This window comes from Phaseolus vulgaris, chromosome 6 (genome assembly GCF_051622355.1).
Source record: "Phaseolus vulgaris cultivar YP4 chromosome 6, ASM5162235v1, whole genome shotgun sequence".
Classification (NCBI taxonomy): Eukaryota; Viridiplantae; Streptophyta; class Magnoliopsida; order Fabales; family Fabaceae; genus Phaseolus; species Phaseolus vulgaris.
Window position 1 is genome coordinate 19898036 of NC_143503.1, and position 144179 is coordinate 20042214.

The 144179-nt window shown below is 33.9% G+C and overlaps 7 protein-coding genes, 1 non-coding gene and 1 pseudogene across 10 annotated transcripts; 4 read left to right on the top strand and 5 right to left on the bottom strand.

The window, feature by feature from the left end:
* The first annotated feature begins 7789 nt into the window (after positions 1-7789).
* On the top strand, positions 7790-9166 carry LOC137833055 (uncharacterized). Its single transcript, XM_090303906.1, has 3 exons — positions 7790-8168; positions 8318-8427; positions 8531-9166. Exons 1-3 carry the CDS (start codon positions 7998-8000, stop codon positions 9069-9071), a joined length of 822 nt encoding a protein of 273 aa, XP_090160032.1. The 5' UTR covers positions 7790-7997; the 3' UTR covers positions 9072-9166.
* Positions 9167-25817: 16651 nt separating this feature from the next.
* On the bottom strand, positions 25818-25890 carry TRNAK-CUU (transfer RNA lysine (anticodon CUU)). The gene has a single exon. It is a non-coding gene; the product is annotated as a tRNA-Lys (tRNA).
* Positions 25891-29290: 3400 nt separating this feature from the next.
* On the bottom strand, positions 29291-32808 carry EMB2758 (Tetratricopeptide repeat (TPR)-like superfamily protein). 2 transcript variants are annotated; one of them, XM_068638790.2, is made up of 3 exons: positions 30124-32808; positions 29896-30030; positions 29291-29564 (listed from the first exon to the last, which is right to left on the bottom strand). In XM_068638790.2, the coding sequence occupies exon 1, from the start codon at positions 32702-32704 to the stop codon at positions 30254-30256; it is 2451 nt and encodes an 816-aa protein (XP_068494891.2). In that variant the 5' UTR covers positions 32705-32808; the 3' UTR covers positions 29291-29564; positions 29896-30030; positions 30124-30253. The 2 variants fall into 2 exon arrangements, with proteins under 2 accessions (XP_068494891.2, XP_090160229.1); XM_090304103.1 differs by having other exon boundaries at positions 30119-32808.
* A 16371-nt stretch (positions 32809-49179) lies between these two features.
* Positions 49180-49642, bottom strand: LOC150027265 (uncharacterized). Its single transcript, XM_090303907.1, has 2 exons — positions 49586-49642; positions 49180-49491 (listed from the first exon to the last, which is right to left on the bottom strand). Exons 1-2 carry the CDS (start codon positions 49640-49642, stop codon positions 49180-49182), a joined length of 369 nt encoding a protein of 122 aa, XP_090160033.1.
* Positions 49643-52002: 2360 nt separating this feature from the next.
* Positions 52003-59959, top strand: LOC137831204 (actin-related protein 2/3 complex subunit 1A). Of its 2 annotated transcripts, none has more exons than XR_016521552.1 (15): positions 52003-52167; positions 53051-53136; positions 53530-53606; positions 53735-53829; positions 54232-54301; positions 55319-55388; positions 55870-55943; positions 56035-56068; positions 56485-56566; positions 57071-57163; positions 57265-57350; positions 57576-57639; positions 59169-59275; positions 59500-59555; positions 59656-59959. XR_016521552.1 is itself a non-coding variant. In XM_068638782.2 (15 exons), exons 1-15 carry the CDS (start codon positions 52098-52100, stop codon positions 59712-59714), a joined length of 1119 nt encoding a protein of 372 aa, XP_068494883.1. In that variant the 5' UTR covers positions 52003-52097; the 3' UTR covers positions 59715-59959. The 2 variants fall into 2 exon arrangements, 1 of the variants encoding a protein (XP_068494883.1); XM_068638782.2 differs by having other exon boundaries at positions 57071-57159.
* Positions 59960-81141: 21182 nt separating this feature from the next.
* LOC150027266 (uncharacterized) lies at positions 81142-81534 on the top strand. The gene has a single exon (XM_090303909.1). It carries the CDS (start codon positions 81142-81144, stop codon positions 81532-81534), a length of 393 nt encoding a protein of 130 aa, XP_090160035.1.
* Positions 81535-90593: 9059 nt separating this feature from the next.
* On the bottom strand, positions 90594-92153 carry LOC137831203 (spermidine hydroxycinnamoyl transferase). Its single transcript, XM_068638781.2, has one exon. The coding sequence runs from the start codon at positions 92059-92061 to the stop codon at positions 90721-90723; it is 1341 nt and encodes a 446-aa protein (XP_068494882.2). The 5' UTR covers positions 92062-92153; the 3' UTR covers positions 90594-90720.
* Positions 92154-115439: 23286 nt separating this feature from the next.
* On the top strand, positions 115440-119907 carry LOC137833297 (uncharacterized; annotated as a pseudogene).
* A 4484-nt stretch (positions 119908-124391) lies between these two features.
* Positions 124392-125965, bottom strand: LOC137833052 (spermidine hydroxycinnamoyl transferase). The gene has a single exon (XM_068641436.2). The coding sequence runs from the start codon at positions 125921-125923 to the stop codon at positions 124556-124558; it is 1368 nt and encodes a 455-aa protein (XP_068497537.2). The 5' UTR covers positions 125924-125965; the 3' UTR covers positions 124392-124555.
* Positions 125966-144179: the final 18214 nt, after the last annotated feature.

Below are 144179 nucleotides of genomic sequence, written 5' to 3' on the forward strand. Positions count from 1 at the left end.
AAATAATCGGTTGTTTTACTGTGACAGCAAAAAAAGACATTTTTCATAACCAGAAATTACCTTTTAAATTGATGAAAATGTAGTATGCAATTTGTTCATACCTTTGCATAGAGAACCCCAATAGATTCACCCAAAAAGAAGACTTTGAGATGTTCATATGATCACAAGGCACACTTACATAAAGTGAGAAATGAAAACACACATACTCTCTTTATTCTTGAAGTTTCTCTTTTAAGCACCCATTATGCATGTGCCAAGATGTCTTTTGACTTTCAAAGAACCTTGCAAGACATATACAATTGTAGGTGTAGTTACAAAGATTGACTTTACTCTTGTCGCTTTTCCCTTTGATAGTCATTCTTCAAGTCCAAAAATGATTCTTGGCTGCCAATGATACCTACAAGAATTAAGAAGCAAGATTTGGCCCCCTTATGAATTTGGGTCCTATGATGTTAGTAGGAGTCTTAGGAACCTTAGAAACCTTAGGAACCCATTTCAAAATACCTTTAGGAACACAAAACCTTCTTACTCTGCAGAATCTAATAGTGTGGCCCCTTTTCATGTAGTAATGATAAATTTCAACCGGTTGTTTCGATAAAATAACAGGTTGTTTTTCAAACAAACTTGAAAAGGATTTTGAAACAGATTTGTTCTTGCTGTTTGGATTAAACCCCAACCCAGCCTTGCCAAAAACACATTTTTGAGAAGCAAGAACAATTTCAAGATTGGATTGACCTTTGGAAAACTTGTCCATGGTTTTTAAAAGATAGTGAACCTTCTTTTGAAGAGATTCACAATTTTCACAAAAGCTAGAATTACACTTGCAAGAAGAGTTTTTGTAAATCATTTCCAAACTTTCAAAATCTGTTTTTGAATGGTTCAACTCTTCTTCCAAAGTCTTGACTCGATATTTGTCAGAAGTAATAATTGTCCCTAAGGACGGATATCGATCCCACAAAGAACAGTGAATCATCGAGTACAATATTCGCTAAATATAACAACAGAACAATAAAAAAGAGTGTGAAGTGATTATGTTGGCACTGATCAATAAGAAAACAAACAAAGAATTAGTTGTTTCAATTGGAAAAATAAGGATTAGTTTCATCTCTCTCACTCTCAAGTATTTTGATTAGCATGTCAATATTAAGTTCTTTGATTGAAATTGATGCCCGTATGAAAATCATTTATATCGATTCCTCGCATATAAAATCCTTAAGAATGTCCCCTAACTATCGATCCCTCGCATAATTATAAGAACAACTTAGAACGAAGCTCAGACGTTTAATAGCAATTAACATTTCAAGTCTATTCCTAGCACTCAAATATGTTAAGTATTGTTGTTTAGGTCTGAACCCTAAAAATACCTCCCGGTCAGATTTAAGATTCTCAATTTGTCACGGAAAGTTAGAAGTAAAACAACAATACCAATAATCAACCAAGAACTGAATATTAATATATAAGATATCACTTCAATACATAAGAGTTTGAGCATATTACTCCCAACCCCAAAGGGTAGAATTAGCCACGCATACTTCTAGCACCTTCCATTCTCCCAATTGGGTTACAATTCACTCTATGGTGTTTTCTTCTCAATCTGGCACACTAAGGTTGAGCCTCTAGCCCTCTATTTATCCTAGTTTTCTAGGGTTAGGTTGTTTATTGTGTCGCGCTAATGGGCTAAATGATAAAACATAAAAAAATGCCCAATCTTTCTTTGCATCTTTTCCATTCTGGGACCTTCTATCTTTATCTTTTTAGATCAAATCATTCATCTTTAATCCAAATCTCCAATCTTCCTTAGAAATCTGCAATTAACACCAAATTTGGGAATAAAATACTCTTATTCAAATAAAGATCATAAAAAATGTAAAAAGGTATAAATTCATAAATTAGGGATTATTTTATATGTAAATTAGCAATAAATCCTCATAAGTGCCTATATTTTAATATGAAATATTACTGAAATTAAACACTTATCAACAACCTAAATGTTTCCTCTTCACTCTCATCACTTGAGTATTGACATTTTTTGTTCCCTGCAGCTTGACTTGATCCAGATTCTTCTTTTGTCATAAGACAAACCTCTTTTCTGGATTCTGAAGAGAAAGATTCAACAAAAGATTCTTCTTTGTCCATCAAGGCACTCTTTGGATTCTTGTGATACTCTTCAAGGGTATTCCACATTTCTTTGGCAGAACTACATTCTGAAACCTTGAGCAATTCATTAGAATCAAGTGCAGATACAATGATGTTCATAGCTACACAATCAAGATGTTCTCTTTCAGAAAAAACATTTTCAGATATAGGCATGAGATAGCTATTTGTAATAACATTCCAGATTTTTCTATCTATAGATTCAACAAAGAATTTCATTCTTATGAACCACAATTCATATTTCATACCACGGAACAAAGGTGGTTTGCTTAAACATTCACCTTCCCCAAAAGAAAACTTTTCAGCCATTTAAAAAAGATTTAGGATCAAAACTTGAATAACTTTCAAGAACCAAGCTCTTGAAAGGTTGCAAGCTAGATAGAAAGAGCACAAGTGAGACTTGTCATCTCCTTGGCTCAAGTCTAATCTCATGGCATAGCAAGAAGCAAGCATGTGTTGCTCTCTCTACTGTTGAGGCTGAGTATATAGCTGCTGGTAGCTGCTGTGCACAGATTCTATGGCTCAAACAACAACTTGCAGACTTTGGATTAAAGATCAACAAAGTCCCTTTGATGTGTGATAACACAAGTGCCATCAATCTTACCAAGAATCAAATTCAACACTCAAGGACCAAACATATTGAGATAAGGCATCATTTTATCAGGGATCATGTAAACAATGGGAACTGTGAAGTAAAGTTTGTCGAGACCAAACTGTAGTTAGCTGACATCTTCACTAAACCACTACCAAAGGAGAGGTTCTTCTTTCTAAGAAATGAGTTAGGTATTCTTGATCTCAATAATCTCTCCTAAATCTATTTTGTTACTGTTAAAGTCTATTTGTGAAGACAAAAGGGGAGAATTAATTGGTCTTGTGAATCCTTATCTGAAACTGTTTAAATATGTTAATATCTCTGATATAAAATTGGTTTCTGCTGCTGCTGATAGAAACAACCGATTGTTTCGAGTAAACAACCGATTGTTTATCAAGTTTTATGCTTTAAATGTATAAAATTATGACCTACTGTTGTAAGAAACATTGGATAGTATATATGCTATTTTTGCAGGTACTGCTTCAGATTCAATCAGATCAGACACAAGCACCAAGGATTTGTCTTCATCAAATAGGGGGAGATTGTTGAACCAAGTGGTGTTTAAGCTTTGAAGAATCCAAACTCTTTGAAGGATGTTGAAGGCTTGGCTGTGCTTGCTGTTGCTGAGCTGTCTTAGATAGGATCTAGGGTAGATTGTTTATGTAATCCACTCTTGATTGAATCCAAAGCATAAACATTCTCAATATTTTAAAAGAAAAGTGTTTTTCAAACTAAGTGAAAAACAACCGATTGTTTTGTCGAAATTGTTTTATACTTAGGTGTTTTGAGAAAAGATTGAAAACTGTTTTTCAAATGGCTGAGTTGTTAAAACCAAAACAACCGATTGATTCGAGGAAACAACTGATTGTTTGTTTTGGTACCATAACAGAAAAATGGTTTTTGTTTTGACTGAGCTTTAAATGTTTTTAACTTATTACGCTCTAGTCTTTAATGCTTTGACCAATCTATTAAATGCAATGAATAAGTTTGTTAAGATTTGATAACAAACAACATCTTTGAATATATTCAGAAAAACAGATTTGAGTAATAAGAATTAACACAAGTTTTTGAGTTTTTCAAAGAGTTGAGATTGCTTAGAGATTGAGATTGATCAAAGAGTGTGAGATAGGATTTCCGCTTGTATTGATTTCAGATTTGCTTCTGTAACAAGTGTAATCCTTGTATCTATTGAACAAGTTTCTTCTGTGTGTTTGCTGAGAAGTGTTGTGTGTTCTTGAGGGGATCAAGATCAACATTCGTAGTGTTGGTCTGTTGGCCAAGAGAAGTGTGTGTCTTGAGGGGATCAAGGTCACTTTCTTTGTTGTGTTGTAAGTAATCTAGGTTTGATTGCTTAGTGGAATTCCTCAGTGGTTTTTGAGAAGACTGGATGTAGCTCTGGGTTTAGAGTGAACCAGTATAAACATCTGTGTGCATTCTCTCTATCCTTAACTCTTTAAATTCAGTTTTGATATATGTAAACTGGTATAAACAACCGATTGTTTTGCTGGTGTTGTGCTATTAGCTTTGTGTTTTTGAAAAACTGATTTCTTTATCAAGATATTCTCAAAGTAATTTCATTCAAGGCTTAAAAGTTTTTGAAATCCCTCTTTAAACCATTCACCCCCTCTAGTTTAAAGCCATACATTCTAACAGTACCATCTCCGTCGCGTTCTACCTCTCCTCGGAGGGCTAAATCAACTACATATACTAAAGCACCAATTAAGACTCCTATTGATGGTCATCATGTGGAGGTCTTTGCTATTGTGACTGTACCATCTCCGTCGCCTTATACCTCCCCTCGGAAGGCTAAATCTCTTGGGATGTTAAAGCACTATCGTTCCTCCTGCAAAATCACTTTTCCTCTCTTGATGGTTTGGAAACTACAGATGTTGTTTCAAAATTTTGGGTTGATCCTAATGAGATGGAGGAGGATGCTAGTGATACTGGGGAGGAAATAGTTTGCACTAAAAGAAAACCATGGAGACCACATAAGGGGACTGGTAAATTAAAAAAAATTGCTACGATAGTTCTCTCTACAACATCACAATGAAGGTCTCTTCATTTTTCTAGACTGTCAAATGACTGGAAAACCACAAAACTGTGGAGATGTTGATTAGTTTACTTAAACTACATAAACCCCTCATGGTTTTTCTTGTTGAACCTATGATGTCGTACACTAATGCTTTCGATGTCCTTCTTAAATATGTTAATATGCATTTAGTGGCTACGTCTCTTATTGTTAATAAAGTTGCTAAGCTTTGGTGTTTGTTGGTTTGTAATCTTGTCCAAAATTTCTTGGTCAATGATCAGTTTATTTCTATAACTTGCCTTCTGCATGATAAATGTTTTAGCTTGCAGGTGTTTATTGTGCTAACACATACTTGGCTAGACGGTTTTTGTGGAGGGATTTTAGTTTCTTCATAGGGCCTTGGTGTATTTTGGGAGATTTTAATGTTGTGTTCTCGGCGGATGATCGTAAAGGGGGGCGACTCCTAATCAGGTTTCTTGTAATGAATTTTTTGATTGGATTAATACTAATGATCTTTCTTGTATGCCTTTTACTGGATCTTATTATATTTGGTGTAATGTAAGGCGAGGGTTGCATAGAATCATAGAAGTCTGGATAGGGCTTTATGTAATGAAATGTTTCTGGATGAATGAGATTCATGAACTTATCAGGTTCTTGTTAAAATTTGTTCTGATCATTCCCCTATTCTTGCTAGTCTTACTAGTAATTCTTTGAGGAAGATTAACAATTTTCGTTTCTTTTCTATGTGGCTTCAGGACACTTCATGTCTGAAGCTTATTCTTGATTCTTTGGATAACAAGGTTGTTGGTTGTCCTATGTTTATTTTGCAACATAAGTTTAAAAGGTTGGAAATGGAGCTTTGAGATTGGAATAAAAATTCTTTTGGTAATATTCACAATGCAGTTTGTCTGATATTGATGGGCTTCTTTGTCAAGAAAACATTGCTAAGGAGGAGCTTGATTATGCTCTTCACTATCAATATTTGTTTTGGAAGGAAAGGGCTAAGATGTTATGGTTTAAAGATGGAGATCGAAATACTACTTTTTCCATGTTGTGGTCAAAAGGAGAAATAATTCTAGTGGGATTCATCGTCTACAGATTGGTAATGAGGTTACTGAGGATCCTAAACTCATTGAGGATCATATTTTGGACTTTTATAAAAATCTTTATGCTGAGTCTATTTCTAATGTTTCAGATACAAGTAATATGGAAGATTTGATTGGTTGTTATATTCCTGAGTTAGTTTCCTCTGCGGAGAATATGATGTTGATTAAATGTTCTGATTTTTTGGAAATCAAGACTGTTATTTTTAATCTTAATGGTAATAGTGCTTCTGGTCCTGATGGTTTTGGTGGTGTTTTCTATCATTCTTGTTGAGACATTATTGGGATAGATGTTTGCAATGCTGTTCAACAGTTTTTTAAACAAAACTGGGTTCTCCCTTGGATGAACAGTAATGTGGTATCTCTTATTCCTAAGATTCAGGATGTTGACTCCATTAAAGATTACAGGCCAATTGTTGTTTCTAATTTCAAAATTTAAGATTATTTCCAAGATATTGACGGATAGGCTTGCACTTGTGGCTGCTAGAATCATTTCTGCTAATCAATATGCGTGCAGGGTAGACAGATTCAAAATTGCATTGGTATTGCTTCTGAAGCTATTAACATACTTTATAAAAAATGTTAGAGGAGATAATGTGGCTTACAAAGTTGATATTTATAAAGCCTTTGACACTCTGAGTTGAAAGTTCTTATTATTAGTTTTGACATGTTTTGATTTTCACCCCTCGTTTGTCGGATGGATTAGTACAATTCTCCATTCAACTATGCTTTCTATCAGAATAAATGGCGATTTGGTGGGTTTTTTCCTTGCAGTAGAGGTGTCACATACAAGGTGTTCTATGTGTACACTTTGTGAAAAACACGAGGAATCTATTCAACATTTATTTTTTGAATGTTCGAATGCTTTGCATATTTGGAGTTGGGTTCAGGAGATTTTTCTTACTTCTCCTTACTCTAATAAGGATGATCTTCTTTCTTTTATTAAGAGTGATGGTAGTCCTTTGGTTAAATTGATTAAGTTTGCTGTGATAACTTTTTCTATTTGGATGATATGGCATATGAGAAATTATGCTAGATTTCAGGATATTTACTTTAATCTTTTCGTTTCTATTATTTACTTTATTGATTGTATTATCCATTAAAAAATAATTTCCATATTTATTTCGTTATTCATATGTTTTTTTATAAACTCCCATGATATATTTGGTTAAATCTTATTCTTAGATAATTTATGGTGAAAAATTATATTTCTATGAATTGATTTTAATTTATAAATCCTAAATTCAAAAGTTTGTTTATATAGGAATCCATTAATAACACTAACCATCATTATAAAATAAAATATAGAATACATAATCAAATCATTTTTATGAAATTAAAATACATTTTTAATTTTAATTTTAAAAAGTAAATTTTTATTTTAGAATTTTTAATAATTTAAAATTTGTCATCATTATTTTAATCTACGTGATTGTGTAAAATTGGTTAATAATTATAGCGGTGAAATGGCTCTTGAAAGTGAGATAAAATTATATTTATTTATTTTTAATTTAAAAAATATATTAACACTAGCATATAAAAAATGATATTTATTTATAATTTAAAAAGTATATTAACATAAACAAGAAAGTCAGAACCAAAAGCAAAAAAAAAAGGCAAAATAATAAAAAAAGGCCCACCGTGGATTGTTTTTTATTGGTAGGGATGAATATCAGCAGCTATACATAAAATACAAACCACCAAGACCTCCTTTTCATACTGAGAAATGCCAAAATTGCATCTACAAAATGTCTATTTTTAAGTGTTTTTTTTTTATCGCAATCTAACTGGTACGTATTTATAGTTCTAAAAATAATAATTCATTTTTAGCTTTGATGGATATTTATAAAAACAAGAAAATTAGTCAATGCTCGAGTAATCTTGATCGCAAAAGGTGAAAGAAATCCTCGTTTTTTTTTTTCTGTGATGAAACAACCTGCGATCAATAGTTAACATTGTTTAGTTCTTCACATGCATACCCTTTTGATTTGACGCAGTTGTAATGGGTTTGGATGTTTGATTCTAATGTCTAAGTGGAAAGAGCATAACAATCGAAAATCAGAATTGGCAGAGGACTTAAGTTAAGAATATTTGGAGGTGAATTTAGAAGAGAATCGCAATGCAGATCGAAACACGCCCTGCGTATGAATACGATGAAAATCTACCGAATAGCGAAATGATGATGATGTCATCTTTTGCATCAACATCTCCTCCAACACTTGGCTACATTCAACATCCTGTTTCCAAATTGGACACTCTAGCTGGCATTGCAATCAAGTATGGTGTTGAGGTATTCTTTCTTCTCTTTCATATATTTCTAATGATGAATTGAGATCCATATTTAATGATATGAAATGGTTTGAAGTTATTGTTATGAAATGTATGTTTAAGTTTCTGTGGTAAGTTGTTGATGAAGTTTTGTGGTTTGGAAAATTGTAGGTTGCGGACATAAGAAAGGTGAATGGACTTGTGACTGATATGCAGATGTTTGCTCTGAATACCCTTCACATTCCACTAAATGGAAAGCACCCTCCACCCAGTTCTACAGAGTAAGTTTATTTATTGAATTGACGAATTTGCTTGAATATATGATTAGTTGTAATGAAGATTTAAATCGGTGATGAGCATAAGCATTGTTATTCCTTCATTCAGACAAGATGAGACAGAGGAGAGTCCAGCAAGAGCAAGGTATGAACTGTTTGAATCATTCCAGCCACTGAGAAGGAAGTCCTCGGAGCAGAAGATATCCCCATTCATGCGCTCTTTACAAGGTCATTACGGAGCTAAACCAAAAATGAAGAAATGCACATCTGAAATATTTAGCATGGTAGAGTACGAGAAAAGGTCCCTTAAATATTCAGAAAACGGTTCACTCCACCGAAACTCACCAACGTCCCGCAAAACTCTTAGTCGCCACCAAAAATCTTTTAGTTTGGTCGCTGATAGTCTGGAGAGGTCTGATACTATGGGAGGTGTAGCAGCCAGAAAAAGTGATCTTTATAAGAGGAATGTTACACTTATCCGGAGGAATCACAAATCTGAAGTTAACCTTCAGCGTATTCCAGAGTTGCTCTTGAAGCAGGATAATAGTAGCAATGGTGGGTTTTCTACAAGATCAGCAAATGGCCTAGCTCAGAGGCAGAAATCTGCTAACCGAATAGCCTTCACACCTTGTTCCAAACAGGTGGTTTAAGAACAGTGTCAATTTAGTGTGATGGAGCCAAATTATGAAACTCCTCATGTCAAAATCATGGGTTCAGCCAACCTCAAGTTGCAGTTTAAAATCAGTTTTCTTTGATGGCTTGCACTTGATTAGTATATGTAGTTAGTGATCATACCAGTTTTCTTGCCCTTTCTAAGGTTTTCAGACCTTTGGCTTTCATATATTAATATTCTCTTTGAACATTTGCAAAGGAAGTTTCTTATCAATGAAAACGTTATTCACACTAAAATAATGCTTTATTAATAAGAAACTTCCTTTAAAATGCTCTAGCATGGCAGAACATTACATAGTTGCAATAACCTTACGAAATTGTTCCGCAGCAGGATATAAATAAGTTACCATATCCGCAAGGGTTATTTTTTGGATTTTTATTTGATGTTTCTAACTTTTTTCTTTAGCTCCGCTAAAATGTTAGAATTACTAAACAATGGTGATTAAATATAAAAGTTGTGTCAGCGTTAAAACTAAAAATCAAAATTAGTACACGCGAACAAACAATATTTGGTAAGCATTAAATTATATTGACAGCAATACTAAACTTTCTAAAATAAGTAAAACATTTCTAAATTAGGAAGTTAACAACAGTATTACCTCTATAATCAGCAGTCTTTATGTGAAGTTGGACCGTAATCTTTGTTCAGTTATCACATTCAAAACATGAAAAAATGATCACCATCTTCTTTGGCATTAACAAAACCTGAAATCGCCGAGATATTCAGAATTCCTTTTCAGCAATATCAAAAGGTTATCACTTCACAGAACACATCATATATGCTTATGCCATAATGTGAATTAAATAAAAGCTACATCATAAGCCATCAATATTGAAATAAGGCAACACTCAATGCAATGCTAACGCTAAGAATGACTTTATGCATCCAACTGAAAAGAAAAGGGTGGAAAAAAAATGCATCGTGTCAAAAACAAGGGGAAGATAATTCGTTACATAACTTAAATATTTTACACACTGATCCATTGTGTCCAAATTTGAAACAAAAAGGGGGGAAACAAGTATTAGAACATGAAAAAGGAGAGATATCAACTAAAAACAAGGCTGAACACAATTCAAGCTGAGCTTTTTCTTGCTGATAGTTTGGTGACCACTCTTTATTATCCTGATGACAATTATCAAAGCGGGGCATTTGCAGTATTTGTTGTTCAAAATTGTACTAAACCCTTAACAGTGTATTCTTTGATTTTTCAAAGGAGAGCTATTATACCGCCGTTGTGTGGGTCATAGATAGATATGGAATAACTGAATCCTGGAATCAAATCTTCACCTTTAATTGGGTCGACGATTATATTTTTTCAACTTTGTTTGGCTTCAAACCTCGTGTGCATGGAAGATTTCCTTTTCTTTTGTTTCACAGAAGTGACGGTACATTGTTGTTTGGTGTTAAATTCATCGAACAATACTCGATTCGTTCCTTGGATATAAGCAATGGAACTTCTACTGTCCTTATCGATAGTGTTTACAGGAATTTTGAAGATCCTTATATGTAGGGATATCGTGTGCGGAAGCGTGATAATTTCAATCAAAGATTATGAGAAATTAAAGTAACAAGTAAAATGAGAATGATACCAGAATTTTTAGGTGGAAAACCCCTTTAAATAGAGGTAAAAAACCACCGGCGAGAGAGCCAAAACTTCCACTATAATGGTACTGGGAGTACAATGAATTCCTCTCAGGCTAATAGATAAATATCCCTAAAACAAATTATCTCTATATGGGTTAAACACTTACACCCAAGAGAAGAAATAGAGAGTATAAGAAAAGAGAGAGGAAGCAAGTGTATGTTGTTGTTTGTTGTGTGTTACATTGCTTGAAGGAAGCCACTATATATAGTGGTTCTAGGAGACAACAATTATAAAATCAATTAATGGTAAGTAACCTCCCTTTGATGACAATTAATTGTAGTAAGAAACCTCCATTTGATTATAATTAATTGTGACAAGTAACCTCCCAATTATGTCAAGAAAACGGAAAGGTGAGTCATAACCCACAAATCTCCACCTTGACTTGCCTTTGACTGGAACACTCTCTCGCCATGAAGCCTTGGTTAAGTATGGATAATACCAGCTAAGTTCAGGCAATGATCGAACTTAGCCGGTGGAAGTGGCTTGGTCAACATGTCTGCAGGATTTTCGGCCGTATGAATTTTTTCAACAATTATATTTCCTGTATCAACAATGTCTCGGATAAAATGGTGCTTAATTTCAATGTGCTTGGTCCTTGAGTGATACTTGTTGTTCCTGGTTAAGTGGACAACACTCTGACTATCACAAAATATAACAAGAACATCTTGTTGAAGACCAAGTTCACTTACCAAGCCTCGAAGCCATATAACCTCTTTCATACCTTCTGTAGCAGCAATATATTCTGCTTCAAGGTGAACAAAGCCGCAATGGCTTGAAGTGAAGAATACCAGCTGATACCAGACCCACATAGGGTAAAAATGTAGGCTGAATGTGACCTTCTTCGATCTAAATCATCACCATAGTCAGCATCAACTTAGCCAACTGCTCCTCCGGGATCGACTCTATGGTGATCAAATACCAAACCAAGATCTGGAGAACCTTTTAGATAACGAAGTATCCATTTAACGACTTCCCAGTGTGCCTTGCCTGGATTATGCATGAACCTGCTAAAAATGCTAACACCATAAGCTAAATCAGGTCTAGTACATACCATAGCATACATGAGACTTCCAATTGCATTTGAATACGGGACATGTGACATGCGCCTTTTGTCCTCTGATTTTGGACACTGATCTGATGACTACTTGAAGTGGGGGCAATTGGAGTATTAACATATTTGCAATCTCGCATTCCAAATTTATTAAGCATCTTAAGAACATACTTCTTTTGTGATAGAAAAAGTTTTTCAGCTTGACGATCTCTGTTGATCTCCATTCCTAAAATTTTCTTGGCAGGACCTAAGTCCTTCATATCAAACTCACTACTAAGTTGGGCGTTTAACTTGTTAACTAAAAATTTATCTCTTGCGGCAATCAACATGTCATCAACATATAACAACAAGTATATAAATGACCCATCAAATGTCTTTTGAAAATAGACACAATTATCATAGCTACTTCTGGAGTAGCCATGTCTAACCATGAAAGAATCAAACCTCTTATACCATTGTCTTGGTGATTGCTTCAAGCCGTAGAGAGATTTCATCAAACGACATACATGGTCCTCATTTCCAGGAACAACGAACCCCTCAGGTTGCTGGATGTAAATCTCTTCCTCAAGATTACCATGAAGAAAAGCAGTTTTCACATCTAACTGTTCCAGCTCCAAATCATACAAGGCAACTAAAGCAAGTAATATATGTATTGAAGTATGACGAACAACAGGAGAAAATACTTCATTAAAGTCAATACCTTTCTCTTGGTCAAAACCTCTTACAACAAATCTTGCTTTATTCCTTGTACTCTCAACACCAGGGATCCCTTCATTTCTCTTAAAGATCCACTTGCAACTAATGACTCGTTTTCCTTCTGGTAACTTCATCAATTCCCATGTTTCATTTTTGAGAAGACTCTCAACTTCTTCTTGCATAGTGATAAGTGCCAATGTGTAGTTTTTATGATTGAGAAAATTGAACACTTTGGAACTTAATTGTTGCTCAATGCAAGAAAATTAACCTAATCTGAGAATTATTGAATCTGATTATATATTTTGAACCAAGAAACAAATGAAGAAATTTAATCTCAATTTTTGTGTAAATTGCAGATGAATATGAAGCATTGAAATAATGTATTCAAGCTGGCATTGAAAGAAAAAAAAGTAAAAACTTAATAGGATCACAAGAAGATTTAGCTCAAGCTAGAGGATTTAGCTCAAGCTAAAACTATCCAGAGTTGATTAAAGGTGCAGTACTGATCTAGCCCAGGCTAGAATTGCTAGCTCAAGCTAAAACTGTCCAGAGTTGATTAAAGGTGCAGTACTGATCTAGCCCAAGCTAGAATAGCTAGCTCAAGCTAAAAATGCACTGAAAGATCTAGCTTAAGCTAAATTGGCTAGCTTTAGCTAAAGTTCATTATATAAATTTGAAACACAACTCAAAAGGAATCGGTGGAGAAAGATTGGATTTTTATAGAGAGAGAATAGTGAGAGAAGAAGGAAAAACCTCTGTTCTTAGGAGAAGAACTTGCTTATATCAGCCCTTCTTATGCAATCCAGATCAAAAATGAAGATTGGAGGAGCTGTCATGAGTGGCTAAGTTCTTTCTAACTTGGGATTGAATGTAATTTACCTTGATCAAATGTATTCTTGGTGATATATATATATATATATATATATATATATATATATTATTCTCTTTTCTACTTGTTCTTGGTATTTTCGTTTATGCTTATTGCTTGATTCTGTCTTATCAATAGAGTCTTGATTTTGATCCTTAAATTTAACTGGAAAGTACCTTTAAGGATCTGAAATAGACGATAATACTTGATAGCTTGTAATGCTAGGAATAGATTTCAGGTTATTAATTGCATCATAATTCTGTTCATAAAGCTGGATGATTTGTTAAATATCTGAGGAATCAGTATTTGAGAAATTATCTTATGAATTTCATCCGTGAGGAATCAAGGTGAATGACTTTAAATTAAGCATCAAGAATAAGTAGTTTTGAGTATTATATATTGTATTATTCAAAATACAGATGATTGAGATAGACACAATTCAATCCCAAGTATCTTTCTCTATATTTGATAAGTTGGTTTTGTTACGCCCTGAATCAAACCCTAACTCTCCGAGTTATTTGTGAAATCTTTAATTTGGTTATGAACAAAGTCTCAAAATTATTTTCTATACTTAATGAGTTTTATAACAGAACATCTTAATTAGAATTGTTCCCTGTGTGATGGAAACCAAGTAGAGGATGCTCTAGGCCATGAAGCCCAAGCCCAACAAGGGGCCCAAGCCCAACGAATTACTAGGAGCATGGCAAGAGCTTTGGGACAAGAGTATAATAAAATGGCTCTTCTTATTTCTTTTGTAGAATAGGGGTGTGAGTGTAATAAAAAGGTGTAAGTAGTAAGGGAGTCTAGGGGGGAGTGTAGATAGGAGCCTAGGGGGTGCCAAACCGAATTTCATTGCATTTGTGTGTCATTTAGCTTGCATTTTCAGCACCTCTAGGCTATAAATAAAGGTGCTTAGCTTGTACAATTCAGATTGGAATTTTATAGTAGAGAGACTATACTCAATTTGGGAGAGAATTTGTGAGTTTTTGAGTCTTCCTCTTCTTTGCCTTATCTTGTGAGCTATGGTGAGCTTCAAGTGGTGGCACTCCATCACTTATCTTGGTTCAAGGTTCCAAGTGGCGTGAATGGCTTCTTCCAATCCTCAAAATCCAGCAAGCATCTTCATATAAGTGTCTTCTTTCCTTTCTTCAATTTTTCCATTCGGTAGTTTCATTTCCTAATGTGCTTCCTTCATTTTCTACCATTTACATTCTGTTTTCCAGCTTTGTTCTTTGTTTCTTTTTCGGTTCAGTAGCTAGTTTCTTAATTCTGTCCAGTTTTAATTCTTGTTCTTCCTTCCTTTTGTTTTGATTCAATTTGACAATACATGGACTTCAATATGAGTCTTGGTTGGTGCTTAGTTTTGGTGAGTTCTTGAATTTAGAACATTGATCCAATTCTAAAGTAAAGTGCCTTTTCAAATCCAGCTCAAGTTGTTCCTAAGAATGTCAAGAATCATGTGTTCTTGTAGTTACATTCACATCACTGTGGGTTCGACATTCGTACTTTAAAGAGTACTATATTACAGTTGATTTGGTACACTTGCCGAGAAATATCAACACATAGCAGCAATCCACTTTGTTGAGTCGTCACTAGAGATAGCTTCAGAGTAATTCTTGGGTTCACCTTCTTCACCCATCTCTTGTGCAATAGTTAAAGCATAAGCAATGTTGGCAGATTCTGCAATTAATCTTTGAGTCGGTTTTCTTGGTGTCTGTTGTGGAAGATCTTGAGCCATAGACCACGGCTGTGGTAACCCTCGTCATTGAGGTGGACATTGCTCATGTTGACTCAAATGTTCATTTGTACCTTCAATAACAGTGACTTGATAATCTTGAGTACTGGAGGAATTAGGAACGTTTTCCTCATGAACAGGTGTTTTAATCTCAAACTCCACCTTCTCTCGAGCATTTTCCTGGTCACATGTATCAATTGAGGAAATTACATTATCTTTTACAGAAGAGAGCATAACATTTTCATTAAAGGTCACATTCTGACTGTGAATTACTTTATGAGATTCTGGGTCATATAAACGATAACCTTTAACCCGTGAGCCATAACCCAAGAAAATGCACTTCTTAGCACGAGGTTCTAATTTTCCCTCGTTTACATGAGAATAAGCAGGACAACCAAATATTTTAAGATTAGAATAATCAACAAGGTTACCTGACCAAACCTCTTCTGGAATGTTGCAATCAATTGATCTGTTAGGAGAGCGATTTATCAGATAACATGACGTTGAAGCCGCTTCAGCCCAAAAAGATTTGCTCAAACCAGAATGGGAGAGCATGCAACGAACTCTCTCCAAGATAGTTCTATTCATTCTTTCTGCAACCCCGTTCTGTTGTGGAGTCCTTGGGATGGTGAAGTGTCTGGAAATGCCTTCCTTCTTGCAGAAATCATTGAATTCATTCGAATAGAACTCAAGGTCATTGTTTGTCCTTAACCTCTTTATCTTCTTGCCAGTCTGATTCTCAATCAATAATTTCCACTCTTTAAAAGTGGAAAATGCTTCATTCTTATGTTTGAGAAAATACACCAAAATTTTTCGTGAGAAATCATCAATAATTGTCATCATATAACAACATTTACCTCTGGAGGGAACTTTTGACGGACCCCAAAGATCCGAATGAATATAATCCAAAGTACCTTTGGTTCTGTATATGGCTTTAGAAAAACTAACCTTTTTCTGCTTACTAAAAATGCAATGTTCGCATAAATCAACCTTTCCAGTACAGTGGTTACCAAGGTGACCCTTCTTCTGGAGGATTAGAATTCCCTTCTCACTCATGTGGCCTAATCTCATATGCCACAACTTGGTGTTATCTTTGTTGGGTGAGGCAACAGCTACAGAACCTGTAACTGTTGAACTCTGCAACACATACAAACTATCACATCGAATATCCTTTAGTAACACATGAGCTCCTTTAGACACTTTTAAAACTCCACCTTCAGCTGAGTATCTACACCCATGAGATTCAAGGGTGCCTAAGGAAATGAGATTCCGTTTCAACTCAAGGACATATCTGACACCTGTTAAAGTTTTAACAATTCCATCATGTGTCTTGATTTTGATTGTTCCTTCACCAACAACTTTGCATTGAGCATCGTTTCCCATCAAAACAAGACCATTATAAACTGGTTCATATGTGGTAAACCAGTCTCTATTGTGAGACATGTGAAAAGTACAACCATAATCAAGAATCCATTCATTTTTAGACCTTTGTTCATTGTTGGAAGCTACAAAACAATCCCCATCAGATTCAGTTTCAACAATACTGGCTTCGGCAAATTTTTCTGGTTGTTTACCATTTCCCTTATGGGGAATAATATCACTAAATGAATGGAAGTTAATAATGTAGAGTGAACTTCAACACGGGAGGACGTGATTAACATTGGTTAGAACGACGTTAAATCCTCGTAATTGTTAAAGAGCATCCAATCTTGAAAGCAAGACTTTAAGTCCATGTGTTGCGGAGCCCACACAAAGAAGACGATGAAGGTATAACTGACTATTAAAGGGGAATTGAATGAAGCACAAACTAAAATTTGATACCTGCAAAAATATTATCTAAAATATAAAGGATATAGAGAAAAATACAGTATAAAGGATATAGAGAAAAATACGCACATAATTTATATCAGTTTACCCACAACTTAGGCTATGTCCAATCCCCTTAAGCAACCTACTTAAGAGTCTTTATCAACTTAAGTATTCTCCACCTCTCCAAGTACATAAGTATTCTCCACCTCTCTAGTTACGAGTATTCTACTCCTCTCCATGCAACAAGTATTAAATATGACCTTTCCTCATTTCTTCATCTAGATATCTTGGAACATAGACCTTTCTCCTATCATGTGACGCTATGTTTTCATTGTCCAAGTACCTAACTGTGATCTTTTTGCTTGCATTGAGAACATTTGTTAGAGAAATTATTTTATTTTTTGGGGTACCTGTGTCTACTTGAGTCCTTTATGGTTAGTCTTCTTTAGTGGTTCCTTTTTAAGAATGCAACTAGATGATGCACTTATAGATAGGTTGAAAATCCATGAGATTTGTTGCTTTTAGTTTCATTTGAGACCTTTCCTTCATATCCTATCCTCAGTTTTTTCATGAGATTTCCTGAAATTCTTTACAAGAAGATCAAAGGATTTTCTGCCTATATTAAATTGAGATATGACTTTCCTTAAGGTAACATTCTCATATATTAGACTATTTATAGTCTTACTATCTTCTTCTTCCATAAGTCTTTTACCAAAGCTTTATTTTAACGAAAGTATTTCCTTTTTAAGTTTCTCAACGTTTTTGTTTTAATATTCAAAGTTCTATTTTAGACCATTGTTTTCCTCACACAAAACATTATTTGAAGCTCTTGTCATTGCTTTCAAATTTATTGTTATTCTAGAAGTATTGGATAAAGTTTCATGATATGCTAATTGAACAGAATGTAAGTCAAAGAAATGTACTTTTTCATCATATTTGTCATACGTTGAGCTATAAATGGTATATGCGATGAGACCTATATGAGCTTCTTCCTTATCTAAGTCTAAACTTGACGATCCGGATCTTCTCATGTGAACATGAAACTTTTTTTCTTGTAAAACTTTTTCTTCTTTTTCTCTTTCTCCTTGTTTTCCTATTTAGAAAATTTTGATCTAAAATTTCCTAGTTATTTGCAATCATAGCAACTGATATTTTCTTTGTAATCTTTTTCTCCCTAAGGCTTGAACTTCCTATCTTTTTCGTAGTTTTTATGTTTCTTCAGCATCCTCTAAAACTTGCTTGGTTTAATTACCTTATTTGTCCTTACATTTAGGGTCAATATTCAATTTAGTATAGTGGTTTTAAAAAAAAACAATTTGATCCCTATGTTTTTTAAAATGTATACAAATTGGTCATTTCCGTTAAGTCGCACCTTATGACGTCAAATGTTGCTTATGTGACAGAGAGGTGGGATTGAAATATGTGACGTCTCAAGATCAGGTGCTGACGTGGCAGTTGAACCATTGAAATCGGGATTGGAACTCGTTGACCACCACTTTTCTCCACCTTTCACCTTCACCATTTTCCCTTTTCTCCCTCTTTCCTCAACCTTCCACCTTCTAGTGAGAGAAACATTGGACAGTGAAACACCGAGAGAGAAATCAGTCAAGCAGCTCTGGTCTTTACTCGACAAACACTTGCATCGATTCATGGTGAACGAGTCACGCTCGTGCAACAACGAGTCTACTCGTCCTCCCGGAGTGTCTAGCGTGGCCGACATCAAAGTCGTTGTCGGCATCCTTGACTCCGATTCCGACATTAAATTAAATTTTGCTCTCTTTTGTTTGGTTTATGATTCTGTACAGACTCTCATTTCATTGGTTAGAATTATACATGCAATGCTCCTTATGCAGAGAGCTTCTACTAATTGCAAAAACCATGCTCCTGAAGCTCATTGTTGTTGAACAAACACTACTGTTGTACTATATATATATAATCCAATTTAGGTTGGAACATTAATTTATGCTTACAAAATACAATGACTTGCCTTTTTATGGTATGGATTGAAAATCCTGATTTTGGTTTGAATTATATAGCATAAATGGATTTAAAACACATAACAACAATAAGTGCTGGATAGTGTACATTATTTTAATTCATTTCATCATTTTCAACTTGCATTGAAGGCAATATTCTTTCCTTTTGATTTTTTAGCATCTCCTACAACACATGTTCACAAACAATGATGATTCACACAAGCTCCTCCAACTACATCTCTTCCAAGTCCTTAGATACTCTTAAAATTTGTTCTGATCATTCCTTCATTCTTGCTAGTCTTACTAGTAATTCTTTGAGGAAGATTAGCAATTTTTGTTTCTTTTCTATGTGGCTTCAAGACATTTCATATCTGAAGCTTATTCATGATTCTTGGGATAATAAGGTTGTTGGTTGTCCTATGTTTATTTTGCAACATAAATTAAAAAGGTTGAAAATGGAGCTCTGAGATTGGAATAAAAATTCTTTTGGTAATGTTCACAATGCAGTTTGTCTGATATTGATGGGCTTCTTTGTCAAGAAAACATTGCTAAGAAGAAGCTTGATTATGCTTTTCACTGTCAATATTTGTTTTGGAAAGAAAGGGCTAAGATGTTATGGTTTAAAGATGGAGATCGAAATACTACTTTTTCCATGTTGTGGTCAAAAGGAGAAATAATTCTAGTGGGATTCATCATCTACAGATTGGTAATGAGGTTACTAAGGATCCTAAACTCATTGAGGATCATATTTTGGACTTTTATAAAAATCTTTATGCTAAGTCTATTTCTAATGTTTCAGATACAAGTAATATGGAAATTTTATTGGTTGTTATATTCCTGAGTTAGTTTCCTTTGTGGAGAATATGATGTTGATTAAATGTCCTGATTTTTTGGAAATCAAGACTGTTGCTTTTAATCTTAATGGTAATATTGCTCCTGGTCTTGATGGTTTTGGTGGTGTTTTCTATCATTCTTGCTGGGACATTATTGGGACAGATGTTTGCAATGTTGTTCAACAGTTTTTTAAACAAAACTGGGTTCTCCCTTGGATGAACAATAATGTGGTATCGTTTTTTCCTAAGATTCAAGATGTTGACTTCATTCAAGATTACTGGCCAATTGTTGTTTCTAATTTCAAATTTAAGATTATTTCCAAGATATTGACGGATAGGTTTGCACTTGTGGCTGCTATAATCATTTCTGCTAATCAATATGGGTTTGTGTAGGGTAGACAGATTCAAGATTGCATTGGTATTGCTTTTGAAGCTATTAACATGCTTTATAAAAAAGGTCAGAGGAGATGATGTGGCTTACAAAGTTGATATTCATAAACCCTTTGACACTCTAAGTTGGAAGTTCTTATTGTTGAATCAAGTGTGTTCAAGCTTTGAAGAATCCAAATCCTTTAAGTTTGATGGAAGGCTGGATGTGCTTGTTGTTGCTGAGGTGTTTTAGAATAGGATCTGGGGTAGATTATATTTGTAATCCACTCTTTGTTGAATCTAAAGCTTAAGTGTTTTCAAATCTTTTAAGTTCAAAGTGTTTTTCAAACTAAGTGAAAAACAACCTGTTGTTTTATTGAAACAACCGATTGTTTTATACTTAGGTGTTTTTGAAAAAGTTTGAAAACTGTTTTGGATGGTTGACTTGCTGTCAAACCCAAACAACCGATTGATTCGCTATTTCAACCGATTGTTTGTTTGGAATCCTAACAGAAAACAGTTTTGGTTGTTAGAAGAGCTTTAATTGATTTCATAACTGAATACGCTCCTGCTTTAAATGCTTTGACCAAGATTTGAATACAATAAATAGTTTGTTAATGTTTTACAACAAACAACAAGACAAAAAAACAGATTTGAGTTTTTCAAAGATTTTTGAAGCATTTGAGTTTTGAACTTGAGCTTTGGTTATTCAAGAGAGAAGTGGAATAGGATTACTCTGTATTGATTTCAGTTCATTCTGTAACAGTGTAATTCGTTCTGAGATTTGTGTACATTCTGGTGTTGTAAAGCCAAGAAGGGTTGTGTGCTCTTGAGGTTGTCAAGATCAACATTCTTGGTTGTGTATGTGCTGAGCCAAAGGAAGTGTGTGTCTTGAGGGGATCAAGGTCACTTCTTTGGTGGTGTGTGTATGGAATCTGGATTTGATTACCTAGTGGATTCCCCAGTGGTTTCTGGGAAACTGGATGTAGCTCTTGGGTTAAGAGTGAATCAGTATAAATTGTTTGTGCAATTCTCTCTGCCTTAAACTCTTTAATTTCAGTTGTTGTTATATTCTGGTATAAACAACCGATTGTTTCTGCGAAACAACCGATTGTTTTTCTGTTGCTTTTCTGTTTTGAGCTTTGTTCTTGGCAAACTGAATTCCTAAATCTGGTTTCTTGCAAAGAATTTCATTCTATCCTAAAAAGTTTGCGAAAACTCTCTTTAAAACATTCACCCCCCCTCTAGTTTAAAGCCAAACATTCTAACACTTATTATTACTTTTGACATGCTTTGGTTTTCACCACTCGTTTGCCGGATGGATTAGTACAATTCTCCATTCAGCTATGCTTTCTATCAGAATAAATGACGGTTTAGTGGGTTTTTTTCCTTGCAGTAGAGGTGTCACAGACAAGGTGATCCTTTGTCTCCTTTACTTTTCTGTCTTATAGAGGAAGTTCTTAGTAGAGGCATCTCTAAGCTTGGGAATGATAAGAAAATTTTACGTTTGGCTACTCTGCAATGTTATCTCACTCCCTCTAATATTTTATATGCAAATGATATATTTGTTTTCTGTAAGGGGATATTAAGTCTCTTAGAAATTTGAGTTTTTTTTCTTAAAACATATGGTAATTTTTCTGGTTAATATGTTAATAACTCTAGAAGTAGTTTTTTCACCATGGATAATTTTGCAAAATTTGTTACCAAAATTCAACGTATCCTTTCTTGTAGTCATGGTTGTTTGCCTTTGAATTATTTAGGAGTGTTTATCTTTGTTGGTGCTCCAATGTGTCAATTTCTTCAACCTTTGGCTGATAAAGTCAAATTGAAGCTAGCATCTTGGAAAGGTAAATCTCTTAACATGATAGGCCAGATTCATTTGGTCAATACGGTTATTACTAGATTTCTAGCTTATAGCTTTAATATGTATAAATTTTCTATTTCACTTCTTAACCACGTTGAGTTATGGTGTCGAAATTTTATTTAGACTGGTGGTATTCTGAAAAAAGGCATAGTCATTGTGAATTGGGATACAATTTGTTCTCCTCTTGAAAATGGAGGTTTGAAGATTATTAATCTTCATCATAAAAATAATGCATATCTTTTTAAGCTTGCTTGGAACTTTGCTTATAGCAACAGGCCTTGGTCTTTTCTCTTGAAAGCCAGGGTTCTTAAATCAAAATACAAGTTTAGAATGGTTTATAGATCTTCATCTCTTTGGCCTGGAATTAAGTAGTTTTATTTTACTATACTTGATTATACTTCTTGGACAATTGGTACAGGTTCTTTTATTAATTTATGGAATGATAAATGGTGTTCTACTTATTTTTTAACAAATATTGCAGGGTTATCTAACGATGCTAACATTTCGGATACAGTCTCTCAGTTTTGGAAAGGTTATGATTTGAATATTCCCTTATCTTTACAGCAGATGCCTCATTTTTTTAATCATATCATGGTTAGGGATGAACAAGATATTCCTAATTGGATTCTAGATGAGTCTGGTTGTTTCACTCTTAAATCAGCTAGGACTTTTTCTTGGAACTAGAAGTTCCTTGTGGTTGGGGTAAAGTCATTTGGTCTTCATCTATTCCGCCTTCCAAAACTCTAGTACTTTTGAATGTTTTTCATGGGCGACTTCCTACATATCACCATATTCAGAATAAAGATTTGCATATATGTTCTATGTGTACACTTTGTGAAAAGCATGAGGAATATATTCAACATTTATTTTTTGAATGTTCTAATGCTTTGCATATTTGGAGTTGGGTTCGGTGGATTTTTCTTACTTCTCATTTCTTTAATAAGGATGATCTTCTTCCTTTTATTAAGAGTGATGGTTTGGTTAAATTGATTAAGCTTGTTGTGATAACTTTTTCTATTTGGATGATATGGCATATAAGGAATTATGCTAGATTTCATAATAAGATTGAGGTTTCTAGGGCTATTTCGGTAATTAAAGATTTAACTTGTCTAATGGGAAATTCGTCTAAAGCTTCAATGAAGAATGATATGTTGGATTTCAACGTGATTAAGTTTTTTGGTATTGATACTCGTAGTGGTAAAGTTCTTCGTCCTCTTCCTATTAGATGAGAGTTTCCTTCACTAACACTGATGGGGCTGTTAGGGGTATCCATCCCAGTCTTGCTACATGATGTGAGTTGATTTTAGATGATTCTATTTTAGATATGACACTTTACTTAGGATTGAGATTTTTATCAATTATATGATGAGAACCCAAATAAGATCCCCAATGAACACGAACTTAACCAAGTGGTTAAGTAAGTGTGAAGATTCACTTCTAGAGGGCAAAGGAAAAATACAAGTATATGGTGATTGATGATGAAGGGCGAAAATTAAATGAACATGGAAGGAAACATAAAAGCATGATGGAAACCGAATTGTCAATGGAGGAAAATAAGAACATAAGAACACAAAGATAAATGGAGTAATAGAAAAATGGAAGAAATAAAGGAAGGAAAAGGCTTATGTAATGGAAGAGAGTTGGACATGCCACATACAATGTGGTTTTCCTCCAAGATAAGTGTTGATGGCCGCCACTTGAGAGCTCTCCAATCACTCAAGATGAGACCTAATGCTAAGAGGAAACAAGCCTCACAAACACCTCACAAATTGTGCAAAGTAACTTTTCTATTCAAATTCAACATCGAAAATACACTAGGTAGGCCTCCTATTTATAGGTGAATGAACCTTGGAGAACAAGCTAAAGGGGTAGGATGGGAAAAGGGAAAAAATGGACAGTCTTAGGGTTTGACTAAGTCAAACCCGCATCGTAGGCTTGTCCTTCTAGAAACTAGGTCAAAATGTCTTCCAAAAGGGTCAGGAACAAGCTAAAATGATAACTACAACCCCTATTATGTTAAAGGCACCTTATTCTAGCCTATATTTGCTATTTGGAACCCCAAAGTGAGCCCAAATTATTTACAACTTGTTTTATTCTTAAGAAGACCAGCAGGAAGAACTTGAGATGCTTTGGTCTTTATCCATTTCTCCCTCTGGTGAGGTCTTCACTTGAATGTTGAGATGACCTTTCATAGTGTGCATCCTTGGTCATCTTCTTGTTGTCTTGGTTTGTATCACTACTTGTAAAGGTATTTTCTGTGGGAGTATGAGAGAGTTTATTGGTGTTTTCTGTGTGTTTCTTGAAGTTTAGACTACTATGGTTGTTGAGTTTTATGGAGTTATACATGCTATGGAGGAAGCTCAAAAGATGAGGCTTACTAATGTCTGGCTTGAATGTGATTCTGCCTTGGTTTGAGTTGTGTTTACTGCTAGGACTAATGTTCAGTGAATGCTTCGTAATCGATGGAATACTTGTCTTAATTACTATGAAAAAATCAAGTTTAGGGTTACTCATATTTTTCGTGAAGGGAATGTGTATGCTGATAAGTTGGCTAATTTAAGATTTATTCATAGAGAATCATTTCATTGGTATAATTGGCTTCCATATAGTTTGTTATTAGAATTATTTATGAATAGGTATAGTTTACAAATGTATCGTTGTTATTAACATATGAGTTTTGGTCTAGTCCTCCCATATTTTTGTATTTATTTTTAATAATATTTTTTTCATGTGATGACATATGATCGTTATTACTTGAAGTGTCAGCTTAGCTAAGATGTGAAGTTGTATAGTAATACTTAACATGAAAGCTTTTTATAAAATAAAATATCTATAATTTTTGTTTAATAAAATCCTTTATAATTTATATTAAAGAATCAATGTAGTCCATATTAAAAGTAAACTAATATAAAAATAAAAGTGTTTATTATCTGTTTCTATTACTTGTCCATTGATTCTCTTTCCTATTAGTATAACACATTTTAGAAATATTTTGTTAATTTTTTATTTTTATGAAATCACTAGAAGTCCCCTTTTAAGTGTTTAATAGGACAAATTGTAGGCAGAGTTATGATTTTATTCAAACTATTTTTTTTAAGTCATCCTTCATTTTCATATTTATCAAGTGACATGTTTACCCTCTTTTAATCATTTTCATGTTTTGATTTCTTTTTCAATTTTACAACTAAATAATCACGAGACTTGTAACTAACTTCTTCAATTTTACAACTAAATAGTCATGAGTCTCTTGTAACTAACTTTTTCAATTTTACAACCAAATAGTCATGATTCTTGTAACTAAAAAAATAGTTTTATAGCCATTTGTATTGATTTGAGTTCTTTTGGTTTTTACCTTCTTTTTTTAACCTGTTTCAATTTTGCCAAACATTATTATTTAATCTTTCATTTCTATTATTCACTTTATTGATTCTATTATCCATTAAAAAATAATTTCCATATTTATTTTGCTATTCATATGTTTTTTTTATAAACTCCCATATATGTCTATGAATTGATTTTAATTTATAAATCCTAAATTCAAAAGTTTGTTTATATAGGAATCCATTAATAACACTAACCATCATCATAAAATAAAATACAGAATACAAAATCAAATCGTTTTTATTGAATTAAAATAAATTTTTAATTTTAAAATGTAATTTTTAATTTTAGAATTTTTAATAATTTAAAAATTTGTTAATAATTTTAGTGGTGAAATGGGTATTGAAGGTGAGATAAATTTTTATTTATTTATTTTTAATTTTAAAAATATATTGACATTAACATAAAAAAAAAACCAAAAATAAAAAGCCAAAAAAAAAACCAAAAAATAAAAAAGCCAAAAAAAAAACACCAAAAATAAAAAAGAAAACACCAACGCCCACCGTGGGACTCGAATCCAAGACCACAAGGTTAAGAGCCTTGCGCTCTACCAACTGAGCTAGACGGGCTTTTAATTAATATTTTGGTACTATAAATTGTATTGTTAATATTTGGAGTCAGTTTCAGAAAAAATAAGAAAAAGAAAAAAATCACGCCAAGTTTCTCCTGATACCTAGCTGAGTTACTCTGATATTTAAGATACAATTATCCGTAGTATAGTTATAATTTTTTGTTTTTTCAAATTTTGAAAACTGTTTTGAGGAGGTTAAATGTCGTTTCTAAATTTCTATTTATTCTTCTTATGTATCCTTAAACTTTACATTCCTTTCATAAACAGATGATAATTACATTAATTCCAATCTTGTCATAATTAAGTCTAAAGTTATATTTTTATATATAATTTATGACATTGAGTTGAGGTTAATCAACAAATAATAAAAAAAATGAACTATTTTTTTTTCTGTAAACTTCAATCATTTATTAGTTTTAAATTTATAAATAATTTTTCAAACTTTAAAACATAATAAATTTAGGATTAAAAAAACAAATAGACTTTTATTCATTTTCTGTAATTCTAAAATCTAATTTTGTACTAAATTTATTAATAAAATAATAGCAATAAAAAATAAAAATATTAATGAATTATTCACATTTAATGTAGAATATTTAAATTTGAGTGAACCATTGAAAGAAAATGAAAAATTATATAGTAAAAAATCAATTCTTTAAATAAAGTGACATTAAAACAAAAAAAAATATTTTTTTAAAAAATTATGTAATAATTAAGAATTTATATGATTGAACACTTAGAATTGATAGTTAATTTTTTTTATGAAATAAATAATAAATAAAAATATTAAAAAAACACAATTTGATGATATTTAAAATCGTTTTATTGAATAAAATTGAAGAATATATATATATATATATATATATATATATATATATATATATCCAAATACAGGTGTTATATTCAATTTAAAATATCAATCATTACCATTCTTATAACCATATTTTTAAATATGTTTTTTTTCTTCAAAATCTTGGATGATTTCAGATAATACTCAAAACGAATTATTTATTTCAAGAGGGTGTCATAAAAGAATGACTTTTTGGGATGAAGTGGTTGATAGAATGAAGAAAAGATTAAGCTGGTGGAAAGGTAGATTATTGTCTTTAACAGGGAGAATTTGTTTGATAAAGTTAGTACTGTCTACTATCCCTTTGTTTGATCTATCTTTATTCAAAATGCTTATGGCGGTGACAAACGAGTTTGTGAAAATCCAAAGAAATTTCCTATGGGGGTAGGGTTTCGACGGAAGAAAGGTCGTTTGGACTTCCTGGAAAAAGGTGTGTGCAGCTCGCGAAGACGGGGTTTTGGGATTATAGACTCAAGGACTTTCAATTTGGTGTTACTCGGTAAATGGGTATGGCGTATGGGGTCGAATAAGGATGGTTTGTGGAAGGAGATTATTGATTCCAAGTATGGAGGTGGAGAGTCTGAGGGAGGGAGGGAAAGACAACAAAAACTCTCTTTGGTAGAAATATTTGAGGGAGGTCTAAAGATTGGAGGGTTGGGGCCGAAATTTCGAAGAAGCCATAATCTGGAAGGTGGGTATTGGGAAGGAAGATTTGTTCTGGGAAGGTAATTGGGTGGGGAGTGGGGCTTTGAAGACGGTTTTCCCTGAGTCTGTCAAAAGCTTCTGTGGTGGCAGCATTCGGGGGATGGAACAACGGAATGTGGGTTTGGAATTTTGTCGGGAGAAGGAAATAAAGGGACTACTTTCTCAGAAAGTCCAAGGTGTGAGTTTTAACTTGGATAAGGAGGATAGGTGGGTGTGGAAGGAAGGGGAGGAATTCAGGTATACGGTTAAATCGGCATACCTCCGTTTAAGGGGAAATTGAGCAGGGGAGAATGAGACAGTGTTTAAAAAGTTTTGGATGAGTAAAGTTGCACCTGCTGCACTAGTTACGGCTTAGAGGGTGTTGGAAAACAAGTTAGCCTCTAAGGCTAACCTGGAAAGGCGCGGGATCACGGTTACAAGTTCCACGTGTAGTCTTTGCAGGGTCGAGGAGGAGACTAGTACCCATTTGTTCTTTGAGTGCATAGTTGCTTGGTTATTATGGAACCATTGTTGTGTATGGTTGGGCGTGCAGACGTATTTCACAATGTCCCATTGCTAAATTTTTCCCAGTTTAGGATGAGCAACGCGCCTGCTTCGATGAATGAGGTTTGGGGAGTGATTTGGATCGCAGTAGTCAATGAGGTTTGGAAGCATAGAAACAAGGTAATTTTTAATGGGGGAGTAGTAGATGTTCTGAAAGCTTTTTCTTTGGTCCAATTAAAGGTTTGGTCTTGGGTTACATCCAAGTCACAATCTGCGCATTTTTCCTTTTTCGATTGGTGCATAGATATGTTGGTTTGTATGAGGATGATCTTATGATGTATTCATTTAAGTTTGTGACTTTCTTTGTGTTAAGCTAAGAGAGTTTTATATAGGCATACATGGGAGTATGTCTAGTGGAGGAGGTTAAAGTTGTGTTCATGTATAACGGTTGGACCACCTCTAAAGTAATTCATATTTAGTCATTTTTTATTACCGATAAAAAAAATTGAAATTCCAACTTCCCATTAATGCGTAGATTTTATTTTTATATTAATTTTAGGAGGCAATTTTTAAGAAAGAAAATTTATTCCTTCCTCCCATTCGGAATTCAAAATTTGACTCGTGATAACACAATTTATTTAAATTTCATTTCTTTATTTAAATACCACAAATATTTTTTTTTTCTTGATTCAGTAAAAAAAATTAAATGTTTTTATCTAACTTTACAATGGTTTACTACTCTATATATACTTTTTAATAAAAGTTATAGTTATAATTTTTTTTTGAAAACTTAAAAAAAATACATTATTATGGACTCTTTCAAGATGATTAACCTTTTTATTTAAATTTATGATTGTGTAATTAAAACTCAATTAAATAATTATGTGAGATAGTATACAATTTTGAGTTAAAACAAGTTATCACTATAGTTTACAAAAATAAATTGATTACTATTTATCCTCTGTTTGGATCTATTAATTAATCTACTTTTATACGAATGCATATGAAAGGGGAAAGTGTAAAATACAAAAATAAAAGCACAAAAAACAAGACACTAATTTAAAGTAAAAAAGTTGTTAAACAAATATAAAAGAATAAGTGAAGTGTCAAAAGTAAGTTCACTCAAAATTAAAAATCTATTTTACTTGAAAGTAGAACTTTCAAGCATGGCCTTACTTGCCTCCTTTGTTTTCCTAGGTAAATCCAAATGTACTCATGAGTCCCTTATTCATACAACACTTCTCACAATCTATATTGCAAATATATTGTACTCTAAAGAATATAACAAGTATCTATATTATATATAGAACACAAAGATAACAAAAAATTGTTAAAACAACTAAAACAAAATACCATATAATACAGGTGGTATAATTAGACTTAACATTACTAAACGTTCTCTAATAATCGGTCTTCTATGTTCTTCTTCATCAGACAATTATGATTTTAGAGTCAATACATTAGAGAATAAAGTTGAAAAGTTTTGTAAAATGTAGACAATTCCCCCTTCTCCAACAAAAGACAAAGAAAACAAAAACATGGACTAGGATCACAGTTGCATCTTCTTTCTTGCACATTTTCTTGATTCGATCAACTGCTTCATTCTCAGCGTGAGTTATTTCCTTCCCTTTCACCTGTGCATTTAGAAGTGAGATTAATTACTCCACACTTCTATACATAGATAATATGCACGTTATAAAATATTTAATCTAAGAGGAATCATTCCCTGAGTTAGAATCAATCGAAACTAATCACCTGACTCAGTAACAACTAATACCAGTAATTATGCATACGCTTAAATTCTTACTACCTGTCAGGATTTTACTTAGAACACAAGTGATAATTAGTGGTTTTCTTTTTTGTAAGGACGGTGAAATAAACAGAGGTTATGTATGGTACTTCTCTTCCATTTAAATTAACCGAGCTTGAAAAGACAAAACAGCAAAGCAAATACAAAAAAGTTACCTCATACAACTGCATCTAGTTAAATGACACTTTCTTTTCTTTCATCCTCCTAATCATTTTATAAGTGGAATCTGTGCCAAACTTCTTTTCAAAAAATTCTCCCACAACTTATCAGTCACAGGGCTGATCTCTTCACTGCAAAAACGCATCAAGCCTATTAAACAACCACTTCATTTTTGTTCAAACTTCATTCGCCGTTGACACAAACAACAAACAAACCCACCTTACCTTTGAGGACTTCTCCATATGCATCAACTGATCAACTGCACAGAGCAGCAAAATTCGATCAAGCAGTGCTGGTCTGCAAGATTCGATCAAGTAAATGTTGGTCACCAAGATTCGATCAAGTAGATGCTGGTCACCAGTAATCACCACATGAACAACCCCCATCTTTAAAGTGATGAAAACGGTTTGAATCCCTCACAATAATGTCCCTTTCAGTAATTTTGGATATGTACTTAGTAGCATTGTGGCAATCACCACAAACACGCAAGTTTTTAAATATCCTAATGGGACTTTTTGGTGGGGTGCTGATAAGTCCAAATGCAATGGCCAGCCTCTCACTATGACTTGTCAAAATCTGCTCTTTCTCATCCTCCTCAACGTCTTGTAGAACAAAACTATAGTCTGGAACATAACCAAGAGTTTTCATTTTGACATTCAAAACCCTTAATTCCTTGTATATCTCTGTACAATGTGGATGAGTTTGGTTTCCTGCATAAAAGACTTCAACTACACTACCTACTACAACAGAGCTCCAACCAGGCGTCTTCCTCAATCCTCTATCTCTGGCTAAGGATCTTACTTTAACTGCTCCTTCCCATTTTCCAACATTTGCATAGATATTTGACAGCAAAACATAATAGCCAACATTCTCTGAATCAACTTCCAACAAGCGATCTAAAGCTAAAGTACCCAATTCTGCATTTCCATGTATTCTACAAGCAGCAAGGAGAGTACCCCAAATGGATGCATCTGCCTGTACGGGCATATTGTTTACTAAATTATATGCTTTCTCCAAATTCCCAGCTCTGCCAAACAAATCCACCATGCATCCATAATGTTTCAAATTAGGCTTGACCCCACAATCTTTCTGCATCAAATCAAAGCACCATTGACCCTCATCAACTAAACCTGAGTGGCTACAAGCCGACAACAATGATACAAAGGTAATATGGTCTGCCTTTACCCCTTCAGCTAGCATATCCTTGAAAAGTTGCAGAGCTTCCTCTCCATGCCCATGAATCCCGAGAGAAGATATTATTGCATTCCAAGGGACTGAAGTTTCCCGAGGAATTTCATAGAATAGGGACATTGCATCCTCTAACCTCCCACATTCCCCATACATGTTAATCAGGCAGGTAGCCACAAAGACATCCAAATAGAGACAGTTCTTGATTAGCCTCCCATGAATTTTCATTCCTTGTTGCAAAGCTCCAATATGGGAATATGCTGGGAGAATACTCACCCATGTCCCTTGGTTGGGGATTATCGTTCTACATTCTCCCATCATGTTGAAAGCATCAATTGCCTCACTTGCAAGACCATTTTGAGCATAACCTGTGATCAAAGTGTTCCATGAAATTACATCTCTTCTAGGAAGCTGTTCGAAAACTGCACGTGCACAATCTATCAAACCCAATTTAGCATACATATTCACAAGTGCATTACCAATAACAACATCTTCCTCAAGCCATCCACGCCTCATAACAAATCCATGAACAGCCCTGCCAATCCTCCGATCACTTAACTGAACAAAAATAGAGGTCAAACTCACAACCGTCAACAAGTCAGGTCCCATTCCCACAAACTGCATCCTTTTAAAGAAACCAAGTGCAGTAACTGGATCATCATTCTGCTCATATGCAGCTATTATAGAATTCCAAGACACCACATCTCTCACCTTCATGCCATCAAAAACCCTCTGTGCATCCTGCAGCCTACCAAACTTCGAATACAAATTAATCAAAGCATTGCAAACAAAAACATCACTTTCCAATCCCTGCTTTATCACGTACAAATGAACCAACATCCCACAAACAACATCATTCACTTGCGCACAAACAGGAAGCACACTTGCCACCGTAACTGTATCCATCTTCACCCCTTCAACCTTCATCCTACCCAAAACACCCAACGCCCTGGCTGCTTTCCCATTCTGAAGAAACCCCGAAATCATCGCGTTCCAAGACCCTACATCTCGGACGGGCATATCATCAAACACCTTGTGGGCAACATCCACAGCACTAAACCTTGAATACAGATGGATCAAGGAAGCAGCCACATACACATCATGCTCAAACCCCATCTTCAAAACCCAGCAATGCATCTTCTCCCCATCAACCACACTCACACACGCCTTCAACACAGGGGCAAAAGTGTAAAAGTCGGGTCTTACACCAGAATTAGACAACAACTCACTTACACAGTACATAGCCTCACGGTATCTCCCACACCGAACATACGCAGCCACCATTGAGTTCCATGTGAAAATGTTCTTACTCTGAATGTGCTCAAAAGTGTTGCGAGACAATGAGAGGTCCCCGAGAGTGGCATACAAAGTAACAAGCTGGGTAAACAAAACGACATTTTGAGCCTTACCCAACACCGTAAGAAGTGCGTGAAGCTGCTTGGCAGTACCAATGTCGGTGCAAGAATGGAATACAACGTTGTTCTTGTTATCACGGTCATGTGATATCTGTTGCAAAGAACCTGTAGCTGATGAAAAAATTTGGTGAATCCATCGTTGCAATGGGAAGACCGTCGAATTTGGCTTGAAAGGTGGCAACGATTTGCGAAGAGAAAGCATAGAACATTGGTTTGATTCACTCTGCGAATGCTTACAATTCAACTGCAACTGTAACGAACAAAATGGCAACACCCTCTTTTTTTTTTTTTACCAAATTAGAACAATTTGGTTTGGATATTAAACAATTCGCTAAATTTAAAATGTTGCAGGAAATTAGCCAAGTTATGATTTCAAGCACAAATTTAAATAGAAACATTATATTTTTATTTATTTTTATTGAAATCGTGTTTAAAATTATAATTTCTATCTATTTAATATTTTTTATAAGCACGTTTTTTTTTTAATTTACTGTTATGTATTTTTTTAATTATTAATTATTTTTATAAAATTGTGCATGTAAGCACGCTTTTATTGATTTATTATATAAAATGAGATAAGATGTATTTTTTCAACATAATTCAATCTACAAAAAAAACTATTGATAAAAAGAACATGAGTATTTTTCTATGAATACACATTCTTTTGATAAAATGAATTGATAAATGTATTGAATGTATTCTACAAGGTGAACAACTCCATTGGTGATGGGCGTCACTCCCTTGAAGAGCATGTAGTTACACCCTCCCATTCATGGATTTGTATCACTCAACATCTTGAATTTCTGCATGATGTGCAAAGGAAGATAGGAGGTGATAGCCACCGCTTGGAATCAGAGAGATGAAGGAAAAAGTTAAGGGAAGATGAAATTGCTTCTGGAAAAGGGAAAATAACTATCTTATCTTATTACGTTTTGTTATGTACAATATATATGAAATACAAAATACAATAGGTTGGGTTTCAGCCCAAGGAACAAAATTAGAAAGGCCCAAAACTCAATACCACCCCTGTGCATGGATATTCAGCACGCCTAGCTTGTGAAGGAGTCTATGGAAAACATCATTGTCAAGTGGTTTAGTGAGAAGATCAGTAGGTTGATTTTCAGTACTTATGGATAACAGATTGAAGAGACCTTGCTGAAGCCTTTCTCTTACCACATGACAATCTATATCAAGGTGTTTTGTCCTTTCATGGAAGCTGTGATTTTGAGCGATATGTCTAGCAGATTTGTTGTGCTATGAGTGGTAATGTCCAGATCCTCCAGCAAGAAAGTAACCCACTGAACTTCACAACAAGTTGCAGCTAACGCACGGTATTCTGCCTCAGAGAAAGACCTTGATACAGTGTTTTGTTTCTTGGTTTTCCATGATATTGGAGATTCTCCAAGGAAAATACAGAAACCAGTGGTTGATCGGCGCGTTAAGATGCAAGATGCCCAATCAGAGTCACTGAACGCTTTGATTTGGATATCTATGTCTTTCGGGTAAAAAATTCCTTGAGCAGGGGAGGATTTGATATACTGGAGAACTCTCTGTGCAGCTTGATGGTGTTGTTTTGTGGGTGCTTGAACAAATTGACTAAGGCATTGAACAAAAAAACTGATGTCAGGTATTGTGTTCACCAAGTAAAGCAAGCGACCAATGATCCTTCAATATGCGGAAACATCATGTACAACAGCTTGTTCAAACAACTTTTCATTTTTCTTGACCATAGGTGTAGAAACTGGTTTCGCACTAGCCATCCTTGCATGAGCTAGTATTTCAAGAGCATATTTCCTCTGGCAGACATGGATCCCTTTCTTTGTTCTAGCAATCTCCAAACCTAAAAAAAAAATTTAATTGCCCAAGGTCTTTGATGGCAAAATCTACATTCAAAGAACTCTTAACAGCTTGTATCTCTTTTCATGTTATTCCCAACAATTAGTATATCATCGACATATATGAGAAGTGCTGTAAAAGTGTTCTCAGTTTTTCTAATGAACAGAGAGCTGTTAGCTTTTGAATGAGTGAAATTAATTGAGTAAAGAAAGGTAGTAAGTTTATCATACCATTGCTTGCTTCAAACCATATAAGGATTTAGTTAAGCGACAAACCTGGTTTTCTTTTCCAGTGGTGATCCCGGGAGGAATGTCCATGTAGACTTCCTCTTGTAAATCCCCATGCAGAAAAGCGTTCTCCACGTCTAGCTGTTCAAGGTGTCAGTCCATAATGGAAGCAACTGCAAGGATGCATCGCAGAGTGGTGAGTCTCGCGACTGGTGAATAGGTCTCCATGTAGTCTATTCCTTCCTGCTGTGTATATCCCTTCGCAACAAGACGTGCCTTGTACCTCTCAATCTTCCCATCAACTTTTCTCTTTATTTTGTATACCCATTTACATCCAATGGGAGTTTTGTTTGGAGGAAGATCTGTGATTTCCCAGGTTCTGTTGAATTCGAGCGCTTTTATTTCAGATTCCATAGCCTTCAACCACTCAGGGTGTCCCTTTGCTTCTTCAAAATTTCGGGGCTCGATTTGTGATGAAAGGGACAAAGTGTATTTTAGTTGTTTATCAGATAGTTTATTGTTTATTGTATGAAATGACAAAATCAAGAGGATAACGTACCTTTGAGTTCAGATTCTTATTGCACGGTGCAACCATCATTTGGTGATGATAATCTTCCAGATAAGTGGGTGGTCTCCTAATCCGTGTGGAACGCCTCAGATCATCATGAACAACATTGTTCTCGTTTTATCTCTGTTCTTCTCGTTCAAAATGGCTCTCTTCGGGTTGTTCAAGACCATCATTCAGATACATCATAAAATCGTCTCCTTCTCGAGTAATGAGTTGATTGGGTTGACTATTCCTATTTTTCAGATCACAAAAACTAGTTTCATAGAAAACAACATTTCTAGATACATAAATCTCTCTAGAGTGTATGTCCATGACAATATAACCTTTCACTCCTTGTTTGTAACCAAGGAAAATGCACTTACGTGCTCTAGGATCAAGTTTGTGCCTATTTTGTTCCAAAGTGGAGGCAAAACACAAGCAACCAAAAATTTTAATATCAGCTAAAATAGGCATGCATTTGTACAAGAGTTCATAGGGACTTCTATTTTGAATTACAGGTGATGGTAAACGGTTTATCAAATAAACGGAGTACAAAACAGCAAAAGACCAATATGCATTAGGTAGATTTGATTGAAACATTATGCACCGAGTGACGTTAAGAATGTGTTGGTGTTTTCTTTCCACAATAAAATTTTGTTGTGGAGTTTCATTGCAAGAACTTTGATGTATGATACCATTTTTATCATAAAAATCATTCCAGCAGAATTCTTTGCCATTATCCGTTCTAATGGTTTTAATACTCTTATCAAATTGGTTCTTAATGTGAATAACAAAATGCTGTAAAACATTTCTAGTTTCACTCTTATTTTTCATAAGATGAACCCAAGTATGTCTACTAAAATCATCCACAATGGTTAAGAAGTATTTGTGACCTTGAATAGAAGGAACACCAAGAGGACCCCATATGTCAATGTGAATAAGATCAAAAACAAACTTTTACTAAGCTGAAAAGGTAATTTGTGTTGCTTTGCAAGATGACAGGGAGAACAGATATTATCATGATTGAAATGTATATCACTGTGTGTTTTGGCTAAGTGTTCTAAGACCTTATTCGAAGCATGGCCCATCCTACAATGCCAAATATCAAGTTTTTCAGCAGTTTTAAAAATAGCTTCATTATGTACAGAGTTAACAAGACTATCCTTCCTATCTGCATACATGTGATAAAGCTCATCCTTGATTTCAGCTTGACCAATTGTCTTCAAGGTAAGCTTTTCCTGTATCTGATAAACATCATGTGTGAAAACAAATTGACACTTCAAGGATTTTTTTAGTCTTTGCATAGATATAATATTTATCATGAATTCAGGTATGTACAAAACGTTATGTAGTATAATATCTTTGGTTAGGAAAACAGTTCCAGCAAAAAAGGCAGTGACCCTTTGATTGTTGGGAAGCTTAACCATTACTAGTTTTATTTTGTAGTAATTTGTGTAAACAGAAATAGAGCAGGCCACATGGTCTGTGGCTCTAGTATCAAGAATCCAACAATTCATACCTTTTCTACCTGTGTTGTTGTCAGTTGTTGGGAAGTCTCATATGGTGTTGTTAACAACCTTTTCTGTTCCTTTTTAATTCTGTATCATGTCCAAAAGATGTTGAAGTTGCTCTGGATCGATAGCTTTAAAAATTTTCTCATTGACAGCGTCATTGAATATGTGTTTTCCTCTCTCGTTCTCATGATCTCTATCTTCTTCAGTAGGGCCTGCATTGTAGTTGACTCTATGCTTCATCCACGGTGGGTATCCGTGCTTCGAGTAGCACTCGTATGCGGTGTGATTCATTTTGCGACAAAAGGAACACTGTTTTCCATATCCTTTTCCCCTTCCTCTGCCATAGTTGCGCCAGCCTTGTCCATGGTTACTGGTTTTACTGATTTTTTGATGTTGTTGATCGATACTGTTTGCTAGAATCTTTGTATCCATTCCTATACTTTCACTCAAGTGCCTTTCTTGTTGCAGAACCAAAGAGAAAACTTTGTTAATACCTGGAAGAGGTTCTGTTAGCAAGATCTGTGTTTTGACAGCATTGTAAGCTTCTCCCAAACCCTTCAAGAAACTCATAATGCGCTCTGAATCCCTGTATCCTGCCATGATTTTCATCATATTGCAGCTACATTTCGTTTTACAAGAGCAGCTCGGTAATGGCCTTAAAGAATCTGATTCTTCCCACAAGATTTTGGAGTCGGTATAATACTCTGTTATGCTTCTTTCTCCCTGTTTAATAGAATTTATTTCTTGCAAAAGATCAGATAAACGGAAATGGTTGCTTTTTTAGAACTTTTCTTTGAGATCTTCCCACAGTTCCTTCGCATTATCAATGTAAACGATGCTTTGTGCAATTTGTGTTGAGATGCTGCGTGTGATCCATGAGATAGCCATAATGTTGCATCTCTCCCATGCTTCGTATTGGCTCTCACTGTGCGATGGCTCAGGAATATCCCCGTTGACGAACTTGAATTTATTTTTCGAAAGCAGAGCATGTTTCATCGCCCTACTCCATGAGTGGTAATTTGAACCATCTAACAACGGAGTTACAAGGATCATACTTGGATTTTCCCGGGTGTAGATAATACGCACTGGTTGGGTTTTGTTGATCATTTTGTTGTGAAGGTTTTTCTTCAGCCATGAGTTGTAGAAACGACGAGGATCAAGAAAACAGAGGAAAGGAAGAACAGTAATGGCAGCGAAGCAGAGTGGGTTTAAACCCGCTCTGATACCATCTTGAATTTATGCATGATGTGCAAAGGAAGATAGGAGGTGATAGCCACCACTTGGAATCAAAGAGATGAATGAAGAAGATAAGGGAAGATGAAATTGCTTCTGGAAAAGGGAAAATAACTATCTTGTCTTATTACGTTTTGTTATGTACAATATATATGAAATACAAAATACAATAGGTTGGACTTTAGCCTAAGGAACAGAATTAGAAAGGCCCAAAACTCAATACAACATACCATATATAAAAACAATATATATATATATATATATATATATATATATATATATATATTAATAAAATAATAGATATGTTCCTAATTCATATATAAAATAAAATTATTAACAACAATCTTATATCCAGTATATCATTTTAAGTTTATACTACAAAAATATCTTACTAACAAAGGTCGTATTCTCATGTTCAATCCAAGAAGTAATAAAATTAACCTTTTTTATTTTGTCAACTCATGTCATACCTACACTTAGTGTGTATGTGTATATATATATATATATATATATATATATATATATATATATATATATATATATATATATATAAAAGATGGATTTTGGTCTATATAATAACAGCAATCCGACAAACTTTCCTATTGCACTCAGATAACATTGGTCACATATACAATCGTTTTTGCTCTAAATTTGTGAATCGCACTACATAAGATAATTAGTGCATAATCTATGCTTATATGATAGTTAATCAATACATATTCATGGTACAAACTAGCCAAGTTTTTTCAAGATGTGTGACCTCCCTAGCTTTCAATCCCACTAGAATTGCACATGTACTTGGACAACTATCATCTTCCAAAAAATTATTACTAATACATATGTAGTCATCCACTGTATCAAGCATAGCTAGTTTTGTTGTTTAGTATATTCCTTTGTAGGATAAGAGAGATATTATACACATCTTAATTATCCCCACATTAGTTAGAATAAGAAAATGAAGTTTTAGGATTTGTATTAGTTAACTATGTTCACACTTTTAACTATGTGATACTAAATATTTCCATCCTATATCAGTCTTCTTGTTCTATATATAACCTTATTTGATTTCAAATAGATCAACATATCGTTATCCATACACTTTGTCAAATTTAACTTCTTTTGTAACTCAAATCAATAACATAAAACCATAAAATATTTAGTTTGAGTTGGTTATGAGATATCGTAGTAATACCCATCCAATAATAACAAAGACTCAAAATCATATTGGAACCTCACAACTAAATATTAGACGTGTCATGGTTTCACCCATTTCCCCATATAGTACACACAACACACTACCAATGCACACTCTTCCCTGAGTTAAATTGTATCTTATCGACACTCTATTTATTAACATATTCCAAATGAAAATAAAAGCAAAAAATATAGCTTTAATATTCCAAAAAAAGTTATACAAATAAAAACCTTTCCTCTCAAACTATCCTTTAAAATGTGATAAGTAGATCTAACAATATTTTCTCTTATCCTTTTCCTTCCACACCCGTGTATATTCTCCTCTTTATTAAGGGCTATAATCTGATAGTTGATGCAACATATGACATAGAGTACTTCTCAAGCAAACCACTTCCTTTTCCACCCCAAATCCCACACCAAAGAATCTCCATTCCATTTTCCCATCTCATTTGCTTTTGCATCTTTTGATAAAGAATTTCTAAACAACCTAAGAAACACCTTGGTAAAATGGTAGTTCACTAGTTAATTCTTCTGTCAAAAATCTAATCCTAGTTCATGTTCCAACCTTTCACTTAACATTAGTATCAAACCAATTATATTGATCACTTACATAAATGGTGACTATTTAATGGCAAGTGAACCGAGTCAAAAGTAATAAATTGTCCATAAGGACGTATATAGAACCCACAAGGAACAATCCTAAAATCTCAAATATAACATTCACTAAATATAAGACAATGTGTAAAAGTTTGTTTGGAAGGTTGTTTCTATCATGAATTTGTAAGAAATTAAGTAAAATCAAAGTAAATGATTTGGATGAGTCAACTGAGAAAATTGAGATTAGGGTTCATCATTCTCACTAGTTTGTATTTTCAATGAATAAATGCATATAACATTCCATCTTAATTGACATTAATGAACATATAAAAATCATTCATATTGATTCCTCGCATACAAAATTATTAAGAATGTCTCAAAAATATCGATTAATCGCATACAAAGTTATTAAGAATGTCTCTTAAATATCGATTCCTTGCATATTTATAAAAACTCTTTATCATTAAGAACAAATGTTATAAAACAATTAACATTTAATATATTCCTAAAATTCAAATATGTTAAGCATTATCATTTAGGTTAGATGCTTAGAAGTACTTTCCAATCAAATCTAAGGATCAAAATCATGAATAAAGATTCAAACTTTAATAATAGAATGACAATACCAATCATCAATCAAGAATATAGTATTATAAATAAATATTGAGCTTAAGTGAGTTTAATGAGAAAAAGCCCAACTTCACTAGAGTGAACACGCTTAAGCAAGTCTTGAGCGAGTCTTAGACGATTTCCTTTGGAGTGATCTTGCTTGGGTGAGTTTGGGCGAGTTTTCAATGTTCCAACTTTGTCTTTTCATCTTATCTTTAACTTGTTCATTCTCTTTTAGCCCTTTAATCTTCATTTTCCCCTAGATTCCTGAAATTAACACAAATCTGGCAATAAACCGTTCATAGTTATCTTATAATCCAAAAATATGTAAAAAGATTCAAATTCCTAAATTATAGGTTGAATTATAACTATTTAATCAATTAAATTTCATAATTGCCTATCTCTTTGTATGAAATGTTACTGAATTATGTCACTTATCAATGATATACCTTCCTTAAATCACTCCTCCACTAACAAAACGTATATAAACCCTTTCTCTTCACTTAAATTTCTCCAAGACCCATATATAGACTCCATATAATTGTAGAAAAGTGGAAAAACATAAAAAGGAATGGTTAAATTATGTTTGTAAATTCTTTTAAATCTTTTCATAGATATTGTTTGATAATGTAAACTTAGACAATAGTTTTATATGGCATACAATTTGTCAAATATATTTTAAACTCAGATTTTGTCAGATTCAATGTTGCATCAACTTCAAATTTTAACATATTTACTTAAATCAACCATTTTTCCAAACTTAGTTTTCATAGTGATTCTTCCTTTTGGATTAGCATAAATGACAATAATATGCAAAGTAAAAGAGATAAGGAGAGAGAGAAATACGTAGGATAATTTTTATACTGGTCCTTCTGACATAACAAATCAGACACTTTCTCATAATCCACCTTCATGATTATGCAACTTATTTTGATGTATCTTACATCCTTTACCACTTAATTTTCCACAACCACACTATCTAACATCCTTTAAACCCCATGTAAGTTGATTAAACATAGTAAAACATCATATATATATATATATATATAATTTTGAGATTATTTCATACAAGCAGTCTACCAAAGATATAAGATGATATTTGTTAAGCTTTTAGAGGTTATCACCTTTGGGTATTAATGTTATGAATGTTGCATTATACCCCCTTGGCCAAGCACTTGATCATGAAACTACATAATTGATTTTGTAACATCCCCCTTATCCTATCCCAAGAACTTTTGATAAACTGGAAAATTAAACCTTTGGGACAAATTAGTTTACTACTTTCACACTCTCATACTACCTCTTTTACCTCAATTTCTATAAACATAAATGTTAATAACATGTTGTCATTAGATGATATTGTGGAGAAATGCACCCCTCTAAAATAATGTTTAAATGCATGTTTATTGAAAATCTACTTTTGAAAAATGATTGTGTTTTCTCCTTAACCAAGTTACGGTGCTCAGTCTAAGTGTCTTGAATAATCAAACCATTTATACAATCCCCTCCTTATTCAATGCCTTTAAATCCCTGCTTCAAGCTCTTTATTTTCTATTTGAATGATAATATGATCGATCCTTTCTTAGGGTGCATGTACAATAAATTCTTTACCATCTCATCAAAGCTTCTAACAAATTGTCAAACATCCAAAACCCTAAACGACTTAGCCCCAACCCACTTTATTAGTCTTTATAATTAATGTAAAATGATTTGATACACTCTATCAAGCACAATTTCTTTAGTATCAAGCCATACATGTAACCATCCTCTTGAAACTAACATTTTATTTATACAACTCTTAAATGTATTTAAGCCTAAACCCAATAAGGCCTAAACCGAGTAAACTTTCTTCCAAATAATGATACATCTAAGACTTATGCCATATTAGTAATAAAGTTATTAAAGTCTCTACTTCTCTCCTACCACTACCCAATTTTCTTATTCATTTTTGTTCTTCCATTCTTCTTAAAACTTTAAAGTCACCATCTATGCACCACATTTTATTTGTGTTGTCATTCCTAGCTTTTATTATATGCTCCCACGCCATCCTCTTTTCCCTAAATCCCTAAATGTTCATGGTGAATATACATTCATAATAAATATTGGATAGCTTGGATTTTAGTTCTGGTTTAAAAACACTATAAGAAATAATGATGGTAGAGTCCCCAAAAGAGCGACGCAAAGAGCAAAAGAGAGACGGTACATGGAGCTAGTGTGGGCTTAACATCCTAATAGAAATGGAAGCTAATCTTTTGGTGGCTATGTATTAAAGACGACCTCCAATGGGACACAAATTTATAAGGTAGTGTTGACTAAGCCTACATAAAGAAAAATATATTATTTAACTATAGCGTAGGTTTGGGAGACACTACAATGAATATAAATTAAATAATTATTAAGAAATGGACTTTAAGCCTAACTCAACCTCATAAAATTGTCTTATAAGGTGAGGTTTGCACCCATTTATATACTATGAAATGTCATGATCTCTAGTCGATGTGGGATCTCCAACACACTCCCCTCATGCCAAGGCTACAACTCGTGCGTGAGACTATATATTATGGGCGGTTCGATAACAGACCGATAGCAGGTGGCCTAATAAGCCCAACAAACAATTGCTAGGATAGACTCGAAATGACTCTGATACCATATTAAGAAGTGTAATTTAAGCCTAATTCAACCTCATAAAATCAGCTTATAAGGTGAGGTTTGCACCCACTTATATATTATGAAATGTCATAATCTCTAGTCGATGTGAGATCTCTAATAATTATTAAATTTAGTATCATCGTTGGGGACACCATGTGTGAAAACAAATGTGAGTAAATTGTCACCATTAGGGATACTACTTGGAAAAACAAATATTAGTGTCGCCTATACTTACGCTAAATGTAATAAAATATTAATTTGCATCCACTTTGTATCCCCATTCTCGATGCAGTATAATTCTACAACTTAGTTTTTGATTGCATCTATTTTGTGTCCACATTCTAGACGCTAACTTTTTATTATTATTTTAATAATTTTTTCATTGCATTCACTTTGTGTCCCCATTCTAAACTCAATATTATTTTGTCACTTAATTTTTTCATTGCATCTACTTTGTGCCACCATACTAGATGCTAACTTATTATTATTATTTTAAAATAATTGTTAGTGTGAGTTAAAGGTCTCCATTATGGACATAATATTTGACATTTATTTTTGTGTCCAACTTGAGTAGACTTCACCCTTGCTAGTGACTTCTTTTTTATAACCCCCGTTTTTTGTTGGCAACTAAAATAAATTTCTCTTGTAGTGAAAGAATGGTTAATGTAATTAAGAAATGTGCTTAACATGGTTTAATAAATGGTTAAATGAGCATTTGTCTTTGAAACCATTCAACAACATTCGCATGTGAAGAATTTATGTTAGGAGTTTTACAAGTATGTTGTGCATGGATGGTTGTTCAGAGGGACTATGGGTGAGGAATTTAAGTAAAATTGTCTTCTAGTTCTAATATAGTAACCAACATTGAGTGAAGGGTTTTTTTTTGTCTTAATTACCACATAGACTCCGGCCTAATAACCTACACACCATAAGAAGGATACAACTTATGTAGTACATTTATCTTTTTAAACCAACCTTTAAAGTAGGCTTGTATTTCTAGTTTAAAAAAAAGGTCAATTGTTTAGTGAAAGTTGGATAATCATGTTTATATTTGGCTAAATTATTATTTAACTATCTATGCGTGCACAATCGTATGTGAGGAGTGGTTGTCTTGTAATAGGCATGTTAAAACTAGTGCAAGTTTCTTGCTTCTTATAGTCCAAACAAGTTTAGCATCTTATTTTCAAATTATTGGTCTCATAACTGTAAAAATTTATATTTGTGTACATATTATTTTTTTAGGGAAGTTTAGTCTATTTCCTTAGTCAATAATGGTTTTAACTCTACCATTTTAAGAGTGAATCAAAAGGAATGTCTCTTAGTGAATTGGATGGTGAGTTTTAAGGCAAGGAAATACAATTTTGGAAGTGTTTTAAACATGAGATAATTGTTGCACAACTGTTCCAATTTCTTCCTTATAATTTAGGTTAGAAAAAATTTGGTGGAATAAGAAAATATTCAAAATGTTTCAACGGATCCTATATTCTCTAACTTTGTCTTCATGAGTATTTTTCTTAAAAATATTTTATTCTTTATTGATACTTCACTACAATAAAATCACTAAATAACAACTAAATTTAGAGACAAAATAAATTACACTATATTGACTAAATTAGATATTTTTATAGACTAAAAAATTATTGGTATCTAAAGTGATTTCTATTATTAATAAAAATTATAAAATAATTTATAAATTAGTATCAAATTAGCTACCAAGGTTTTAGCTACTAATATTTTAGATTCTAAATTAGTCTCTAAAAAACTAAGAGAGACTAATTTAGAATATAAAGTAGTTAGTAGCTAAAACTTTGGTAGCTAATGGTTAGATACCAATTTAGAAACTACTTTATAATTTTTTATTAATAATAGAAACTACTTTAGATACCAATAATTTTTTTAGTTTATAAAATGATATATAATTTTGTCAGTATAGTAACTAATTATTTTAATCTTTAAAATTATTTTCTATTTAGCAATTTTATTGTAATGCTTGATTGAGGCTATAAAAACATCACATGCACATTATTCAAAATTTGATGTATTTAACATGCTCACAAGGTGTTTAAGAAAATGCCTCAACCAAAACTCTATGCTCAAAGCTTATTTTAAATCCTTGTTGTTGATAATTATCTTTAGGTGTTTTATGAGATTGTTTAATTTTTTTTTATAAAAAGATTTCTTGTTAGGCATCACTATGTAACTTGACATCTCAGCAAGACTGACACCTCAAGTAACAACAATCATATGCCATCACATGAAAAAAATATATTATTAAAAAAAAGAAAAAAGAAAGAAAATACAAAAATATGGGAGGACTAGACCAAAACCCATATGTTAACAAAAACGATACATAGGTAGACTATACCTATTCATAAAGAATTCTAAGAACAGACTAGATGGAAGTCTATTATACCAATGAAATGATTCTCTATGAATAAATCCTAAATTAACCAACTTATCAGCACACGGATTCCCTTCACGAAAAATATGAGTAACCCTAAACCTGATTGTCCCACAGAATTAAGACAAGTATTCCATCGATTACGAAGCATCCACAGAACATTAGTCCTAGCAGTAAACGCATCACAAACCAAGGCAGAATCACATTTAAGCCAGACACTAGTAAGCCCCATTTTTTGAGCTTCCTCCATAACATGTATAACTCCATAAAACTCAGCAACCAAAGCAGTCTGAACTTCAAGTTAATCACATTGAAATCCAACATATCATTCTTCATTGAAGCTTTAGACGAATTTTCCACTAGACAAGTTAAATCTTTAATTACCGAAATAGCCTTAGAAACCTCAATCTTATCCTGAAATCTAGCATAATTCCTCATACGCCATATCATCCATATAGAAAAGGTTATCACATCAAGCTTAATCAATTCAACCAAAGGACTACCATCACTCTTAATAAAAAAAATAAGATCATCCTTATTAGAGAAATGAGAAGTAAGAAAAATTTGTCAAACCCAACTCCAAATATGCAATGCATTAGAACATTCAAAAAATAGATGTTGAATAGATTCCTCATGCTTTTCACAAAGCGTACACATAGAACATATATGCAAACCTTTATCATGAATATAAGAACTTCCTCTGCAAGACAAAAAAGTAAAGGAGACAATGGATCACCATGTCTTACACCTCGACTGCAGGGAAAAAAACCCACCAAACTACCACTTATTCTGATAGAAAGCATAGTTGAACGGAGAATTGTACTAATCCAACCGATAAACGAGGGGTGAAAGCCAAAACGTTTTAAAACTAATAATAAGAACTTCCAACTCAGAGTGTCAAAAGCTTTATGAATATCAACTTTGTAAGCCACATTACCTCCTCTAACCTTTTTAAAAGCATGTTAATAACTTCAGAAGCAATACTAATGCAATCCTGAATATGTCTACCCTGCACAAACCCATATTGATTAGGAGAAATGATTCTAGCAGCCACAAGTGCAAGCCTATCCGCCAGTATCTTGGAAATAATCTTAAATTTGAAATTAGCAACAACAATTGCCCTGTAATCTTTAATGGAATTAGCACCCTGAACCTTAGGAATAAGAGATACCACATTACTGTTCATTTCAGGGAGAACCCAATTTTGTTTAAAAAACTGTTGAACAGCATTGCAAACATCTGTCCCAATAATTTCCCAGCAAGAATGATAGAAAAAACCACCAAAACCATCAGGACCAGGAGCATTATTACCGTTAAGATTAAAAACAACATTTTTTATTTCAGAAAAATAGGAACATTTAATCAACATCATATTCTCCTCAGAAGAAATTATCGCAGGAATATAAGTACCAATAAAATCTTTCATATTATTATTATCCAGAACATTAGAAATAGATTCAGCATAAAGAGTTTTATAAAAGTCCAAAATATGATCCTCGATGATTTTAGGATCCTCCGTAACCTCATTATCAATCCGTAGACGATGAATCCCACTAGAATTATTTCTCCTTTTGACCACAACATGGAAAAAATCAGTATTTCGATCTCCATCCTTGAACCATAACATCTTAACTCTTTCTTTCCAAAACAAATATTGACAGTGAAGAGCATGATCAAGCTCCTCCTTAGCAATCTTTTCTTGACAGAGAAGTCCATCACTATCAAACAAACTAGCAGTCTCTAAGCTTTTTTGAATACCAAGGAGGATACCCTGCTTAAGAAGAACTGCATTATGAACATTACCAAAAGAATTTTTATTCCAGTCTCGGAGCTTAAGTTTCAACCTTTTTAACTTATGTTGCAAGATAAACATAGGACAACCAACAACCTTATTAGCCCAAGAATCATGAATAAGCTTCAGACATGAAGTGTCCTGAAGCCACATAGAAAAAAAACGAAAATTGCTAACCTTCCGCAAAGAATTACTAGCAAGACTAGCAAGAAAAGGGGAATGATCAAAACAATTTTTAACAAGAACCTGATAAGTACAATAATCCCATTCATTCAGACACACTCCATTACATAGAGCCCTATACAGTCTTCTATGTATTCTATGCAACCCTCTCCTTCCATTACACCAAGTATAACAAGATCCAGTAAAAGGCATACAAGAAAGATCATTAGTATTAATCCAATCAAGGAATTCATTACAAGAAACTTGATTAGGAGCTACCCCCCCTTTACAATCATCCGCCGGGAGCACAACATTAAAATCTCCCAGAATACACCAATGCCCTGTGAAGAAACTAAGATCCCTCCACAAAAATCGTCTAGTCAAGTATGTGTTAGCACTATAAACACCGGCAAAGCTAAAGCTTTTATCATGCAGAAGACAAGTTACAGAGATAAATTGATCATTAACCAAGAAATTTTGGACAAGGTTAGGAACCGACAAACACCAAATCTTAGCAACTTTATTAACAATAGGAGACGTAGCCACCAAATGCATATTAACAGATTTGAAAAGGATGTCGGAAGCATTAGTGTACGACATCATGGTTTCAACAAGAAAAACCAGGAGGGGTTTATGTAGTTTAAGTAAACTAATGAACATCTCCATAGTTTTGTGGTTTCCCAGTCCTCTGACATTCCAGAAAAATGAAGAGACATTCATTGCGATGTCGTAGAAAGAATTGCCTTAGCAGTTTTCCTGGATTTACCAGCCCCCTTAGGTGGTCTCCCTGGTTTTCTTTTAGTGCGAACTGTTTCCTCCCCATTATCACTAACATCCTCCTCCATCTCATTAGGGTCAGCCCAAAATTTTGAAAAAACCTGATTTTCAATATGATCAAAAATAATTCCAACAATGGTAGGCGGAATATTTGATGCTCCAATATGAGAATCACCTCCCACATTTGTAGTTTCCAAACCATCAAAAGAGAAAAAATGATTTTGAAGGACCAACGATATTGCTTTAACATCTCCAAGATATTTAGCCTTCCGAGGGGAGGTATGAGGCGACTAAGATGGCATAGTCACAATAGCAGAGACCTCCACATTAGGAACTGGTGCATTAGTATCTGCATGTGATTTAGCCCTCCGAGGAGAGGTAGTACGTAACAGAGATGGTACAATCACAGGAACAGATACCTCCACATGATGGTTATCAATAAGAGTTGTTGAATTTGACTCTAAGTCCTTAGCTTGCATAATAACAAATGAATCCAAAGTGGGTGTGGACAAGCCCTGCCTGGGTGAGGACCTATCATGATCTGAAGCATCCTCAAGAGGAGGCATATCTGCAAAATCATCCTCCCCTCCACCTGTTTTATCAAGGTGATCCTACATTAACCCCACCAGTAGCATCAACTTTCAACTTCTCAATGAGGCCTTCCACGAGTTTCGTCTCCGGATCTTTTTTCTATATTCGTTACGTTGTTTAGGAATCACAGTCCTTCCTTGTTCCCGTTCATCGGAAGATGTCTTCTGAGAAGGTTTATGTTGAGGCCCAGGAACACGGATCTGGTCATGGATCGCCCGACACTGAGCAAGCTCGTGCCCAATCATTTTACAATGAGAGCAAAATGGAGGGAGGCATTCATATTCCACACCAGCTACAAAAGTAAAGTCTGGACGTTCAACCAAGAGTTGATCGGAAAGAGGGAACAGTAGATCAATATCCACCAGCACTCTAGCAAACATACCCCTATTCTTTCTCATAGTATGCTCATCCAAAGACAAAGGAGTACCAAGGTCTCTAACGATGGAAAATATTGTCCTTGGTTTCCAATACTCCAAAGGCAAATGGTAGATTCTAACCCAGGTCTGAGCTTTGGTACTCTTCATGGTAGCTGGGACAAAGTCTTTTGTCTAGGCAAACAATCTCAATAAACCAGGAGATAACTTCAGGAAACCCATCCCGAGGGCCCATCGCATGTCTTCCATAGAAGCGAACTCAAACTCATAGAAACCCTTTCCAAGAGGAATTGCTTTCCATGGTCCAAGAGCTTTCCACACCGGCTGCAACTTTTTAGTTAAATCTAGGTGTGTAAGAGGTTTATCCCCCTTAGATAGAATAACCCGACCATGGAGATGAGTTTTGCAATCCTCAAGACCATCCAAGTAATCTACCTCATCAATCCGGACAACAATCATGTCACTCTTAATACAAGGAGTAGGTAGCTGGGACAAAGGAATGTCACATGTATTTCCCAAAGCCTAAACAAAAGTCTTCATTTGACCGGATATAAAATATACTTTTTTTATCAAGACATACTTTCCGATCCATTAAACAAGCCCATGGAATGAGGAAACCCGCAGAGCCCTCCGTCATTCTAGAAGGATAACAAGTTGCCGCCAAGAACCTCCACAAGACACACGGAATAATGACCGCACCACACCACCGCACGAGCCAACCACTCCGCTGCCACGCGAGCCACCACCTTTGCAATCACCAGACCTGTAGACGCCGCGCACCAGCCCAGCAACCGGCGTCGTTGCACAAACGCAAAACCGCACGCCGCCCACGCCGCCACACAGGGCTCTAGCACCGCACCGCGTCGTCGTCTACAACTTTCGCACCCCAGCAAACTACCGTGTCGCTTACTGTAGCACCGTCGCACCTCTAGAAACACTATTTCGCTGCCCGCCACACACAAAAAACCCTACGTTCTGCTGCCGCCACGCACAGGTAACCCTAGAATGCGGAGACGTCCGCTGCCGCCACGCATGCACAGGAAACCCTCGATTTTGATTAATGTTAATTTTTCTTATGAGATTGTTTATAAATACATTAATTGATTTTTTTTTATAAATCATATTGAATGCATTTTAATTATTCTTTATAACTATGTTCTACACTTGACATTAAAACATTTGTTCCAGTGTGTTATGTTATTAGCAAAGTTTGCATTTTCTTTATTTTTTAGTACCCTCATGTTAGGTCTTTGTCATGTGCTTTGTTACACGTCTTTGTATAGTCTTTTTGTCTTATAAAGTATCTTGTGGTATGTTTGTTGAAAAAGCAATATGTTAGGTGATCTCACTAAAGGACTGGTGACTAATGTGTCTCATATCATTTTTCTTGTAAATACAGTTAAATGAAATAATAATTAGTTCATTAAAACAAAATATTATTTATTATGATCACCACATTTGGGATGCCTATATTTTGTCAAGATTGTGCTAAACATTTAAGATTAGACTATCTAGGTCTATAAGATTTGTTTTGGTCTAATATTAAATGTATCAAGAACCATATGAATAAAAAATAAGAAGCCTTATGTATGTCACATAGTGAAAATGATTAGTAGATACATGGAAATTTTGGTTAAAAGCAATGAAATGTTATTAAGAGGATCTTAGATGAATAAAAGGACCCTCATGTGTTGCATTATATTTTATATTTTAGAGGATCAAAATTTATTGTTACGGACTATGTTAATTTAGATTTTGTTGGTGATCTAGATAATAGAATATCTACATTATTACTGTAATCATTATAAAACGTGTTGGGTTCTAACATAACTAGGGCACAAACCCGTGGTTTGAACAGTAGTAAACGAATGAACATGAACCATCTTTCCCTTTCTCTGAAAAAGCAGATCATGAAAAGTGTAATGATTGTATGTTCCTTGGTGTAACTGAAACTTATCCATAACTTTCTGCAATTTAGGATCATGTTTCCATAAGCCTTCTGCCTCCATAAGTAATTTACAAGCTACATGAAAAATTACAGTTAAACTCATAGGCTGAAAGAAGTTGATATTTTGGTTCTATAGCTTTACAAATGTAAGCTATTAGGTCTCCTTTTTAAAGAAGAACAACACCAATGTCGGATCTGAAACATCTATTTCTATTGTGAAAACTTCATGTATATGTTAAACTCCATATTTATTTTAAGAAAAATCGTTAAAAAACCAGAAAGTATATGTTAATTTATAAAAAATCTTATAAAATTTATGTCACTAGCTATTTTGATTATATCTGACTTTATTTATGAAGTGCTAAATATATATTCTTACATATACTTATCCTTTATTAATTTTCTAGCTTTTCCTCAATTTCTTTTGCATATATCCTTTTCAATAGACAATTATATTCACATCTCTTTTATTATAATTTCCAACCATGATTTAATAATTTTTCTAAAAACAATATTATTTTTAATCTTTTACTATAATTTTTATTTAAGTAAATCACCATTATATTCTAAATAACATATTTATTCTTTTATTTCCTTAAATTTTTTCATCCAAACACAAGTTTCTTAAACTACACATTAACTCTAATTTGTTTTTAAATTTTAGAAAAAACTCCATATGCTTAAAAAAATATTATATTGCTATTTTTTTTATATATATATAACACAAACACTTCCTTAAATTTTATAAACTTTATGCTTGCATTCCTTAACAAGAGATTTTTATTATAATGTAAAAAAAGAGAGTAGGACATATTAGAGAAGTTAATGGAATTTACTCATTTTATTTTCATAGAAATAAAGTTTAAAGTTTAAAAATAGGTTTGATAGTAGGGTAAATAGTAAAATATGTTAAACCTAAATTAAAATAAGTAATTAAAAAAATAATAATAACATGGTCTCAAGCAAGCACAGTGATTGGAACGTATTCATTTTCGTTTTCTTAACGCGGCAAGCCAAACACTGATGCATGGTTATCTCAGTATGTCTTGAACACCCAAACAACCCCTAACGTAACCTCCTTCACTTCATTTCACCGCCAGATCTCGTTTTGTTTCACACATTGCGCAAGATAGAAAGAGAAATAATGGCGGTCATGGCGGTTCACCAATTCGCGCAATGCACCACTTGCCACGCCTGGAGCGCCGATCAATCTAGTAATTATCCTCTCTCTATTTCGATTTTTTTTTCCGGTTTGGATTCTGACAAAATTCACTGTTTCGAGAGAGAATAGAGTGCGCCATTCGCTTTTTCTTTTACCAATTTTAGAAAATCCGATTCCGCGGTGGTTTAAATTTTGGATATGCTCTGTTCGTCGATGGAATGTTAATATGTCTGTTGACCCAATCACCGAGTCTTGTGTTTTCTCAGTCATGCATTTCCTATGCTCATCTTCTCATTCTCTGTTGACCCAACCACATATTGTCTATTCTTTTTGTCCGTGACTTTTTAATTATGAATATGACTTTGATTCTGAATATCTTTTCTTAATTTTATTTTTGATTCTTTGGTAAGTGGTATAGCTGTCATCTCGTTATTTACTATCCCTCTATAGCGTGTTTTGTAGTTGGCCTCTCTGTACTACAATCCAAGATTGACAGCTATTCACATGAAATGTGTAATCAAAATATGTTCGAACTTGGAAGTTTGATCTCAATTAGGAAAATTATAGTGTGTATATTTTCTGATATTTAGTTGCTTGTTGCTAATGCATTAATTCTAAGAAATTTATCTTAAGTTGTTGTTTTGGACCAAATTGGTGATTTTGTCTCAAGACATTATAAAGCTCATCAAACAGTGGAAATAATTTAGGATGCTTCAAGATTTTCCTTTTTCATGCAAATATCATCGCTAACAGTTTTACTGTTTCATGAATATGTATGCAAACTTTTTAACATTTCATGTATCATATTATATTCGAAGATGAAGAGTACTGTTTATGTGGCTTACAATAACAAATCTTTTTATTGTTTCTAAGGCATATTATTACTGGTTTTGTTAATTCTTCAAATATTATAATATATTTATATCCTTCTGTAGTGGTTGCTTTATGTCCAAACAGTAATGAAGTGCACATCTATAGGTTGGTTGAAGACAAATGGGAAAAGGTGCATGTTCTTCAAAAGGTAGTATGCTAGTATTCCTCCTTTTTTTTCAATTAAAATGATGTTATTAATTTGTACTCTTGCTTCTGGATTTGATCGCAGTAGAAGATATTTAAAACTTGTCTTTTGATGCTTAGTGATTAAAAGGTTAAGTTAGATTGTCAGAAATGATTGCACATGAAGTAAGAATGAATGCAATTTTCAAGCAATAAGTTGTATTATATTTTTAGTGAATATGATATTGTTCTATGAACTACTCTCTACTAACATTTGATTCTTTGTCCATGAAGTCAACTCTTATGCCAATAATATAATGATTGATTTTATTTTCTAATCCAATTCTGTTTATAATGCATAAATTAATTTGGTTCGGGATTTTATGAATAGTTTCATTTCTTGGCTTTTTTTTCTCAGCATGACCAGGTAATTTCTGGGATAGACTGGAGTGCAAGATCAAATAAAATAGTTACTTCATCCCATGATCGGAATTCGTGAGTGCCTGTGTGATTTAGAACATTAGACTTGTCACCGTAGGTCTTGGTCACTTTTGAACATTGCATTTTTTATATATACACAATCATAATAACAAGTTTAGATGCAAACCATGTTTTCTTTATAGATATGTGTGGAACCTTGAAGAATCAGAATGGGTGCCAACTCTTGTGATCCTTAAACTAAACCGTGCTGCTCTTTGTGTTCAATGGAGTCCAAAAGGTAAGCATGTTGCCATGGTCCAGTTTCTCTATGTTTTTTTCTTAAGTAGAGACATGTTTACATATTCTTGAAACTTTTTGCAGGGAAAATAATAAGTTATGAGTTGTCCTCCTTCTAAGTTTGATAAGCAAATTTTTGTGTCTAAGTCACCCCATAATTTAACATAATTGTGTAGGAGTGAAAACCATGCTTCCTTCTCCACCATGCACGGTTAGATTGCACTTAGTGTCCGGTGTTGGAAGATGTAATGACGAAAAAGCTATCATAAACCAACTTTAGTTATGTCCTTGTCATGAATATCTGGTGCAATTTTGTATTTGATCAATTTTCAACCCGCCCAAGTCTTGGGTTTAAAAGTTATACGTTATGGTTATGATGCATTTCCAAATTACATTTTGGCAGAAAACAAATTTGCAGTGGGAAGTGGAGACAAAACTATTTGTATATGCTACTATGAGCAGGATAATAACCGGTTTGTCAATGTTTCCTTGCACTTTATTTCCCTAGTTCTTTAGCATGTTAGCTACAATAAAAAAGAAACGTATTTAGCGTGGTTATTTTTGTCATTTTCAGTAGACTTAACCCTGCTACATGTGTTATCTGCAGTTTGACTTTTCCCTAGTAATACACCACGACTAATGGATTTCCTGGCTTTTAGAGCAACCCGAAAATTGAAAACTTACCCACAGTTTCATGATCCTAGGCAATTTCTCTTGGTTTAAAATCCCCTAAAATTCTGCAGTTTTAAACCCCTATAAAATCCTGTAAAGTCCAATATATTTTTTGCGATTATGAATCTTACTTGGGGTTTCAAAGAAGTAAATCTCACTACATTGAATGACTTAGTCGTGGAAAATGTACATTGATTAGGCTATCGTTAATTAATTCCATCAGCAAAAGGATCTCTTACTGCCTGCATGCCCGCCTGCCTGTAGAGAGAGAGAAATATATTGATTATCCTGAAAGACTTGAAGAACAATCAGTAATGCCAAAATTGGTGATTACTAAAAAATAATGCTTACATCAACCTGAGAATGATCCAATAATCGAATGTTGAGAAATCGAATGTTGATGAAGCAACTCTCACTCTCACTATTGTAGATAGATTTGGATAATATTTTAATAATGATTTTCAATGACCTAATATGGTTTTAAAAAAATTATAATAACATTTATTTTATTCTGTGAATTATATATATGCATAGATATAACATTTATTTTATTTTGTGAATTATATACAGTCGTATATATGTGTGTGTATACACACAACACTTTAAACATATCTGAACGTATCTTATCTTATATTTTTAAGATGAAATGAATCGTTGTCAGATACGTGTTGTATCTAATGCTCGTATTATCCTTGCATCATATCATATCTATGGGCACAGTTGATATAATTGGAACATCAAACTTTCAAAAATAGTTCTTGGATCTTTCTTTTCTTTTCATTTTATTACTTTATTTTATATTTGTATCTTTTTTACAGGTGGGTCAGCAAACTCATCAGGAAAAGGCACGATTCTTCGGTGACGAGTGTTTCTTGGCATCCAGATAATGTTAGTCTAATATACATGCACACACACATATATATATATATATATATATATATATATATTCAAATAAATGTATAGATAAATTGATATTCCAAGGTTTTGCTTTTATTTATAGTAGTTATTGAAAGCCTTTTTTGTATACCAAGTCAGCTCTAAGTTAGGTTGCATTTGCTTCGCTTGCTGAAAATTCTCTAAATGACCTTTTTTTCACATGGCTATATTTGTTGATTGCTATTATGATTTATATGTAATCCTATATTTTAAATATATGATATTATTTATCTGTTGTTTTCTAAATTCCTTTTTCCTCTATTGTTTTACCCAGACAAGGTCTTGGCCAGTGAAATTATTAGTTTCCAAATCAAATATTAGATAATTGTGTTTTTTTTATGACATTAGATAATTGTATTTTGAAATATATTTGTTATGTTATCTAAAAGATCCCCTATGCACAACATCTCTTTGTTTTTCTTTTTAACTGCAGATTCTTCTTGCGACAACATCCACAGATGGGAAATGCCGAGTATTCTCCACCTTTATTAAAGGCATTGATGCAAGGTATGATAAAAGGATCTTGGACCGTGGCTGACTTTTTCTGTTTATGTTTTTTTATATCATTCAAATTTAAATGTTTGTTGAATTGGCACAGGGATTCAAATCCACAAGATTCAAAATTTGGAGAGGTTCAATTTTAACTCTTATTCCACATGTGAATTTTTTATATTTATGATCAGCTTAATGTAAAATAAATTTGCATACATGTTGCAATAAATACATTGCTTGTGAAGCCTGTTAAATATCCTATGAATATATATTTCACCTGTTGTTGATTGTAAAATTGAAACTGATATTATTTAAAAAAAAGAATTTTTAAAAGTTTGATGTCTGGATTTATATATTTAAGCATACTGATCAGTGAATAAATGCAGCTGAAAGAATTTATTTGTATAAGATTATAATGATGAACTGATTATCTAATTAGTTTTCTTAACATTTTTTTGTTCTATCTGCTAAAAAAACAGATGAAATGAGAGAAATGAAATTAAAAGACTGTTGGCTAAGTGTATCTTCTGCTAATATTGTTTTTGTTGGTCAACAGCTGATTGTTCAGCTTGATCTCTCGTCATCTTGGACATTTGGAGTCAAGTGGTCGCCAAGTGGCAATACTCTAGCATATGTAGGTAAGAAAATTCTTTCCTCTGGATGCTTACCCTCAGCTAGCTTAAGATCATGGCTGCAAGTTAGAAGCTTCTGGTGAGGTTTAGTTATCATCTTTATATTTTAATAAAAGAAGAATATTAAAGATAAACTTTTTGGTACTAAGGTATTTTAGGTTTTCACGATGCACAAATGTATTTTCCGACATGTTATATTAGAATAAAATATTTGCCTTTTATATAAAATCACGGAATCTTCTGAAATTATTGTATTTTATTCAGTCTGTTTGTCTCTTTTATTTTTTACCATGTCGAGACAGAGAAACAAGAGAGGATAGGGATAAATTCCGTGTGTGGACCACGAAGGAGCTATCGAATTTATAGGGGAGGAAACATAATTACAAAATATTGACGATATAATTACAACATCGTAACATAAATATAGAATCTATTTAATTAATCTAATATCCACCATTTATATATTTACAAGATTCTTACATACCAACTGTATTTGTTAATATTATACAGGTCACAATTCTGTGATATATTTTGTTGATGATGTTGGTCCTTCTCCTTTGTCCCAAAAGGTTGTGTTTCGTGATTTGCCCCTCCGTGATGTGGGTCAGCATCCACCCTGTCTATCTATTTTTAGTTTCCCAATGCCTTTTTACATATTTACTGATTTTTTGGAACTGGTGGATCATCGTATGACATGTTTTCAGGTACTCTTTGTTTCTGAGAGAAAAGTGATCGGTGTAGGATTTGATTGCAACCCAATGGTTTTTGCGGCAGATGAAAGGGGAATTTGGTACGTGTAAATTCATATTTTTGTGTTTTTTAAAATTTTCCTTAGTAGCCGACTTGGGCCTATTTGTATGCAATATTTCTACCTTCTACTAGAGCTAGAAATATTGTGTTTTTTTCATCTCTACATAATGATGCTTTTAAATATCTCTCTAGGTGGAAGAAGAGTGTTTGTTTTGGTTTCTCATTTATTTTTAGTAATCTTTTGATGTGTTTTTTTTATCTGTAGGAGTTTTGTCAGATATCTAGGAGAACAGAAGGCAGTATCTTCTAGATCAAGATATGGCTCACAGGTAACTGAATTTCTTGCAAAAGATCATTCAATATTCAACTATGAGAAACATGAATCTCATGCGGGAAATCAATTTCATTAATTGTAATGTCTAATGTGAAAATACTGATGGAGTTTTGACATAGCTTATGGATAGAATTTCTGGTAGGGATGGCAAATGAACCCGTCTTGAGTTTGATGGATAATCCCCACCACATTAATTATGAGTATGGGTCATACCTTATTTTTTAAATTGGGTATGAGGACGAGGATGTGTATGTAGGTATCCAGTCCTTGTCCCCATACCTTTCCAATATCCATCCCTTTTATCATATCCTTTTCTATTTTAAATTACTAATACATCTTTAATTTGTTAGGTAACCTAAAAACTTATATTAATTTTTCTTTGATCTTTAGTTTCATAATAGGTCATACATTTTATTATTTTTACTATTTTCTATAATTATTTCACCTTTATCTAATCAGTTTCGTAATAGGTCATACATTTGATCATTTTTACTATTTTCTATAATTATTTCACCTTTATCTAATTGTTATTTGACCTTTATCTAATTGTTATTTGATATTCTCTTTTGATATTTATATAATTATAATTTCTTGATATTTGATATTGGATAAAAAAAAATGTGTATCCTTTTGATATTGAATACTTGGAAATATCATGTTTCCTTTGGTATCCCTAATTCCTGGTCCTCCTAACACATTTAGATTTGTCAAATTAGACAGATCAAAGATAGTTATCAGCGAAAAATAATGATGTCAACTTGAGGGGATCATAACTTCCATTTTATGTCTAATGACTAATGAAGATACTCTCTTCGTGCCAGCGTTTAGCTGAATCCCACAAATCAATAAAAAGTTGTTTTTGCCTACCAAGGTACATACGTAACTAGTTGACATATTTTAATGAAAATGAAATTTTATTTTAGAGAAAATGGGAAGTACAATTACCGGAGGATGTATATACTCTAGGAAGGGTTAACCTACTGATGAAAATTAGAATATTAGAGTGTAGTTATTGTAAATTGTAAGTAACACAAGATAGCGGTGAAATGTTAGTCTTTTAAAAGAAAAAACACTGATTATAAAGAAATTATCCAATAGAAAACGAACTGATCCATCATTGACTCAACACCCTACCCCTACACCTGCCAATGTAATCTACTTTCTGCATTGGTGCCGCCAGTGGCCTTTTTTGCATGTCCAAATACCTTAAACTGGTTTTCTGTCATCTACTCGTATTAATTCATCAACTCTAACTCAGCTTTACTGGAACAAAAAAAATTAGTGAGGAACATAGTTTGCACATTGGTTAATGGAGAGACAAAAAAATGTAATTAAGTATTTTCCCTATTATCTAAACCTCACTGTAATGTGAACCTGACAGCTGAATCAAGCTTAAGATAGGTTGGCACAAGGTCATAATTGTAGGCTTGTAGATATTTCGTTTATTCTAGTGGTATTTCTATTTATGTTACTAACTGGAGGTTTACTCTTTCCTTCATTTGTCAAATTCCGTCTTTTAATCAGTTCTCTGAAGCATTTGTGAAGTTTTATGGCCAATCAAAGCATGGAGTGAACAACGATGCAGTTGAAACTTCAAGAACTAGTGGAACTGTTCATGAGAACTGTATAAAGTATGTATATCCTTCATGACCCCGTACTTTCTCCAAATGTGATTGGTTATGTTACAGATTTTCTTTGTAAAATGCTAGCTTCTTCAATTCCATTATATTGTGGCGGTTTCCGTTGTTCTGTTCAATTTTTATGCCCCTACTACCTGCAACACTATTACAGTTGGATTCAGGGAACTTAGTTCATATAAAATGCTAACGACTGGGTTGATTTTTGCGCTTTGTAGTTGTATTGTGCCTCTTGGGGATCATGGCACAATGATAAGGCGTTTCAGCACATCAGGTTAATGGAGAATGATGGTCATCTGAATTTTTGTTATTTTTTGTGCTGATTATGTTAGTCTCGACTAGGCTGCTTTTGCTAATGCACATTGAATATACAGGATTGGATGGAATAATCGCTGTATGGGATTTGGAAAATGAGCAAGACCTGTTGGAATGATAAGCTCAACAGTAAATTGTCACATCTTCATGGCAAAGCACTTGAAGTTGACTGTTCATGCAGCATTAAACCTTGTAAATTAATTTTGGTACGAGGGATTGAAGTGATTTCTAATCATTATAATAAAAGACTTGAAAGTGTCAGATACATCAGCCCCCAGAATATGTTTTTAAATATTTTGGCTGTGCTGTTGTTTTCCATGCAATCACTCTCGGGAAAAGATATATAACTAATAATATTCATGCAAAGGAATACCAGTTTCCTCGTTAGAGGACTTAAATGTTTTTCCTTTACTCTTATACATGATAGATATTTTCATTTGGTTCATATTTAAGTAACTTCAAATTTAATCATCGTAAAACTTTTATTTCTGACAATCCTAATGTAAAATGAAAGTTTGTCTGTTAAGCATAATTTTCAATTTACACTTTTCACCTTTTAAATATAACAGTTTTTTCGTTTGACTTTTATTTTCTTTTCTAAGTTTGTATAAATATTACTTTTATTTTAGTCCTTGTAATAGATTTTGACACTATTTTAGTTTTAGTTTTTCCAATGACTGTAGTTAGTTCAGTAATATCACAACTAACAAGATAAATAATAATTAAAATAGTTGGGACAATCAATGTTTCAAATTAATATAGTTATAATTTTTTAGCCTCGTATTTACTAATGTTTAGTGTGTAAAATTTGTCAACTGTTTTTAAATAAAGGATGGTTACTAAATTAAATGTTTGTGCAAAGTAGCAAACATCAATGCCTCGTATTTACTAATGTTTAGTGTGTAAAATTTGTCAACTGTTTTTAAATAAAGGATGGTTACTAAATTAAATGTTTATGCAAAGTAGCAAACATCAATGTAAACTAAATTAACCAAATAAAAATAAAGCGTAACCTATATTAACTCTTAAATGCAGATTTTATAGAATTATTTTATTGAAAAGCAAAGATTAAATGAGTCATGCGAACAATAACAAGTTGACGTGATCATGAAAATTTAGAGAAGAATTACCTAGAAGACAAATAAAAGAAAATAAATGTTAAAAATATAGAAGAATTTTATTTTTATGTCAAAAATAGTTTTGAAAGGGTACAAGCTAGAAATTCTTAGAATGAGGTGTTCTAATACTTTAGTTGGGAATTCAAATCCACGTAAGATTGTAAATAACTAGGATGCTCATAACTAAGATCAAATAGGAACCCTTATAAGCTTGTAGAATCATATTTTTTAGGATAAAATTCATTTGACCATGAGTTTTTAAAATGAGAGTTACTTGGTTAGTTGAGTTGTCTATGTGATCTCTTCTTTCTCTTGGTTCTTGGAGTCACTAAAAAGTGTGCTAAGAAACCTTTAAGGGTTTTTACCTTTACCATATTCACTACAAGAAAACGGTGATTTAACTTCCATATATATGCGTGGGCTAAGTGCGGACGCGATTTTCGTGGGCCAAACCCATGCAAAGCCGACGTAAAAGTAATTTTGTTTGGCAATCCGACGCATAATGAATAATGGACGCAGGTATAAATTTAAATAAAAAAAAATATTTCAGTTTGCATGGGCTATGACCGACGCAAAGCCGACGCATATAGGAAGCGTGGGCTATAGCACACGCATAATTAGAGTTTATTGATTTTATACTTATTTGATGTATAACATGGTAATAAATATTATAATTTTTACTTGTTTATTGTATTTATTTTAATTTTTTTAAATATTATAATAATTTTTTTAATTTTAATAATTTTGGTATATGTTAGTTAAATTAAATTGATTACATGTTTATTTTTAAATTATTTAAAAAAATTATCTTAAACAATTTAAAAAGAATTGAAAAATGTTAAAAAAATAATAATTGAGTAAAAGAAAAAATGTAATTAAATTTATAAATGTTATATAAAATACTTAAATTTTTAAAAAATTAATTATTTTAATTTAATTTATAATATTATAATAAGTATTTAGATATAAATTAGTTAAATTAACTTTATTAAATTGATTAAGTGTTTAATTTAAAATTATTTAAAGAAATTATCTTATAAAGTTTATAAAGAATTGAAAAATGTAGAAAAATAATAATTGGGTAAAAAATATACATATTTAAATTTTAAAAATATTATGTATTTATTTTTTGTTGTATAAATTAAATATATGTTTTGTTCTATAAATGAAATTAACTTTTATATAAATTAAAATAATTTTTTTGTTGTATAAATGAAATGAATTATTTTTGTTATATAAATTGAATTTAATTGTTTTGTATAAATTAAAGAAAGTTTTTTTTTATAAATTATATACATTTCTTTTATACATTAATTTTTTTTTGTTATATAAATTTAAAATAAAATGAATTAATTTTTTGAAAGTTTTAATATAATTTTATTAAATTACATTTAACTTATATACTTATGAAAATTTTCACGTGTCTCATATTAATAATAATAATTATAATAAAAATTATAATATGACAAATAAAATTTTCTGGGGTAGTGGTTAAATCCTTTTTGGTTACTGAAGGGACTTGCGTTCGACTCCTGCCCACTGCAGTTTGTGTCTAACATTAATAATTGTACATAATAATCAGAAATAAAAAAAAAGATGAAAATAATAATGAAGAAAATAAAATATATTGTACATAATAATCAGAAATAAAAAAAAAGATGAAAATAATAATGAAGAAAATAAAATATTTTGAATTTGTTTTTTCATCCCTTTATGTGTGTCGGCGTCCACTCAAATTATGCAATTTGCGTCCATTTTGCGTGGGCTTGGCCCACGCAATGTGCGTCCAACTCGCTGTCCCACACTAATTTCCATTTGCTTCCAAGGTTTTTTCGTCGGAACTGTGGCCAACGAAAATCCGACGCTTATGCGTCCGTTTTTAGCCTTTTGTGTCCGTTTTTGGCCCACACTAAATCCTTATTTCTTGTAGTGATTCTTTTTAAAGAAACGGCCAAGCCTTTTCTACAGCTTACAGAAGACAAGATAGTACAATACGGTAGTAATGGGCGGAATAAGTCAAGTAGCCTGGCTGGCTGGATAGAGGGAAAGAGAAGTTTTTTAAGCTGCACTAAAAACCCTTTAACAGCTAGAGAATGGTCAAGTATGTTGGTAACAAAATTCTTCTTTGCCCATTCATGTTGGTATCAGTCCTAAAATAAGAGTTGTATGTGCAAAAGTGGACCTTACATTGTTAAGAGTTATTCCACTTATAACCACTAATATTACAAACTATGCCTCACAAGCCCAATTATGAATGGACAAAGAAGAATTTTGGGTTGAGTGACTTTTCGTTTATGCCTATTAGGATTGGACTGTTTCTTCCTGCACCTCCATCACTTCTTCAGCCACCTCCATAAATTTTGAGATTTCCAAAATTATCCTTCATTAAAAAGATAAAAATAGAAGCAATGTTTTACACTACGGATTACATAATCCGGAAGTCAAAAAATTATCACTTATGGATTACGTAATCTGGAACCTATTTAACAACTAACAAGACCGGATTACGTAATCCGAAAGTGGTAATATTTTACACTACGGATCACGTAATCTGGAAGTGGTAATTTTTGACTTTCGGATTACGTAATCTGTAGTGTAAAATATTGCTTTTATTTTTATGTTTTTACTGAAGAGTAATTTTGGGATTTTCAAAATTTATGGTTGTTGGGCAATGGTGTAACATTACCATCTGCTGGATCAAGCCCTTTTTCCTCAAAGTGAGTTGGTTGGGCGTTTTGGGCCAGGTACATGGGCTTTGGTTGGTTGATATTGGGTTAGGGTTGAGGTTGTTTGTGTCTAGAAGGTTTTGGATATTTGAGGATGTGAGACACTTGAAGTCTTGAGTTTGGTGAATAGATGGATGTGTGTGTCTTGGTGTGTTTTAAGTGGCTAGGGTGGGCGGTGTAGTTAGTGTTAGAAAAGATGGCTTTAAACTAGAGGGGGGGTGAATTGTTTAAAGGGGTTTTCGCAAACTGTTCAAAGCTAGAATGAACTTGTTTCAGAAACCAATTGATTCAGAATTCAGTTAGCCAAAACAGCAAGCAAAACTGTAATACTAGAAAAAAACAATCGGTTGTTTCTTCGAAACAATCAGTTGTTTATACCAGCAAACAACAAACAAACTGAAATTAAAGAGTTAGGGATAGAGAGATTGTACACAGTTGTTTATACTGGTTCACTCCAAACTAGAGCTACATCCAGTCTTCTCAGAAACCCTGAGGATATCCACTAAGCAATCACCACTTGATCACTTACACCACAACCAAGAGAATGACCTTGAACACCTCAAGAAACACACTCTTTTTGGCCAACACTAAGATTGCTGATCTTGAACACCTCAAGAACACACAACCAATCTCAGCAAAATCACACACACGAATTGTTCAGCAGTTTACAAAGATTACACTTGTTACAGATGAATATCTGAAATCAATACAAGCAGAATCCTATTCAGCACCTTGATCAATCTCTCAACTCTTAAGCAATCTCAGAACTCTTTGAAAAACTCTTAGATGAAAAACTTTGTTTCAAGATTCTTAAAACATAAAAACAGTTTTTCAGAATATATCTAAGAATATAGTTTCTTATCAAATCTTAACAAACTCTTAATTGCATTTAAAACAGATTGGTCAAAGCATTTAATGACTGGAGCGTATTCAGTTAAAGCATTTAAAGCTCAATCAAAGAAAACAGTTTTTCTGCTATGGTTTCAAAACAAACAATCGATTGTTTCCTCGAATCAATTGGTTGTTTTGTTACTTAACAAAATTCACCATTCCAAAACAGTTTTCAAACTTTCTCAAAACACCTAAGTGTAAACAATCGGTTGTTTCGACAAAACAATCGGTTGTTTCAACTTAGTTTAAAAAACATTTTGCTTTGATAAAATTGAGATGCTAATTGCTTTGAGATTTAATCTAAGGGTTGATTACAACATTGAACTACCCCAGAACAAAGCTTAAACCAGCATAGCAGCATCAAGCAAAGCAGAGGCTTCATCATCCTTCAAAAGATTTGGATTCTTCAAAACATTGAACACCACTTGGTTCAACAATCTCCCCCTATTTGATGAAGACAAATCCCTGATGCTTTTGTTGTACTTGATTAAATTTGAAGCAATTCCTGCAATAGAACTTTGAGCAATACATTGAACTTCTGATATTCTGTTAGTATACAGATAAACAATTAAAGCTTAAAACATCTAATATCAGAACCAAATAACATCACTCAAACTGTTTTTAACAACTTCAAAAACAGAAACTTAAAACAAATTGGAAAAACATCATATATCTCCCCCTATTTGTCTTCACAAATAAACAAAGATAAGAGATAAAATAAAACATTGTTCCCATTACATCAGAAATAAACCAGCAACAGCAGAAGGAAATAAATTTTAAAACCAGAAAAGAGAACAACAAAAAACAATCGATCGTTTTGATGACCAATCGGTTGTTTTTCTTTCAATCTTCTTCATCAGCAAACTGAAGATCAAAGATTTGATTCTGGACAGCTTCAATCTGTTCGTCCAAAGTCATAAACCTTGCGTCCATGTTGTCAAACCTGGTTTCAATCCTCTGAAAGTTACTAACACATAGATCATGAAGGCTCCTTTGATTTTCAGCAAAGGTATCTAGCCTATTCACCATGAGTCTTTCAAAAGGAGACATGGTTTGCATTCTTTCTCCTTGATGTTCAGCATCAGCACTAGGACCTGCATCTTGAAAATCTTCAGCTGGATCTTCATGTTGAACATCCATGTCAGCAGGTTCATCTTGTTCAAGATGAGCAGCACCACTAGAAGATGCACCATGATCACCATCCTTACTTATCCACTTTCCACCTATTTTTGTAAAGCCCATCTTGCTGAGTGATCCATTGTTCAACTCTTGAGTTGACTTGACCAACTCAGAAGTTTCATCTTCAAGATTAACTTCAAAATAGTGTAGAAACTTAGATATTAAAACAACATAGGGATAGTGGTAATCGCCTAACCTCATGGCTTTTTGCATATGTTCTTTGATTATGTGAATCCAATTGATCTTCACTTTCTTGGAGATGCAGAAGATGTAAACCAGATCTTCTTCAGTCAACACAGAGTGGTTACTCCCCCTTGGAGTTAGAATCCAAGTTACAATGAGAGCAAGCAACCTCTCATCAAGCTTCAAACCTCCAACCGATTGAGATTGATTGTTCTTCAAGCAACTTTTGTAGAACTGGATTTTGTTGAAATCTTCCACCACACCAAGGTTTCCTTTATTGATTCTTAATCCAGAGAACTTAAGCCCAGCAACAGCTGCCCAAACCTCATGGGTTATCTCCATCTCCACGCCTTTCACATGAGAGACTAAGTTGTTTCCCTCAAACTTCAATTTGGTGTAGAAAACTCTCACCAAATCTGGATATATGTTCCCTTTAAGCTCCATAAACTTTCTGAGTGATTGGTCCTTGAGAAGCCTCCTCACATTGTCAAGCTTTTGACTTTTCAGCCAGTCAAAGCACACAACCTTGAGGTTGTTTATCTTCTTGACACTTGTTTCATATCTATACTTCTCAATGAGATCGGTGTCACCAGAAAACCAGCTTTCAAGCCTTCCTCCAGACCTTACAGCTCTGGTTTTGACTCTTTTAGAGGTGGGAGGGGTTGATTCCATGACAACAGAGACGAAAACTCACTTCACAGAAATTTTGCAAGAGATGGTGCAAGAGATGTTGCAAGAGATGATGCAATTGGTTGTTCTTGATGAAAGAAATCTGCACCTGATTTTATAGTAGAAAGAGAATCAATTTGAATTTAATTTCATTCAATGGGTACCTGATTTTTCAGAGAGAGGACTTGACTCTGTTCTGCACTGAAAATGTCAGAAAAAGCTGAAAATCACATGGTCTTCACATGTGATCTTTGACTAGTCATTAAGGCTCTTGAATTTCCAAGATTTTGGAATATATTCCTTTATGACTGTTGTAAATCCTTTCTGAACGTGATCAGCTTTCAACACAGATCCTTTGACCAAGATTCTCCCTTTGAAAAATATCTGCAACGGCTAGAAATTCAAAAAGCAGTTAAATCAATTTCTACACAGTGCTGTCAGACTCAAAACAATCGGTTGTTTCGAAGAAACAATCGGTTGTTTTTCTGCAGCAGTTTAAAACTTGATTTTGTAATTTTTAACCATAAACAGAAACAGATTAAAGTACATAACACTGATTAAAAGACAATTAATCATAGGAAAGAACTTTGAAATAGAAATTGAGAACAAATAAAAGGAAGATCTTATCCTTGTGTTGTTTCTTCAATGAGCCAATTGCTTACTGATCAAGAAAACTTCTTTTCACTGTTTTGACCTTTTGCACAACATTGATTCAGCTTCAATGACTGCCTTTTTCTTAAACAGCTTGATCAAAAGGCTCAATTCATCCTTTTCTCTTCATTTTTCCTGCATAAACAGATTCAAGTTGCAAGATTTGGTCCCCTTACAAATTTCGGTACATTTGGCTTTTCTTTGCTGTTAGAAACATCACATCCCTTAGGAATCCATTTCATAAAACCCTTAGGAACATAATATTTTCTAATTTTGCAGAATCTAACAGAGTGGCCTTTCTTCATGCACTAAAAGCATGTAACAACCAGTTGTTTCGTCTTAACAATCGGTTGTTTTTATGATTTTCTCAAAAAGCTTTTTGAAAACCTATCTTGCTTGTTCTGTGGATTGAAGCCTAAACCAGCCTTTCCAAAAACACAGCTTTGAGATGCTAGGACATTCTCAAAGTTTGATTTCCCTTTTGAAAGCTTGTCCACAGTTTCAACAAGATAATGAACCTTTTTCTCAAGTTTTTCACAATTTGTGCAATTGAGAGTATCACACTTGCAAGAGGCATTTTTCAAATGATTTTCCAATTTTTCAAAATCACTTTTTGCTTTTCTCAGTTCCTCTTCAAGTGTTTTAACTTTCTTTTCAAGCCCATTGTTAAGATCTTTCAATCGGTTGTTTGAAAGAACCAATCTATTAGCTTCATCATGTGTTTCTTGAAAAGCTTCAAGCAATTCACTATAGTTTTGTTCATTTAAGGAAGCACATGAACTTACCTCACTTGAACTGCAAGAATCATCATCATCATCATCCTCAGCAACTAAGCATATGTTGGCTTTTTCATCTTCACTTGATGAAGAACTTGATGATGACACCTCATTTTCATCCCAAGCAATGTAGGCTCTTTTTGTCTTGCATTTCTTCTCCTTGTAGCTTGTCTTTTTCTCTTTGCTCTTGTTGGGACAATCTGCCTTTATGTGACCTTGCTCACCACAACCAAAACAAGTATAGTTATTTGAATTAAATTCATTGGGTTTCTTGTTTCCATACCTATCCTTGTTGTTGTCTTTGTTGCGGTTTCTTTTTAGAAATTTGCTGAATTTTCTTGACAGCAAACTAAGATTTTCCTCATCACTTGAATCTTGCTTTCCCTTATGTTTGGATGCTTTCAAGGCTATGCTCCTTGTGTGCTTATCTTCACTCTCTTGAACATTGAGTCTATTCCTCTCTAACTCATGTTCCCTAAGCTTTCCAAACAAAGAGGAAACACTTAATGATGTTAGATCTTTAGATTCGGAAATAGCAGTTACCTTTGGTTGCCATGCTCTATCAAGACATTTCAAGATCTTGATGTTCAGCTTCTCTTTATCAAACGTCTTGTCTAGGCTCATAAGGTGATTGATGATGTGTGTAAACCTTTTCTGCACTTCAGCTATGGTTTCACCTTTAAGCATTCTAAACATCTCATACTCTTGGATGAGAGCATGCTTTCTAGCTCTTTTCACCTCATTTGTTCCTTCATGAGTGACTTCCAAAGTATCCCACATTTCTTTTGATGATTTTCATTGTGAGACCCTGAAAAACTCATCAGAATTTAAAGCAGAGGTTATAATATTTTTGGCAATGCAAACGAATTTGGCCTTTCTACTTTTTGCATCAGTCCATTGAGACCATGGCTTCTCAATGACAGAACCATCTTTTTCAAACGTTGGGATAAAAGGGCCATTTTCAATTGCATCCCAAATTCCTTTGTCAAGAGATTCCATAAATATTTTTATTCTAACTTTCCAAAACTGGTAATTCAAACCACAAAACAAGGGTGGTCTGTTTATTGAGGCACCTTCCCTAAACGGTAGTCTATCAGCCATTTTGAAAGATTTTAGGATCAACTTGAATAACTTTCAAGAACCAAGCTCTTGATGCCAATTGTTAGAAAAGATGGCTTTAAACTAGAGGGGGGGTGAATTGTTTAAAGGGGTTTTCGCAAACTTTTCAAAGCTAGAATGAACTTATTTCAGAAACCAATTGATTCAGCAATTTAGTTAGCCAAAACAGCAAGCAAAACTGTAATACTAGAAAAAACAATCGGTTGTTTCTTCGAAACAATCGGTTGTTTATACCAGCAAACAACAAACAAACTGAAATTAAAGAGTTAGGGATAGAGAGATTGTACACAGTTGTTTATACTGGTTCACTCCAAACTAGAGCTACATCCAGTCTTCTCAGAAACCCTGAGGATATCCACTAAGCAATCACCACTTGATCACTTACACCACAACCAAGAGAATGACCTTGAACACCTCAAGAAACACACTCTTTTTGGCCAACACTAAGATTGCTGATCTTGAACACCTCAAGAACACACAACCAATCTCAGCAAAATCACACACACGAATTGTTCAGCAGTTTACAAAGATTACACTTGTTACAGATGAATATCTGAAATCAATACAAGCAGAATCCTATTCAGCACCTTGATCAATCTCTCAACTCTTAAGCAATCTCAGAACTCTTTGAAAAACTCTTAGATGAAAAACTTTGTTTCAAGATTCTTAAAACATAAAAACAGTTTTTCAGAATATATCTAAGAATATAGTTTCTTATCAAATCTTAACAAACTCTTAATTGCATTTAAAACAGATTGGTCAAAGCATTTAATGACTGGAGCGTATTCAGTTAAAGCATTTAAAGCTCAATCAAAGAAAACAGTTTTTCTGCTATGGTTTCAAAACAAACAATCGATTGTTTCCTCGAATCAATTGGTTGTTTTGTTACTTAACAAAATTCACCATTCCAAAACAGTTTTCAAACTTTCTCAAAACACCTAAGTGTAAACAATCGGTTGTTTCGACAAAACAATCGGTTGTTTCAACTTAGTTTAAAAAACATTTTGCTTTGATAAAATTGAGATTCTAATTGCTTTGAGATTTAATCTAAGGGTTGATTACAACATTGAACTACCCAGAACAAAGCTTAAACCAGCACAGCAGCATCAAGCAAAGCAGAGGCTTCATCATCCTTCAAAAGATTTGGATTCTTCAAAACATTGAACACCACTTGGTTCAACAGTTAGAAAGTTAGGTGAGGGGTTTAAGTAAGGAGTTGAAAGTTTTGCTGAGTTAGAGTTCGTCTATGAGGTGGGGTTAGGTAAGTTGGGGGATTTTGATTCTTTGAAGGGGCGATTGAGGGAAATGTGGAAGATAAGATGGATCCGCGAGGTGGTGGGTAAGCGGAGTTCGTATGCAATGGCCTTGATATGGCAAATGATTTGGTAAGGACCCAAGTAGTGAGGGTTGAGTTTCATACATGGACAATGCTCCACTGATTGGAGGTATCGTTGGAGGCGGACCCAGACCCAGTCGTCGATGCTGAAGGTGTGATCTGTGCGGTGACGGTTGGCCTGGTCGCACATGTGCTGACGTATTCTACAAAGATTATGTTTGAGGGTATGAAGGATGGGTGTGTGTTGGTATAATAGTTCCGAGATGGTGGTTCTTGGGCGGGGAGTATGTAGCATATCCAAGGTGGTGGAAGGCGGTCGATCGTACAACGCATGGAAGGGCGTGGTGCCTAAGGTAGAATGGTGAGTCGTGTTGTGTCATATATTGAACAAGGTGCTTTGATACTTTCAAATGTGCTTTGAAGGTTTTGGATTCAAATAATATGAACACTTGCATTCTGTGTTTGGAATTAAATCAACCACTAATCAAACAACTTTTAATTTGTTTTTATCACTTCACAATTAAAATCAAAATAAGTAGAAAGGAATTAAGAGTCCTAGAACACTAAGAACATAAGACTCAAGCAAAATATGTAAGGAAAAACATTTGACAAAAATAAAATTCAAAAGCGAAATTTAAAGTGCTTAATGAATAAAATTGCGAAATCGTAAATGACAAGAAATTAAAGGTGGAAATGAAATTGCTTGAAGGTATGTGCTAGAAATTAAAGGGCCGAAATCAACTCAAAGCAAATAAGCACAAAATAATCATGCTCTAAATACCATATGTTGTTAGTTGATTTTTATGATTGCACATTTTAATTGGTTGTTCTTGTTTATGATTTTTGAGATTAACAAATTAAGGTGAGAACTCTAAGAAGATTTCCACTGGACATGAACTTAACCAAGTGGTTAAGTAAGTGTGAAGGTTCACTTCAGAAGGGCAAAGAGAAAAACACAAGAATAAGGTGATTATGATGCAAGGGGCGGAATTTAAGAACAATTGAAGTAAAGAATGAATGAAGATGACCAAAAGGAAATGACATAAACAAGAACATAAACAAGTAACATAAATGGCGCAAGGAAGAATGGAAAAAAAGATGAGATGAAGGAAGCTTATAGTGAAAATGGTGAAGATGATCACGCCACTTGGAAGGTGGGAAAGTCCAAGATAAGTGAAGGAAAAGCTGCCACTTGAAATGCTCTCACACTCAAGATAAGACCCAAATCATTTAGGAGACAAAGCTCACTAATCCCCCAAGCAGAGTTTCTTTATTATATTCAAAATCTAGGTGAAAATACATGAGGCAAGACACCCTATTTATAGGAATGGGTGCCTTGGTGGGCAAGATAGGTGAAGGGTGGAAATAGCAAGGGAGAGGGGCTGCCTAGGGTGTTGACCATGGTCAAAATCATACATTTAGGTATAACTTCTAGAAGGTAGGTTAAAAACCCTAATTCTAGGTGCCTTGTCTTGAAAAGTGGGCTTGGTACAAGCCCATTTCGCTAACTACACTCCCTTTTATGCTATGTGAACCTACATTAGCCTATTTTGCTATTTGGATCCCAAAAGTAAGCCGAAATTATTTACAAACATGTTTTGGTCTTTTAAGAAAAGCATAAGAAAGAACAATTTATGTTCTGGTCTATGCCAAGTTCTTCTTCTAGTGAGGTTCGTCTGATATTTGGGGGGGCCTTGACTTGATTGCTGAGATGACTGCTCATAGTGTGAATTGTCTCTTGAGTCCTTGATCATCTTCTTGGCTACTTTGATTATATCACCAAGGGAGTGGAGAGAGTCGTGCGGCGAAGAGGCACGAAGTTCATTCTTTTTGTTGAGGGAAAGGTGCAGAGAAGAGGAAGAACATATGGTGTGAGAAACAATGTCGTTTAGTTACTCCTCTAGGTGACCAAATTCTTCGATGACAATGGAGACTGAAAATATTGTTTGCATAAGGAAATTAGTAAATGCTCACTACAACAACCCAGAAGGTGCCCAACAACATTTTCAAAATATGGAAACTGTTACAGGGGATATTATAGTGGTAAAAAGAGAAACAACAAATATTAAGGTACTGGAGAATTGGATGCGTGTGGTGTGGGATATTTATAAGTGCCAATGTGTAGTTTTTATGATTGAGAAAATTGAACACTTTGGAACTTAATTGTTGCTTAATGTAAGAAAATTACCCTAATCTGAGAATTATTGAATCCGATTATATATTTTGAACCAAGAAACAAATGAAGAAATGTAATCTCAATTTTTGTGTAAATTGCAGATGAATATGAAACATTGAAAGAAAGAAAGCAAAAACTTAATTGGATCACAAGAAGATTTAGCTCAAGCTAAAACTGTCCAGATTTGATTAAAGGTGCAGTACTAATCTAGTTTAGGCTAGAATTGCTAGCTCAAGCTAAAAATGCACCGAAAGATCTAGCTTAAGCTAAATTGGCTCGCTTAAGCTAAAGTTCAATATATAAATTTTGGAACAAAGTGAAAAATGGGGCGGTGGAAAAAGATTGGATTTTTTTAGAGAGAAGCTAGTGAGAGAAAGAGAAAAAAAACCTTTGTTCTTAGGAGAAGAACTTACTCAGATAAGCCCTTTTTATGCAATCCAGATCAAGAATGAAGATTGGAGGAGTTGTCATGAGTGGCTAAGTGCTTTCTAACTTGGGATTGAATGTAATCTACTTTGATCAAATGTATTCTTGGTGATATATATATATATATATATATATATATAATATTCTCTTTGCTACTTGTTCTTGGTATTTTCGTTTCATGCTTATTGCTTGATTCTATCTGATCAATGGAGTCTTGATTTTGATCCTTAAATTTAACTGGAAAGTACTTTTAAGGATATGAAATAGACAAAAATACTTGATAACTTGTAATGCTAGGAATAGATTCTAGGTTATTGATTGCATCATAATTCTGTTCCTAAAGCTGGATGATTTGTTAAATATAAGATGAATCAGTGTTTGAGAAATTATCTTATGAATTTAAATATCTGTGAGGAATCAAGGTGAATGACTTTAAATTAAACATCAATGATAAGTAGTTTTGAGTATTATATATTGTATTATTAAAAAATACAGATGATTGAGATAGACTCAATTCAATCCCAAGTATCTTTCTCTATATTTGATAAGTTAGTTTTGGTTTAGGTTGAATCAAACCCTAACTTTCTGAGTTACTTGTGAAATCTTTAATTTGGTTATGAACATGTTCTCAAAATTATTTTCTATACTTAATGAGTTTTATAACAGAACATCTTAATTAGAATTGTTCCTTGTGGGTTTGATATTCATACTTTAAAGAGTACTATATTACATTTGATTTGGTACACTTGCCGAGAAAAATCAACAAGTTTTTGGCGTTGTTGTCGGGGAACAATTTCTTTTAAGAATTTCTGAAGTATAACTTCTTAATTATTGTGAATAGTTTGTTTTCTTTGTAAATAGACACTTGTTTAGATATTATTATTTATCCTGTGCTAATCCTTGCTTGAGTTGTTTTAGATACATGCTATTAAGAGGACAGGTTCCTGAAGATCAATTGGAATTTGATCCAGAAATTGAGAAGACAGCTAGAAAAAATCAGAGCAAGAAGAGAGAAGAAAAGAAGAAGCAAGGACAAGCAAAAGGAGAATCTTCCAACACTCTCAACTCACACAATCAAACAGAGTTCCAAATGGCTGATAATAGACAAAATCCACCTAGAGGGACATTCGAATACTATGCTATGCAACAAGGACCGAGGCATTTCTCCAGCATAGCCATACCTCCAGCCACCAAATCATTAGAAATGAAGCCAGCTTTTCTCAGCTTAATCAACACTCATCAATTCACTAGAATGGATCACGAAGACCCTTATACTCATCTAGGCAGATTCTTCCTGCACCATATCATTTGTGATTGGCACCCAACATGTACATGTAAAACTACTATTATACCCTTAATAATAGAAATCAAGTTAAAGTTAACTGCACCCAGTAAAACAGTAAAAATTTGGTTTCTGGATATATATATCCATAATTGTGTTATTATGTTCCAGATATATATATCCAGAATAATAGTTTTGGATAATTATGTTCGGAAAAATATTTTGCTTGATTTGTTCTGGATAAAAAAAAATCCAAAATGTGCCCCTGCCAACCCCTTTAACTTTTTCTTTGAATCTCATGTGCCCCTGCCAACACATGGCACACATTCGTAGGGGATAAAAGGTCCTACAAACATCACTCTCTTGGTCCAATTGATTTGAGGAATGCAACCATTTCTTTCCATTGCACTTCCACCCAAGAATTTCCAGATTGTCACATTCTAATGCAACAATTACTACCGGTGGCTATTCGTGGAATCTTGCCTAAAAATGTTAGGCATACAATCACTCGACTATGTTCATTTTTCAATTCCATATGTAGTAAAGAGATTGACTCTCAGAAGTTGGATGAACTTGAAGAAGAAATAATTGTTATCTTGTGTCAACTCGAGATGTTTTTTCCTCCATCTTTTTTTGATATTATGGTACACTTGGTTGTTCATCTTGTAAGAGAAATCAGATTGTGTGGGCCAGTTTATATGCGATGGATGTATCCAGTTGAACGATACATGAAGATTTTGAAGGGATATGTGAAGAATCAATGTCGTCCAGAAGCTTCCATTATTGAAAGATACATTTCAGAAGAATCTATTGCGTTTTGTTCCGAGTACATGTCAAAAGCCAAATGTATAGGAGTTCCTGAAAAAGGTTGGCACTCTCGTAGATTCATAAGTAAATCTTCAAGAGGTGTACATGTCATAAGCAAATCTAGAGAAGAGGTTCTGCAAGCATACTTGTATATCTTGAATAACACTGATGAGGTGTTACCATACTTAGATACACTCAAAGACATTGTCAAATATAAAAATCCAAGACAATCAGAAAAATGGGTGTTAATTGAGCATAACAAAACTTTCATGTCATGGTTTAAGCAACAAATAATGAATGATCCATCAGCATCTGAAACATTAACATGGCTTGCAAACGGTCTCAAATTTGATGTTTTATGTTGTTCTGGCTATTAAGTAAATGGTTGTTTGTTTTACACAAAGTCTCGAGATGATAGGAGTACAGTGCAAAATAGCGAAGTCACCTTGGAGGCAGAGTCTATGCAGTTTTCAACTGCAAAGGATCAAAATCCTGTTGTGGGATCAATGCCTTATTATGGTGTCATAGTAGAGATTTGAGAAGTTAATTATACCAAGTTTACTGTACCTGTTTTCAAATGCAAGTGGGTTGACAATAAGACTGGTGTCAAAGTTGATGAATCAGGAATGACTTTGGTTGACTTTCGAAAGATAGGTTATCATGACGAACCATTTATAATGGCACATCAAGCTTCCCAAGTTTTCTATATCCAAGATCCTACGTCTGACCACTAGTCTGTTGTGCTACATGGAAAAAAACAACATAATGACCCAGAAGATACAAACAATGACATTTGTGAGATTGAATCACTTACAAGAACGACCATCAATAAAGAGTACGAGGATGTTCCTGATGTTGTACATGCTACTCGAAATGATCATGATGAAGGAATATATATTTGTATGTACATGTGATTCATGTTTAGTTTTACAATATATTTCATTTTAATTATATTTCATATTCTTGATGCTTATCATATTTTTTTGATAACAGGAACATGGCAGATGATAAAGTTTCCCATTCAAAAACTGGTAGAGGACCTACAAGATTAAAGAATATGTTTAAGAAGATAAATAAAGATGACAAAATACCTTTGTCTATTGATATCCACACTGGTGTGCCCACTGGGCAACATGCAAAGAAATATAGGAGTTATCTCGGAGTACTATCTCGTGAAAGGATCTCTATCTTAACTCAGTCCTGGGATCACGTGACTGACCACGAGAAAAACATGATTTGGCAAGATATTCTGGTATGTAACTGTTTTTACTTTGCTCAATCTAAAGTTCTTTTATACTTTGTTTTTGTTTATTAACTAATTCTTTCAAACAATGTAGACGCATTACAACATCCCGAATGTGGAAACCCTGAAAGCGAAGGTTCTTTCAGATGTGGGTGTCAAGTTTCGTCAGTTCAAATCAAAATTGACAACAGATTATATATATGGGAAAAGGAAAGAAGAAAATCCTTGTGCAAAATATGCATCCATTGATGAAGAAACTTGGCAGCAGTTTGTCAATATTCGACAAACTGAAAAATGGCAGGTTAATATCACTTTTATATTTAAATATAGTTTATATTAACGTATTACTAAATTTTGAGTGTTATGATAGGAGGTTCGGAACAAAGCAAAAGCCAATGAGGCACATAATGATACCCCACACTTATTGTCTCGTGGTGGTTATAAGTTGCTAGAGCAGAAGATGCTTGAAGAAAAGATTAAAGCACGTTCTACTTCCATTGAGGAAATGAATAGTGTAGATTCTTTAAGACCTCCATCCCCACCACTCCGACATGAGATGTGGAAGGGTGCCCGTGTAAACCCATTAGGGATATGGAGTTCTAAGTCTACAGAACAAACAGTTGAACGCATTGTAAGTTTGACAATTTCTTTTCAATGTGTTATTTTAAATTCTATGTGTCATTTTAAATTCAATGTGTTAAAGTTTGTCAATTTCTTTTCATTTGTTTTAGGATTCTCTTAATGAGCAATCAACACAGGGGACTTTTAAACCATGTGGTCGCAATGATATTCTTAATGTTGCTCTCGGACGACCTGAACACCCTGGACGTGTTCGTGTAGCTGGATATGGGGTTGGGATTCGGTCATACTTTGGACCTCCATCACACAGCAAGGAACAATTGTCCAATGAACCTAGCCAAGAGTATTTACTACAACTACGTGAGCAGTTAAAGGCTGAGGTAACTCAAGAGCTTAAAGAAAGCTTCATGGAGGAGTTTAGTGCGCGAATGGAAATGGAGTTCAAAAAGCGGTGGGAGGGTTTAGGACACTCACAACAACCACCTACTATGGTAGAAGATGAACCACCTCCGCCTCCTATTAAGAAAGTCAGCACTAAAGTGAGTTGTTCGGCAGTTGATCTATCAGGGGATGACTTTGGCTCAACTAGCCAATGCAAATTATATGTTGAATGTAATTCTTTGACCCAACTCGTTGCCTTGGGTAAGTGTTATGAAGGGGTCACAATGTTACACAATGTGCCTCTTCCTTCTAATTTCATGAAGGTCACGGTGGAGAAGGTCCTTTATGGTGATCTTGCAGTTCCTGTGCCGACATCAGAGGTCACAATTGTAGCAGAGGCATTACATACTTTAGTTACCTGGCCTAGACATCTCGTCAGACCTATAGACTCTATGGTATATCTTTGCACTAATACTAATAGAATTATATATCAGATATATTACATTCTAACTAATTTAAGTATTTGTTTGTTTTGATGAGTAGCAGGAACCTAAGACAAATCTGCCTCTGGGAAAGAAGAAAATAGTCTCCATTGATGATCCTCTGGCGGCATTGGTGGAAGTTGCTACAGCTTTAGATACAACCGTCTTAGAGGTTCCATTGGATGCCAATGCTTTTGGAAGGCATAGTAATCTACCGTTGTACGTTCACATGTCTGATTTGTTGGACCTTGCATCCGGAGATCAAGAGATTAACATAACAATTCTGCAATTATGGATGATGTAAGTTCAAATTTTAAAATCTTTATACTTTTGATTTATTAAATATATTAGTACTAACTTATTGAAATTTAGGTATCTTTCTGGATTATGCTTTGATGAGGGGAAACACAATATATATGGGTTTTTAGACCCTCAAATCACTCAATCAATTGGAAACAAGAAGTCAGAATCACAAACATACATCACCACTGCCTTAAAGAATGGTGGAAAACACATTTATTTTGCTCCGTACATCCATGAGTAAGTTCTTATTTATTAAATAAGTTTTAATAAATTATTGAAATAAGAGAAACTAATTAACTGATTTGTTATACAGGCGTCATTGGCAACTATTGATCATATCTGTTCAAGATCATACCGCTGCATGGTTTTGCTCCTTGCATAAAAAACCTCCTGCCTATTTTATAAACATTATAGATAGGTACGACAGTTTCATTTAACATTTATTATTACTTATATATTATATAATGTTATGTATTCTAACATGAAATCTTATTATTTTAGTGCTTACTCTGGATATAATATGTTGTGTGGGAGGAGAACTTCAAACGCACAAAAACTCACTTGGATGTATCTTAAGATATTTAAAGTATATTTGTTCACTTAATTCAATGTGTTTCACTCATTCATTTAATACATTTATTTTCACATGCAGTTCAACAGGCAACCTGAAAATTATGAGTGCGGTTATTATGTTATGCAGTGGATGTTGACTATTTTGCAAGCCGAAATTAAGAAAGGTTGGGATAAGGTAATACATCAATACAATAAACACTTTAAAATTTGAGATTTATTATTCATGCACTAATTCAAAATATTTCAAATGTCACAGTTGTTCAACGACCAACACCCGCTATATTTAGAAGCATTGGAGTATGTGAGAACAACATGGTCAAAGTATTTTGTAACCATGTATAACACTCTAGTATAGATAAATCATTACAATGACAAATTTTTTCATATATTAGCAAAACTTTTTTGTATAATTTTATAACTTGTAGTATGTAATTTTTATATTTAAATTATGATTTGAAATGTTTTTATTTTTTGGAATTGAAAATTTTATGCAGGTTTTGAGATTTCTTAAAAATCAAATAATTTTTTTTTTAAAACACTACATATAACGACGGTTCTACTTGGAACTGTCTTTAAAAATACCTATTTACAACGACAGTTCCTATGGGAACCGTCTTTAAAAGCCCTTAATTTTTTTTAAAAAAAATTTACAAGCCACCTTTAACGACGGTTGTGGATCAACCGTCGTTATAAGTAGGAGTTTTAATGACGGTTCCAAAACCGTCGTGAAAAACCAAACCTTTTAACGTCACCCACAATAACGACGGTTCTGGAACCGTCTTTAAATGTTGATTTTAATCGTCGTTAATTTACCTTTTTGTACTAGTGAATGACAATTAGGAACATAGTTTCACAATTTTATTTTGTCTTTTCTAGTAGCTTTTGGATTAAAGTCCATAACTTAATTCTTTGAATTTTGTTAGTTTATGGGTTTTAATCCATTAAAAAAACCAAAATGATGGGCTTCTAGATATCCAGAAGCATGATAGGGCCTTCTAGATAAAGATGTCCGTAGTTAAAGAGTACAATTCCGGATGATAATATCTGTAGGCAAACATGACACTTCCGGATACCAATATTTGTAGGCAAAACTGACTCTTCTGGATGCCAATATCCATAGGCAAAGCTGACACTTCCGGATGCTAATATCCATAGGCAAATATGTGACTTCCGGATATTGATGTCCATAAGCAAATCTGTGACTTCTGGATACTAATATCCGTAAGCAAATCTGTAACAAGGGCAAAGTTGGGTTTAAAAAGTTACGTTAGGTGCAGGAAGCAATTGATCGGGTGCTGGAAGTAATTGCAACTCATCTATCCACATTCTATGAGTTGGTGAAGACCATGGGCTTCGAGGAAAATGATTTTGAATCTATTTATTTGCGTCTATTTCCTTTCTTACTTGCAGGCAAAGCAAAAGAATGGTTAAATTCACATCCAAACCCGAGTCTAAGTAGCTGGAATGATTACATAGATTCTTCCCACTCTCTCGATATATCAAGGCTAAGTCTGATATCTTCACATTCAAGCAAGGGCCAGATGAACCTTTTTGTGAAGCTTGCGAATGTTTTAAAGTGATGTTAAGAAGGTGTCCTAATCATGGCTTTGAGGATATTGCTCAGTTGAACATATTCCATAATGGTTTAAGGCCTGATACTAAAATGATCTTGGATGCTGCAGCAGGAGGTACAATGATGACTGTTGAGGCAAAACAAGCTACAAGAATCATTGATGCCTTAGCCTCAACAAATTACCAAGCTCAACACGATAGATATACATGGCAAAAGAAAGGGGTGATAGATCTTAGTACTTCAGATGCAATTTTAGCACAAAATAAGATTTTGACTCAACATATTGAGGCATTAACGAAGCAAATGTCAAAACTGCCTCAACAATAACATGCATTAAATTCTCCTTCAATGCAGAATCAAGCTTTGAAGTGTGATTTTTGTGGGGGAGATCATCTTAATGGCCAATGCTCTTACCAAAATCCATTAGAGGAAGAAGTTCAGTATATGAATAATCAAGGAAGGCAAGGTGGCTTTGCATCTAATTATCCAAATAACATGGCTCAAGGATGGAGGAATAATCCAAATCAAGGATTTGGGTGGAAGCAAGAGGCTGGATCATCTAACAGACAAGTTCCTTATCAACAACAACCACATTATCCTTCTATTCATGAGAGAACATCCAAATTGGAGGATACTTTTGAGAAGTTCATGCAAGCCTCTCTATCCAATCAGAAAAATACTGAAGCATCAATAAGGACTTTAAAGACACAGGTGGGGGCAATTAACTAAACAATTAGCTGATAATCAAGGAAGTCAATTTTCATCCAATACACAAACCAATCCCAAGGAGCATTGCAAGTCTATAACTACCAGAAGTGGTAAAGTTATAGGAAAAGGAATTAGGGATAATTTATTTGTTGAGGAGGAGGTTTTAAAAGATAGAGAGATTGAAAAAGAACAGTGTGAGTGTGAGGGAGGAGAAAGAAGGAATAAGGAAGATATTGGAGAGAAAATAGAAAAAAAGAAAAAAAGAAAAAAAATTGAAAAACAAGAGAGGAGTGTTCCTATAAAAGATGTACCTTATCCACATGCTCCTACAAAGAAATGCAAAGAAAGACAGTTTACAAGATTTATGGATATTCTCAAAAGATTGCAAATTAACATTCCTTTTACTAAAGCTTTAAAGCGCATGCCTACATATGCTAAATTCATGAAGGAATTATTGAAAAAGAAAAGAAAGTTCAATGACCAGGAAATAGTTGAATTGGAAGTTGGATGCAGTGTTATAATTCAAAAATCATTACCACAGAAATCTAAAGATCCTGGGAGTTTCACTTTGCCAGTTACCATAGGAAATATCATAATTGGAAAGACATTATTGGATCTTGGAGCTAGTATTAATTTGATGCCTTTATCAATGTTGAAGATAATTGGAGATGTAGAAGTGAAACCAACAAGAATGACTTTGCAGTTGGCTGATAGATCAATCAAATATCCACATGGAAGAGTGAAGATCTGTCGGTAAAGGTAGATAAATTTCTATTCCCAGTAGATTTTGTTATAATGGATATTGAAGAAGATGCTGAAGTACCTTTGATATTGGGAAGACCATCCATGAAAACTGCCAAAGTTATAATTGATGTAGACAAAGGAAGATTGAAGGTTTGTGCTCAAGATGAAGAAGTAAGCTTTAATGTTTTTGAAGCAATGAAATATTCAAATGATCAAAAAGAGTGTTTCAAAGTGGATATGATTGTTGTTGAACCTTTAATGACATTAATCAGGTGTTAAGCTATATGACTTTAAACGAGCGCTTGTTGGGAGGCAACCCAGTATTTTATTTTGAAGTGTGTCTTTAATTTTTCTTTTGATTTAGTAGTATGTTTTAATATTTGATGTCTTTAAAATCATTTTGATATGTGAAATGATCATGTAGGTTTGAAATATTATGTGAAATGAATGTATGGAAGAAAGCTTAGAAAAATTTGAAACTTTTGGCAAAGACAAAATGAAAATTTTCAAGAAAATTTCATTGCAGGGTAATTCTAGCTTAAGCTAGAACTTTTAGCCTAAGCTAGATATGCAGAAAAAGAAAGAAATTTTGTTCTGCAACTTTAGCTTGAGCTAAACTGAGCTAGCTTGAGCTAGAAAACTCTGTTGCTCTCGGCCAAACTTTAGCCTGAGCTAAAATGAGCTAGCCTAAGCTAGAAGGAATGTATTGCTCTCAGCCAAATTTTAGCCTAAGCCAAGTTCTTATAGCCTAAGCTAGATATGCAGAAAATTAAAGAAATTTTGTTATTCAATTTTAGCTTGAGCTAAAATGAGCTAGCCTGAGCTAAAAAACTCTGTTGCTCTAGGCCAAATTTTAGCCTGAGCTAAACTGATCTAGCTTGAGCTAAACAAATTTGTTGCTCTCTGCCAAACTTTAGCTTGAGCTAAAATGAGTTAGCTTGAGCTAAACAAATTTGTTGCTCTCTGCCAAACTTTAGACAGAGCTAAAAAGATCTAGCCTAAGCTAGTGGGATTTTTCTTTAAAAAAAAAAACTGCAGCATTTTAAAATCCCATTCAAAAACCCTGCACCCTATCTCATTTTCAGTCAAGCTTTCCCAGTTTTAAAACTTTTTCTAAAGTTTTCATTCTCATTTAATCATTTCATCTACATTTCCATTATCAAGGTAAGTAATTATTCACCCCCATAGCCATTCTCATTGCCATTTCCATTCAAGGATGTTGCCTTCTCCATTCATTTTAAGATTTCATTGCTAAATTGCTATAAACTCAAAAATTCAATCTTGTTGATATTTGAATGTTTTGATGTTGAATATGATTGTTATTTTGAGTTTATCCAAAGTTAAGCACTATCTTCCATGGATTAAATACCAAAAATTACTCATTCAATGTCATTCTATATCATGCATACCAAGTGTTTGTTAAAATGTCAATCAAATAAAACACTTTGGTTTGGGAAATGCTTATTCTTACATGTGCAGAAAAATGAGTCGCACCAAATCCACATGTGGTATTAAATAATCCATCGTTGACACCCATTGAATTTGATGATTATCTATCTTGGCCTAGGGACAGACACAATTTTTCAAGGGAGGCAGAACCGTCTGGAGTTGGAACTAGAGTTGGACCATCTGGAGCAGCAGTAGATGAAGATCCAAACCAAGTTCACACTACAAGAAAAACGCGAATTACATACGGATCAAAATCCGTATGTAAAATCAACATTACATACGGATTATATCCGTATGTAAATTTTGGCACCAAAATATAAAATTTGCTGTGAAGGGGATTCAAAGCTAGGTTTCTTCAGATAACTCAGAAAATTTAACCACTACACCAAGCAAATGCTTTAGTATGATTATGATTTTTATTATACTTATTATTATTAACAATATTAATATTAATAATATAAATATAATATTAATAGTATGAATATAATATTAATAATATGAATATAATATTAATAATATGAATATAATATTAATAATATGAATATTAATATTAATAATATTAATAATAATACTAATAATATTAATAATATTCATAATAATATTCATAATAATATTAATAATAATATTAATAATATTCATAATAATATTAATAATATTTATAATAATATTAATAATATTTATAATAATATTTATAATAATATTTATAATATTTATAATATTAATAATATTAATAATATTTATAATATTTATAATATTTATAATATTTATAATATTTATAATATTTATAATATTTATAATATTTATAATATTTATAATATTAATAATATTTATAATATTTATAATATTTATAATATTTATAATATTTATAATATTTATAATATTTATAATATTTATAATATTTATAATATTTATAATATTTATAATATTTATAATATTTATAATATTTATAATATTTATAATATTTATAATATTTATAATATTTATAATATTTATAATATTTATAATATTTATAATATTTATAATATTTATAATATTTATAATATTTATAATATTTATAATATTTATAATATTTATAATATTTATAATATTTATAATATTTATAATATTTATAATATTTATAATATTTATAATATTAATAATATTTATAATATTTATAATATTTATAATATTTATAATATTAATAATATTAATAATATTAATAATATTTATAATATTTATAATATTTATAATATTAATAATATTTATAATAATTTTACTCAAAACAGGCACAAAATCCAACAGCTAAAAAAGATCTTTACTAGCATTCTGACCTACATCAAACTCAATGCCAAATACAACAATCAAACCTGCAAAAGAGAGCATAACCAGAAAATCTGCACAAAACACAAGCAACTTCCAATCGCAACCTAAGACACTCACATCAATCCATCCATGCCAAGAAAACCTGCACAAAAAATACCACAACTTCCAAACCTGGGTATAAACATTAGATAGGAACAACAAATCAATCTTTCAAATACCTCATACAACAATGGGGTTCCAAGCACCAGTCTGAGTAAGACAAAGTAGCCAGCTTTTCTTTTACCGTGATCCAAGACCAAGTCTTTCTTTGTACCACAGTGAAAACCTCCACTGCATCTACCCGCCCATTCTCAAAAACAACCTTATTCCTATGATTCCAGATTTCACTTACAATGCCTACCCAAATGCCCCCCCAGCACCTAATAATGGTATATTTCAAACCTATTGGTTTAAACGTCTTAAAATGCCTTTGAGCATCACAATGTAACACCAAAGAGGCCCCTAGCCACTTAATACACAAACTCCAAATTCTCCAAGAGACCCTACACTCAAAGAATAAATGTCTTACCGATTCTTCTTCCAGACCACACAAGGGACACCGAACGCACGCCAAAGGTATAACACGTCTCAAAAGATTGTCCTTAGTGGCAATAACATTACATAACACCCTCCAAACTGTAAATTGTGCCGAAGGTATAGTCTTTAATGTCCAGAGTTCCGCAAAGGAATTCTCAACCATTGTAGGCTCCCCCCCCCCCCCCCCCCCCCCCCCATGAGAAAACTATAGGCTGCCTTCACAGAGAAGTCCGTAGAATCAACATCCCTCCAGAGCCATTTGTCGGTCTTATTTTCAACCTCTCTTGTTAACCTCTTGTTATCCAACACCTGCAAGAAACTGTTAGCCAAACTAGATTCCCACACAAAGAGATTCCTTCTCCACCTCAACTGCCATGACCAACTATTATTAATCCAAACCCCAACTTGTGAAAGAGTGCGACCAGTATCTAAAGATATCGAAAACAGTCTATTGAATTTATGTGATAACGACACATTGTCCACCCACTTATCTTCCCATAATCTAATTTCTTTTCCATCCCCTACTTCCCACCAACCTCTGTCTTCAAAGTCATTACCCCACTCCTCTAAGTTCCAAACCTTCCTAATGTCCTTCCACCAAATCGATTCCTTACAATTCTCCCCTTGGGACCTTAACCCTCTCCACCCACCATATTTAGAGTCTATAATATCTTTTCATAAACCACTTCTTTCAGACTTAAGTCTCCAAATCCATTTCCCCAGGAGGGCCAAATTAAATTTTCTTATATCGATAACCCCTAAACCTCCTTTGTCCTTCGACTCACAAACCTTATCCCACGCCACCCAAGCAATTTTTCTATTCTCTGAGCCCCAATCCCACAGAAAATTCTTTTGTAGCCTTTTTACTTCCTTCACCACATTTGTCGGCATACGAAATAAGGATACATAGAAAAGCGGTAAGGATGTAAGAACCGATTTGATAAGACATACCCTGCCCGCCAAAGAGAGGGACTTCCCTTTCCAAGAGCTCAACCTACTTCGTATCTTATTGAGCACCCCTTCCCAAAAGACACACCTCTTATGATTCCCACCTACCGTCATCCCTAAGTAACTGAAGGGGGTCTTCATAATATCACACTTAAGAATAGAGGCAAAAACCAACGTCTGATTAATGTTCACGCCCACCCCTCCAACCTTACTCTTAGAATAATTTACCTTAAGACCAGAGGCAAGTTCAAAGCACTTCAGAATAGTTTAGTTTAATATTCCTTACTTTAGCTTTTGTTGATGGTACGCTTGAGTTAGTACAGTGATTGATGTTTGCATATTTTGTGAAATTTTGTATATAGATAGATGATGGTATAATTTTTTGGAAAAAGAAATCAAACCATAGTTCTAAATTAGAACAACCAAATGGATTGATCAGGGACTTAATTTGAAAAAGAATTTGTGGCTAGAACCATCACTCAATTGAGAAAGGATAGTAATGTATAAAAGTTGGAACAAGGTAAACAGTTGAAAGCAATGACTGAGAACAAATGAGGAATTGAAATTAGCTAACCAAGTGAGTGTGAAACCTTTAAACAGTTTGAGAGACTTTCACTAGTGAAGAGTTAATTGAGGTTGCCTAATTTTCTAGTCAATTTGCATCACAAAATAAAGTATGAAGATGATTGAGACATATATTGTCCTACCCTGTGGTATGCTAACAAAAGGAGAGCATAGGTGAAATTCAAATTTCTATAATTAGAAGAATTGGGTTAGGTGTGGCTGCTGGGATATTGAGAATGAAAAAAAAAAACAAAAAAGAAAAAAAAAGGATTACAAAATAATCCACATTCTCATTCTCTTTTCTAAAAAAAAATGAGAAGAAAAAGAAAAGCAAAGGGGATTACAAGAATAAAAAGGGAAGTAATGTGGATGAATCTTATGGAAGAGATAATGAATAACACAACTAGAAATTGAATTGCGAATATGCTAATCTTTTGTTAAGTGTGCATTTTGTTATCCTGGAAAAACCAAGTTTTCTTTGTAACCCAACCTCATTACAATCTGAAAAAGACCTCAAGATCTATGTTTGTGAAAGTGTTTGTAATCAATTAGGAATGAAGGGCAACATTAAATTAGCTTGGAAATCAATGAAAAGAGAGGGAAAACACTCACCAGTGAGGAATAGAGAGAAAAATTCCTTAGTTTGATTCTCAGTAAAGAGTAACAATTGTTTACCTTGGAAATTAAATACATTCTTATCCTGCCTTGGTTTGAATTGATAGGAAACACCATAATTTTGTGTTGAATTATCATGTGCTCTTTTCATGAAGTTATTCCAATATTGAACTATAGATTTGATTTCTAAGTATTTTAAGGAGGAATGAACTTTTATTTTTTGGGATTCAATTACTTTGCTTGAGAACAAGCAAGATTATAAGTTTGGTGGAAATTAATAAGTGCCAATGTGTAGTTTTTATGATTGAGAGAATTGAACACTTTGGAACTTAATTATTGCTTAATGTAAGAAAATTACCCTAATATGAGAATTATTGAATCCGATTATATATTTTGAACCAAGAAACAAATGAAAAAATTTAATCTCAATTTTTGTGTAAATTGCAGATAAATATGAAACATTGAAAGAAAGAAAGCAAAAACTTAATTGGATCACAAGAAGATTTAGCTCAAGCTAGAAGATTTAGCTCAAGCTAAAATGGTCCAGATTTGATTAAAGGTGCAATACTAATCTAGCTAAGGCTAGAATTGCTAGTCAAGCTAAAAATGCACCGAAAGATCTAGCTTAAGATAAATTGGCTCGCTTGAGCTAAAGTTCAATATATAAATTTTGGAACAAAGTGAAAAATGGGGCGGTGGAAAAAGATTGGATTTTTTTTAGAGAGAAGTTAGTGAGAGAAAGAGAAGAAAACCTTTGTTCTTAGGAGAAGAACTTGTTCAGATCAACCCTTCTTATGCAATCCAGATCAAGAATGAAGATTGAAGGAACTGTCATGAGTGGTTGAGTGCTTTCTAACTTGGGATTGAATGTAATCTACTTTGATCAAATGTATTCTTGGTCATATATATATATATATATATATATATATTATTCTCTTTGTTACTTGTTCTTGGTATTTTCGTTTCATGCTTATTACTTGATTCTATCTGATCAATGGAGTCTTGATTTTGGTCCATAAATTTAACTAGAAAGTACTTTTAAGGATCTGAAATAGATGAAAATACTTGATAACTTGTAATGCTAGGAATAGATTCCAGGTTATTGATTGCATCATAATTATGTTCCTGAAGCTGGATGATTTGTTAAATATCCGATGAATCAGTGTTTGAGAAATTATCTTATGAATTTCATCTGTGAGGAATCAAGGTGAATGACTTTAAATTAAGCATCAAGAATAAGTAGTTTTGAGTATTATATATTGTATTATTAAAAAATACAGATGATTGAGATAAACGCAATTCAATCCCAAGTATATTTCTTTATATTTGATAAGTTAGTTTTGGTTTTGGTTGAATCAAACCCTAAATTTCTGAGTTACTTGTGAAATCTTTAATTTGGTTATGAACATGTTCTCAGAATTATTTTCTATACTTAATGAGTTTTATAACAGAACATCTTAATTAGAATTGTTCCTTGTGGGTTCGACATTCGTACTTTAAAGAGTACTATATTACAGTTGATTCAATACACTTGCCGAGAAAAATCAACAGATATGAGAGTGAGAAGAGTTGAGAAGAGTTGACGATTACAAAGTGATAGAAAATGAGAGGATAAGGTCTCTGTTAGGGTTTCCTAAGAGAAGAAGGGCAAGGGTTTCCAAAAGAAAATGTTATGGAGGGAATGGGGAATTTTTTTTCAAAAGAAAATAAATGTTGTAGAGGGAAAAAATGCTTACATGTTTTTTTAATGTTTTTTAAAATTTGTATGTAACACACTATATAAATCAATTTTTTTAATTAAATATGTAATATCTTATATACGGATAGAATCCGTATGTAATTATTATTTTTTTAATTAAATATGTAATATGATAGAATCTGTATGTAATAATTTTCAATGTTTTAATTAAAATTGTAATGTTGTATATATGGATATAATTATTCCCGCTTTATGGCACCAAAATTGCATATGGATTATTATGTCCGTATGTAATTACTTTTGGTTTACATATGAATTAGTATCCGTATGTAATAATCAGTATGTAAATAAGGAATTTCTTGTAGTGTAAGGGAAAGTGAATATGGAAAGTGAAGAGGGTGTGTGGTTGTTGAGGATTATGGGTCTGGTGTTGATCAATATGGAAGACCTAGTGGTGGGGTTGGCTATGTGAGGTGTAACTAAACCAAACATAAAGACCACAACTATAGATTGACCATGAGCCTCTGCAATCTCTCTTAGGACATCCTTCACCATCAGTTCATTTGCTTGCATCTTTCCTTAATAGAATGTATTTATGACTATCTCATTTGCATTGCAGAACATCTCTTTGTTTCTTCAGTGAATTATACTAAGAATTGTTTTTGTAATTTTCATAAGTGTGAATATGATTCCTACACGCCAATGGTATATGGATTCAGATTATTATATGTATATATATGAGGTGCTTACTCTCCATTTGATGAGAATCAAAAAGATGTTATCAATAGAAGAAATGGACAAAGGCCAAATCATTTAAAGTTCTTCTTATTAGTCTTTGCAAAATATGAGGCCCAAGCCCAAAGCCCAAGCCCAAGAAGCCCAAGTCCAAACCATGAGGGGCAAGGCCAAGTATTAAATAAAAGAGCATCATTTGAATTACTCTTGTATAGTTGTAGGAGGTGTAGATATTAAATAAAGGAGTGTGAATATGTAAAATAAAGTCACATTGTCCATGTGACTTAGGAGAGTAGGTGTAGGTGTAGTTTTTAGGAGGTGTCATAGTAGAAAAAGGTCACACCTCCCATGTGACTTGTTTTTTGTGGGAATTTCAAATGAGTTTCATTTGAATTTTTCCACCTATTTTTCAGCACCCTCACACTATAAATAGAGGTGTGGGCTCTTGTAAAATTCAGAATTGGAAATTGGATATAGAGAAACTCTACTCAAATTGAGAGATAATTGTGAGTTTTGGTTTCTCCTTCTTCCATAGCCTTATCTTGTGTGCCATTGGAGAGCTTCAAGTGGCGGCTTCCTTTCACTTATCTTAGAACAAGGACTCCAAGTGGCGTGATGCAGTTCCAAATTCTCATTTCAGCCGAGCTTCATTCCATAAGTGTCATTCCTTTCATCTTCTTTTGCAATTTCATTCGGTAGTTTATCATCTCTTTAGTGTTCTTCTCCTTTCCACCGATTGTTCTTGTGTTCCTTGTGCTGTTCTTCATTTTCTGTTCGGTACCTTCTGTTTTTAATTCAATTGTGTTTAATTTTCTTGTTCCATGGATGTTTACAAGGAGATAGCACTCTTATTGAGTTTGGATCATCATTTTGGAAGGCTATGTCTCCATTGATGACTCCTTAAGCTTCCTTGATTCCATTTCTGTTTTCAGCTTGTTATTTTGTTGATGTAATTTCATTTTCTTTGTTTAAGCACTCTTTGACCCTTGAATTGTTGTTTTCATTCTCATATAATGTTGTGTTCAAGAGTTTAAAAGTGTCTATGTTCAATCCAACTCATATCACCCTTGTCCCACGTGTTCTTACCTTATGTTGGCTTAGACAGTAAGCATTACTCCATATTTCAAGTTATAAGGTTGTCATGACAGTCATTATTTTAACAACTTCAAAGCACCTCTACTCTCTTAATCAAACATCGAAGAATGGTATTTCAGTATTTCAAAACATTACAAGCGTATCCCTGAGCCAAATAACTGAACCGTTTTGCGCGTCAACAATGAAACAGATTTTGTCACACTAGAAATGCAAGAGTTATAACGAGGACACAAACAGATCCTCGTAGAAGAATTTTTGAAAAAGCTGCATAAGTGCTGTCTGGAAGAATATGGTGACAAGAACACCGTCTTCATGTGGGCTTCGAACAATCACTGCTCTATCTTCTTGAAAGACTTGTGCTATACCATAATGCATAGGCTTTCCCCAACCAAAATCTGCTTCATACACTGGCATCGTCGTCAAGCTAGTGAGCAGAATGTTATGATTCCCAGCATAAGGGACATTCATAAGGTGCCCTTGTCCCTTGAAAAAAGCCCTTATGTGATCCTGTTGCCCTTGCCCTAAACTACCCTTTAACTGTGACCTTATAAACTCATCTGTAACTGCATGAGCTGCTTCCCTTATCTTTTCAGCAGAAAAACCTAAAGGGTTTGATATGATATCTCCCTCATAACATTTTGGTGTCACTCCTTTGGCCAAAGCATTCCCAAAGTAGTTCTGAGGGAGAGGTGGATTCAATCTACTACGAAAATCCACACTAAACCGAACAAAAGTAGGGTGGTTCTCACCAGATTCACGGGCCTTGGCTGCACATCTCCATATATGAGCAGCAACAACTTCAAAGCTGGTATAGGGTCTTACTCCTTCTTTTGAAGCTTTTTCATTAGCCTTCTTCTTTAGCATCTCCACCTGGCTTGATGTGAGTTTCAACAACAAAGCACTTCTCTTCTTTTGCTCCATTTGTGGTGTTCGTGGCACAGGCTTCCACTCTGGGAGTTTAACATCTGGTGATGAGTGTTGGGGTGGTAATATGAGCCCTCTTCGATCTAGAAATGGAATTTCATTAGGCAGCAGTTCTTCTCCCCGAGCCACCTTTGCCCAATTGTTCACTAAGCGGATGATGCCGGAGGCATCCGTCAAAGGGTGAGAGATAACAACTCCAAGGGCAAGCCCTTCACCACCATGGAACCTTGTTACCTGAAGTAGCAGCAGCGGAATCTCCTCTATATGTTGAGTGTAGTCAACTTTTGGAACAAGTTCTTCCGTTGAATCAGAGGGTGAAAAGTCTCCATAATCAGCAAATGATTTTGTGCTTTGGGCTTCGATCAACGTGACTCCCTTTGCGTTGCAATCCACTTCCATTCGATCACCTTTTGTCAATCTCAATCTTCCAGCTACTGGATAGTAGTGAACTAAAGTCTTGCTAAGAGAGTTCCTCATCCTCTGGATAGGGTTTTGAGTGTGTTTTGCTTTGTAGATGAAGATATTGGGAACGTGACCTAGGAACCCGATTTGGTCACTATCTGATAGCCATAAAGGTTCAGTGGGAGTTGGTTGATTTGGGGTGACATTGTAAGAACCTACAATGCTTACCATCTTCTTCTTGCTTCAAGGCTTCAATGTTTCAATCTGTATGAGACTCTTTATGTGCTCTGAAATCTATAACAAACTACGTGTTCAAACTTTGGCAATTATTAAGCATTTTTTTAAGGAAAACAATTTTAACACTCCAATAGTAAAAAAAATAAACAATTGATAGCTACTTTTAATAATATAATAATATTTTAATTAAAAAATAAAATAAAAAAATTAATTTATTAGAGTGGTAGGTGTATGTCTTCACTGTAGACGGTGTCCATATATTAATTAAGAAAAATATTCGTATACAATTTGGCTTGCATCTTTGTTGCCCTTACGACAAAAAACCATGGAGATACATAATGCGGTAGGTGCAGTTTTGTCAAGTGATAAGAGAGAAAAAAAATGAGAAAATTGAAAATCATGATGTGACAGGAAATTAATATGATAAAAAATAAAATTATAAAGTTAAAAATTTATTCTTTCACATTTAAAAAAAAAAGTCATTTTAACAGTTATCTTTTAATAGCATAATAATATAATAAAATATATCATATTTAAATTTAAAATTTAAAAAATATAATTAAAATTTTGATATTAGTAATCATTAAGTGATTAATTTTTTAAAATATTGAAATCTATTTATTTAATTTAGACGAGACAAATGTTTGATAAAAACATTAAAAAAAAATCTCATTTGTATAAAATTTCCAAAAACTAATGTTTTCAAACAAATTTATGTTATGATTTCCAAAATATCATTTATATAAAGCATATGAAAATATTTTTGTTCTCAAAATAAAATTAAAATTTGAATAATAAAAATCATATGTTATTATCAATAATATATTTTTATCAATCCAACAAATTTATTTATTTATAATTTATGAGATTTATAGTTTTCAAGCATAAAAGAATTCACATATGTAACGTCTCTTTAAAATGATTCGAAAATTTAAAACCTTGAAGATGAGTTATAAACTTGCGAAATAGTTATATATTATTAATATAGTAAAATTTAATAATATTTTTTTATTGTTCATTTACATGCTTATTTCTTTCTTGTTATAATGTTGATAGGCCTTCTTTGGAAAAAAAAAATTAAATTGTTACAAGAAATCCACAAAGTTTAACCTCCTAACCTGATTAATAAAGTATATACTCATAATAATATACATTGATTACATGCAATATAACAAAATACTATCATCAAAAGAATAAAAAAATTTACAAAAATAAAAGAAGTATTAAAAAAGAACAAAATGATGATATGAATTAGGAATTTCAAAATCATTTATTCAAAAGGGTCTGTGTATATTCATTTGTATTTAACAACCCTTTAATCGAGTTGTCTTTTTCAGCACCACCACAAACACTTCTTAGCTAAATATAACTTATATATAGTCAATTATACTCTAAGCAAAATTTAACCAACCATATATGGGTCACTACAAGAAAATTTGGTAGCAAAAAGCTTGGTAGCTAATTAGATACCAATTTAGAAACTATTTATAAAAAATAGAAAGTAATTTATAAACCAAAATTTGTTTAGTCTCTAAAATAGTATCTAAGTTAGTCAATATAACAACTAATTAATTTTGGTCTCTAAAATTTATTTCTATTTAATGATTTTCTTGTAGTGGGTGTTCCTTGTTTCAACGGTTTCATCAAGAAGCTGATGAACATATATTTATTCACACACAATAGCCTTAATCATATATTATTGGACTATAATAATAAATAAATCTATTGTTTTGATTAATATTCTTATAATTGGGTTTATTTGGGCCTTAACTATTATTTTTGTTAATTTTGTGTTTTTAGAGTAAATTATCCAGAGGAAGCATCTACCTTTGTGAATGAGCCAAATATGCAAAAGTTCAAGTTGTTTCTTGAACCAAAACAGGAAACAAACTTCGAGAAGAAAGAGAAAATAAAATCTACAATATCTCAGAAACAAAATTGGAAGCAAATCTTTTGCAAAATACAAGAATTCTGGAAAGTTGGAAACGGTTAACAAAATAAAACTACAATATTTTCCCAAGATCCTTGGAGCAGAAAAGCCTATAAAAAGACACAAGCATCAAGGAGAAAAGGAGGAGCTTCATAGGGTTTTCTTAGTTTCTTTTCTTCTTTGTAATTTTTTTGTTTTGCCTCCGCATGGAAGGTTAAACCTTTTTTGTTGATTCCTTTGTAATTTCCCATTGAATTATGAGGTTTTGTTCAATAAAAGTTTTGATTTTTAATTCTCTATAGCAGTTTTTTTTATTGTCTAATCTCTTTAAAAACTAGTTTTTGTGAGAGGTTGTACTTGAACGCATGTTTGAGAGTCTTCCTTGTCTTAAACTTTGGTTTCTTAATTAGTTCGCATCGTTTTAATTAATTTCTTGGGCGAATGATTCAAGAGAGAAGAGATAAGCATTCGCATGGAGTATACACATGGAACAAAGTGGGTATTGATTAAACCAGTAAATGCACGTTTTACTGGTGAGTTTCAGTTGAATCAGATCGGCGCATGTTCAATCTGGTTTAGCTCTATTGGAGGATTGATAAAGGATTAATCTTTAGAGAACCTGTGAAGAATTCAATGGTGGCAGAACTTGGGATCAACCGTTTTTTATTTGTTATTTTAATCTCTTTTATATTTTCTGCACAACCATTACTAACCATTTTTATTATTATTGTTATTGCTAACTTTTATTGCTTGCGGATAGATTGTAAACATTGATCTATTGATTTTACTATTGGATTCATTGGGAGACGACTTGGAGTCATCTGACCACAATTATACTATCATCTCTCTAGTTTTAGACAAGTCTGCGCTAGAATCATATTAATTTGACAGCAAAACGACAACTATCGGAAGGTAAAACCTTATACAACGACTATCACCATTGAATGGTGATCCTTGCTACCAATTTTCTGCACATTTAATTAATTTTAAAAATTTCGAGGTTTGTGTTGTTCTTGTGTAGGGTGGTGCAGTGCATGAGGTATGTGTAAAGTAACCCCAGTGGAGGACAAAAATGTCAAGTTCTCTAATATGACTATTAATGTAGTTAGAGACGGTCATATTAAGTGTGATCTGTGTAGGGTGACTTACTACCAAGTTTCTACATAGTTAAGTAATTTTAGAAATTTTAAGCTTTGTGTTGTTCTTGTGTGAGGTGGTGCATGAAGTGTATGTGTAAAGTGACCTTAATGGAAGAAACCAAGGTACAATTATCTAATCTCAGTTTCAATTAGTTAGAGTAAGTGGTGACCTATATGAATAAGTGGTGACCAACTACCAACATTTTGCACAACAAAGTAATTTTAGAAATTTTGAACTTTGTTTTGTTCTTGGGTGGGGCGGTGCAGTGTATAAGATGCGTATAAAGTCACTCCAGTGGAGGATACTATGGTCAAGTTCTCTAACGCCATTGTTAATGTAGTTAGTCACAGTCACATTAAGTGGTGACCTATGGGCATAAGTGATGACCTACTACTAAGTTTCTGTAGAGTTAAATAATTTTAAATTTTGTTTTGTTCTTGGATAGTGCATGACGTGTGTAAAGTGACCTAATTGGAGGACACCAAAGTTAAGTTCTTTAATCTCAACTTCAATGTAGTTAGTCACATGTAGTTAGTCACAATAAGTGTTGACCTCTATAGCAATAAATGGTGATTTGCTACCATTTTTCTGCACAATGATGTAATTTTGGAGATTTTAAACTTTGTTTTGTTCTTGGGTGGAGTGGTGCATGAGGTGTGTGTAAAGTGACCATATTGAAGGACACCAAGGTCAAGTTCTCTAATCTCGGTGTGAATAGTCACAATAAGTGAGGACCTGTATAGGAATAATTGGTGACTTGCTACCAAGTTTATGCACATTGATCAAATTTTTGAAAACCTGAGCTTATTGTTGATCTTGGGTGGGGGTGGCTTGTGAAGTGTGTGTAAAGTGACCTCAGTGCAGTACACCAAGGTCAAGTTTTGTAATCTTAGTGACAATGTAGTTAGAGACAGATACACTAAGTGGTGACTTAGGTAGGAATAAATGATGACATGCTACCAAGTTTCTGCACAGTAGAGTAATTTTAGAAATTTTGAGCTTTATGTTGTTCTTGGGTGGGGTGGTACATGAGGTGTGTGTAAGGTGACCTCAATGGCGGACACCGTGGAAAATTTCTCTAATCTCGGTATCAATGTAGTTAGTCTCAATAAGTGGTGACTTGTGTAGGAATAAATGGTGATATGCTATCAACTTTCTGCACACTAAACAAATTCCCAACATTTTGAGCTTATTGTTGTGGTTCGGTGAGGTGGTGTATGAGATCTGTGTGAAGTGACCCCATTATAGGACATCAAGGTGAATTTCTCTAATATCACAGTGGACCAGTCGAACCTGTAGTTGTGTACAATATTTATAATTTATGTTTTAGGTCGGACAATTTTATTAGTTAGTGGGTTTGTGTTACCATTGTTACATTATTCAAAATGTTTAAAGTAATCGATTTCATTTTTCATGTGATAAATAAACTTTTCATGTGATAAACAAATTCAGTTCATCTTATTATCATCATCTCTGACAATTGTGCAAAACCATTCCAGGTCACGACATCTTAAACCATTTTTGTGAATGACCAATACATTAGCCTCAACCATACTCAAGTCCATATGGTTGGTACTTCAATAAATTAAATGAAATCATTCATACCACTACAAGAAAAATATAATATTTAGTGGGCCAAAAACCGACGTAACAAGCCAAAAACGAACGCATAAGCGTCGGATTTTCGTTGGTCAGCACTCCCACAAAAAAACATTGGAAGCAAATGGAAATTAGTGTGGGTGAGCGAGTTCGACGCATGTTGCGTGGGCCAAGCCCACGCAAAATGGATGCAAATTGCATCGGCTAAGCCGACGTCCAAGCGATGCAATTGCGGTGACTTATGCGAGGGTCAAACCGACACAAAATTCAAATATCGCCTATGCGTCGGTTTGGCCAACGAAATGAAAAAAAAAATATCAGATGTTGTATGGGCTAGGCCCACGCAAAAGCTGACACAAAAATTAATTAATATTAAAAAAAGTTGGCGTAGGCCAAAGGCCGATGCATAAAGGGATAAAAAAAACAATTTATTTTGTTTTCTAGCTAGTTTACCCTGTAAACAATAAATACCAACCAAATCACATTCAGACAAATTATTATCATTCACAATACATCCACAAACACATCCAGAGTACAAAAATGTTACAAATAGTTAAACAAAGTCTTTGATTCATTCACATATTCAAAATGGATATGAATACTTAAAAAAATATTAAAATTAAAATTGTACTTTACAAATTTAACTAAAAGCACTAAAATGAATCTGATAGTGATGTGATATGTGAAAACCTATAAAAAAATACTAACAATATAAATAAATAAATGAAATAATTAAAATACTTAGTATATAATAAAAATGTCAAATAATTAAACTTATACTATAGGATGCACTTTAAGGAACAAGTTGATTATCCTGCTCTGGATCATACTCATGATCGAATTGAGTGGTGCTATTGGAAGCATTTTTGTCACGTTCCATTAAGATAAGTTTTTCTTTTATAACCTTTATCCCATCCTCCAAGTGTGCATACTTCTGACTCCACATACTAAGTTCAACACGAAGCATTTGATTTTCAATCACATGCTCAGATTGTGAAGTGCCGGAAGCAGAGGCTTGAGTGAGGAAAGAGACTCCTTAGCGGAAGTTAGCAGTCAAGTCTGCGTACCATACACCCGACCTCTACTCTTTCCTTCGGCAGCTTCCATCCATGACTTTTTTTAAATAACGAATGAAAAAGTTTATTCTTTGCACCATCAATAATTTTTTTCAACACAATACAAAAATGAAAAACTTCTAAATCTATTTAATTATTAAAACATAACTAGTGGAAAAAGAATAAAACTTCTAAAATCATATTGTAGTTAATTATTACAATATAACATTAATTCAACATAATCAATGGACATATCGCATAACATAAAAGATTCATTCACAAGAACATACAAAACATCGTCTTGTGTACGTGTTTTGTTTTTAATATTTTTCTTATTTTAAGTGAAGTTTGATGTATTGTCATTAGTTACATTTGGAGGTTTAAAGTAATTTAATCCATCAGTATTTTAATTAAAAAGAAAATTAAATTTGCATAGTTTTAAAAATAAATTATGAAACCATAATTATATAATCTAAATTAAAGGAATGAAAAACATATCAAAGGCAAAATCTATCATATTATTGATAATAAGAACAAACATGTGAATTTATGAAAAAATGAAAATATAATTATTTTGAAACACTTATATGTGTCTTTTAGTGAGCAAAGTAGCTTTGGATCATTAAGTCACCACCTCTTTTGTCATATATAGTTGGAAAGGAGAAACAAAAGTTGTATTGGATTGTGGAATGATGATCAGTGAGCATCACAATGGTGCAATGGTGCAATGGTGCAAGTGGTATTTTGGTGTCAGTTTGGAAGGGTGTAGCTAGGTAGGTTCATTTTTGGAGTTGGGACCATTGTCTGTCAAAAGTTGAGAATAAAAATAGAAGGATAAAACCGCCATTGAAAACGTTTATATCCCTCTTTCAACATTTCTACATTTTCAACAATTTTCAACAATCACAACCTCTATACCGTGAATTTTACTTTATAAAAAAATATTATATAACTTAAGTTTGTGGCCACAAAATAATTTACAAGTTGCACCTTCAATTAATTTCTCTTGCACTCTAAAATCCTACATTTAAAGTCCAAAATCCTACATAACCGAGATTCATCTTTATCAAAAAAAATGCAAAGTCCAATCCTAGACATGCAATTTTTAATCATCACAGTTTAAACTCATCCAGTTTAAATGAATGTTATTACATTCACATACCGGCAACACATAGCAACAACCAACACATAACACCAACACATTGCAGCCCAATAATCCAAAAAAAACGAATCAAAATTTTTTGAACCTTTAAACACCTCTGGCAGCAACAATGGAGCAGGAGCTGGAGCTGAACTGTGACAGTGAACAATCGGAGACACGGTGCAGGGAAGCTCAGCGTCAACACCGCAAGCGACATAGGTGAGCGACGAGTGAGCAGCAGCGGACGCTGAAGAGGCTTAGTGATGTGACGCGGAGGAGGCAGTGTCGCGGAGGATGCTCGCGGAGCCAGAACAAAGTGGAGAGTGAAATTAAGGTTTGAAATTGGGGGAAACTGCTGTGAATGTTGGGAAAGCAGGAACATCGAAAATTTTATAAATAGGTCCTAGTATGCGTCGGTCACATTCGACGCATACGTTAAAATATTTTATTTTAATTAAATTTAAAATTGAATTCAAAATTTAAAAACTAAATTAAAACTTTAAAAAATTTAATTCAATTTAAAAATATATATAATTTTAATTTATATAACAAAAAAAATTAATTTCATTTATACAACAAAACCTTTTTTTAATTTATAAAAAATAATTTAATTTAATTTATACAATAAAAAATTAATTTAATTTATAAAAAAATATTTAATTTAATTTAATTTCTACAATAAAAAAACAATTTAATTTATACAAAAGAAAACTAATTTATACAACATAAAATTAATTTAATTTGTAAAAAAACTTAATTTAATTTATACAACAATAAATAAATTTAATTTATATAAAAACTAAATTAATTTATTTTATACAACAAAAAAATAGTTTAATTTATACAAACAAAATTAATTTAATTTATACAACAACAAATTAATTTAATTCATACAATAAAAATAAATACATAATTCAATTAAACTTTGGTTTGGAAAACCACTTATCTTACAAGTGTTCTTTCTATCTATTATTATGTACAAATAATCAATTTATTAATATCTTGACGAAACCAAAAAATAACTCTTAAGGTACGATATTGAAAAAAAAAGGTTTTCTTTCATATCAAAAAAATTTCATCAAATTAAGTATAATTTGTGTACCGTCCTGGTAGTCGAAAGTGATGACGTGGCATCCAGCTACAGTATAGGCGTGTTGACAAGTTGCCAGGTTGGCAGAAGGGAAGGAAGTCGGGATACTCGTGTAGTCGCCAGTTATTAAGTTGGCGTGCTCCGATCTCCAGCATACCAGAATCGGCGATCACCGGGTTAAAGATGAAGTCGCCAGATGTAAACCCAGGCGACCAAGTGATTGGAGATCGCCGGAGCAAGCACATCGCCAAAGATGAAGATGGTGCAGATTATGAAGGCGGCCGGCGAGACCACAGGGAAGGTGTACGAAGGCACCCTAACTCGCCAGTTCTAGTAGAGATCGCGCTCCCAAGTTAGCTATGCACTGGGCAGCACCATGCATAAGTAACTTAGCCAAAGGAGAGTCAGAAGCAGCGCCCAAGTCAAGGAGGCTCCAGATGATGGCACGTGTACGACTGGATGCGAGCCACGTGTCCAGCTGCGTAACTGCCAGGAGAGAGAAAGTGACCAGGTATAAAAGGGTTTCCCAACGAACTTCTGAGGTACGCACGTTCAGATTGTATTCTTTACGCTTGCGAGTTCTTGAGCATACTGTGAGAGAGAACATTGCACGGTTCCTTGAGAGTTCTTGAGTGTTTGCTCTTGAAGTATTTGGTGGTTCAGTCATTGACTTGGGCGTTGGAGTGCGATCGGCCGCAGCGGCGCCGCTCTGTTCTTTTGCAGGTTCTTGAAGTGGATCGTGACGAAGGACGGAGGTAGAAGCGGTGCACACGTCGATCCATTGACGAGGCAAGTTCCAACGTTTTGGTCAACAGGCAGGATCAATTTGTATGTGACATAACATCTACTACCACGAATATCAATGAACCCTATTATTGAAATTGCTCATGATACCCTCTTTTAGCCTTTATAATCCATTTCTTACTTCAACTTTTACCTTTCTAAGTGTAATAAAAAAACAAGTACAAATGTTCCACCCAAAATTGCAATGGACTAGGGTTATGAAATTATAATCCAAAATCTAATAATCAACTTTATTCCATGATTCTAAGTTAATTCTATATACTATCACAAATATCAATGAGTCATATTTGTCAAATTGCTCATGATACCTTCTTTCAGCCTTTACAATGCACTTCTTAATTCAACTCTTACCTTACTAACCGCAATAAAAAAAACCAAGTACATATGTTCCACCCAAAATGACAATGGACTAGGGTTATGAACTTATAATCCAAAATCTAATCATGAACTCTATTCCATGATTTTAAGTTCATTCTATATCGGACCCAGTCGAAATTTACTTATTTATGTTACATTTATTAAGAACTAAGTTACTTACTTACGCGCACTTAGTCTTAATATGTTTGTATCATATACATTTTCGCTAATTTTTTAAGATGATCTTATGCTTCATTTATGAGAAGTAACATCTTTAAAATTATAATGGATATCAAAGCAAAATCCCTAGTTCATTCATCCATTGCACATATATAACATTTAAATTTGTTTAAGTTACTAATCAAAAGTTTTATCTAACTTTTTTTTTCTTAAGGCAAATAAAACATTTTTAGATAAAATTGACTCTCTATTTTTAAATACATCCATTACATTTTATATTAATTAATTACTTCATCTTCAATTTATATTCTTAAATTTATGTATATTTTATATAATATTTACAAAATTTAAATACGTAACTTTTTTTACTATTCTTTACTCAATTATTATTTTTCTACATGTTTTTAAATTTTTATAAACTTTTTAAGATAACTTCTTTAAATAATTTCAAAATTAAACACTTCATCAATTTAATAAATTTAATTTTACTAATTTATATCAAAATTTTCAAAAACAAAATATTTATGACAATATATAAATGAAATAAATTTAAAATAAATAATATTTAAAATAATAAAATATTTTATATAACATTTAAATAATTTAAATACGTCTTTTCTTTTACTCAATTATTATTTTTTTATATTTTTTTTAATTCTTCCTAAACTTTTTAAGATAATTTCTTTAAATAATTTTAAAATCAAACACTTAATTAATTTAATAAATTTAATTTAACAAACTTATATTAAAAAATTTAAAATTAAATAATTTATTATAATATTAAAATATTAAATTTAAAATAAATACAATAAACAATTAAATATTAAAATATTTTTTATAATGTTATAGATTAAATAAATTTAAAATAAATAACTTTTAAAAAACTAAAATATCAACATGCGTCGGTCTTAGCCGACACAAATTGTTTTTTTAAATTATCGTCGGTTTGGCCAACGCATACATTAAACTCTGCGTATATGCATTCGTTTTGTGTCGCATTATTAATTATGCGTGGATTTTGCGTCCGTTTTGCCGACGAGAATCGCATCCACAATTGGCCCACACAAATATTTGACAGCTAATTCCTTGTTTTCTTGTAGTGTACTAAAGTTAATCACAATTTGTATTTAAGCATAAAAAAAAACATTTTGAATAAAATTATAGAAATAATGTCAAGAAAGTTCAAGTCAAAATTATACTTACAATAAATATTTATTTTATTTAACAACATATTTGACTACGCTGAATTGAGATTGTAAGAATATGAGGATAGATAGATAACACTTACTAAGTTGAAAGAATATTATTGTAATTGTTATTAATCTTAACATTAATAATAATAATATTATTATTATTAAAATTAGTATTAATATTAATATCAATAATAATAATATTATTATTATAATTATTATTAATATTAACATTATTATTATTATTACTGTTATGATTATTATTATTAATATTATTACTATTAGAATTAGTGGCCTAAATCAGAGAGGAGTTGAATTGTTTTCACAAGATTTTCGCAAATATTGGAAGTAGAAAAGTTCTAAAAAATCAGCCAATTGATTTTCTGTTCAACTAAATAAAATTTTTGTTTTAAGGTTATTAATAGAAAATCAGCATATTGTTTTCACAAAACAATCAGTTGTTTATACCAACAAACAGTTTATAAGAGGAGAGATAGAGAAAATCACACAAGAGGTTTATATTGGTTCACTCTTAACCAAGATCTACATCCAGTCCTCAGCTAACCAGTGAGAATTCACTATGTAATCAAATCTAGATTACAAAACACACACACCAAAAGTCTAAATAATTGGTAGCAAAACCCATGGTTGCTAATTAGACACCAATTTAAAAACCATTTAACAATAATAGAAACTAATTTATAAACCAAATTTTTTTTAGTCTCTAAAATGGTCTCTAATTTAGTTACTATAGCAACTAATTATTTTTTGGTTTCTAAAAATTGGTTTCTATTTCATGATTTTCTTGTAGTGATTTATTTCAATTTAATCTTCTTATTCTAAAATTGTATTTTAATTATCAACAAATAAAAAAAAACTATTCAATAATCAAATTATTAATAATTTAAAAATATTAATATATAATTTTTTTTTCAGTACATTAACAAAAAAAATCCACTTAATGAGCAGGTATCCTCCTTTTGTAACCTTTAATAGTCCTGGTGGAACCAAACATACATGAATCACGGAGCCTATCATAACCATAACATGGTAAAACCTGTGGAAGGTGCCTATCACTTGCGCCACTAAAATCTATTTCAGAACAAATTATTCTGTAAACATTCACTTGACTTACTAAGTATTAAAATTGTGTTTGTTGTGGTAGACATTTTTGTAGTCTTGGTTGTTGGAGTTTAAGCTTTCTATTCGATGAATCTAATCCTTTGTACAAACTTAGATTGTATCTTGTTTCAGAGTATGTATGTCTTTGAATATCAAGATAAATAATTCATAAGATAAAAGAATCCAATAAAAATGTTTTGAAAATATTTTAAAATATATCTAGAACTTATAAGAGATTGAAAATTCAATTAAATTCATTTTTAAGTAAAATTAATCCATTGAGATATTTTTCAATCCATTGAAAAATAACATAACAATTTGAAATTGAGTGTATTTTAGTGTCCTTAAAATGATCTTTCGAAAAACATTTTGAGAGAGAGAAAAACGAACAATAGATTTAGAAAAATACACATAACAATCTTAGTAGTAACTACAAAGAAAATCATGAAATAGAAACCAATTTTTAGAGACCAAAATAATTAGTTACAATAGGAACTAAAATAGAGACTATTTTAGAAAATAAAAAAAAAATTGGTTTCTAAATTAGTTTCTATTATTGTTAAATAGTTTCTAAATTGGTATCTAATTAGCAACTAAGGTTTTAACTACCAATTATTTAGTTTCTAAATTTGGTAGCAAAAACTTTGGTTGCTAATTAGATACCAATTTAGAAACTATTTAACAATAATAGAAAATAATAGAAATTAATTTAGAAATCAAATTTCTTTTTAGTTTCTAAAATGGTCTCTAATTTAGTTACTATTGCAACTAATTATTTTGGTTTCTACAAATTGGTTTCTATTTCATGATTTTCTTATAGTGAGTTTCGATAAAATAAAATGCAAATTTTGTTTGAGAAAAAAATTTATATTTCTTGGAACCTTCTTGGATTACTTACATTGATTGTAGGAGCTTTTCACTTGGATATTCAAAACCATTTGTTTCTACTGAAATTCAGGTGCATTCGTTCTTTAATTCATTTGATACTGAATTCGTGTGTTGAAATTAGATAGGGTTTTTAATTTCTAAAAGACTAATGGTGTGTTGCTTGGGTAGACCTTTCTTTGTAGGGTTCAATATTGGTTTTCTTGAAAGTCTTGTTTTGTAAAGATTTTTCATGTGGATGAGAAACTGGATGTAGCTCTTGAGAAAGAATGAACCGGTATAAAAATTAGTTTGTGATTTTATTTCTCCCAATGTTGTTTGAATTGATTGTGTAGTATATTAAATAATTGTCTGATACAATCTCTATGTGAGTGACTAGCGTCTAGTGCATTGTGAAGTAAGCGTTTGATACAATCACTATTTAAGTGTCTTGTGAAACAATCATCTGAATAATCATCTGGAGTGATTTGTACCGATCATCTAACGCATTTGCAGTGATAGTATAATACATTTATATTAATCATCTAGTGTGTATATTAGAGCATTTGCAATAATCATCTCACGTGATAATTTCTATTATATTTGTGTTTTTCAATCTAGTTTTTAATATTCAAATTGTTTGATTCTTCAAAGAACTCCATTCTAACATAGATCTTTGTAAAAATCTTTCAAAGTTCAATTCACCCCATATTGAACTCGACTAATTATCTAACATCAATAACTATGTGAGATGATACCTTACTAATGCATAGATTAAGCACATGGTTTACTGACTTTAGCACCATAGATTAAGCACATGATTTACTAACTTTAACACCATAAATTAAGTACATGATTTACTGGCTTTAGCACCATAATATTCAATGCAAATTTGTTTATTGTACGCTTGAGGTAATCTGGTCAGACTGTCTAATCTAAAAATCATGGGTTAAATATGTTTTTAATTCATGTACTATAACAAAAAAATGATTTTTGTTCTTGGTCCAAACTTTAGACCATCCAAGTACTTGTATGGAATAAGTGTTTTTGTATGTGAAATGATTATAAGTTTTTTTTCCAAAGATTGTTATTTTTTTTTTTAAATTCGTTATTGTTTTGATTGCAAACTGATGTCCACAATAACTACTTCTAATGGATTGATGATATGGAACCTAATAGAATCAATTCCACATGCAAAAGGACATGTTCCAATTATTTCCATATGACAAACACCTGAATGACCTAAAGTTTGAATCATAGACGGAAACTAACTAACTAAACTAATTTACTCAAGCTGAGTAGGTGCAGAACTAGCAGGAGCTGCAGAACGGGTTCAGAAGCAGAGGGGTTGTGGAGTTAATAAGTCGGTTATGTCAAAACCATGTGTTCCTGGAGGTAAATGCTGGTTAACTAGTGGTTAACTCTCCATAAGTGCGGTTATGCTCAACTATGCAGGTTGTAATCACGGGGTAAAGTCTGGTTATGAGCTATGTAACACCTCCTAGAGAGGTCACACATGGTTTGGCTGGGATAAGTCCTATGGTCATTTTGCTGGTGTGTAGCCTTCTCTGTATCTGGTATGGAACCCACTTATGAAGGGCATTGCTGTACTGGTTTTTCTATGGTTTGGTAACCTTAATCTATATGTGGTTCATCACATGTGGTGTAAGGTTCCTGTATAAGGGTTGGGACATCCCTGAAATGTCTCCTTTAATTTATTTATTCTTTGCTGATAAAAAAAAATAGACGGAAACTAATTTCGTATTATAGTATAGATACGAACAACATATTTAATCCAAAAATCATTAATCTATGGAGCTAAACTTTGGTACTCATAGAAGGACATTAACAACTAAAAAAGAGCAATCACTGAGGGAAGTAAGACCAAAATAGTATAGGTCACTACTACAACAGATTTCTGAAAGTGAAACAGGATTGAGAGTGAAGGGGGTAGCCCATAAAACCACATTTTCTCATAGGCAAATGCTAATCTGTGTGACAATTGGTTCTATAATCTGAAGCATTAATTAAGAAAATGTAGCAACTGGTTTGATACTTCATATTTTCAAAGAAACTGATAACAAAGGCTAATTAAAATCTACAATATTAAGATATAAAAGTCTACAATGTTCTATCAGGTAACATAAAAAATTCAATGATAGAGAGTTGAATACTTCAAACGAAACTATTTTCTCATACAACATATGTAAACAGAGAATCACAATCATGACAATTTTGGTTGGAGTAAATAATTATAGGACCCTTTTCAGGTTAATACAAAATATTAAACTCTAAACTCGAGGAACACGGTCAATTATATTTTATGTGAATGCACACATTTACATGAAAAATAAATTAATACAATAAGCTGATACTTTTGACCAAACTTTTTTTTGTCCCTGATAAGAAATCTTGTATGTGGATTATATTTATACCAAGTTGATTTATTTACTTTGATATATGTTTATTGATATAATTAAATTCGTCCATTTTTAATTATGTTATGCTAAATAATAAAATATTACCCACTTCACTTCATTTATTTATTTTCTTTTACTAACTTGTATTTCATCTCTTTTTATAAGATTATTAACAGTTAATTGTTGAAAAATAATGCTGCTTATATAATCTACTCAAGTAGAGTTAATTATGACAATTTAAGTCTATATTAATTAGTTTAGTTTTAGTATTTATTAAAACATAATTTTATTATTTAATTTTATATTTATTTAAATTAATATAAACTTAATTGATACTAATATTTTTAACATTTATTAGCATTAATCTAGTTTATGTTAAATAACATTTTTTTAAAAGCTAATTAATGTCAGTTAGATGATATTTTTTTTTTTATCAGCAATGAATAAATAAAATTAAAGGGATACTTCAGGGGTATCCCAACCCATATACAGTACTCAGAAGTGGACTTCCTATAATATCCACAAGCGAAACTCTTCTTTATGGTTGGAGCAAAACAACCTTAAAGTGAGAAAACCCTACCCGAAAAAAATAACCAACATCGGCGACCACCGATTACACAATGGTGAACACCGCTTCATCGATCGGCGATCATGTTGATCTTTGCATACCTACGGCGACCACCGACTACGCACATGGAAATCGCCGTTTCATAAACCGGCGATCATATTGACCTATGGAGAACGCCGATTCATACCGGCGATCATGTTGATCTTTGCATACCTACGGCGACCACCGACTACGCACATGGAGATCGCCGTTTCATCAACCGGCGATCATGTTGACCTTGTATAACTTCAGCAACCTCCGACTACACACATATGGAGAACGCCGCTTCGTCGATCGGCGTTCATGTTGAAAGAACGCCGCTTCATCAACTGGCGATCATGTTGACCTTTGCATACCTTCGGCGACCACTGACTACGCACGCATGGAGATCGCCGTTTCAATCGATGACCACCGATTACGCACTCATGGAGATGGCCGTTTCATCGACCGGCGGTCTTGTTGACCTTTGCAACCCTTCGACGACCACCAACTACGCCCGCGTGGAGATCACCAGTGGTCAGTTAGATGATATTAATATTCTTTTTCTAATATATATATTAAGTTAGTATTCACTTAGATGATCCTTATCTAATTTATTTTTAATATTTATTTAACTTGTATAATTAAATAATTTTTGTTAACCGTTCATAAAAAACTTTGACAAATTATGTAAAGAAATTGCTCTGTCACAAACATTAATTAATAAGTAATTGTGTTGAGATCTAACATTAATTATTGATAAAAATATTTTAAAATATATAAATGAGTGCATATTTATAATTAATGTTTTTCATATTGATAATAAATGTTTTCGAATACAATCCTAATATTTTCTATATAAAAAAAGTTTTTTAAATATATTAAGTAAATAATATCTAAGTTAAATATAAGTATACTACAATATTCAAATTTTAAGTATTTAAAAATGGATTTACAGTGAAATATTTGAGAAAAGAAAATCTCGATAATTCAAGAATATTGTTTCGATAATTCCCATGAATTATATTGTTGATTATAATATTAGTTGATACTGATATTGTTTCCATAAATTATCAAAGGGAGACAGTATTTGATAGAAAAGAGATGAAGCTAATGATAGCATTTGCATACATTAAAAGTGACGTAATATCAAGGAAATACAAACAAAGATATTTAGAGAGAAAGATGTTTCAAATTGCAATAAATGAAAAAACATATTGAAGAACATATTTGAACCTTAGTGTCTGATACGAAAAAGAAGAAGAGTGCATAAATGGAAAGATCAAAGTCTATAAATGTTCCAACCTCAATGGACAAAATTCATACATGTAAAGAAAGTAGTTTGAAGAGCAAATACCCGTTAAAGACGCACAAACTTCATCAAAGTCAATGTTTCCATATTTAGCGTCTAACATATGAAAGATTATGAAAAGAATTGGGAAAAGAATACTAAAGAGCAAAATTAATTCAAAACTTCAACGTTCTAATAAAACACAGTTAAAAAAACATTTTGAAATGTTTATAATAATTAAAGAACATGCATATTTCATAAGAGTATAAGTTTTCATTTCAAGCGTCTAGTGCATTTAAGATGGAGATCAATGTAGCAGATTGATCAAGATATTGAAATTAAGAAGATTAAATTTTCAACGTTCATATATTAGAAGAAGATAAAGATCAATTAGAAGCATATCTTTCTATATTGAGCGTCTAATAGCTATATTGAAGAATGAAGAAAACAAAGCTTCAAGGATCACAATTCATAAGACTATATAAAGACCTTGAAGATGAAAAATACAACAATAAAGTGTAGCGGGTGATATATAGGCTTTCTAAGAGTAAAAAGCCATGTTTCATAGTTGGTGATTAGAATAGTGTTATATAGTTACATTTGTTTCTATAGAGCGAATATGTCGCATTGAGTTGCGAGTTAAACCTTTGTAAATCATTCACACCGTGAAGTATACCATGTGAGTTTTTATTATTCTATCAATAGATATTTTTCTCATTGTTAAGGGGAGATTAGGATTGGTTATCTGGAAAGGTAGAGAATAATTGGCGACTTGCAGAGGTGTAAGAATATTGATGTACTTGACAGGTGTAGAATATTGGTGTCAAGGGGACTAGACATAGCCCTTGTCGTTGGGTGAACTAGTATAAATTTTGTGTTCTTTTCTCTCTCTTTCTATTTATTACTTGTTGGATGTTGTATTTGTTTTTCTTTAAGTTTGCGATTTGAGTACAGGATCCATTCAACCCCTCCTTCTGGAGTCAATTGTACCTTCTATTGGTATTAGAGATAGCCTGAGGGATTAATTCTTTAAAGGAGTTGAGGAGAAGATCCTAGGAGAACTCATGGAATTTGAAGGAACTCGTTACTGGCCTCTATGTTAGTCTGTTGGCTTCGGTGTTTTCCATTTGTGCTTGTATGGCTGAAAGGCATTCTTGGATTGTGAGGAGAATTTCTTCAAGGTCCTTAGTTTGGGGTTTGGGAAGCATGGTGGAAAGGAATGAATGCACCAATGCTAGGTTAGGGCTACTGTTGCCTACTAAGAGAGAGATAAAACTCTGAATATTCTACTCTAGGTTAAGAAACTTTCTTCATGTCTTTATTTACGCTTCTCATCACCTTAATAGGAAATGATATGGGTTGATACAAGTCATTGAGTCTTAAGTCTCTACAACTAATATTAGACATGACATTGCACTTAATCTATTACTGAACATAGTCTTTCATTCATGAGGGTTGCTTCTTCTATTTAGTGGGCTTGTTGTCATGGGGGCCAATGCTCTAACAATATCATTCATTGATTAACTTTCCAATTTGTCAAATCAGAGTATAACATTCTCATGGCATAATCATACATTCGATGAAACTTATACACTAAATTGAGTATGGAGCCAAATATTTTTGTAGAAAAAAAGTAATAAATTTTTGGTGTTGTTATCTTCAAAATCTCTCCTTTTATGCATTCAACAATGTATGATTGAAATTTCTATTGGTCACCTTACGTTCTATTTTTTATATTGTATATCATATTGCTTCTAGTAGGGGAGTCTACTTATTTTTAGTGTCCCAATCATTCTTGAGTTCTCAACTAGAGACCTTTTTTCTGATAGAGTCTATTTGAGCCTCTCGAAAGCCATTAATTCCTTAGCTTCAATATGGAAATAAGGGTGGCAATGCGAGTTGGCCCGCACCATATTGGCCTACAAAATGTAGGTTGAGTTGGCATGCCCCGTCTAAGTAATGGGGGTTGATTCTATTGACCCGTCCTGCATAAGGGATGACCCGCAAGCCTCCGGATCAGCTTGTATAAGAAAATTAAAATTTTATTAAAAATAAAAAATATTAATGCACTTGTAATATTATAGAAAACACTCGCTGTCTTGTTTGCAAATTGCATGGTGGTAGTGTTAGCGTGACAATTTGCATCACTATGGACCACTTTTTACCTCTTTTAATTTCTTTTCATTCTCCTAATATTCCTACCACATTATGAACTGAAAAAATGTTTGGTGTGATAGAAATGGCAGGAGTAAGGAGAGACCGTGAGGTGATTGGAGACATGATATTGAAGAGAATCAAAAGCTGTAGGAGTCAAATTTTGAAATGAAAATTCAGAAGAGAAAAAAAAATCCAGAACAACCTTTCAGAATATTTTTACCTTTCAGAATTTGAAACAATTATTTTTGTTTCCGAAATTCAATTTCTAAAATTTATAGGGTGTAAGAAGAAATTTGATGGGATGCAAGAAGAAACACTCATTTCATTATTATGTGGGCTAGCGATTGGCTTGCCATGTCTCGTGTTTGGTTTGTGTGAATTCTGACTTATGCGAGGCAAACCTAAGTAGGCTAAAATAATGAGTTTGTCCCGCATTTTTTATAGTGAATTGTGGGCTAAAATAATGAGTTTCTTTATATTTCTCTCTCAAATTTGTATACGTTTATTCTTTCAAATCTTCACACATTCAATCTTCAATTCAAACCGAATATGACATTTCTTCTAAATTTCTTCTAAAGGGAGATGGCAATCCTTTGCCTCGCGACAAAGTAGATCTTATGCTTACTAAGTTGCGTCTACTCTCCGTCTGACTTCTTTCATTTTAATGTTGAAATAATTAAGAATGATTATAATTTGTTAAAATAGGAGTTTCATCATATTTGAGTGACTGACATCCCATTAATGTTTAAGATACATATATGTAGAATAAGAATTGAGTCTTATATATGTTGAACATCTAAAAAACCTTGATTAGAATATTCAAGTGTATTCAGATAATATTGATTATCCTTCTATAATAATTCAAAACTTATTTACAGAAAAGAGTTATAATTTAGTATTTGAATACTCAAGTTATTATAGTATATTATCACATAACCTAAATTCTCTCAATTATTTGGTAATTATTTTACTACTTTAATCTAGATATCTTTCCCAAATTATTCAGGGTGTAAATATTTGAATATTCTATAATACAGAAAGTGATTTCATAATTTAAAAATAATTATTAAATATTTAGAGTTGGATGACCTAGATCTCAACTTTTATTTCTAAAGATCTAAAAGCTGTGAACCTTTAAAAATATTTAAATAGCAAGACACATTAACACATCCTAGATATTGCTATTGATTTTTTTTTTTTCTTGACAAATGATGTCTATTTAAGAAAAAAATGAGAAAAAAAATATTTTTCATTCTTTTGTTTAAGAAATAGGGTAGAAAGAAAGAAAAACGAAAATTGAAAAATAAACGTGTTTAGTTAAGAACAAAAAGAGAAGAGAATTAAAAAAGATTGTAGATTCACTAGTTATTTTTTTATATCTTTATTAATTTGTTTATTTTTTTACTTTTATGAATGGAATTCTTTATTTCTTATTCTATTTGTTATGTCCGAATGATTAGGTGGAAGATAGCTAAAAAGTGAGTAAATATTGGAGCGCGAGAGCCACGCTCGTTTATTTTAATATGTACAATTTGCATACAAAAAAAATTATTTTACTACGATGCCACTTGAATTTAATAGGATGCCACATTTTTCTTTATTAAAGTACTATTCCGGCCAGATTTTAAAATTTAACTATATAAATATTTTAATCCTTTTATTTTTAAAAATATTATATTTTCTTTAATTTATAATAAACTTAATTATCATTTTAATCTCTATATTAATCACTAAAAGTGAATTCAGTTCCAAAATTTTTAAAAATTTCAACATGATTCTAGATTTATTAAAATATTTCAATGTGATTCTTTATATGTTTACTTCAATAATTTTGTTATTGCACATTACTTCAACAATTTTGCTATTACACTCATCCTTGTTCTACTTTTTCTTGTTTTAATTTTTGTATTCAACTAAAAAAAATTGAGGATAAAGTTTGTTGGATATATTATTTTCTCTTTCTAATGTAAAGTTGAAACAAAATCGTAAAGGTAAAAAATTTTATAACATTATTGTGTATCATCTTCTTTCCTCCTATTTAGACAACATACACCACACATAATATATATATATATATATATATATATATATATATATATATATATTTGTGTAAGGTAATGTTATTTTTTTTTAAATGTAGATGGACACGTGGAATGTCGTGGAATGTCACTAAGCCAACCAGTAATTGGAGAAATCGTGGATGACATAAGTGAAGATGAAGTGAACTACACCTTTGATTTGGATGATGAAGATTAATTAAACATATCTTCTTCACAATATTCCGTCTAGCAGTCAATGCGAACATAACATTGACTGCGACCTCAATGGACACCTATATTTCATGTCAAATGAGCAACACTGAATGCCATAAAACAATACCACATAGACAACAATTACAAATTTGTTCTCGTGGAATCAAAGTCATATAGATATGTGGCTCGGTGCATACATCATGATTGAAGGTGCCAATGGAGATAATGTTGAATCAAGCGTGTTCAAGCTTTGAAAAATCCAAACCCTTGAAGTTTGATGGAAGGCTGGATATGCTTGTTGTTGCTGAGCTGTCTTTATATAGGATCTGGGGTAGATTATTTGTGTAAATCCACTCTTGATTGAATCCAAAGCTTAAGCATTCTCAAACCTTTTTAATTGAAAATGTTTTTCAAACTAAGTGAAAAACAACCGATTGTTTTATACTTATGTGTTTTTAGAAAGGTTGAAAACTGTTTTTGATGGTTGACTTGTTGTTAAACCAAAACAACCGATTGATTCGAGCATTCAACCGATTGTTTGTTTTGGGACCATAACAGAAAACTGTTTTGTGCTTTGACTGAGCTTTAAATGATTTTATAACTGAATACGCTCCAGTTTTAAATGCTTTGACCAGTCTTTGAATGTAATAAATAGTTTGTTCAGATTATGTAAAAAACAAGAACTTAGTTTTAATCAAAGAAAAACATATTTGAGTTTTTCACTGATTTTGCTTTTGAAGAGTTGGAGATTGCTTTGATCAAGAGAGTGTGATATAGGATTTTCATCTTGTATTGATTTCAGATCTTTTCTGTAACAAGTGTAATCCTTCTGTACTTTGAAGAAACTCTGTGTGTGAAACTGAGAAGTGTTGTGTGTTCTTGAGGTTGTCAAGATCAGCATTCTTAGTGGTGTTTGTGCTGAGCCAAAGGAAGTGTGTGTCTTGAGAGGATCAATGTCACTTCTTTGGTGGTGTTGTAAGTAATTTAGGGTTGATTGCTTAGTGGATTCCCTAGGGGTTTCTGGGAAGACTAGATGTAGCTCTTGGTTAAGAGTGAACCAGTATAAATCTGTGTGTACAATTTCTCTATCCCTTAAACTCTTTAAATTCAGTTTATATTGTGAACTGGTATAAACAACCGATTGTTTCTGCGAAACAACACTAGTACAAAATTCTTCAATAACGACACCTTTCAAAGACGGTTTGGAGACAACCATCGTTAAAAACTAGGCGGTGGCAATACTGTAATATTTTCGAAATTTTTTTGGACTTTTAACGACGGTTCACCCCAGAACCGTCGTTAAAAGTCTGTTTCAAAATTTGCCATGCTCTAACCCCGCGCCACGCTCCCACTTTCATTCAGAAATTTGCTTGCCTTTCTCACTTCTTACTCGACCGCAGCTCTAACCCCGCGACCCAAGCGCCGACCGCGCCGTGCCGTGCCCCCACCGCCGACCGCGCCTCTGCCGCGCCGTGCCGTATCCCCACCGCCGACCGTGACCCCGCGCTGCACCGCGCCTCTACCGCGAACCCTGCGCCGCACCGCGCCTCTGTCGCGAACCCTAAAGGCCGCACCGCACCGCGCCTCTGCCGCGACCCCGCGCCGCACTGCACCGCACCACGCTTCTGCCGCGACCCCGCGCCGCGCTGCACCGCGCTTCTGCCGCGACCCCGCGCCGCGCTGCACCGCACCACGAACCCCGCGCCGCACCGCACTTCTGTCGCGACCCCGCGTCGCGCCTCACCGCGCCTCTGCCGCGACCCCGCGTCGCGCCGCACCGCACCTCTGCCGCGAACCCCGCGCCCGCTCCGATCGCGAACCTCACAGCGCGCCGCGCCCCCGTCGACAGCGAACCCGCCTCTGCCGCTGCGCCCGTGCCGCGCTCCTGACGTTGCGCCTGCGACCGCCGTCCACGCCTACGTGACCGTCCATCCATTTGAGGTTAGTGTATTCTTATTTATTATCACCTATATTTTGAAAGTATTCGTTTTGAGTTTGATATTAATTGTTTATATTGAACGCATTGGTTCTGAGTCCGGAGGTGTTCGACCTTCGGCAATTTTTAGTCATTATATATTGTTTTGACATATTGAACGCACTGGTTCTGAGTCCGGAGGTGTCCGACCTTCGGCACTTTTGTTTTATATTTTCATGATTACATATTGAAAGTATTGGTTCTTAGTTTAACAGTTCTATGGATCGGAGTTGGATTAATACATCACGAATAAGTGATACTTACGAAAAAGGGGTGGAAGAGTTCATACAATTCGCAGAACATAATGCCGTTAGTTATAAGAATGGAGTAAGGATAAGGTGCCATTGTATCAATTGTTTAAATGGAAGGATATTGAGTGTTTCTGAAATTAGAGAACATCTTTTGTGTGATGGATTTTTGAAAAGTTATACAACATGGACGTGGCATGGTGAATTGTTAGACTTGCCAAGTGTGCACGGAGGTTCGGAGGAAGTTCATTTCTCAATGGATGATAGATTAGAAGACATGATTCGTGACGTGGGAGCAGAATCATTTGCTAATGTAGTTTTTGAAAATATGTCTAATGATGCAGAGACTCCTTTGTATCCTGGTTCAACTAACTTCACACGATTATCAGCAGTGTTAAGGTTGATGAATTTGAAGGCAATGAATGGATGGACCGACAAAAGTTTTACAGAATTGCTTCAATTGCTTAAGGACATGCTTCCAGAAGGAAATACCTTGCCCAATCGAAATTATGAGGCGAAAAAAATACTTTTTCCAATGGGTATGGAGTATAGAAAAATACATTCATGTCCTAACAATTGTATTTTATACAGAAATGAGTATGAAGATTTAAGAAGATGTCCCAGGTGTGGTTTGTCACGCTATAAGGTTAAGGTTGGTCAGAATGATGAAATTGATGAATTGACAAAGGAAGGTCCTCCTACTAAGGTTGTTTGGTATCTTCCGATAATTCCAAGGCTTAAGCGTTTGTTTGCAAATGCAGATGACGCTAAAAACCTTAGGTGGCATGCAGATAATAGAAAATGTGATGGATTACTTCGTCATCCTGCTGATTCTTTGCAGTGGAAGAATATTGTAAAGAATTTCCTGAATTTGGAAAAGAATCAAGAAACTTAAGACTTGGATTGGCAACTGATGGAATGAATCCCTTTGGAAATTTAAGTAGTAATCATAGTTCATGGCCCGTTTTGTTAGTGATTTACAACTTACCTCCTGCGTTGTGTATGAAGCGCAAATACATGATGTTATCTATGATGATCTCTGGTCCAAAACAACCTGGAAATGACATAGATGTTTATCTTAATCCATTGATTGAAGATTTGAAATTATTGTGGAATGAAGGGGTTGATGTGTTTGACGCGTTTAAAAATGAATCTTTCCGATTGCATGCGATGTTGTTTTGTACTATCAATGACTTCCCTGCATATGGGAACTTGTCAGGTTATAGTGTGAAAGGCCATAGAGCATGTCCAATATGTCAAGACAAGACATCTTATGAGCAGTTGAAACATGGAAGAAAAATCGTGTATCTTGGGCATCGTAGATTTCTAAAGAAATATCATCCGTATCGTCGATTGAAAAAAGCTTTTAACGGATACCAAGAACATGACATTTGTCCCACTCCATTAAGTGGTGTTAAAATTTATGAAAAAATCAAAAATGTTAATGTGACTTTTGGAAAAATGAAGAAGAAGCAAACGGTGAGTGAAATATGGAAGAAGAGATCAATCTTTTTTGATCTTCCGTATTGGTGTAAGTTGGATGTTAGACACTGTCTAGATGTAATGCACGTAGAGAAGAATGTGTGTGACAGTCTAATAGGAACACTTCTGAACATTAAAGGCAAAACAAAGGATGGTGTGAATGCACGTCTGGATTTGATTGAAATGAATATACGAGAGGAATTGGCACCGAGAGAAGTTGGTAAACGTACATACTTGCCTGCAGCGTGTTACACTTTGTCAAAGAAAGAGAAAACAAGTTTTTGTGAATGTCTTAAAGGTGTTAAGGTACCACAAGGCTACTCTTCAAATGTGAAGAGTCTTGTATCTATGAATGATTTGAAACTAATTGGCTTAAAGTCACATGATTGTCACGTTCTAATGCAACAATTATTACCAGTGGCTATTCGTGGAATCTTGCCCAAAAATGTTAGGCATACAATCACTCGACTATGTTCATTTTTCAATTCCATATGTAGTAAAGAGATTGACTCTCAGAAGTTGGATGAACTTGAAGAAGAAATAATTGTTATCTTGTGTCAACTCGAGATGTTTTTTCCTCCATCTTTTTTTGATATTATGGTACACTTGGTTGTTCATCTTGTAAGAGAAATCAGATTGTGTGGGCCAGTTTATATGCGATGGATGTATCCAGTTGAACGATAGATGAAGATTTTGAAGGGATATGTGAAGAATCAATGTCGTCCAGAAGCTTCCATTATTGAAAGATACATTTCAGAAGAATCTATTGAGTTTTGTTCCGAGTACATGTCAAAAGCCAAATGTATAGGAGTTCCTGAAAAAGCTTGGCACTCTTGTAGATTCATAAGTAAATCTTCAAGAGGTGTACATGTCATAAGCAAATCTAGAGAAGAGGTTCTGCAAGCACACTTGTATATCTTGAATAACATTGATGAGGTGTTACCATACTTAGATACACACAAAGACATTGTCAAATATAAAAATCCAAGACAATCAGAAAAATGGGTGTTAATTGAGCATAACAAAACTTTCATGTCATGGTTTAAGCAACAAATAATGAATGATCCATCAGCATTTTAAACATTAACATGGCTTCCAAACGGTCTCAAATTTGATGTTTTATGTTGTTCTGGCTATGAAGTAAATGGTTGTTTGTTTTACACAAAGTCTCGAGATGATAGGAGTACAGTGCAAAATAGCGGAGTCACCTTGGAGGCAGAGTCTATGCAGTTTTCAACTGCAAAGGATCAAAATCCTGTTGTGGGATCAATGCCTTATTATGGTGTCATAGTAGAGATTTGGGAAGTTAATTATACCAAGTTTACTGTACCTGTTTTCAAATGCAAGTGGGTTGACAATAAGACTGGTGTCAAAGTTGATGAATCAGGAATGACTTTGGTTGACTTTCGAAAGATAGGTTATCATGACGAACCATTTATAATGGCACATCAAGCTTCCCAAGTTTTCTATATCCAAGATCCTACGTCTGACCACTGGTTTGTTGTGCTACATGGAAAAAAACAACATAATGACCCAGAAGATACAAACAATGACATTTGTGAGATTGAATCACTTACAAGAACGACCATCAATAAAGAGTACGAGGATGTTGCTGATGTTGTACATGCAACTCGAAATGATCATGATGAAGGAATATATATTTGTATGTACATGTGATTCATGTTTAGTTTTACAATATATTTCATTTTCATTATATTTCATATTCTTGATGCTTATTATATTTTTTTGATAACAGGAACATGGCAGATGATAAAGTTTCCCATTCAAAAACTGGTAGAGGACCTACAAGATTGAAGAATATGTTTAAGAAGATAACTAAAGATGACAAAATACCTTTGTCTATTGATATCCACACTGGTGTGCCCACTGGGCAACATGCAAAGAAATATAGGAGTTATCTCGGAGTACTTTCTCGTGAAAGGATCTCTATCTTAACTCAGTCCTGGGATCACGTGACTGACCACGAGAAAAACATGATTTGGCAAGATATTCTGGTATGTAACTGTTTTTACTTTGCTAAATCTAAAGTTCTTTTATACTTTGTTTTTGTTTATGAACTAATTCTTTCAAACAATGTAGACGCATTACAACATCCCGAATGTGGAAACCTTGAAAGCGAAGGTTCTTTCAGATGTGGGTGTCAAGTTTCGTCAGTTTAAATCAAAATTGACAACAGATTATATATATGGGAAAAGGAAAGAAGAAAATCCTTGTGCAAAATATGCATTCATTGATGAAGAAACTTGGCAGCAGTTTGTCAATATTCGACAAACTGAAAAATGGCATGTTAGTATCACTTTTATATTTGAATATAGTTTATATTAACGTATTACTAAATTTTGAGTGTTATGATAGGAGGTTCGAAACAAAGCAAAAGCCAATCAGGCACATAATGATACCCTACACTTATTGTCTCGTGGTGGTTATAAGTTGTTAGAGCAGAAGATGCTTGAAGAAAATATTAAAGCACGTTCTACTTCCATTGAGGAAATGAATAGTGTAGATTCTTTAAGACCTCCATCCCCACCACTCCGACATGAGATGTGGAAGGGTGTCCGTATAAACACATTAGGGACATGGAGTTCTAAGTCTACAGAACAAACAGTTGAACGCATTGTAAGTTTGACAATTTCTTTTCAATGTGTTATTTTAAATTCTATGTATTATTTTAAATTCAATGTGTTGAAGTTTGTCAATTTCTTTTCATTTGTTTTAGGATTCTCTTAATGAGCAATCAACACAGGGGACTTTTAAACCATGTGGTCGCAATGATATTCTTAATGTTGCTCTCGGACGACCTGAACACCCTGGACGTGTTCGTGTAGCTGGATATGGGGTTGGGATTCGGTCATACTTTGGACCTCCATCACACAGCAAGGAACAATTGTCCAATGAACCTAGCCAAGAGTATTTACTACAACTACGTGAGCAGTTAAAGGCTGAGGTAACTCAAGAGCTTAAAGAAAGCTTCATGGAGGAGTTTAGTGCGCGAATGGAAATAGAGTTCAAAAAGCGGTGGGAGGGTTTAGGACACTCACAGCAACCACCTACTATGGTAGAAGATGAACCACCTCCGCCTCCTATTAAGAAAGTCAGCACTAAAGGGAGTTGTTCGGCAGTTGATCTATCAGGGGATGACTTTGGCTCAACTAGCCAATGCGAATTATATGTTGAGTGTAATTCTTTGACCCGATTCGTTGCCTTGGGTAAGTGTTATGAAGGGGTCACAATGTTACACAATGTGCCTCTTCCTTCTAATTTCATGAAGGTCACGGTGGAGAAGGTCCTTTATGGTGATCTTGCAGTTCCTGTGCCGACATCAGAGGTGACAATTGTGGCAGAGGCATTACATACTTTCGTTGCCTGGCCTAGACATCTCGTCAGACCTATAGACTCTATGGTATATATTTGCACTAATACTAATACAATTATGATATATTACATTCTAACTAATTTAAGTATTTTTTGTTTTGATGAGTAGCAGGAACCTAAGACAAATTTGCCTCTGGGAAAGAAGAAAATAGTCTCCATTGATGATCCTCTGGCGGCATTGGTGGAAGTTGCTACAGCTTTAGATACAACCGTCTTAGAGGTTCCATGGGATGCCAATGTTTTTGGAAGGCATAGTAATCTACCGTTGTACGTTCACATGTCTGATTTGTTGGACCTTGCATCCGGAGATCAAGAGATTAACATAACAGTTCTGCAATTATGGATGATGTAAGTTCAAATTTTAAATTCTTTATACTTTTGATTTATTAAATATATTAGTACTAACTTATTGAAATTTAGGTATCTTTCTGGATTATGCTTTGATGAGGGGAAACATAATATATATGGGTTTTTAGACCCTCAAATCACTCAATCAATTGGAAACAAGAAGTCGGAAACACAAACATACATCACCACTGCCTTAAAGAATGATGGAAAACACATTTATTTTGCTCCGTACATCCATGAGTAAGTTCTTATTTATTAAATAAGTTTTAATAAATTATTGAAATAAGAGAAACTAATTAACTGATTTGTTATACAGGCGTCATTGGCAACTATTGATCATATCTGTTCAAGATCATACCGCTGCATGGTTTTGCTCCTTGCATAAAAAACCTCCTGCCTATTTTAAAAACATTATAGATAGGTACGACAGTTTCATTTAACATTTATTATTACTTATATATTATATAATGTTATGTATTCTAACATGAAATCTTATTATTTTAGTGCTTACTCTGGATATAATATGTTGTGTGGGAGGAGAACTTCAAACGCACAAAAACTCACTTGGATGTACCTTAAGGTATTTAAAGTATATTTGTTCACTTAATTTAATGTGTTTCACTCATTCATTTAATACATTTATTTTCACATGCAGTCCAACAGGCAACCTCAAAATTATGAGTGCGGTTATTATGTTATGCAGTGGATGTTGACTATTTTGCAAGCTGAAATTAAGAAAGGTTGGGATAAGGTAATACCTCAATACAATAAACACTTTAAAATTTGAGATTTATTATTCATGCACTAATTCAAAATATTTCAAATGTCATAGTTGTTCAACGACCAACACCCGCTAGATTTAGAAGCATTGGAGTATGTGAGAACAACATGGTCAAAGTATTTTGTAACCATGTATAACACTCTAGTATAGATAAATCATTACAATGACAAATTTTTTCATATATTACCAAACTTTTTTGTATTATGTTATAATTTGTTGTATGTAATTTTTATATTTAAATTATGATTTGAAATGTTTTTATTTTCTGGAATTGAAAACTTTATGCAGGTTATTTGAGATTTTTTAAAAAATAAAATTTTTTATTTTTTTTAATCAATACATATAACGACGGTTCCACTTGGCATCTGATAACGACGGTTCCTAGAGGAACCGTCTTTGAAAGTCGCGTAATTTTTTTTTTTGAAAAACAGAAACCACCTTTAACGACGGTTTTCATAACCGTCGTTATAAGTCCATACCTTTTAACGACGGTTCCCAGAACCGTCATTAAAAATTCATACCTTTTAACGACGCCTGTAATAACGACGGTTCTGGAACCGTCTTTAAATGTCGATTTTAACCGTCGTTAATTTACCTTTTTGTACTAGTGCAAGCGATTGTTTTTCTGGTGTTGTGCTAAATTGCTTTGTGTTTTTGGCAAACTGAATTTTGAATCAAGTTTTCTCGAAGTAATTTCATTCTAGACTTAAAAGTTTGCGAACCCTCCCCCCCCTGCAAGCGATTGTTTTTCTGGTGTTGTGCTAAATTGCTTTGTGTTTTTGGCAAACTGAATTTTGAATCAAGTTTTCTCGAAGTAATTTCATTCTAGACTTAAAAGTTTGCGAACCCTCCCCCCCCCCCCCCCCCCTCTCCTCTAGTTTAAAGCCATACATCCTAACAGATTATACGTGCATCTTTTAGTAAATTCCAAAGTCAATGGGAGATAAAGAAAATTGATGCACAACATAGTTGTTCATTAACAAATCTTTCGGAAGACCATGTTAATTTGGACTCAACCCATATTGCGTCCATGGTGCTGACTTCAGTAAAAGCAAACCCTTATGTCCCAATTAAAAGCTTAATTGCAAAAATAAAAAAATCTGCATGGCTATACTATCACATATAGAAAAGCTTGGTTGGGAAAACAAAAAACTTTTGCTTTAGCCTTTGGCGATTTTGAACAGTCCTACAATGATCTTCCTAGATGGTTGGAAGCAGTAAAAGAAAGCAATCCGAGGACAACTGTGTAGTATATTGCTTCTCCTTGTATGGTTGATGGTGTTCAAGACAAAATTTTATTACACGTTGGATCGCATGTTTTGGTATTTTAAGCCTTGTATCGATGGTTTCAATTTTTGCAAGCCCATTGTACAAGTTGATGGTACATTTCTAACCGAAAGATACCATGTAACATTGTTGACCGCAATCGCTTAAGATGGGAATCAAAACATATTTCCATTGGCATTTGTGATTGTTGAAGGCGAGACTCAGGAGGCCTTAATTTGGTTCTTCCAATTATTGATAGAGGAATCAATATAATTTCCACATTACAATTCGAAGAAGTTGGATAGGAAGGAGACGACCTCGTTTTTGTGTATTGCATACGCCATATCTCATCGAATTTCAACAAAAATTTCAAAAATGTCGAGCTCAAATGATAGTTGATTAACATGGGTAATAACATTCCTTACCATCCCTCATAGAGAATTACGACCTTTTACCATTTAACTAATTTCATTTATTTCTTTATGACAACTTATAATATAAAACAACCCACAGTACAGGCAAAGGTATCAGTTATGCGATCTGAGTTCAAGCAAGCATTGAGAAATGAACTCAAGCATATGATGGGTGGAAAGAGGTATGGTCATATGACCACAAATCTAGCGAAATGCATTAACTTCGTGCTTAAAGGAGCTCGTTCCTTGCCGATTTCCGCTTTGGTTAAGGCAACTTTTGAAAAAACAAAAACATGGTTTGTTGAACAAGCCTTCAAAATAGACATCATGTTACGCGTTGGTCATTATTATCCAGAAGATATCACAACCCTACTTAGAAAAAATCAAGATTCGGCTTTTGTGTTTTGTGGAAAGGTTTAATGCAGAAAATTCTGAATTTGATGTCCAAGAATTTAGCCACCCCCCAACATGGTTGACAACCTTAGTCATATACAGTTAGATTAAATGATTGGTGGTGTGATTGTGGCCACTTCCAAGCTCTTCGATTTCCCTGTCGTCACATTATTGTCGTTTGTTCCTCTTGTCATTTACGAATGACGACATTCATTGATCCAGTTTACAACCTCCATAGGATTAGAAAGGCATATCAAGTTGAATTCCACCCCGTTCGAAATGATGATTATTAGTCTACTTATACCGGGTCAAATTTCATATCTGACCCCCACATGCGACGTAAAAACTCAAGATGACCAATTACAACTCGTTTACATAATGAAATGGATCAACTAATTTAGGACAAGCCAAAAAAATGTTCTTATTTTCGCAATGAAGGTCACAACGGAGAAAATTATCCGTTTAGACAATAAATTCTCGTATTTAGTCTCGTTTTTTTCACAGGCCATAACAGTGCTAAATTCACTTCTGAACATTAACAAAACCGGATTTGTTCTTCAAGCAAAATCTCCATCAAATAATTTTTGTTCAAGAAAAATTATATATAATCAAGTGTTCCAATTTCTTCCAAAAACCCAAATCAATCACCACAGAATAGATTCAGTGGACCCCAAACCGCAGGCACAACTTTTCCTGCAACAAATTGAAAATTGCTGCTGTTTGAGGTTCTCGAGAAGAAAATCTGTGGGTTGAAAACTACAAAGAGGAATGTTTTTCTCTCAGCTTTCAACCTCAACTTCAACTACCATTGGTCAAGGAACAAAAACAAACTTAAAATAGTAAAAAATAAAAACATAAACATCATCAATTCTTATAATACTGAAAACAAAGAAACATAACAACAAAAATACCCAGTAATCATGATGGAGGATTAACATAACCAAAATAAATAATCTGCAATCATAGCAGCACTCCAAATCACAACAGCTGTATATCACAGTTCCATGCGAGTTATAATGAAGACAAAAACATATCCTCATAGAATAATATTTTGAAAAGCTGCATAAGTGCTGTCTGGAAAAATATGGTGACAGCAACACCATCTCCATCTGAGCTTGGAAGAATTGCTGCTCTATCTTCTTCAAAGGTAGTTGCTAACCCATAATGCACAGGTTTTCCCCAACCAAAATCTGCTTCATACACTGGCATGCCCATCCAGCTTGTGAGGAGAATGTTATGATTCCCAGCATAGGGCACATTCACACGATGTCCTTGACCCGTAAAAAAAGCACTTATGCTGTCCAATTGCTCTTGCCCTAAAATAACACTTAATTGTGATCTTATATACTCATCTGTAACCACATAAACTGCTTCTCTTATCTTCTGAGCAGCATAACGTAAAGGGTTTGATATGATATCTCCCTCATAACATTTAGGTGTCACTGTTTTCGCCAAAGCATTCCCAAAATAATTCTTAGGAAGAGGTGGATTCAATCTACTGCGAATATCAACACTAAACCGAACTAGGGTTGGTTGGTTTGAATTCTCAGCAGATGCACGAGCCTTAGATGCGCATCTCCATATATGAGCAGCAATAACTTCAAATCTGCTATAAGGTCTTACCCCTTCATTTGAAGCTTTATCATTATTAGCCTTCTTCTTTAGTATCTCCACCTGTCTTGAAGAGAGTTTGAACAACGCAGCACTTCTCTGCCCTTGCTCTATTCCTTGTGCTTGCGACACAGGCTTCCATTCTGGGAGTTTAACACTTGGTGATGAAGGTTGTTGTGGTAGTTTGAGCACTGCTCGATCAAGAAATGGAATTTCATTAGGGTCTAGTTCTTCTCCTCGAGCCACCTTTGCCCAATTGTTCACAAAGGGCATCATGCTGGTTGCATCGGTCAAAGGATGAGAGGTAACAATTCCAATGGCAAGGCCTTCACCACCATGAAACCCTGTTATCTGCATCAGCATTAAAGGAATGTCCTCTATAGGTTGAGTGTAATCAACTTTTGGAACAAGTTGCTCTGTGGATAGAGAAGGTGAAAAGTCTCCATAATCAGCAAATGAGTTTGCGGTATGAGCATCGAGCAACGTGACTCCCTTAGCGTTGCAGTTCACTTCCATTCGACCACTTTTTGTCAATCTCAATCTGCCAGCAACTGGATAGTAGTGCACTAAAGTCTTGCTAAGAGAGTTCCTCAGCCTCTCTGTGACGTGCTTGTTGTGTTTGGCTTTGTAAATATAAACACAGGAAACATGGCGTAGGTTTCCGATTTGGTCACTATCTGATAGCCATAAGGGATCATTGGGAGTTGGTTGATTTGGTGTGATATTGTGAGAAGCCACAATGGTTACCATTTTGTTGGTTGAAGGCATTGATACGTGCCTTCTTGCTTTCTCATGGCCTTTTATGGTGCTCTCAATGCTCTTCTGTTAATAAATTCATATTTAGAGATCTTTCACATTTTTCTTAATTAAGTGGTGATACTTTTGCAAAACACAAACTACTTTTATTTCATAATTCAAAATCATATTTTAATTATATTTATGTTACTTTTAATTTAAAATTTTAATATATTATTATATTACTAAAGTTGGTTATGAAGTAAGTCTAAATTAAGTAAATGAAGAGAAGTGGAGGAGGAGAAAAGTCCTCTCACCAATGTACGGGAATTTGTTTAAAATATTATATTTACATATATTAAATTAAATTTGTTTTTCTCACATAAAATATTAAATTATAATATTAGTTATATAATAATTTATAAGTTAAAATTAAATGAATTAAGAATGATATAAATTAAAAATAGATGCAATTGGTATATTAAAAACACTAACAATAATTAATAATTTAAAATGCTTACAAGACAATCAAATGAAATGAAATATAAGAAATATATTTATTTTTTATAATATAATTAACCACAGTACATATCTTAAAAATTATAGACTTAATTTATAATATTATAATATTAAAAAAATAAAGAAAAATATTGTTGATATATTACATTCAATTTGATATGGAATATGAGGTCTATCATAATTATAAATCAAAATTACATTAGTTATTATTAGATAATTTAAGCGTAAAATTAACCAAAAATAAAAGTATTAATTATGATAAAAATTATTGATGAAAGGATTATTGTAGAGTCTCTTCTTTAAATATCATATTTTCATCAAGAATTGTACTGTTACTAAAAGAATTAAATAACATTTATTAAATACGAAAATAATAAAATACATGAATCGAATATACCTTTTATTTGAATATGGGATAGTAACAAAGAATTAAACTTTAAAAATGTAGTTGCCTTATTATGCATGTTGATCACATAGAAAGTAGTAAACACATTGTTCTAAAAACAGCAAGCCAAAACTTAAAATGTATAATCGTACATAACATTGTATACTTACTTCCTATTATTAAATAAACATTTTTGATCTAATACTTATCACATAACGCAACATATGATGAATTATAACAAGTACGGTTAGAGAATTAATGCAGCAGATTGATTACTTTTTGAAACTCTATTTAGCACTCAATTCAAACAAACAATTTCCTGCAAAACGTAAAATAATATCCAGAACAAGAATTACAAACGTAAAATAATGTCATTGTAGACAGGGTCCATATATCAGCTTCCTTCTTTTAATTAAGAAAAATATTCTTATACAACAAATTTTGGCTTGCATCTAATTGGTCCCAATTTCGACAAAGAAACATGGAGTGGTAAGTGCAGTTCTGTCAAGTCATAAGATAGAAGAAGAAAAAAAGAGAAAATTTAAAATCGTGATGTGACGGGAAATTAATATGGTAAAAAATAAATTTATAAAGTTTAAAACATATTTTTTCAAATTTAAAAAAAAATAATTTTAATAGTTATATTTTAATAATATAATAATTTAATAAAATATATCATATTTTAATTTAAAAATAAAAAAATGTAATTAAAATTTTGATATTAGTAATCATTAAGTACTTAATTTTTTAAAATATTAAAATCTATTTATTTAATTTAGACTACACAAATGTTTAATTAATAACATTAAAAAAAATCTCATATTTAACATTTCCAAAAACTAACGTTTGAAAACAAATTTGTTATGATATCAAAAATATAATTTATATAAAGCATATGAATTATTTTTCTCAAAATGAAATAAAAATTTGAATAATAAAAATCATATGTTATTATCAATAATATATTTTTATCAATCCAACAAATTTATTTATTTATTTATAATTTATGAGATTCATAATTTCCAAGCATATATAAAAGAATTTGCATACATAACGTCTTTTTAAAATGATTCGAAAATTTAAAACTTTGAACATGACTTATAAACTTGCAAAATAGTTATATATTATTGATATAGTAAAATTTAATAGTATTTTTTATTGATCATTTACATTCTTATTTCTTTCTTTCTTGCTATAATGTTAATAGGCATTCTCACTACAAAAAACAGTGAAAAAAATGGCGGTTTTATTATGGCAGTTATTAATAACCGTAACAAATTTCAATATAATACGTCATTTGACTAACCGCCACAATTATCTTTCAAAATATGTCATTTTTAACTGTCACCATTATCCTTCAAAATAAAAGTTCCCCAATTTTTTTCCCCCATACACCTTTTCTCATTATTCCTTTTTTTTTTAAACTTGCTTTCACTTGGAAATTGATTTTTTTTTTTCGAAAACTTACTTTCCCTTGGAAAATATTTTTTTTTTTAAAATTTGCTTTCAGTTTGGAAACCAAACCCTAACGCCTCTTCTCTCTCTCTGCTCCACACCCTAACGCCTCTTCCCTCTCTTTGCTCCACACGAAACCCTAACGCCTCTTTCATCTCACGAAACCCTCCGTTCTTCACGAAACTAACGCTCTCCTTCCTTACGCTCACTCTCGCGTCCGTTATCGCCACCTCCACGCAAGGATTCAACACAATCAATCGTTTGTTCTGGTTTGTGCTCGCACACCCTAAACTCTATCTTCAAAATCTATTGTTCAAAATCGTGTGCAATCTATCTTTGTTCTTAATTTCTGAAGCAAATATTGTCTATGGCTTTGCTGCTGTGATAAATTTAATTTGCTGTTTGTGATGTAATGCTATTGTCCGGTCTTTTTTTCTTCATAAAAAAATGTTACTGCTATTCTCACTACTTACACTGGGTAGCGTAAAACCGCCACATTAAACTTTGTGGCGACCAGTTCTATGGTGGTTTGGGAAACCGCTACAAGCATATATTGTGACTGTTATAAATGTCAGTTTATACGAAAATAACCGCTACAATATACATATTTTTTTGTAGTGTCTTTAAAAAAAATTCCTAAATTGTTACGAGAAATCCACAAAGTTTGACCTCGTAACCTGATTAATAAAGTATATACTCATAATAATATACACTGATTACATGCAATATAACAAAATACTATTATCAAAAGAATGAAAAAATTTACAAAAATAAAAGAAGTATTAATACTGTAGGGAGGTACAACAATACTTGAATGTTACATTCTGTTTTAACATTTAAAAGCTCTTGTGCTTTTTCTGGTATCTAGTGTTATACAAGTTCTTGATCATGATCTTTCTACAAAGCTATGCAGTGCAAAGGGGATTTATCTCCATCAAACAGGGGGAGATTGTTGAAGATGGATGAAGCTTCTTCTCTACCTAGTTTTAGTGTGTGTTTGATGTAGAAAATAGCTAGTTTGCTTTGAAGTTTGTAATGGGTTTAGATGGTCTTGTATTTAGGCTTGTGTATGTGTAAGGTTGCCTTTTGCTACATGACCTATCCTAGATGCCTAATCAAGCTTAGATCAAGCACATGAAGTGGTTAAAAGTTTTTCAAAAAGCTTTTTAGAGTTTTCTCAAAAATCAGGATACTGCACAAAAATAAATCTGTTTCTCTGTAAAAGAATAGGTTTATTTTTGGTTTGCTAAAAGGCTTTTCGAAACTTCGTTAGGGCACCAAAGGTACAACTCAGTCAGTTATTTCAGTTAGCTGAGTTGGCAGTTTTCCTAAAATAAATCTGTTTAGTTTAAACTGAATCTGTTGTTTTCATAACAACTTTTCAACTGTTTTTTGAAAAGTAGTTAGAAATTGTTTTCTATATAAAGAAAAGCTTCTCTCACATGAAAGGTTGTTGAGCAATCACGATTTTGACAGAGATTAAACACTTTCTGTGTGAGAAGAAGGATTGAATTGAGTTTTTGAAAGGTTTTCCAAAGGGATCTTCAAGTGTGCTTGTTCTAGGAAAACCTTGATCTTGGTGAAGGTGTTGGTGCAGCTCTGTAACAATTGAACTACTGGTTTTGAGTTCTTGCATCTTCTTTCAGGTGTTATCTTTCCTTTATTCCTTCTTGTAAAAGGTGTAAGTGTTAGTCACTCCTTGATAGGGTTTCTTGGAGTGCAAGGTGTGCTGAAATAGGGTTTTTCAGCATTGGTTGTGTTGTTCTTGTAGTGTTCAAGAACTGTTGTGTTTGTAAGTGATTGAAACTGGTTTTAGTGGATTCCACCTTGGAGTAAGGTGAAACTAGATGTAGCTCTTTATGAGTGAACCAGTATAAAAGCTTGCTTGTCCTTTTCTTCTCATCCCTGCACTCGTTTCTGGTTCTTTTGCTTAATTCTGTCAAGATCGAAATCTGTTCATTTGAAATCAAATCTGTTAATTCTGGGTTTAATAAAAACTGTTCTTCTTGATTTGTTAAAATTCTCTAATCACTAACAAAGTATTTGTATATGAGGTTTTAATTGGTTTAAGGACAAATAGTTTTATTCATTAAATCCTGTCAAAGACTCATTCTCTTTGAAATCTTGTGTTGAATGAACTTGATTGATTTCTTGGTATAATCTGTATTCTTCAAGCTGGTAAAAGTTAACCAATCTGATTCTGTTATACCTCTCTGTTTGATTGCAATTTCAATCTGAATAAGTTCAAATTGTGTTAGAATGTTTTGAAGAATCAATCTATTTCTTTTAAAAGCAATCTGATTTTTTTCTCTGATATACTGAAAACAGTTTGTGTTTGCGAAAATTTTATATGTTCAATTCACCCCTCCCCTCTTGAACTTAGACATTAATAGACCCAACAATTTTATGTACCTAGTATATTTAGGAATTTAGTTTCATTGTCTAAACTTGATGTTGCCGGATACTCTTTTAAATTTGGGAATGGATGTTTTAGTTTATATCAGTGTACCTATTTGGTTGGATCTGGTACTCTTTATGATGGATTATATAGATTGAATCTCGATAATCTATATGTTGAAACTCTTATGACCTCGCATCATAATGTTGGCACTAGACGTAGTTTGGTGAATGAATGTTCTGCTTTCTTGTGGCACAAACGTTTGGGACATATTTCCAAAGAAAGGATGGAGAGATTGGTAAAGAATGAAATACTTCCAAGTTTGGATTTTACTGATCTGAATTTATGTGTGGATTGTATTAAAGGCAAACAAACAAAACACACAAAGAAGGGAGCCACAACAAGTACTCAACTTCTTGAAATTATACACCCTGATATATGTGGACCTTTTGATGCAAGTTCTTTCAATAAAGAAAGGTATTTTATCACCTTTATTGATGATTTTTCACGTTATGGTTATGTCTATTTATTGCATGAAAAATCGCAAGCAGTGAATGCCTTAGAAGTTTATATAAATGAAGTGGAAAGGCAATTAGACAGAAGGTGAAAATTGTCAGGTCAGATAGAGGTGGTGAATATTATGGAAAGTATGATGAAAGTGGACAACACCCTGGTCCGTTTGCTAAGTTCCTTGAGAGACATGGTATTTGTGCTCAATACACAATGCCAGGTACACCACAACAAAATGGTGTTTCAGAAAGGCGTAATCGAACCTTAATGGATATGGTTAGGAGCATGTTAAGTAAGTCAATTGTACCTGTTTCATTGTGGATGTATGCTTTAAAAACTGTCGTGTATCTGTTGAACAGGGTTCCTAGTAAGGCAGTTCAAAAGACACCTTTTGAATTGTGGACAGGAAGGAAACCTAGTTTGAGACACTTGCATGTTTGGGGATGTCAGGCAGAAGTCAGAATATACAATCCGCAAGAAAAGAAATTGGATGCAAGAGCAATCAGTGGATATTTCATTGGTTATCCAGCAAAGTCAAAAGGGTATATGTTTTATTGTCCAACCCATAGCACAAAAATTGTTGAATCTGGAAATGCACGGTTCATTGAAAATGGTGAAACCAGTGGGAATGATACTTCACAAAATGTGGAGATTAAGGAAGTTAGCATACAAGTTCCTTTAACTAGTACCTTTACTTCAAGTATTGTTGTTCCTAATGTAGTTGAGTCACTCAACGATGAAGAAGAACAACAAATTAATGATCATGAAGTTAACAATGAACCTATAGTAGAACAACCACAAGAAATAGTATGAAGAAGATCTCAAAGAGAAAGAAAGTCAGCTATTTCGAATGATTATGTGGTTTATCTACAAGAGTCAGGAAATGACTTAGGTATTGATAATGATCCAATTTCATTTTCAAATGTCATCAATGATGATAATTCTGATAAGTGGTTAGATGCCATGAAAGATGAGCTTAAATCAATGGCACAAAATGATGTATGGGACCTTATAGAATTGCTAGAAGGATGCAAGAGAGTCGGGTGTAAATGGGTCTTTAAGACTAAACGTGACTCTCATGGCAATATCGAACGTTACAAGGCCCGACTTGTTGCCAAAGGTTTTACTCAAAAGCATGCCATTGATTATAAGGAAACATTTTCACCTGTTTCTAAGAAAGATTCCTTTAGAATTATCATGGCATTAGTAGCTCATTATGATCTTGAGTTGCATCAGATGGATGTCAAAACTGCCTTTCTGAATGGGGATTTAGAAGAGGATGTTTATATGGACCAACCAGTGGGGTTCATTGAAGAAGGAAATGAACACATGGTGTGTAAACTTAGGAAATCAATATACGGGCTTAAACAGGCTTCTAGGCAATGGTATCTTAAGTTCAATGATACTATTGTGTCCTTTGGGTTTAAGGAAAACATCGTTGATCGGTGTATATACCTGAAGGTCGGTGGGAGCAAGTTTATATTCCTGATTCTGTATGTTGATGATATCTAGCTTGCAACTAATGATCTTGATTTATTAAGTGAGACTAAGAAGTTTCTCTCTAATAACTTTGAGATGAAAGATATGGGTGAGGCATACTATGTGATAGGAATTGAAATATTCCGTGACAGATCACAAGGACTGTTAGGTTTGTGTCAGAAAGCATATATTAATAAAGTTTTTTAGAGATTCATAATGGATAAATGTTCGACATCTCCTGTTCCAATACAGAAAGGAGACAAATTTAGTCTCATGCAATGTCCAAAGAATGACTTGGAACGAAAACAGATGGAGAATATACCTTATGCATCTATTGTTGGGAGTTTAATGTATGCTCAAACTTGTGCACGACCAGATATTAGTTTTGCAGTTGGTATGCTTGGTAGATACCAAAGTAATCCAGGATTGGATCATTGGAAAGATGCAAAGAAAGTTTTAAGATACTTGCAAGGAACGAAGGATCACATGCTTTTTTATAAAAGATCTGATCATCTTGACGTGATTGGATATACAGATTCAGATTTTGTTGGCTGTGTGGATACACGAAAATCTACATTTGGTTATGTGTATCTTTTAGCCGGAGGAGCGATTTCATGGAAAAGTGCAAAGCAGACACTCATTGTTGCACCCACCATGGAGGCTGAATTTGTGGCATGCTTTGAGGCCACAGTTCAGGCTAATTGGTTGCGGAATTTTGTTTCAGGACTTGGAATTGTTGACAGTATTGCCAAGCCGCTGAGAATTTATTGTGATAACTCTGCAACTGTCTTCTTTTCTAAAAACGACAAGTATTCCAAAGGTGTTAAACATATGGAATTGAAATACTTTGCCGTTAAAATGTGTTGATTGAAATGACATGTAACCGCTATGACTCTTATTATTTTTGTATCCTTGATCTTGATTATGATAGACCCAATTTACGTAAGGCCTTTTAAATGCGCATTTATGTAATTATTAAATCATGAAAGTATTATAACTCATATGAGTCAAAGTGGGAGAATGTAAGAAATTATGTAAATTAATTTCTATAAAGTGACTCACATGACTTAGAGTTTGGGCTTTGGGTCCGAATATGATTTAATAATAATAATAATAGAATTAAAGGCTCATTGGTTAATGTGAGAAATATATATCTGATGATATACCTAATGGAAAACCTACATCTGATGGAGATTGGGAACTAAAGACTATAGGGTTCTGTCTTTGCAAATAATAGTTGTCTCACTGATAACCATCACGAAAGTGAGTGACAAGAACAAAATTGCTAAGAGATAAGATTGGGACAAAGGAGATAAAGTAACTGCTCAATTAGGATCACTTATGCATCAAGGTAAGTGCCTATTCCTTCTTGATTGTATGATTGAGTGAAAATCATGATATGATAAGATCTATATGTGAACATTATTGTATGTGTTCAATTTACGTATATGTAAACATTATTGTATGTGTTCAATTTACGTTTATTCGTGTCTTAACTTACATAAATAACCTAAAGTTTGAATCATAGACGAAAACCAATTTCGTATTATAGTACAAATACGAACAACATATTTAATCTAAAAATCATTAATCTATGGAGCTAAACTTGGGTACTCATAGAAAGACATTAACAACTAAAAAAAGCAATCAGACACTGAGGGAAGTAAGACCAAAATAGTATAGGTCATTACTACAGCAGAATTCTGAAAGTGAAACAGGATTGAGAGTGAAGGGGGTAGCCCATAAAACCACATTTTCTCATAGGCGAATGCTAATCTGTGTGACAATTGGTTCTATAATCTGAAGCATTAATTAAGAAAATGTAGCAACTGGTTTGATACTTCATATTTTAAAGAAACTGATAACAAAGGCTAATTATAATCTACAATATTAAGATATAAAAGTCTACAATGTTCTATCGTAACATAAAAAAAAATCAATGATAGAGAGTTGAATACTTCAAACAAAACTATTTTCTCATACCACATATATGTAAACAGAGAATCACAATCATGACAATTTTGGTTGGAGTAAATAATTGTAGGACCCTTTTTCAGGTTAATAAAAAATATTAAACTCTAAACTGGAGGAACACGATCAATTATATTTTATGTGAATGAACACATTTACATGAAAAATAAATGAATATAATAAGCTGATACTTTTGGTCAAACTTTTTTTTGTCCCTGATAAGAAATCTTGTATGTGGATTATATTTATACGAAGTTGATTTATTTACCTTTGATATATGTTTATTGATATAATTAAATTCGTCTATTTTTAATTATGTTTTGCTAAATAATAAAATATTACCCACTTCACTTCATTTATTTATTTTCTTTTACTAACTTGTATTTCATCTCTTTTTATAAGATTTTTAACAGTTAATTGTTGAAAAATAATGCTGGTTATATAATCTACTCAAGTAGAGTTAATTATGGCAATTTAAGTCGATATTAATTAGTTTAGTTTTAATATTTATTAAAATGTAATTTTATTATTTAATTTTATATTTATTTAAATTAATATAAAATTAATTGATACTAATACTTTTAACATTTATTAGCATTAATCTAGTTTATGTTAATAACATTTTTTTGAAAGCTAATTAATGTCAGTAAGATGATATTAATATTCTTTTTCTAATATATATATTAAGTTAGTATTGACTTAGATGATCTTATCTAATTTATTTTTAATATTTATTTAACTTGTATAATTAAATAATTTTTCTTAACCGTTCATAAAAATTTGACAAATTAGGTAAAGAAATTACAAAGTTTGTGACAAACAACATTAATTAATAAATAATTGTCATAAAATCTCACATTATAGATAAAAAATATTTTAAAATATATAAGTGACCGCATATTGTTAATAAATATTTTTTATACTGATAATAAATATTTTCGAATACAACTCTGAATATTTTCTATATAAAAAAAAGTTTTTTGAAATATATTAAGTAAATAATATCTAAGTTAAATATAATTATACTACAGTATTCAAATTTTATCTTAACTTGAAAAGTATTTGAAAATGGATTTACAGTAAAATATTTGGAAAAAAAAAAATCTTAGATAATTCAAGGATATTGTTTCAATAATACGCATTAATTATGTTCCTATTAAGGAGATGGGATCTAAAGAACTATTGAAGTCTTCTTCTCCTTTCTTCGGTCAGTCAGGTTGCTGGGTGATGAACTGGGGTTCTTCTCGTCCTCCTACTTCTCCTCTGGCACTCGGTCTCGGGTGAACACCGGATGGTGGGGGTACCTGCGAAGGCACTCCGATGCTCAAGTCAGTAAAGCGGGTGATCGGTACTCTGGTAGGTGAACAATAATAAATGACGTACCTTTCTCCTTGAGATGTGTGCTATTTATATTATTCTAATGGACTTACCTTATTGGGCCTGATTAGCGGAATGGATCTCGCTTAGGGTTGTATTACCTAATTCTTAATAACGGATTAGCTTCACTGACCTTGGTTTGAGCGTTAACGGTAGTATGGGTAGGCCGACCGTGACGATTCTTCTCGTTTGGGCTGATTTTACCTGGTTTCGGCCAAGTCTTTCAGGTCTCGGTCGCCTCAGCCGAGACTCGCAGGTCTCGACCAAGACTCTCAGGACTCGCCCAGGTTCCCTGGTCTCGTCCGGGCAGACCGGTCTCGGGCAGCCAAGTGGGTCTCGGTCAAGGAGTCCACGCGTCAGTCTCGCCCATACCGGTACACTTGCCCCCCAGGCTCGAGGGCAGATATGTCCGATGAGTCTTTAATGATAGGTGTCGGTTGGTCTCCCCTGATCGTGCGGCTGTTCCATTTCTCGAGGTATGACGTGACCCCAGGCGGCGTGACACGACCCTAGGCGGCATGACGTGACTGTCATTAATGAGGGGTTTTTCGAGCGGGAAGTGTTGTGGACCGTTGGATCTCTTGGATCCAATGGTTGAGATTGATGCGTCGTTTCGGAATCCGAGGCCCATGGGCCTTATAAATAGGGGTCTTCTACAGTGCCGAAACCCTGTGTTTTCTTTGTTTTAGTGGACTGATAATTGAGCGAACTCTCGCCCTAGCTTTGAGAACCGAGAGACTTCTTGCCCCTTCTAGAAGATTCGGTCTCGTGTATATTTCACAAGGTTAGCTATGTCGACCCTGTCTCGGCGCACGTCCTCTTCGTCCGGTCACCCTTCTTCTTCTGTCGGCCACCCTTCTCTTCCCTTTGGCCCTTCCTCTTCCTCCTCTTCTTCCTCAACTTCGTCAACTTCTTCTTCTTCTTCTACTGCCGATTCTGTGTCGGTCGGGGTGGCCGAAGCGCCGCCCCCGGTAGAGGTTGTTAGGGGGGACGACCCGACTCACGCTGTTGACCGGTCGGGCTCTCCCCCGACAGTCATTCCTCTCGTGGAGATCTCATCCACCTATAATACCGAGTTATCTATGACCAAGTTTTTGGCCAAGTACCCGGTGTTGAAGGCAGCGGGGACTCTAGGGACCCCGACTACTTTAGTGTTTTGCCTTGCGGGTCAGCTGAGAATGTGTGTCTGGGGCGGGCTGGTGCCGGTCCCTTCCTTTTGATAAGTTCATAATGTGTGTCCTCCGGGCGCTCAATGTGGCTCCCACCCAGGTTCATCCAAACACATGGGCGTTCCTTCAGGCGTTTCGCCTGTTGTGTGATGTTATGCGGCTTCGCCCCACCCCCTCTTCTTTTCTTTATTATTATGGCTCTCACTCCGGCCGCCTTGCTTCTTGGCTCTCCTTGGCATATCGGTCAGGGCACGTTTTGTTCGACCCCTTTGCGGTCTCGTACAAGAGGTTCAAGGAGAGGTTCGTCAAGGTTATGATTCGTCCCGAGGCGATGACCTTTCTCTTTGACCGGGCAGTCGATCTCGGTTCCCTCTGTATTGGATCGCCAAACCTACAGATTTTAAGGTGAGGCCGAGGCCAACGGAGAGTGAGGAGGAGGAGGAGATTCTCTCCCTCTTCGACGCACTCTCGAGGAAACTTCCTTGCCGAACGCTGATTGGTGCTTATACCGAGACAACGCGTTAGGCAGCCTTTGGGGTATGGGTTCGTCATTTATTATGTCAGTCGGTACGTTTTTTTTTGTCCTCTAACACTTGTTTTTTGATTTGCAGCTGCCATGGTTCAAGAAAAGCCGACCGGTGTTAGTGTCCTTGATGAATACTGGAAGAGGGCGGCTGATCGAAAGGGACGTCGGAGCATTGACGTTCTTCCCACGACCGCCCCGCCCCGCCCGCCCTGGTGTTGGAAAGGACTCGGTCGGTCCTTCCCATAAGTCCAAGAAGAGGCCGAGGGACGGTGGTAATATTGCCACCGCCACTCGTTCCCCCGACTCTCTGCCGACCCCGCCACCTCGCCGTGAGATTGCTGAGGCGGGCTCTCTTTCCCCTCAGTGCGTGGAGCAAGCGCCCAAGCCTCTGGTGCCGGCCCTCGGGCATCGTCCTCGACCCTAGACCTTCAAGGGGGGAGTCTTAAGTTCATGCGTAGAGTTCGTGTGGCTCTCTCTAAAGAGACTCGGGAGTTGATCCGAGTCGTCTCCCCCTCAGACTTGTTGAGGAGCGGCTTGGATCTCATGTGCCGATCGATCGTCCTCGTTGAGAACGGGATTCAAGGTCATGACCGACATGCCGAGGATGTGTCTCAGTTAGAGCATGAGCTGGTCGAGGACCGTGAGGATTTGAGGCACTCTTTGGCTGCGAACAATGATTTATCGGCCAGTGTTGCTCAAGAGGTTGCTGAGAAGGAGCTCGCCCAGCGGGATGCTACCGAGGCAAGGGCAGCGAAGGAGGCTGAGGCTTTGAGGGCGGCGACTGAGATTGCCGAGCTGAAGAAAGTGGTTGAAGAGAGAGATGGGAAGCTCTCGTCCTCGACCATTGAGTTGGCCGCCCTCCAAGCTGCAGAGGAACAGGTCGAGGCTGAGCTTGACCAGAATTATGAGGAGTCGGAGGAATTGCTCAACCGAGCCGTGCGTCAAGCCCGTGTATTGTATGGGGGGTCGTCGGCTACTGGTGAATTTGACATGGACTGTGATGTTTACCAGGGGTGATTGGTTTTCGGTGCTGAAAGGGATGCTTTGGCGGCACAAGAGGTCGGGTCGACCGAGGCTGAGGAGGGTGAGTGTGTTGAGATTCAAGATTAGGTTTGCCCTTGGCCGGGTTGTGGCCTTTTCTTGCTTTTTAGTTTTCTCCAAGGCCGAGGTGTGGCTTCCCCCTTTGCTATTTAATGTATCGCCCAACTTTTATTTCGTAATGATTTTGTTATGTATGAAAATTTCACAAGTTAAACAAGTCGGTCTTTAATTGAACGGGCAGTCGGCCATTTAATAGAACGAGTTAAAATTGGGCGTTCGACCATGTGATTCCTTAATTGATCAAGTTAAATTGGGCGATCGGCCATTTACATGTGATTGTTTAATCGAACAAGTTAAATTGGGCGATCGACCATTAATTGTGAATGTTTGATCGAGCAAGTTGAATTGGTCGATCGGCCATTAATTGCGAATGTTTAATCGAGCAAGTTGAATTGGGCGATCTGCCATTTGGTGCGTGTTTCGATCGATCTCGGTCGAGGTATGCCGGTTAGGGCTTCGACCAGACCAAGTCGAGAGAGGTGTTGGCAGGGTATGCCAGTTAAGGCTTCATCCCGACCAAACCTGATAGGTCAGTCACGGCAGGATATGTCGGTTAAGGCTTCGTCCAGACCGACCCGAAAGAGGTGTTGGCAGGGTATGCCAGTTAAGGCTTCATCTAGACCAAACCTGATGGGTCGGTCTCGGTAGGGTATGCCGGTTAAGGCTTCGTCCAGATCGAGCCGAAAGAGGTGTTGGTAGGGTATGCCGGTTAAGGCTTCATCCAGACCAAACCTGATGGGTCAGTCTCGGCAGGGTATGCCGGTTAAGGCTTCTTTCAGACCGAGCCGAGAGAGGTGTTGGCAGGGTATGCCGGTTAAGGCTTCATCCAAACCAAACCTGATGGGTCGATCTCGGCAGGGTATCCTGGTTAAGGCTTCGTCCAGACCGAGCCGAGAGAGGTGTTGGCAGGGTATGCCGGTTAAGGCTTCATCCAGACCGATCCGAGAGAGGTGTTGGCAGGGTATGTCGGTTATAAATGTCAATTGTGCCCAGCAGTAAAAAATTAAATCTGTTTATTCGTAATTGAATATGTTTATTTTCTGTACCGATATGCATTGATGACTAGGAAAGAGAAATTCTGATCTTTGACTGCTTGACTGACCTAGTGGGCATTAACCTCTGTACCTTTGACGGTTTTGGTCATGATTATGTAACCGATTTGATGGTTTGGGTGCTCAATGAAGGTATGAGTTGTGTGCATCGTGACCCTAAATATTTGTTGCATATTTTCAAAGATTCTCTGCACAAATTCAGAGCATAAAATCTTCATGCATATCCACTCATAACTGCCATATCAACCTCTTCATTTCTATATAAATCTGTGTGAATATCTGTTACCCACATTGGCTACCCATTTTCTGTTCTCACCATTTGAAACAAGAGAAAAATTCTGGTTCAACCATGGCTTCTTCTTCCAAGAAACAGAAAAATAAGGGCAAGCAAACCACCTTTCAAGGTGTGCTAGAAGGTTGGTTCGCTGGAAATGAAGAAGCAATCAATGCCTACATCCACGAGACAAGCAGAAAGCAGATTAATATACCCAAGGTGTTGGATTTCAACTGGCTGAAATCTAAAAAATTGGAAGAAACAAGGGCTGTGTTGAAGCACCAGAAACTGAAAAAGCTGCTGGAATTAACGGGTAATGTGTATCCTGACTTGGTTAAGGTGTTTTACACTAACCTCACATTGGATGGAAAGAATGTTGTCTCTTATGTGAAAGGGATCAAGATGAAGATCACAAGTGAGGTGTGGAATTCTGTGGCTGGAATTAAGTATGCTGGACTGAAAGTAGGAAAAGGAAACACCAGTGGAATTCAAGAATTCAACAAGCTGCAATATTATAAAAGCTGTATGAGGAATCCTACAGAGAGTATAAGCAGGTTCCATGCAGGGCATTTGAACCTCACTCCACGTCTTGTTGCCTACATCATAGCATGGCAACTTATCCCAAGAGGTACAAACCATGCGGTTTTACATGAAGAGGATTTAATCCTTCTATATTGCATCATGAACCAGATTAAGGTAAATTGGGTTTTCATTATCAATGAACACATGCTGAAATCAAAAAGGTTGGCTGATTACCGCTTTCCCTATGCTATACTTGTTTCCAAATTGATTGATTACTTTGGTGTTGATGTTACAAATGAGAGAAACGACCCTATCAAGGCTGTAAGTGAGATTGATAATTCAACTCTCACCAAAATGGGATTTCACAAAATTGAGGACAAGTGGGTGGTTCTCAAAGGGAAGGACCCTCAAGCAGAACATGAAGCATCAAACCTCCACAATGAGGATGAGGATGAAGCTGTTCCCATGGAGGATGACTCACCTGCTCCCCAATCTATGCATGAGGAAGTTGCTGCAAATGCCATAGTTGCCTATCAAGCTCCAGAATACCGAGGAGAACCAATGTCCATATTTGAAAGGCAAGTGTTATATCGCCTTGATGTAATGACTGCAAAACAAAGGGCTTACTTTGAGACTACTCAAGCAAGGTTTCAGCACCTTGATGATCAGATTGAAGGGGTACAGGCACAACTTGCAGAGTTATACTACAAGGATCAGTAGTCTCTTGTTTTTCATGCTTTCTTTATCAGTTTAAAAGTTTGTAATGATGAAGAATTTGTCTTTATCTTTTGACTATTATGGTTATGCTTATGGTTTTTTTTCTCTATGATTACATGTTGTTTGATGAATCCAAAGGGGGAGAAAAATAGCTCACCATGCTAGGTGAAGCTAGCTAAAACAGGGAGTTAAATTCTGCACCTTTAAACCATTTCACTTGTTATGCAATGCTTCTGTTTTTCTGGTTTAATTTTGGTGTAGTGCAGGTTCTTAAAGCAATAGAGCTATGGGGATTTGTCTCCATCAAACAGGGGGAGATTGTTGAAGATGGTTGCTGCCCCTTCAAGACATGTGTTTGATGAAGACTTCTATGTACAATTCATGTATATTTCCTTTTGCTTTAAGTGTGTCTTAGGTAGTGTTTTGAGGTTGTTTAAGAGTGGGCTTTTTGCTGAGTAACTCACCTCCTACCCTGGCCATGTGATAAGAACAAGCATAAGGTTTCTTAAACTATTTTTCACATGTTTTACAAAAAACACGTTTACTGCATAAAAATAAATCTGTTCTTTTCTAAATAAACAGATTCATTTTTAGACTGATGCCTTGGCTAAGTCTTGTGAAAATTAGATTTTGTGTATCATGTATTTTGACTAAGTCTTCTACCTTTCAAAACGAATGTGTTTAAATAGTTAAGCTTTTATGTTTTCGTTTTGAAAAATGAATATGTTCATCTGTAAATGAATAGATTCTTTTTGTCTCTGGTGCCATGTCCAGCTTAAACATTTTTCAGTTTTATCTCTGCACCAAAATGGTTGACTAAGTCTCCTCACTTAACAAATTCTCTAACTGCTTTTTGAAAATAAATCTGTTCATTTTATTTTCAATCTGTTCATTTTATAACAGTTTTAACTGTTTTTCAAAATTTTGTTATAAGTTGATTTTCTATAAAATGAAAACTTGTTTCTGAGTCTAATAATCGATCATACAATTGTAAAAACAAGTTTTGCATCAGAGAATTGAGGATTTACAAGGAATTAGCATATGTTCTTCAAAGATTTCGAAAATCACAAAGTGCTTGTTCTTGTTTGGTTCCAAAAGGTTGGTGAGAGGTGATGCTACTGTTCTAGCAATCTGTTCTACTGGTTTAAGGTAGATTTCTGCATCCTCAATCAAGTGTAGTCGTTTCACATTTCTTTTCTTGTAAAAGTTTGGTTGTACAGTCTTCTTGATAGGGTTTCTTGAAGAGTGTGTGTGTGCTGAAATAGGGTTTTTCAGCAAGTGTACCTAAGTTCTTGTAGGTTTCAAGAATAGTGGGATTTGTGTTTGTTTGAATTGTGATTTAGTGAATTTCACCTTGGTTTAGGTGAAGACTGGATGTAGCTCAGTGGAGTGAACCAGTATAATTGCCTTGTGTTCATTCTCCTTTAATCTCTGCACTTTAATTTCTGCATAACTGTTAAACTGTCAAGAAATAAATCTGTTCAATCAATAATAAATCTGTTCTTTCTGGGCTCAATTCATCCTGTTCTTAATTTCTGGAAAAGTTGTTTGATTCTGATAAGAACATATAAAATTTGTTAGAAGCCACTGGAACAGATTGATTGTGATAGGTTACTCAAGTAATTGTCAAAGCTATTAATTGAACCTTAATCAATTGCTTAAAATTGAAGCTTGTTGTTCTGTCATTCACTGTTCTTCATCATTATATCAGTGTGTGTGTGTATCTGGAAAATTGATCTGCATAATCTTGTGATTAACTTGACTGTATAAACGTTTTTTAAACACAAACAGTGCCAAAATAAATCTGTTCAATTTCAAATAAATCGATTTATTTTCTGTACATTGTGATAAATACTGATTCTGCGAGAAAGATTTAAAAGGTCAATTCACCCCCCCTCTTGAACTTTGGCACTATTAAACCCAACACTAGGTACACCAGGATTGGGTGGTCGGGTCTCGGTTTCTGGATGATAATGGGGGATGTCAGGAAATCCTTGAATTGTTTAAAGATTTCTTCACACTGGTCATCCCAGGCGAACTTCTTGCCCTTTCGGAGCAGCTGGACCATCGGTCTCGTCCACTCGGCCAGTCGGGGGACGAACCTGGAGAGGGCGGTTAGGTGCCCTAGGAGTTGTTGTACCTCCTTGATGTTATTCGGACTTCTCATGCCGAGTATGGCCTGACATTTATCGGGGTTGACCTCTATCCCCCGTGAGCATGAAGCCTAGGAACTTCCCCCCTGAACCCCGAATGTACACTTCTCGGGGTTGAATTTCATGTTGACCCCTCTGAGGGCCTTGAAGACCTCGTCCAGGTCCTTCAGATGTTGTTCGAAAGAGTCGAACTTCACGACTATGTCGTCCACATATACCTCTACCGCTCGACCTATTAGGCCTTTGAAGATTTTGTCCATGAGGCGCTGGTAGGTCGCCCCCGCGTTCTTGAGGATGAACGGCATGACCTCGTAATAGTAGTTGGCATCGACCGTCATGAAGGTCGTCTTCTCCTTGTCCATGGGGTGCATGCTTATCTGGTTATAACCAGAGTAAGCGTCCAGGAAGCTCAAAATTTTATGGTCGGCCGCCCCATCCATCAAGCGGTCAATGTTTGGGAGGGGGTAGTTATCCTTTGGACATGCGCTGTTGATGTTTCTGTAGTCGACGCACATCCTCCAGTTACCGTTTGGCTTGGTGACCATGACGACATTGGCCAGCCAAGTCGTGTATCGGGCCTCCCGTATGAATCCGGTCGATAGAAGCTTCTCGGCCTATTCCTTCGCCGCAAGGCGTTTTTCGTCGCCCAGGTCCCTCTTCTTCTGGGAGATCGGGCGGGCT

Coding starts and splice junctions, on each gene's coding strand:
- LOC137833055 (XM_090303906.1), top strand. CDS start 7,998: ATGCAGATCGAAACACGCCCTGCGTATGAATACGATGAAAATCTACCG. Junction 8,169..8,317: donor CAATCAAGTATGGTGTTGAG/GTATTCTTTCTT, acceptor GGAAAATTGTAG/GTTGCGGACATAAGAAAGGT. Junction 8,428..8,530: donor CCTCCACCCAGTTCTACAGA/GTAAGTTTATTT, acceptor TCCTTCATTCAG/ACAAGATGAGACAGAGGAGA.
- EMB2758 (XM_068638790.2), bottom strand. CDS start 32,704: ATGCTTTCTCTTCGCAAATCGTTGCCACCTTTCAAGCCAAATTCGACG.
- LOC150027265 (XM_090303907.1), bottom strand. CDS start 49,642: ATGACGGAGGGCTCTGCGGGTTTCCTCATTCCATGGGCTTGTTTAATG. Junction 49,492..49,585: donor CTTGTTTAATGGATCGGAAA/GTATGTCTTGAT, acceptor CCTTTGTCCCAG/CTACCTACTCCTTGTATTAA.
- LOC137831204 (XM_068638782.2), top strand. CDS start 52,098: ATGGCGGTCATGGCGGTTCACCAATTCGCGCAATGCACCACTTGCCAC. Junction 56,567..57,070: donor CAATACTCTAGCATATGTAG/GTAAGAAAATTC, acceptor AATATTATACAG/GTCACAATTCTGTGATATAT. Junction 59,276..59,499: donor GTTCATGAGAACTGTATAAA/GTATGTATATCC, acceptor TGCGCTTTGTAG/TTGTATTGTGCCTCTTGGGG.
- LOC150027266 (XM_090303909.1), top strand. CDS start 81,142: ATGGATATTCTCAAAAGATTGCAAATTAACATTCCTTTTACTAAAGCT.
- LOC137831203 (XM_068638781.2), bottom strand. CDS start 92,061: ATGGTAAGCATTGTAGGTTCTTACAATGTCACCCCAAATCAACCAACT.
- LOC137833052 (XM_068641436.2), bottom strand. CDS start 125,923: ATGCCTTCAACCAACAAAATGGTAACCATTGTGGCTTCTCACAATATC.